This window comes from Pelecanus crispus, chromosome 8 (genome assembly GCF_030463565.1).
Source record: "Pelecanus crispus isolate bPelCri1 chromosome 8, bPelCri1.pri, whole genome shotgun sequence".
In the NCBI taxonomy this organism is placed as follows: Eukaryota; Metazoa; Chordata; class Aves; order Pelecaniformes; family Pelecanidae; genus Pelecanus; species Pelecanus crispus.
This window is the reverse complement of record NC_134650.1, coordinates 46,831,129-46,951,494: the sequence shown is the minus strand read 5'-3', so window position 1 is coordinate 46,951,494 and position 120,366 is coordinate 46,831,129. Positions and strand designations below refer to the sequence as shown.

Here is a 120,366-nt window from a genome sequence, read left to right as displayed (position 1 = left end):
AAGTGTGCATGCACCTGGGAGGAGGGGTACACACGTGTAGATGCACACACACCCAGAGGGGTGCACACGCGTGCATGCACACATGAGGAGGGGTGCACACGTGTAGATGCACACACACCCGGAGGGGTGCACACGCGTGGGTGCACCTGCAAGGAGGGGTGCACACGCGTGGGTGCACACACACCCGGAGGGGTGCACACGCGTGCATGCACCTGCGAGGAGGGGTGCACACGCGTGGGTGCACACACACCCAGAGGGGTGCACACGCGTGGGTGCACACACACACGGAGCGGTGCAGACGTGTGCATGCACCTGCAAAGAGGGGTGCACACGTGTGGGTGCACACACACCCAGAGGGGTGCACATGCGTGCATGCGCCTGCGAGGAGGGGTGCACACACGTGGGTGCACACGCGAGGAGGGGTGCACATATGTGGGTGCACACACGAGGAGGGGTGCACACGCGTGCACGCACGAGGAGGGGTGCACATGCGTGTGTGCATCACAAGGAGGGGTGCACACACGTGCATGCACACCCGGGGAGGGTTGCACCCATCTGTGCACACAGACATGCATGGGTGCACCCACACACACGTGTGTACAGGGAGGGGTGTGCACGTGAGGAGGGGCATGGCATGCATGCAGACACGTGGGGATACGTGTGCGCACACGCGTGGAGGGGCACACACGGACGTGGGGATGGATGTGTGAATGCACACACATTGAGGTGCAGGTACATGCGGGTGGACGCGTGCAGCTAGACATGTATGCGTGTATGTGCATGTGTCATGAATGTGTGAACGCGGGGCTAGGATATACATGAATGCATATGTGCGTGCATGCACACACCCAGAGGGTGCGCAGCTGTGTGAACACACAGGGGTAGAACATACATGTACAAGGGGATAGGCATGCACGGGGAGGTGCACAAACGTGAGCGCATGCATGTGGAAGTATGCATACACGCACGCATGCACGCAGAGGGCTACATGCACATACACGCGACTGTGGGTACAGACACGCATGGCCACGTGTGGAGCGACGCCTACACGCCAGTGCGCGTGCGGAGCCACGCGTGTCAACGTGCAGCTAGCCACGCCTGCGCGCAGACCCGTGATGTGCACGCGTGCATGCACTCGTGTGAACACACATGCCTACGCATGGATGTGCGTGGAAATGTATGCGCATAGATGCACACAGAGGTACGGATGCGTGCAAACGCACACCTGGCCGTGGAACCAGACGCACACGCGTGGAGACGCGCCTGCGCGCGCGGAGGGGTAGCCGCACGTGCGGACGTGCGCCGCACGCACGCATGCTCACGCGTGCACCCAAACGTGCCGGAGGCGACGGTCACGGCCACGGGGTGCAAACCTCCCGGGCAGCCCCGGACCCCAATTCCACACCCGCAACCACGCGCCGCCCGCGGGCGCTGCTCCCCTCGGCGTCGGGGAGAGCGGCAGCAGTGCCCGCGGCCGGCGCGTGGTCACGCGTGGTCACGCGTGGTCGCGGGTGACCGCGGGCCTGCTCAGCGCCCCGTCGCGCCTCGTTAACCGCCGTGTTAATTAATGAGCCCCAGCTTTTCAGCGCTGCCCGGCTGCCGCGGCTCCCGGCTCCCCAGAGGCCCGCTGCCCGTGCCGGGGGCATGCCCGCCGGCCATGTGCCCCGTGGCTACTGCTTTTGCAAGATCCCCAAGCCCGCGGCTCCTCCTTGCCCGGCCCAGGATGGGGCCCGGGGCTGCTCAGCACCCTTTGAACCCCGCACCCCAAAGTCCTGGCCCACCAGCACCCCTGGGTGCCCCCCCCGGCAGCCTGCTGGGAGCTGTGGCTACTCCTTGCCCCCCGGCCGGCTGCCACGGCGCTTTGGCCAGCCCCAGGTGCCGAACGCGGTGGCCCTTGGCCCCGCTGTCGCAACAGCCCCACAGGCCCCTCGCCCTGCCCAGCGCTCCGGCCCAGGGCCAAATTCGGCCCCCGGTGCCGCGGGGCAAGTGCCCGGGGGGGCAGAGTGCCCGGGCCGGGCTCGCTGGGGCACTGGGAGGGGGCTCACTGGGAGCACTGGGAAGGGGCTCGCTGGGGCATTGGGAGGGGGCTTAGTGGTGGCACTGGGAAGGGACTTACGGGTGGCACTGGGAGGGGGCTTATTGGGGTACTGGGAGGGGGCTCACTGGGGGCACTGGGAGGGGGCTTACTGGGAGCACTGGGAGGGAGCTTATTGGGGGCACTGGGATGGGGCTCACTGGGGTACTGGGATGGGGCTCACTGGGGTACTGGGAGGGGGCTCACTGGGGGCACTGGGAGGGGGCTTATTGGGGTACTGGGAGGGGACTTACTGGGGGCACTGGGATGGGGCTCACTGGGGTACTGGGAGGGGGCTCACTGGGAGCACTGGGAGGGGGCTTATTGGGGTACTGGGAGGGGACTTACTGGGGGCACTGGGAGGGGGCTTACTGGGAGTACTGGGAGGGGGCTTATTGGGGCACTGAGAGGGGACTTACTGGTGGCACTGGGAGGGGGCTTACTGGGGGCACTGGGAGGGGGCTCACTGGGAGCACTGGGAGGGAGCTTATTGGGGCACTGGGAGGGAGCTTATTGGGGGCACTGGGATGGGGCTCACTGGGGTACTGGGAGGGGGCTCACTGGGAGCACTGGGAGGGGGCTTATTGGGGTACTGGGAGGGGACTTACTGGGGGCACTGGGAGGGGGCTTACTGGGAGTACTGGGAGGGGGCTTATTGGGGCACTGAGAGGGGACTTACTGGTGGCACTGGGAGGGGACTTACTGGGGGCACTGGGAGGGGGCTTACTGGGAGTACTGGGAGGGGGCTTATTGGGGCACTGAGAGGGGACTTACTGGTGGCACTGGGAGGGGACTTACTGGGGGCACTGGGAGGGGGCTTACTGGGGGCACTGGGAGGGGGCTTATTGGGGTACTGGGAGGGGACTTAGTGGGGGCACTGGGAGGGGACTTACTGGGCGCATTGGGAAGGGCCTTACTGGGGGCACTGGGCGGGGTCTCGCTGGGGGCACTGGGCGGGGTCTCGCCGGGGGCGGCCCGGGGGGGGACGCCCAGCACCCCCAGGACGCGCCCCCCCCCCCCCCCGCCCCCGCAGCCCGGGCAGCGGCGCCGCGCTGGCCCCGCCCCCTGCACTGGCCACACCCCTTCTGGCCAGGAAGCCGGGAGGGGATTGGCTCAGGCGGGAGGGGTGGGGCCGGGTGGGCGGAGTCTTTGGGCGACTGGTATATAAGGTGAGGCGGGGGGGAATACTCGGTGTGGAGGGGTTGGTGTCTGCTGGAGGTGAGGGGGGATGGGGGCAGGGAGCTGGACAGGGAGGGGGTTGGAGATGGGGAGCGGGAGCTGGACGTGAGGATGGACATGAGGATGGGGAGGGGGTTGGAGGTGAAGATGGGGAGCTGGACAGGGATGGGAATGGACATGAGGATGGGGAGGTGGGCAGGGAGGGGGATGGACATGAGGACGGGGAGGGGGAGGTGGACAGGGAGGGGAATGGGGTTGGAGGTGAAGATGGGGATGGGGAGGTGGGCAGGAATGGGGATGGACATGGATATGAGGATGGGGAGGGGGATGAGGATGGGGTTGGGGGTGAAGATGGGGATGGACATGGGGATGTGAAGGTGGACAGGGAAGGGGATGAGGATGGGGTTGGGGGTGAAGATGGGGATGGACATGGGGATGTGAAGGTGGACAGGGAAGGGGATGAGGATGGGGATGGGGAGGTGGACAGGGAAGGGGATGAGGATGGGGATGTGGAGGTGGACAGGGAGGGGGATGAGGATGGGGTTGGAGGTGAAGATGGGGATGGGGAGGTGGGCAGGGATGGGGAGGGGGATGAGGATGGGGTTGGGGGTGAAGATGGGGATGGACATGGGGATGTGAAGGTGGACAGGGAAGGGGATGAGGATGGGGATGTGGAGGTGGACAGGGAGGGGGATGAGGATGGGGTTGGAGGTGAAGATGGGGATGGGGAGGTGGGCAGGAATGGGGATGAGGATGGGGATGTGGAGGTGGACAGGGAAGGGGATGAGAATGGGGTTGGGGGTGTAGATGGGGATGGACGTGGGGATGGGGAGGTGGACAGGGATGGGGATGGACATGAGGATGGGGAGGGGGATGTGGACAGGGAGGGGGATGAGGATGGGGTTGGAGGTGAAGATGGGGATGGACATGAGGATGGGGAGGGGGACAGGGAAGGGGATGAGGATGGGGTTGGGGGTGAAGATGGGGATGGACATGGGGATGTGGAGGTGGACAGGGATGGGGATGGACATGAGGATGGGGTTGGAGGTGAAGATGGGGATAGACAGGGATGGGGAGATGGACTGGGTTGGGTGGGGATGGACATGAGGATGGGGTTGGGGGTGAAGATGGAGATGCTCATGGGGATGCTCCACAGGACCCCCCCAATAGGCTCCTGGCTAGAGATACCCCTGCAGCAACAGGGTTGGGGTTGCCACCATGGGTCCCCCTGACTCCCCAAAGCCCTTGTCCCCTCCCTGAGGGGCCGGGGCGAGGGCGCAGCCTCGTGCCTGCCTCTCACCTTTGCTCCAGAGCTGACTCAGTGCCCCACGTGCCGCTTTGCGCAAGAGCTGCGCTGGCAGGCAGACCCTGCCCGGGCGGCTGCCGCCAGCCTGGCCCCGGCCAAAGGTCCCCGCGTAAAGGCGGCTGTGCCGCGGCGCTGGTGCACCGGCTGTGCCGGAGCTGAGCGTAGGAGGTGCTGGTGGGGTCTCCTGGGGTGGAGAGGAGCTGGAGACCACCGCTGCCCGCAGCTGAATCCTTCCTCCCCGGCAGGCTGGACCGTGCTCCTTGCGAGGATGGATTACGCCAAGTCCCTGAGCCTGCGCCTGGCTGCCCCTGTCTCCAAGTAAGTCCTGGGAATGGGGGACGTCGGAGCCCTCCCTGCTTTGGCACCTCTGGATGTGCTGCTCCCCACTGAGACTTGGGGGGCTGGCAGTGCCCGGGGCTGGCGGTGGGGCTCAGGACACCCCGATCCCTCCGTCCTTTCCCCAGATGTGTCTCGGCAAGTGCCTCCATGACCCAGCAGTTGCTGTCGAGCCCAGCCCCGCGGCCCCGACCCTACCGCGTCTGCAACTGGGACCGCAGCCTGCGCAAGGGCGTCATGGCACAGAGCCTCGCCGAGCTGCTGCGCCAGGTGAGCCGGGGGCTGTCTGGCTGGCTGCTGGGGGTCTGTCCATCTGCCCAGGTGGCTGGCGGGCTGGCTGTCCCCCCCCCGCCCCGCTCCGCTCACCCCCGGCACCTTTGCAGGCTCAGCACGCCCTGCTCGCCCCGGGTCCCGTCTCGCTGGTGCTGGATGAGGATGGCACCGCCGTGGAGACGGAGGCTTTCTTCCGGACGCTGGAGGAGGGCACGGTGCTGATGGCCCTGAGCAAGGGGCAGACCTGGGCTGCCTCCAAGGTGAGCCCTGGGGAGCGGGAGCCTGGTTTGTCCCACGCCGGGATCAGCGGGGAGATGCTGCCGGGCTGGGAGGTACCCGGGATGCTGGGGGAGGTGGGATCAGGAGGGTGGGTAACCCCGGTCCTGCTCGCCCCTAGACGCCCGGCTACCAGCTGAGCCTGTCCCACAAGCCCCCTCGGAGGATCGATGTTGCCTGCGTCACCTTTGACCTCTATAAGACCAACCCGCGGGACCTGGGCTGCCTCAATGTCAAAGCCACGCTCTACGGCACCTACAGCATGTCTTACGACCTGCGCTGCTACGGGGCCAAGCGGCTGATGAAGTGAGTGCCGGGGGGGCTGGAGACGGCTCCGGGAGCGGGGATGCTGCAGTGGGGGACCGGCCCCGCTGCCCGTATCCTTTGGGGTGCAAGGAGGGATGCTCACCCCCTTCCTCCCTGCCCAGGGAAGCCCTGCGCTGGACGCTCTTCACCATGCAAGCCACCGGCCACGTCCTGCTCGGCACCTCCTGCTACATGCAGCAGCTCCTGGATGCCACGGAGGAGCCGAAAGAGGCCGAGAGCACCCCGGTGCTGCAGAGCCTCCTGCCCCGCAGCCTCCCGCCCCTGCCCCGCAGGAAGACGCTGCAGTGAGGGTTGGGTGCCCTGTTCCCCTTCCTCTGCCACCCCCTCCACCCCTGGGGGTCCCAGCACCCTGCTAGGTCAATGCGTGGCGGGGGGGGGGAGGCTGCCGTGGCGCCTGCCGCAGCCTCTCCTTACACCCAGCTGGCTGAGCGTGGCCAGCGCTTCTCTGTACTCTCTACTTCTTTGTAAATATATTTATTTAAGTACCCCTAGCTGTGCCTCACCCCCGTTCTGCTGAGGGGGGTGGGATGGGTGGGGTGGGGCTCAGCCACTTGCCCCGCTTGGCACGCCGGGGCGGTGGTGCAAGAGCGTGCAAGGAGCGGACGTGTCGCAAGCGCTCCCCAAGGGAGCTGCTGCCTCTGTCCCCCTCCCTGGCACCCGGGGCCTGGCCCCCACCCCCTGGCACTGCGGGCAAGCCATGGGGAGGGTGCAAAGGGTGCACCCCTCTTGCCCTGGGGTGGGTGGTTCAGCCGTGGGGGTCCCCAGGCAGCCCCACGCAGGGGCCCCAGCTGTGCCCCATGGGGACTGCAATCACCCCGCAGCTCCGGGGAAACAAAACAGAGCCCGGGGTGACACCGGGTTGCGTGGATGTGGCAGGCTGGGAAAACTGGGAGGCTGCGAGCCCAGACTGGGTCCCTGAAGCCCAAGCCCTGCTGGGCAAGCTGGGAGGGATGGGAGCAACCCGCTGCCCACCTGCGCTATACTGGGAAGCACTGGGGAGGCGAGGGAAGCTGTGCTGAGGGGCACCCCCCAATGCAGGGGACAGGGGACCCCACCGCCGGGGTCGGGGCCTCCAGCGTGGAGAGACCGGAGCTGGGCTCGGGGCAGCACAGCCCGGCTGTGGGGTTTTCATTAGCCCCATAATTAACGAGCCATTGGCCTGGCGGCTGCGTGGCCCTGTGGTACAGACGTGTGACACTCGGGGTGCCGGGGATGGCATGGGGATGCCGTGCTCTGCCCCACCATTGCAGGCTGTCCCCGTCACCCTGTGGCCGTACGTTCCCCGTCACCCCGCGGCTGTACATTCCCCGTCACCCCATGGCTGTAGGTTCCCTGTCACCCCGCGGCTGTACATTCCCCATCACCCCATGGCTGTACATTCCCTGTCACCCTGCAGCTGTACATTCCCCGTCACCCCACAGCTGTACATTCCGCCACCCTGTGACTGTAGGTTCCCTGTCACCCCGCGGCTGTACATTCCCTGTCACCCTGCAGCTGTACACTCCCCGTCACCCCACAGCTGTACATTCCCCATCACCCCACGGCTGTACGTTCCCTGTCATCCCATGGCTGTACATTCCCCGTCACCCCACAGCTGTACATTCCCCATCACCCCATGGCTGCACGCTCCCTGTCACCCCGCAGCTGTACATTCCCCATCACCCCACAGCTGTACATTCCCCGTCACCCCGCGGCTGTACATTCCCCGTCACCCCACGGCTGTACATTCCCCGTCACCCCGCGGCTGTACATTCCCGGTCACCCTGCAGCCGTACATTCCCCATCACCCCACAGCTGTACATTCCCCGTCACCCCGCGGCTGTTCATTCCGTCACCCCACGGCTGTACACTCCCTGTCACCCTGTGGCTGTACATTCCCTGTCACCCTGTGGCTGTACATTCCCCGTCACCCCATGGCTGCACACTCCCTGTCACCCTGCAGCCGTACATTCCCCGTCACCCCACGGCTGTACATTCCCTGTCACCCCGCGGCTGTACATTCCTCGTCACCCCGCGGCTGTTCATTCCGTCACCCCATGGCTGTACATTCCCTGTCACCCCGCGGCCATACATACCCCACGTCCCCGTCCCCAGCCTGATGTCCCCAACCCCACGGGGCGACAGCGGCCGTGCCAGCCCCCGCAGCGTCCCCCCGCCCGCAGGCAGGCGGCAGCCCGGCTTTATTAGACATATTTATTTCTGTACACGCTTATACACACGGTTCCCAGGGTTGCTTCGTCCTCGGCTTCAGTGCTGTCTCCCTTGCAGGGGCCGGTTTTTGGCGGGGGGGCACGCACACGCTTCCTAGGGTGCCTGGGACCAAGCCCAGCCGCGTCGTGCCCCCTCCCCAACCCTGTAGTGTCTACCTGGGGGGCAGAACCCCCCCCCAAGCCCCCGGCCGGGCCATGCACCTTCTCCCTGCCTCAGTTTCCCTGCAGCGTCAGCTGCGGCAGGGGCAGAGGTAGGGGCTCTGCACGCACCGGGGGGGGACCGGCCCCCCCACCAGCACCGCGCTCTCCCCCGTAGGGTCCTTGGCCCGGGATGCGTGGGACCCCCAACCCAGGGCAAAATTTGGGGACACCGGAGGGGCCGCTGGATGCTGAAGCTGCCCTGGCAGAGCCTCCTGGGGGTCCTCCATCACACCCACCCCTGCAAGGGCGGGATGCCGGCCATCGGTTCCCGGTCCCCCAGCCCCTGCAGCCCCCCGAGCGGTGGTGGGGGGCAATGGGGGGGGGGGGGGGGCTTTATTTGACGTGCTCGGCGGCGTGGGAGGAGCAGTAATACTTCTTGTGGGCGATGAAGGTGGAGAGGCTGCTGAACTTGATGTTGCAGAGGCGACAGTACCTGTGGTTGCCGTTGGGCACGGGGCCGGGCACAGCCTTGGCCGGGGGGGTCTGCACCCCCCTGTCTGTGTAGGTGGGGGGCGTGGGGGGCTTGCGGGCGGCTTCCCGCAGGCCCTCGGGGGCTCCGGGCGAAGCGGGGGGCCGGGGCGAGGCGGGGGGTCGGGGGCTGCCGCCGCCATCCCGACCCTCTTTGCCGTTGAAGCTGTCCCGGCGGAGACGGGGGGCAGGCGGACGGGGGGGCGACGCCGCGGGCAGCGGGGGCTCGGGCGTCCTGCCGGCACCGGGCACCGGGGCGTCGGGGAGCCCCTGCCCGGCCACCGCCGGCTTGGCCACGAAAAGCCCGTGGGCGTTACGGAAGTGCTCGAGGAGGTCGCCCTTGATGGCCCCGTTGAGGGGACAGTAGGGACAGGCGGAGAGGGGTCCCTTTGCCCCCGGGGGCGGCAGCGGACCCTTGGGGTGACGCTGCAGCGAGTCCGCCCCGGCGTAGGGGACGCCGGGGCTCCCCGCCGGAGCCGCCCTCACCCGCACGCCTTCGGGGTCCCCCTCGCCGGGGCTGCCGGGGCTGCGCCGACCCTTGAGGGGCGCGGGCACGGCCCCCTTCATCTTCTGGAGGTGCTCGAGGGTGCGGGGCTGCAGCGGGGTGGCCGGGCACTGGTACTTCTTGTGGGCCAGGTAGCTGTCGAGGCTGTTGAAGCTGATGCGGCAAGCGGTGCATTCGTGGTAGTCGGCCAAAGGCGGCAGCGGCGCCGGCGTCGGTTCGCCCTGCCGCCGCGGTTTCTTGCTCAGGTCGATGGGACCGTCGGTATCCGGGCTGGAGCGGGGCGAAGGGGCAGCCCCCGAAGGGTCGGGGGCCGGCGGGGGCTCGGGGGCCGGCGGGGGTTCGGCGGGGCGGCGAGCGGCCCCGTGGATCTCGTAGAGCTTGCGGCGTTTGCGGGTGCGGAGGGGCTGGGGCAGGAAGGGGACTTTGGGGGCGTTGGGGCGGCGGAGGGGGGGGGTCGTGGCGGGAGGCGCAGTAAAAACGCTTGTGCACCACGTAGGTCTCGTGGCGGCTGAAGCGGATGTTGCACGCTTCGCACAGCGTCTTGCTGGGGTCCTCGTCCCCCTCGTCCCCCGCCGAGCTGCCGGGGCTCTGGCTGTCCTCGCTGCACCGCCCTGACCCCCCCTCTGCTTCGGGGGACCCCGCTTTGCCGCCCACCTCCTCCGCCTTCGCCTCCGGCGGGGCGGCCGGCGGCGTGGCATCCCGGCCGGCGTCCCCGTCCCCCGCCGGCGTCCCCTGCCTGTCGCCTGCCAGCGGGGACAGCAGCGTCCCCGGGGCGGGAGGACCCTTGGGTGCCCCGGGGGGGGCTTTGAGCTTGCGCGCCCCGGGGGGGCTGTCCTCGGCGAGGTGCCGGCTGGAGCAGTACAGGCGCTTGTGCACGTAGTAGTTGTTGATGTTGTTGAAGGTGATCTCGCACTCGAAGCACGTGGCGCCCTTGGGCACTGGCGCCCCGGCGTAGATGGCGGGCGGCACCGCGCCGCTGTGGCCCTGCTTCAGCCGGCTGTGCACCAGCTCCGACATCTTCGCCAGGATCTCCGACGCCTGCGGCACCACCGCAGCTTCGTGGCCGAACACGTACTGGGGTAGGAAGACGGTACCGCCGGCCGCGCCCGTCCCCGGCTCGCTGGGCACGGGGCTGGAGCCCGGCGTGGGGCTGGCGAGCTCCGACTTGACCTTTGCCGAGGGGAGGCTGCGGGGGGACGAGGTCCGGGAGCAGGCGTCGGGGCTGCCGCCCCCCTCCCCGGGGCCGCCGCTTTTCGGCGCCTCCGCCTCGCTCGCCGGGCTGCCGCCGGGCTCCTCCTTGATGCGGACGGCCTCGCCGGAGGAGGAGGAGGATGAGGATGATGGACCTTCCCCATTCTGCGGCTGGGCTGGTGGCGAGACCTTGCCGGCCCTGGCGTCGGGGGGTGAGGCGGGGGGTGCCGGGGGGGGCGCGGCGTCGGAGCCGGGCGGTGGGGCGGGCAGGGGTCCGTGCAGCACCACGTGCTGCGGCAGCGCCGGCAGCCCCTCCGGCAGGAACGCCGGCAGGCTGCACTTCCGCAGGGACGCGTTGTTTGCCTGGCTCAGCCCTGCCGAGGGGAGAGAGCGAGAGGCACCGGCGTTACCCGACATCCTTGCAACCGGGATGCTTGCCCCGCTCCTCGCCTCCCTCCCCGCGGCGCCGTTCGGCACGCGTCCGCCCACCCCCCCCAACAAGCCGCAGCCCGCGGTACGCACCGGGGGCGAGGGGTTTGGCAGCGGGCAGGGCTGGCCCCGGCGAGTAGACCTCTCCCTTGGAGCCCGGCTGGCAGATCATGTGGTTGGTGACAAGGTGGCTGTAGAGGATGTCTCTCGTGGTGGAGATGAAGCCGCAGCTGTGGCAGACGCCTGCGGGGAACGCGGCGTGGGGCTGAGCGGGCAGGATGGCACCTGGCGAGGCAGGGGGAGCCCCACGGGGTGCGGGTCCCCCGCCCCAGGCTGCGCTGGAGGGGACGGGGCTGTCCCCGCGGGGACGCCGGGCATCGCTCACTCACCGTTCAGGGTGTCCGTGTGCACCTTCAGGTGACGCTCGCAGTTGGCTTTCGTGGTGAAGGCGGACAGGCAGATCAGGCAGACGAACGGCCGCTCTCCTGCGGGACAGACAGGCGGACGCCTCAGCGCCGAGGGAAGGGGGACGGGGACTTTGGGAACGCCCCACGGGCCAGCTGTGCCAGCCAGGAGGGTGCCGGCTGCGGGAAGCAGGATGCTCCCTACAACTTTACAGGGCTGGGATGGGGGAAGACCTATTTAGAGGAGATTTAGATTGGATATTGGGAGAAATTTCTTCATGGAAAGAGTGGTCAAGCACTGGAACAGGCTGCCCAGAGAGGTGGGGGAGTCCCCAGCCCTGGAGGGGTTCAAAAAACGGGCAGATGTGGCACTTGGGGCCATGGTTTAGTGGGCATGGGGGTGTTGGGTTGATGGCTGGACTGATGATCTTAGAGCTCCTTTCCAACCTTAATGATCCCTAGTTTTATTTTCATTAAAAAATAATCCAGCCCCCAAGCCAGGAAACATGAAATGCATTATTCCTCTGCCCTTAACTGGTTTAGTGGTGGCCTTGGCAGTGTGAGGGTAATGGTTGGACTGGATGATCTGAAAGGTCGTTTCCAACCCAAACGATTCCATGATTCTATAAGCAAGCAGCCCCAAACCAGTAACCCAACTGGGGGGGAGAACCTCATCTAACTGGTCACCGTGCTGCAGCCCCGCAGCCTCCCTGCCCCTCCACCCCGCCTGCTCCTGGGGGGCTCCTTGCACAGGGCTCGGTGTCCCCGGGCTGCAGCAGCGTGCCGTGCCGTGCCGTGCCGTGCCGTGCCGTACCGCTGTGGCTCCGCATGTGGATCTCCAGGGAGCTCGCGCTGGGGCAGCTCTTCTTGCACTGGGGGAAGGGGCAGACGCGCTCGTTGGGGTACGTCTCCTTGGGCTTCTCCTCCAGGGCGGGCGAACCGGCGCTCTGCCGGCTGGCACAGTAGTACATCAGGTGGGCTTGCAGGTTGCGCTCGCTCCGGTACCAGATCCCGCAGTCCTTGCACGGGAAGACGTCCTCTGCGGAGGGGAAGGGACGCGCATCACTCGCGTGACGGGCTGGGGAACGCCGGCACGGCCCCGGCCCCGCGGGCTGCACCGTGTCCCCCCCGCCGCGCCGTGCTCTCCGTCCCCGGGGACTCACTGTTGACCACGGCGGTGGCCAGGATGGCGGCCATGCCGGCTTGTTGCGGCAGCAGCTGGATGTCCGAGTGCAGCGCGGCCGGGTACGGCGAGTCGCCGGGCTCCGCTTTCACCGCGTGGTGGTTGGGGATGGCCGGCGGCTCGGCCACCACGAAGGCGCACACGGCCTCGTCCTCCCGCAGGGCACGTGTCGTCCGGCACCACAGGGCTTCGTCTGGGGGGACGCGGGGCGGCGGTCAGCACGGAGCCCCCCCCCCCCCCCCCGAGACCCCCGTCCCGCTGCCATGCTGCTGCCTGCAGGGCTCTGGGCCCCCCCCATCCCCTTCTGTCCCCTTCTGTCCCCGTCCCCGCTGCCCTGGCAGCGCCCGGTGCTTCCTCCCGGCCGTGGCTGAGCCCTGGGCTGCCTGGAGATGGCGGTGTCTGCCCACGCCGCAGCGCGGCCTGGCACGGCACGGCCTGCCAGGAGGCTCCTGCTCACGCTCGCACCCACGCTCGCACCCACGCTCGCACCCGTGCTCACACCCATGCTCTCACCCATGCTCGCACCCATGCTTGCACTGAGTCTTGCACCGAGTTTTGCACCAAGTCTTGCACTGATGCTTGCACCAAGACTTGCGCCAATGCGCGCGGTAACGCTTGTACCAGTGCTTGTGCCGAGTCGTGCAGCAGTACTTGCACCCACGCTTGCGCCAACGCATGCGGTAACGCTTGCACTGAGTCTTGCACCAATGCTTGGGCTGAGTTTTGCACCAACACTTGCACTGAGTCTTGCATCGATACATGTGGTAACGCTTGCACCAAGTCTTATACCAATGCATGCAGTAACACTTGCACCTGTGTTTGTGCCGTTGTGCAACAATGCTTGCACCCACACTTGCACCAATGCTTGCACTAAGTCTTACACCAATGCATGCGGTAACACTTGCACCAATGCTTGTGCCGAGTCGTGCAGCAGTGCTTGCACCCATGCTTGCGCCAACGCATGCGGTAGCGCGTGCACTGAGTCTTGCACCAATGCTTGGGCTGAGTTTTGCACCAACACGTGCACCAATGCTTGGGCTGAGTTTTGCACCAATGCTTGCACCAAGTCTTGTACCGATGCATGTGGTAATGCTTGCACCAGTGCTTGTGCCGTCGTGCAGCAGTGCTTGCACCCACACTTCCATCCACACTTGCACCAATGCTTGCACTGAGTCTTGCACCAATGCTTGGGCTGAGTTTTGCACCAACACTTGCATCAATGCGTGCAGTAATGCTTGCACTGAGTCTTACACCAATGTGTGCAGTAATGCACCAGTGTTTGTGCCGAGTCGTGCAGCAGTACTTGCACCAATGCTTGCACTGAGTCTTGCACCAATGCTTGGGCTGGGTTTTGCACCAACACTTGCACCAATGCTTGCACTGAGTCTTACATCAATGCGTGCAGTAACGCTTGCACCAGTGCTTATGCCCAGTCATGCAGCGCTGCTTGCACCCCCACACTTGCACCAACACTTGCACCGAGTCTTGCACCAATGCATGCAGTAACGCTTGCACCAGCGCTTGTGCTGAGCTGTGCAGCAATGCTTGCACCCACACTTGCACCAATGCTTGCACTGAGCCTTGCACCAATGCCTGGGCTGAGTTTTGCACCAACGCTTGCACCGAGTCTTACACCAAGACATGCAGTAATCCTTGCGTGGAGTCTTGCACCAACGCTTGCACCGAGTCTTGCCCCAGCTGCAGGCAGTAACGCTTGCACCAACGCTTGCAGCACTATTTGCACCGGCCGCTGCGCGCTGGGACCCTCCTCGCGCCCCCCAGCAGCCATGGAGCCGGGGAGGGCTGGGACGGGGGACACGCGGGGGGTGACGGAGGAGCAGACGCTGCACCGGCAGGCATGGGGGGGGGGCACGGGCACCGCTCGGGCGGGCGGGCACCGGCAGTGGGCTGGGGGCACGGCCGGTGCTGGGATGGATGGGGGACAGGGACTCATCCCTCCGCAGCAGCACCCCTTCCTCACCCAAGTGCCAGGGCAGCCATGGCCGACCCCTCCCTCCCCAGGACCCCCCCGCCGGGGCACGGGGATGCGCGGCACCGGTACCAACCTTTCCTGTAGATCACGGCGTTGGCGTCGGGCTCCCCGGGCATGAGGGGCAGCCGGGACAGCCAGCAGCTCTCGTCCCCCAGCACCAGCGTCACGGGTGGGCTCTGCCGAGGGCAGGGAGAGGGGGGGTGAGCGCCGCTCCCCGAAACGGGCTGGGGTCAGGGTGCGGGGCCGCGGCGCTCCCCGCTCAGCCCGCGCCCGGCTCTGCCTTCCCGCATCTCTAATAAATATTAATGAGCAAAAAGGGAAGGGCGGCGGGGGGGGATGTATGGAAATTAATCTGCCTGATCCTCCGATGGCTGCCGCGGTAACGATATGAAATCTAATTATTCGTCCCAATATTTCTAAACCCTCCGACTCAGCCTGACAGTGGCAGCCGGTCGAGGCCGTATCACCGCCGGGAGCCCAGCGCCGGCAGCATGATAACGCTTGCACACGCGCTTGCACACGCACTTGCACATGCGCTTGCACACGCGCTTGCTTGCACACGCACGCCCCGTGGGCGCACGAGCAGCCCCCCGCACACTGCCGCCGTGGGACCGCCCCCCCTGCCCCGGTGGCGAGCGGGTGGGCGATGGGGCTGGGGGGCTTAGGGACGCCCCTGCCGAGGACGTGGGGACGGGTGCTGCGGGGGGCACGCGGGCTGAGCTCCAGCGGTGGCCCCTCCATGTCCTGTGCCGGGGCTGGGAGGGAGAGGAGGGTCTCTGCAGGGCTTTTGCAGATTTGCTCCGTGCCCAGGAGACCTGCAGCACCCCAGGGTGCTCCCAGCACCCCAAGGTGCCCGCCCCGGCTCCCCTCGGCGGCCCCAGCCCCTGTGGCGAGCCCTTCCTTCTTCTCCCTGGAACAAAGAGGTCAGTGTCTCCGCTCTGCACCGGCCCGATAACCATCGGAAACCCTATCTGCTCCGCATCCGCCGGGACGGCCTTATCGGGGCGGCCCTGCGCCCTCGCTGCACCCCACCGCGGGCACCACCCCGGGGCCGGGGGGGGGACGTGGGGCAGGGATGGAGTGTGGGGGGACACAGCCGTAGGGCGAGCCAGCACGTGGGGCTCCGCCGTGCCTTTTGCACCCCCGGGCTGGGGCGGCCGGCGGGTTTGCACGCCCGAGCGAGCAGGGCTGTTTTGGGGGAGCCCCGTGGGAGCAGTTTGAGGGGCAGGCAGGCATCTTCCTCCTCCTCCTCCTCCTCCTCTTCCTCCTCCTTTTCCTCCTCGTCTTCCTCCTCCTCCACCAGCGCAGCAACGGGCACGCGCGATGCTCCGTGCCAGGGAGGCATTAAAGCCACCCAGTGTTCCCATTTCCCACTAAAACCCCAGGATGGGATAATCTCCCACATGGAGATGAAGAGCAGAGCCGGGCAGGATTTCGGGGAGACCCCTCCTGCGCACCCCTCCCACGCTGCCAGCAACAAAGACGAAGGGACCCGAGGGCGACAGCTCCTATCAGGGATGGGGCTGCGATTCCTTCCTCGCTTCCCCGAGCAGAGATAGGGAGGGAGGCGAGCAGCGGAGGAGAGCAGGGCTGGGAATCATCAGCCGGGCTCGATAAGGGAGCTGCTGAAATGGGAGCAAAAATATTTAGACAATAAATGAAGTATCAGAAAAAAGCTGCGCATATCTTTAAGAAATCAATCATCCTGTACCGGGTGTCTGGACACACGGCGCCAACCGGGAGATAGGGAGCCAAACTGGGCAGATAAGGGTTAATCAAGGATTTAATTCGGCAAAGATAAACGGGCCTGAGCTAAAAAAAATAAAGGAAAAAAAAAAAAAAGAAAAAAGAGCAAGGGAGAGAGGAGGAGGAGGAGGAGGAGGAGGAGGTGGGGATGGAGCCCAGGCGAGATTCTCCGGCCTCGAAGAACCTGGGCTGGAGCTGCCCGAGTGCGGTGCCGGGGGGATGCAGCGGGAAGGCTGGGCTGGGATGCGAGGATCCAGCGCCTACGACACCCCCCACGTGCCTCCCCCCCAGCTCCACGTGCACACCCGTGCACACCCGTGCACACCTGTGCTCACCCCCCCAGCGCTGCTGGCCCTGGCGCAGCGTGCGGCCGATGCCGCGCTCCTGCCACCCACAGCCACCGGCCCCCCGCTGCCTCCTCTCCTGCCCCTTCCCCATGAGCTGCAGGGCCCTGGGAGCAAATTTGGGCTGGGAAACCCAGATCCCAGCTCCTCTGCGAGGACACGGGTGCCACCGAGCAGCCTGCTCGCCTGCAGCCACGTGCAGGAGGGGACGGCCAGCATCGTGTCCCCCTGCGATGCTCTGATCCCGGGGCGGTGGGCAAGGAAACCTCCTGCGCACCCAAATTGGGTGATTCCCAGGGGGTTGGGCGCCCAGGCAGGGAAAATCCCTCCCAAACTGACTCCTTTCCTTGAACAACTCGTTTCCTCGGGACTTTCTCCACCTCTGTCCCCGGCAGCCCGCGGCAGCGTTGCTCCTTACCGTCTCGCCGTGCCGCGGCGATGCTGGCTCGCTGTGGATGCTGCCCTGGAAGGGTCCCCAGGAGAAGCCCTCGGGAAGGCTCCTGCGGGTTCGCACCCGCCTCTCCCCATCCTGCACGGCCAAATCCAGCTCATCTGCGGGGAGACAGGCACAGCATCAGCGCGACGCTCCCCAGCCGGACCCCTGGCCCGCGGCAACCCCAGCTCCCCAGGGACGCGGGTGGGTGCCGGTGGGTGCCCCCGGGGCTGCGTGTTTGGGTGGGATCCGGTGGCTGGATGCGGGGTCCGGGTACGGCACGGGGGGTCCGGGCACGGCACGGCGGCGGAGCGGAAGGAGCATATCCCATCCCCGCACCCAAAGTTGCAGCAGCTTCAGGGCTTAATGGCTTTGATTATCTGATAAGCCTCTGGTTTAATGGGTTAGATAACATGTTAATACGCTATGAAGGCTGCTCTAAAATGTTTTAACTGTGCCTTTGTCTTTCGGAGTGCAGATAAGATGGCAGGTAACCAATACGCAGAGGGATGCGCGCCGGCTGCCCCTCGGCTGCCTGGCGGCAAGGGGCCGGACGGCGTGCCCCAAAAACCAAGATGTTCCTCCAAGATGGCAAGTAACCCACCGGGCCACCGGCAAGGCAGGGTGCCCAGGGCACCCGGCTGTGTCCGGGAGGGCTCCCAGCGCCCTGGGGTGCTCCGGGGCAGCAGTGGGGTCCCTTTCCCGGGATCCTGCTAAAGCCACGTGCCCCGAGCCCCGTCCTTCGAGGGCATCACGGCAGACGCAGCCGGCGCCCGGATCCCACGCGCCGGGGAGGAGGCTGCGCTCGTTTGAAGGCAAAATTGCTTTCAGAGCTGGAAGTGCGGGGAGGATAAAGCGATCCCATGGCTGCGGAGATTGAAATCTGATGTGTTTATTAGCCGGGCTGACATCTGGATCCTCTCGGCGCCGGGGTGAGTTAAGGTGAGCGGCTGGAAGCGCTGGGTGGTGAGCGCGGGTTGGCGGCGCCCGCGATCGCCCCGGGTCCCGCTGTCACCCGTGGGTCCCGCTGCCACCCGTGGGTCCCCTCCGTCCGCCGTGGAAGCCCCGCGCCGCTGGCGAGGCGGCTCCGAGCACGTCCCAGGGGAGCAGCCAGTGCCCCTCGGCAAAACCCGCCGCCCACCGGGAGGTGAGCTGGAGAAAAGGTCTGCAAAGGTGTCAAAGGTCCCCAAAATCTTTGGAGGGGGGGGGGGTGTCACCAGGCTGGTCCCCGTGCCGCAGCCTCCAGCGTGTGCCGGCCGCGCTCTGCCCGCAGCTCCTCTGCCCTGCCAGGGTGCAGGCAGGGCCGCCTGCCCCCCCCATTCCCGCAGCCCCGGGCGCTGGCACGGAGCCGGCACGCTCAGCAAGCCGCCCCGGCTGCGGGGATCTCGGCTCCGTCTCCAGCTGGGATTTCATCCCCTGCGAAGTGGTTTTGGGAGCGAGCACGGCGCTGGCTCTGCCTGCCCCGCGTCCCTGGCATCCCCCCGCTCCGCATCCCCCTGCCCGTGCCCCTCACCAGCTCCATCTCGGGATAGGGAGGAGGAGGAGGGCTGGGGCCTTGGAGGATTTACTCCCTGGCACGAAGCGATGCCGAGGAGGGGCAGCGGCAGTCCCTTGCCTGGCTGGTCCCTCCCACGGAGGGCAGGCAGGGAGCAGAGCCGTCGGACCCTTGCACGGCGCACGTTGTTCCGCGTTTCCAGCGCCCGGCTCCCGCCTGACTCCCGATGTGCTGCCGGGGTGCTGGGCTCCCTCCAGCGCCGTCCCAGCATCCCCAGGCCACCGGTCCTCACCCCGCCCCCCCCCCCCCCGCCGGGACAGCAAACCCCCAAATCCCCAGGGGAGCCCCGACGGTGGTGGCTCCCCTCTGGCTTTGCCACCCCGTACAGCCCGGCTGCTTTCGGGGAACGGAGCCCAACTGCCACCGTCCCCGCTCCGTGCCCCCCCCCTTTTTGCCCCCCCTTCCCCCCGTCTCACTGGTAATCGGCGGCGTTTGGGTCAGGAGACCATGTCTCCGAGATAAGAGCGTTCGCCTGACACTTCCCATGTCAGAGCACTTCATCTTCTGTGTATCAATCCCCAGCAGAGAAAACACGCAGGCGCTGATAAAGAGAAAACCGTTCCAGACAGGGGGACAAAAATAGTGTTGCTGGAGCCGGCCCCGCTCCCCGCCAGCGCCCGATGGCCACGGCACCGGCCGGCGGCCCAATCCACCAGTGTCATCCCAAAAAACGGGGCGGTGGTGAACCCCCGCCAGCGGTGCTGAGCAGTTCTCCATCCCGATGGGTGTCCCTGTGCCCGGCCCGGGATGATGCCGGAGCCCCCTACGGTACCCGGCTGCACCCACATTGATCCAGCCAGAAAGAAAAAAAAAAAAAAGGAAAAAAAAAAAAAAAAAAAAAAAAAAGCGATTTCCAAATGAAACACGCGGCATCGCCGCGCTTCTTCCCTGGCACGGGGGAAACGATGCCGAGCTGGGACGGGGCAAAGTGGGAGACGCTGCGTGTTCACGTTGTCCGCGCTTCGGGGAGAAAGCCCAAAGCGAGTGTGCAAGCCGGAAAAAACCAGGCAGCGGGGAGCAAGCCCCATCCCTGCGCTCCACCGGCGCTGGATTCGGCCCCATCACCCCGCCTGCAACCTGGGGGGGGGTGGGAAGAGCACGGCCAGCCCCTGGGGAGCCCCGGGTGACCCCCGGCAGCCGCTTCGGCGAGGAGCAAAGTCCACGGGCGCGGGCCCTGCGCCGGTGCTGCTCTCCCTGCGGGATCCCTCCCAGGCAGGTGAACACCACCCCGGCTATCGCATTCGGCCATCGGTCCCCGCCAGGCGGTGCCCCGCGGTTATCGCAGGAGGCTTTATCTCCCAGATCATTAACCAAATTGGGCAGGGACCCGTCTGTTTGCTCTGGGTCTCAAAGAAAAGCGGCAGAAAGGAAGCAAGGAGGTGCACCTGCTCGGCGCGGCACGGACCCCGGTGTTCTGCCCGCTGCCGAAACACGGGGTGCCGGGGCTGCTCCCTGCCCCGCGGGGCCGACGGCGCCTGCTTGCCCGACGCTGCGCCTCGGCTTATCACCCCATCGAGAGATTTCAAAGAAATAGGCTGAGCTGTGCCGGAGAGCAAAGATTAATCCTGTCATCGCACCATGGCCACGCATCAGGTGATCAGCGGCTGAGAAGGCACGGCTGGCATCCGCGTCCCCGCGGCCGCGGGCATGCCGGGAGGGACGCCGCCGCTGAGGCATCACCGTGCAACACGGCTGCACCTTCCTCCGGCACGGGCGAACGCAGGACCGGGGTGTGACGAAGATGAACTTCTGCAAGAGCCCATCTGCAAGGCGAGCCACAGCATCCTTATGGCCGGGGAAAGAAACAGCACCGCCGGGCAAGGACGCTCCGCCGGGAGCGGCACCGAGCTGGGCCAGCTCCTGTGGCCACCCGCGCTTGCTCCTGGATGCTCCGGAGGTGCAGCCGCATCCATGCACCCACATTTGCTTTTCCTGCGGGAGCGCACAGGACGGAAGAGCAGAGGGTGCCTGGTTGCGTGGCCGCCCGTGTTTGCTCCTGGATGCTCCGGAGGTGCAGCCGCATCCATGCACCCACATTTGCTTTTCCTGCGGGAGCGCACAGGACGGAAGAGCAGAGGGTGCCTGGTTGCGTGGCCGCCCGTGTTTGCTCCTGGATGCTCCGGAGGTGCAGCCGCATCCATGCACCCACATTTGCTTTTCCTGCGGGAGCGAGTGGGAGGGAAGGGCGGAGGGTGCCTGGTTGCGTGGCCGTCCGCGCTTGCTCCTGGATGCTCCGGAGGTGCAGCCGCATCCATGCACCCACATTTGCTTTTCCTGCGGGAGCGAGCGGGAGGGAAGGGCGGAGGGTGCCTGGTTGCGTGGCTGCCCGTGTTTGCTCCTGGATGCTCCGGAGGTGCAGCCGCATCCATGCACCCACATTTGCTTTTCCTGCGGGAGCGAGCGGGAGGGAAGGGCGGAGGGTGCCTGGTTGGCCCTGGGCAAACCCACCCATCCCATCCCGAGCGGCTCCCGCGTTCCCTCGCCCCAACCGCATCCGCACGGCTATAATCACAGAATCGTTTAGGTTGGAAAAGACCTTTAAGAAATCCGAATGAACCGTCTCTGCCCCTCGGTGGGGATCCCAGCATGGAGGTCCCTGGAGTGTTTGCAGCTGCTTGGATACTATCTGGATAAATTCCGCTATCGGGGCGTCACGGGACCGCGTCCCAGCATCGGCTGAGCCGTGCCGCTCCTATTAATCCAGCGCTTTGTGCCCGGCCCTGGGGGCTGCCAGCCCGGGGGGGCCACAACGCCGGGCATGGCCCCCGACTGAGCCCCGGCGAGGTGGAACCTCGGGCAATGGGGATGAACTGGCGGTCCCTGCTCCCATCCCAGCACGTGCGGGATGTCCCCATGGCGTGGGACCGCCCGAGCGGGAGAGAGGATGGATCCATCCATGGGTACGCAAGCTCCCGTGGCTTTCCCGCTCCCGCCCGGGGAAAGCCGAGCTGGAGAAGCCCCGGCTCCTCCGGCAGCCCCGGCCCGGCCCCGCTGCGTGCCCCAGCTGCTGTTTTTAGAAGCGGCGAGCGCGCGGCGGAAGGAATAAATCCTGACAACTCAACTAGTGAAATGATGTGATGGCACCGCTCCGATAAGATGGAGGGAACCGATTGGGAAGAGTCTTAAGCTGCGAACACGCAGCATCTCCACTCTTCACCTCCGCTCACAAAGGGAAATCTCTCCAAAGGGGCTAAGGAGATTATCCCGGCTTTGCCGTCCCGGGTGCTCGAGTAATCAGGGCAGCCTTGGGGACGACAAAGGAGCGAGGAGGGTTTAAATTCGAGCCTTGCTGGGCTGCGCCTGCTTGGGCTCAGCTTGGGGTTGCTCTGGCCGAGCTGCCGCGGCCGCAGGAGGAATGGTTGTGGGAGAGCTGGGCTGCTGCCGGCTTTGCCCCCCCGGTTTGGGGTGCAGGGGGGCACCCCACTGCCCCGGGGGGCGGGCAGGAGCTGAGGGGAGATTCCTGCCTTTATCGCTCCTGCCCATCGCTTGCAATTTATTGATTTTTTTTTTTTTTTTTTTTTTTTTTTTTTGACAGAGTACAAAAGCAAATCTTTATCGGGCTGAACCCTGCCCCTGGTTAATGGAGGAGCTGTGACCTACCCCGGAGAGCAGAGCGGGCACCTCCCAGCACCCCACGAGCCGGGGAGGGGGCACGGGCGATGGTACCCGGGGCGGGGTGCTGCCCCCCAAAAAGGCTGGGCACCCCGCTCGCCAGCTGTGCCGCACAGCTGGCAGGCACCGGCAGCGGGGCGGGCACCGGCTGTGCCACGCGTCGCCCGGGCATCGCCCTTCCCTTACGCCCCACGTAAGCCGGGGTGCCCTGCCCCAGCAGGATGCGGCCCGATAAGCCTCCGCGGGATGCTTGCCTTCGGCGTGTTGCGGCGTCCTGCCGGGATGTGGCCCCGAGGGGGTTCCCAGGAGGTCCCCATCCTTAGGCGTGGGGGGTCTCCCCATCCTGGGAAATAAACGGGAGCTGTGCCCGCGGGGAGGGGGACAGGAATAAACACCGGGAATAAGAGCAGAAAGCGCTCATGGAGGATGGGAAGGAGGAAAATTTCCCAGCTCCCCCGGAGCTGCCAGGGGTGGCCGGACCCCTGTGCCAGGGACCCCCTGTCCCCGCTCGTGGGGCTGCTGGGCCCCCCCCGCTCTGCCCAGGCTGGTGCCAGGCAGCGGGTAGGGGTGCGCTGGGGGGGCAGGAAGCTGGGGAGGGGGAGGAAGGGGAGCGGAGGGGCCCCCGGAGCCGATGCGGAGGGCAGATATCCCCTCCGGAAAGGGGAGGGGACCGCATGGGGGGTCCCTGCCGCCCCGCAGGGCAGGGCCTGCCTCTGGGGTGGGGGGACCCCCGGGGGGGCAGCACCCAGAAGTGTGGGGGGGGTGTGGGAGCTCGGCTTCGCACCAAACCCAAACCCCACTGGTCCTCAGATCCGGCCCAGGGCAGGGCGGCAGTGATTGACAGCTGTCAGTCACCGTGAGCCAGGCAGCATCGCCCCTCAGGGCTCTCACCCCAAGGACGCAAGACATTTTTCTCCTTCCCGAGGGAAAACGGAGGGGAGGATGGGGACAGAGAGGGGGATGCTGCCTGCATGTCTCAAGAGCCCTCGGCGCTGCCTGACACAGGGGTGTCCCTCCACCCCAGCACTGTCCCCAAACTGGTCGGAGCCTCCCTCCACCCCAGCACTGTCCCCAAACTGGTCGGAGCCTCCCTACACCCCAGCACTGTCCCCAAACTGGTCGGAGCCTCCCTCCATCCCAGCACTGTCCCCAAACTGGTCGGAGCCTCCCTACACCCCAGCACTGTCCCCAAACTGGTCGGAGCCTCCCTCCATCCCAGCACTGTCCCCAAACTGGTCGGAGCCTCCCTCCATCCCAGCACTGTCCCCAAACTGGTCGGAGCCTCCCTACACCCCAGCACTGTCCCCAAACTGGTCGGAGCCTCCCTCCACCCCAGCACTGTCCCCAAACTGGTCGGAGCCTCCCTCCACCCCAGCACTGTCCCCAAACTGGTCGGAGCCTCCCTCCACCCCAGCACTGTCCCCAAACTGGTCGGAGCCTCCCTACACCCCAGCACTGTCCCCAAACTGGTCGGAGCCTCCCTCCATCCCAGCACTGTCCCCAAACTGGTCGGAGCCTCCCTCCACCCCAGCACTGTCCCCAAACTGGTCGGAGCCTCCCTACACCCCAGCACTGTCCCCAAACTGGTCGGAGCCTCCCTCCATCCCAGCACTGTCCCCAAACTGGTCGGAGCCTCCCTACACCCCAGCACTGTCCCCAAACTGGTCGGAGCCTCCCTACACCCCAGCACTGTCCCCAAACTGGTCAGAGCCTCCCTCCATCCCAGCACTGTCCCCAAACTGGTCGGAGCCTCCCTCCATCCCAGCACTGTCCCCAAACTGGTCGGAGCCTCCCTCCACCCCAGCACTGTCCCCAAACTGGTCGGAGCCTCCCTCCATCCCAGCACTGTCCCCAAACTGGCCTCAGCATCTTTCCATTCCTCAGCGCTGTCCCCAAACCACTCCGAGCATCCCCTCGCCCCATCGCTGTCCCCAAATTATCCCTTCACCCTGCAGTGTCCCCAGACACGAGGCTGAACTGAGGGCAGGGACCTGCAGGCACGGACCCCAGCAGGGACGAGGGTCCCCTTCGGTGTCCCCAAATGGGGACAGGTGCCACCATCCCCAGCCTGATGCCAAACATCCCGCTGCCTTCAGCGCCGGCTCTTTGCTGGAGAGAAGCCAGGCAAGGGGGGGGGGGTTCAGGACCCCGGGGAACCCCCCCGACTCGAGGGGGGCTACAGCCCCGAACCCCAACTTCTCCCCATCCCCCAGCAATCTAACACAAACACAACTATCTGCCGCTCAGCTCGGCTCCCAGCGATAAAAAGAAATAGCTGGAATAATTTTTCCCACCCACACATACCAGGGCGGAGGGGAAGGGGGAGCGATGGGGCAGATGCGGCGCAGTGCCGGCCATCCGGACGAGCCATCCCTCCTCGCCGTGCCCTGCTCGCCCCGATAATAAACCTTGAGGTTTGCAGACAAACTCCGGGCAGCCGGAGATTATTCAGGCAGGAGTCACGGCGCAGATAAACACAACCGAAGGCGAGCGGGAGGCAAAGGGGAAGGGGGAGGCGGGGGGGAAAGGGGGAAAAAAAAAAAAAAAAAAAATAGTTTGCAGTTTTAATTAGATGCACCAAAAAAATATATGAAGTTGCTCTGTCCCATCCCGATACCCCGCACGCAGAACTGGTGGCGAGGATGGATTTGGGGTTCACGGCCAGTTCTGGGAGAGGTGGACCTGTGCCATGCTCCGCAATTAGCCCAGAGCCATCGTCACTGCCCGGGAGCAATTAAATACACCCCGAACAGAGGAGCTGGCAGCGGGGGGGGGGGGGGCTGAGCGAGGTGGAGATCGTGGTGAGGACCCAAATAGCGAAGCCGATGGAGTTAAGGGGGTGAGGGACTCCCTGGGAGCAATCGCTGCTTTTTTGGGGAGGGTGATGGGACACGGCTGGGGGGGGACAAGGCGAAAGCCACCCCGAGTTTGGCCCCGTCTGCTCCATCCCTTCCCTACCAGTGTCCCTGCAGGGATAAAACCAAAAAAGCCTCACCCCACCGTGCAGAAAGGCAAGCGCCGGGCGGGCTTCCCAGGGGCTGCAGCCTCCCGGCAGCTCCCAGTGGGGATTCTCCGGTGTCTTGTAACGCGGTTGAGCAGCCGGTCCCTCAGCGGGGCTCTGCTCTCCTCCATTCCCCTGTGCCAACGCCACGCTTGTGAAATTTGTTGGAGCTTTTTCACGTCGACCCTCTGGGAAAATTGGCCGGACTTGGTGAGGTTGGCCGGGCAGCGATGGGGCAGGAGGGGACAGCGCCGGGAGGGGAGCCGCAGGCTGCGGGTGCTCCCAAAAGTCTCCGCTGCCGGCCCCGCTCCAGAGCAACCAAAAATGAGTGGGGAAAGACGGGAACCTGGGGCATGGCAGAGAGCTGCTGGCAGGGCCACGGGGAAGGGTCTGGGGGAATTTGGGGCGGTTTGGGGGAATTGGGGAGGACGCGCATCCCCTCTCCAGCCCCACCGGAGGATGAAGCGGGTGGCACGAGTGGGCGCGAAGCACGGCCGTGCTCCGTCCCGGGATCCCGTCGGGAAGCAGAACCGCGTCGGGGTGACCCAGCGCCCCGGCCGAAGGGGCAGCACATCTGGAAAGGCTCCCAAGTCGAGGATTACAGCCTCCAGCTCCCAGGGATTTGCATATCAGCCGGACGAGCGGCAGCCCCCTCCGGCGAACAAGGTCATTTCAAAGATAAAACAAAATATTCTTTCTCCCTCGCAGGCGCGCGGGGCCAAGGAGCCCCACGGCGAGGTCCCGGCACGCCGCGTCCCCGCGCTGCCGAGCCTCCGGCACAGCGGTGCACCCAGCGGGTGGCAGTTTTGGAGACCCAGAGGGCAAAGCCATACGAGGGGCAACCCTGTAGCCCCCCAAAAAGGGCCAGGGGGAAGGCAAGACCCCGCAGGGCGCGAACAAAGGCGCCCGGAGCAACCCGCTTGCCCCCCCCCCGCCCCCGCCGCTGCACCGCATCTTCGCGGCTGCCATTGCTGACATACGGCGGATCCTGCCAGATAAAAAAGAAAATTCAGGCTGCTCAGAGTTTCCCTTTTCGCCAGCTCCATCCCTGATAAGTGCAGAGCCTGCAGAGCGCCTGATAGACGGGCTATCGCGGCGGTTGGTGCGAAAGGAACACCCTATCGCTGCAGCATCGCCGGACCGCCATCAACTCCCAGCCACACAGAAATTAATACCACTCCAATTACCAGAATAGAGATGGGCTGGGAGAAGGCGATAATAAAATCTCTTTTACATAAAGAATGCAAATAACCCGCTCCGGCGAGGGAAGCGGGGGAAGGGGAGGCATGGCCAGAGCCGAGGCTTCGTGGTCTCTTTTGGGGAGCGCGTGGCTGGCGGTGCTGCCGGGATATGGGGCTGCGCGGTGCCGTGGCCCCCGGGATACGGGGACACCCGTGGTTTTGGCACCGCGGCCCCCTCCTGCCCTGCGCTGGGATGCCAGCAGAGCAGCGGGGAGCCCGGCGGTGCCGGGGGCAAAGGGCTGGGGAGCAGATAAGGAGGAGCCGGGGGTGGCCTCGCAGCTCCTTCCTGCCCGGCACGCAGGAAGGGCCGGGATATCAGCAGGACCGGCGAGCGCTTCCCCTCGGATGGGGCGGGAAGGGGGAGCGGGGCCATGGCTCCCCGCCGGGCCGTGGGGACGCGGGCAGCTGCAGGAGCACGTGCGCCGGCAGCCGGCGTTTCCCAGGGCTTCTCCATCGCCCAGCGCAGGCGGGAGGCCGGTGGCCTTGGGGACACACCGGGACACCCCCCTCCCCGGCGCATCCATCACCGAAGGGTGATCGCTGTCCTGCACGGGGGTCACCCCTTCCCAGCACGCGCTGCTCCAAGGGGCTGCTCCGAAACCAGACCCAGCGGCATCGCCGGACCGGGAGCTCCCTTGGGAGGAGCGGGGTGTGGGCAGGGGCTGGCAGCACGAATGGGGCCCGAAACGTGGCACATCCACCCTTGGGGGTCTCCGCTGCCCGAAACGTGGCACATCCACCCTTGGGGGTCTCCGCTGCCCAAAACGTGGCACATCCACCCTTGGGGGTCTCCGCTGCCCGAAACGTGGCACATCCACCCTTGGGGGTCTCCGCTGCCCGAAACGTGGCACATCCACCCTTGGGGGTCTCCGCTGCCCGAAACGTGGCACATCCACCCTTGGGGGTCTCCGCTGCCCAAAACGTGGCACATCCACCCTTGGGGGTCTCCGCTGCCCAAAACGTGGCACATCCACCCTTGGGGGTCTCTGCTGCCCGAAACGTGGCACATCCACCCTTGGGGGTCTCCGCTGCCCGAAACGTGGCACATCCACCCTCGGGGGTCTCCGCTGCCCCCGGTCCCGTCCCCGGGCGCCGTTCCCAGCAGACAGGCACCCGCAAACCCAATCTGCGCAGAGGAGCCCTGCCCATAACCCCATCGGCGGGTGGGTTTGGAGATAGCGGGGTGATAGGGCGTGGGGTACCCACACAGGGTGCCCGGCCTCGCCGGGCTGCCAGGGTGCTGGCGGAGATGCCGAGAGGGAGATAGACGGCTGTATTTGCTCCTTGGGGTTTTGATAACCATCACGAAACCGCTCGAGCGGCGCTCTTGTGGTTGCCGGGATGTTTGCAAAATGCCCTCGCGAGCGCGGGGCGATGCAGGACGGGGTCCGAACCCTCCCCGCGCCGGGTGAGCGCGACGCCAGCCACGGGGCGGGCATCCCCGCCGCTCCCGCGTCGTTTTTGACGGTCGCCAACAGCGGCTCGGGGACGCGGGGGGACTACAAACATTATCCCATGCCTCCTCTCCCAGCAGAAGCGCTGGGGTTTGCAGCCTGCCCAGTCCCCAGTGCTCCCAGTCCTCCCCGTACTGGTTTTTGCAAGAGGCGGCGGGTGCCTGGGGGCTGCCCCAGCCCGTGGTCCAGCTGGGATGGAGCAGGATGACCGGCTGCACGCCGGGAACTCACCCGGCCCATTCCAGGCGTCCGGCTCCTGTGGGTTTTCTCCAGGATCCGGCTTCTCCAGCTCCTTTGGGCTCTCCGGGGTGTCTCTGGACTCTGCAGCAGGAGAGGGAAGGCAGCAGGTCACGCGCGAGGAATTCCAGAGGCGGCATGCCGCGGGGGTCGGGACCACCGGGCCGGTGACACTCCGGGGCCGGGATGCCTGGGGGGGGTTCACCCTCGAGGATGAGCACATTTTGGGGGGCTCCCCTCGAAATCCCTGCATCCAAAACCCCACCACTGCCCAGCCACGGGCGGGGGGGGTCCCTTGTGCCCCACGGGATGACCCGTAGGGCCAGCCAAACCCACCCACGCATCCCCCCGGGCATTTCTCAAGCCACCCTTGGGTGGGCACCCATTTCCCAGCCCCCCAAAACCCCCTCCCATCCCACCACGGGCCCCACGTCACCCGGTTGAGCCCCGCTCCCATCCCGGCTCTGTTTGTGGTGTATTCACAGCAACTTGATAACAATTATTTTCTCCATTAACTGCTGCTGGAGATGCAGCTGATAAAGCCTATCTGCATATGACAGTGTGGAAGATTAGCGCCCAAAGTACATGTTTGCCTTGGCGTCCCGGGCGGATAACCAGCGCGGAGCCCAATCGATCGGCGCCAGAGCGAACACCCAGGGATGACGTCACCGGCATTGGAGATTATTAATACAGGTGATAAGCGGAATGATTAACATCAAATAAATCAATCACCGGGTATAAAAGTCCTATTATTTTTGGCTATAAATCAAAGTGCCTGGCATATCGATTTTTATCCATCGCGCTGAAAGCTTTAGTGGCCGTTATTGCTGCTCGGCGTTATCTCTGCTATCACCTTTTTATCGAGGCAGGCTAGTGCCAGGTGCAGCTCCACGCCCGGGCTCCCGGCTCCCTCGCCCCAGCCCGGCTCCCCCATCAGATAAGAGCCGCTCGCTTCTCCCTGCCACCGAGCAAAGTTTGCCGGCGAGCCCTCCCTGCCCCGGCTAGCGGGGTGCCAGCGTGGATCACCCCCTTTTCCCGCTGCATCGCAGCTTGGCTCCCGTGGGGTGGTTTTTTTTTGGGGGGGTTTTGCTTCCCGGTTGCTGGTGGCTGAAGGCAGCGGGCGCTTGCCGGGGACCGGCCGGCTCCATTAGCCGGCGCAGCCTTGCCCCGCCGCGGTTATCTCGAAGGGCACTGCAAATATTAACTGATTAGGATTTGCCCCCACCTCCACAGGAAGGAACTTAAAGGATATCTGGGGACTGTTTCAGCCCGGCCCTGAAAGGCAGCCACCTCTGGGGTGGGGCCCGGCATGGCGGCAGGCAGGCGGTGCGGGCAGGAAGCCGGCAGCAACGGCCCGGTGCCCCCCGTCTCCATCCCCGGCGCTGCCGGTGCCAGCACCTGCAGCCTCGGCGGCTGCTCTGCACCTGGGGGTGCCCTTTGCACCCCAAGGGGTCACTCTGCACCCCAAAGAGGGGGCCACTTTGCACCCCAAGGGCTCACTTTGCACCCCAAAGGGGGGGGCCACTTTGCACCCCAAAGGGGTCACTTTGCACCCCAAAGGGGGGGCCACTTTGCACCCCAAGGGCTCACTTGACATCCCAAAGGGGGGGGGGTCACTTTGCACCCAAAGGGGGGGGCCACTTTGCACCCCAAGGGGTCACTCTGCACCCCAAAGGGGGGGCCACTTTGCACCCCAAGGGCTCACTTTGCACCCCAAAGGGGGGGCCACTTTGCACCCCAAGGGGTCACTTTGCACCCCAAGGGCTCACTTGACATCCCAAAGGGGGGGGTCACTTTGCACCCAAAGGGGGGGGCCACTTTGCACCCCAAGGGGTCACTTCACATCCCATAGTGGGGGGTCACTTTGCACCCTGGGGAGTCACTTTGCACCCCAAAGGGGGGGGGGGTCACTTAGCACCCCAAGGGCTCACTTTGCATCCCAAAGGGGGTGGTCACTTTGCACCCCAAGGGGTCACTTTACACCCCAAGGGGTCACTTCACATCCCATAGTGGGGGAGGGGGGGGGTCACTTTGCACCCTGGGGAGTCACTTTGCACCCCAAGGGGTCACTTCACATCCCAAAGCGGGGGGGGGGGGTCACTTTGCACCCCAAGGGGTCACTTTGCACCCCAAGGGGGGGGGGGGTGTCACTTTGCACCCTAAGGGGTCACTCTGTACCCCAAAGGGAGGGTCACTTTGCACGCCAAAGACTCACTTCACATCCCAAAGGGGGGGGGTCACTTTGCACCCCAAGGGGTCACTTCGCATCCCTAAGGGGGGGGTCACTTCGTGCCCCAGGTGGTCACTTTGCACTCTAAGGGGTCACCTTGCATCCCAAAGGTGGGGGGGGGTCACTTTGTGCCCTGGGGGGGTCACTTTGCACCCCAAGGGGGGGTCACTTCGCATCCCAAGGTGTGGGGGGGGTCACTTTGCACCCCAAGGGGGGGGTCACTTTGCACCCTGGGGAGTCACTTTGCACCCCAAGGGGGGGGTCACTTTGCACCCTGGGGAGTCACTTTGCACCCCAAGGGGGGGGTCACTTTGCACCCCACGGGGTCACTTTGAGCCCTGGGGGGGGGGGGGGGGGTCACTTTGCACCCCCACATCCCACCACCGCTGCCGGCGGCTCAGCGCCGGGGCGGGTGAAAGGCACTGAAACGGATCCAGGGTGACGGCGCTCATTAGCAGGCATTGCGGTGAGCAACCCGCCTCCGGTTTCCAGCTTGTGGCCCCCCCGGCACGCCGCTGCCCCCGGCCGAGCCGAGATTGCTCCAGCCTGTGGGGACCCGCTCCGTGCCGGGGAGCATCCTCGCTCCCGGCCGGTTGCTCGCCATCACCCCAGGTTGCCCTCAGCGGGTCCCGCCGCCGGCCGGAGGGTGCCTGGAGGGCTGGAGCACCCCCGGGAGACTGCGGGGGTCTCGCTCAACCAACAGCCCACCCCGCAACAGGCGGGCGGGATGCTTCGTTTGCTAACGAACACCGCGGCACCAACAGCAGAGACGATGCCCGGCGTGCCCGGGAGGTTGCTCCGGCGGCGGAGCCCGTCCCCACGGCGCGGGGACGCCGCGGGCAGCCCCCGGCCGTCGCGGCGAGGCTCACCTTCGCTGGCGGGGGGGCTGGAGGCGTCGCGCTCGGCAGAGCCCTCGCGGTCCGAGGCGGTCCCCTCCCTCTCCGAGGGGCTCTTCTCCCCCGCCGGGCCGTCCTCGCCTTCCTCCATCGCTGCCAGGGAACCTGCCGAAACGCAGAGGGGGTGGTTAGAGGGCGGGGAGAACGGGAGGAATAAAAATCCCAGTGGGGTTTTCCCAGTTGGGAAACGAAGCGGCTGATGCCTCCGGGGTCTGGCAAAGGGCCCTTCCCTGACCCCCGGCGGGCACGGGGCCCGGAGGAGATGCCCTGCAGCTCTGCACGCCATGGGAAGAGAAACCCCCTCCCCGGCCGGCCCCCCGGTCCGGCACCGCGCTGGAGTCCCTTGTCCCCTTGCGGAGGGGGGGTTGTAGACCCCTCGCCTTGCTCCGGGGTGCCCGGTTCCTCTGCAGGCATCTTTGGGAATGAGCCCCACGCTCTCCCGGGAAGCGAGTGGGGTCCCCACGTACCGGTGGCACACGGCGAGGTGCCCAGCGCCCACCCAAAACCCCTCCGGCACCTGCCCCGAACGGGGTGAGGGACCCCGGGGACTGGCCCCTACGGTCCCCAGCACCCCTCGCTGGGCGGGGGACCCACGGCACGGCCCCCCACGATGCTCCCAGCCCCAGGCAAAGGGCACTGGGGGGGACACGGGGCGCGAAGAGGGTGCAAGAAGGACGCTGGGAGGGTGCAAAGGGACACCCCAGCAGCCCCCCTCCCCGAACAGCCCACTGCCGGCCCACGCTGCCGTTTCCACGGCAACGCAGCATCCCCATCCGCGCCGAAAGGAAGGACCGGCGGCGCACGATGCTCGTGCCGCGCGAAGCCGCGCCGGGGGCTGCCCGCCGCCCCGCCGAGCCCGGCGCACGGGCAGGGGGAACGGCGCGGTGACAAACCGTCTGCAGACCTCAGCTGCTCTCTGTGACTCCAGGCATGTATATTTACAGCGGGAGAACAAAGAGCCCATAATCTATACAAAGCAGACAACAATGAGCGTGAATAAAGAGGCTGCCGGAGAAGGGAAGGCAATTTATTCTAATTCTGCTAATTTCAGTTCCAGCACAATTAAAAAGGCTCTGATAATATTCAGAAACAATCGCCAGCTAACAAATCGTTTCTCTCGCTGTAAATGAAACATTGTTAGGCTAATTTCTTCTTTCACGCCTTCACGGCTCTTGGGCTTCTGATAAAGTTAACCCGACTCTCGCCTGCTCCGTGGCTTGGCACCGCCAGCCTGGCCGGGGAGGGACGGACAGGGCCGGGGACAGATGGACGGAGCTGAGGAGGGATGGATGGGGCTGGGGAGGGATGGATGGAGCCGGGGAGGGATGGACGGGGCTGGGGACGGATGGATGGGGCTGGGGACGGATGGATGGGGCCGGGGACGGATGGATGGGGCCGGGGACGGATGGACGGGGCCGGGGAGGGACGGACGGGGATGGGGAGGGATGGACAGGGCTGGGGACGGATGGATGGAGCCAGGGAGGGATGGATGGGGACAGCGAGGGACGGACGGGGATGGGGAGGGATGGACAGGGCTGGAGACGGATGGACGGAGCCAGGGAGGGATGGACGGAGCCATGGATGGATGGACAGAGCTGGGGAAGGATGGATGGGGCTGGGGACAGATGGACGGGGCCGTGGATGGATGGACGGAGCTGGGGACGGATGGACGGACGGGGCCAAGACCACATGTGGCACCCACCCAGGGGTGCCCAGACCACCCGCATCCTACCCCGAAAGGAGGGAGACGGGGCTGCCCCGTATAAATGCAATTATATAAAACCTGGGGTTTGGGTACCGCAGCGTCACCAAGCGCCTGGGGGGACGACGGGTGGCCGGCAGCATCCCGGCACCATGTCACCGCGGTCCCTGGGTGCATGCCGCGGTCCCTGGGTGCATCCCACGGTCCCTGGGTGCATCCCTGCTCCCAGCCCGCCCCGCTGCAGCATCCTGCTCCCAGCACGCCCACCCCATCCCTGGGGGATGCTCTGGCCTTGGCGCTCCCGGCTGCATAGGTTAAACGAACTACTGGATAGCTTAAAAAAAAAATTTTAAAAAAAAAAAAAAGGGAAAAAAAGGGAGGGGAAAAAAAAAAAAAAAAGGCAAGCGAGGGAGAGGGAGCGCGGAGCAGGGAGCGGAGCGTCACTTCTCTGGGATTGCTGGAAGCCCTGCACAGTTATCACCGCACACAGCCTCCCTCGGCTTGCCTGATCTGTCTATTCTTCATTAAGCAAATACGCTGAAATGGAAATGAAAACATAATAGCTATTTGATTTTCGGCGAGATATTTTGCATATTGGTTCAGTGCTGATAGTGGAATTTCATCAACTCCCTTTTTTCATGCTTTAAAACTGAATTACTGAGGCTGGCTTTACAGAGAGGGGAAGAGCCAAAAAATGCTCCCTTCCAAGATACTCTGCTTCGACGATTAACTCTTCTCCCTCCTTTTTTTTTTTTGATAACAAGGAAGGATTCCTTCCCCCCCCCCCCTTTTTTTTTTTTTTTTTAAATTACAGCGACTGTAAAAACTTGCAGGAAGCGGAGGCGATGTGCCCATGTCACCCGCGCGCAGGCTGGGGACGTGGGTCCGGGCGGGCGCGAGGGTCGGCATTCCTGGGGCTTTTCCAGCAGTAGGAAAACCCATCGTTACCCAGGTAATGATTCGATCATTTCACTCAAATCAAGGTTCTCCCGGCGCAGGAACAATAAACCTTTTCTCGATTCTTTGCGCTTATCCGATAAATTGAAGAATAAAATAATAATAATATAGGAAATAAAAAAGGAGGGGGGGGGGACTTCTCCAGGCTGCTAAAAGAGAGACCCTGGACGCTCCGAAAGCCGGCACGCAGACAAGAGCAAAGCGATAAGAGGCCTCGATAACAGATAGAAAATAGCAACAGCCCCAGACTTTCCCACCGGCTCTGGAGCGGGGACGAGGAGGAGGAGGAGGAGGAGGAGGAGGAGTCGGAGGAGTCCCTGGGGAGGAGAGCGGGTCCCGGACCCAAAATGCACGCAGGCTGGGGACAACCTGCCTTCGCCGTCCAGCGTTCATCGGCTCGCATCCAACTCCGAAAACTTATTATTTTTGAAATTAAAAAGCCTGGGCAGGTGGGGAGCCCAAGGAGGGGCTCCGGGAGCCGAGGAGCACGGGCGAGAGCCGGGGTCCGGGCAGCCTCACGCCCCAAAAATCTCACCTACAGCCACCTCGAAGCTCGCGGTGCGGCGGGTGCCCGGCTCCGGGGTGTCACCCCCCAGCACCCGGGGGAGCGGGGGGACCCGGGGGACCCCCCCAGCACCACCGGGCTCGGCGGGACCACGCGGGCAGCACGACGGAGGCTCCCTCCTCCATCCTTCCAGCTCCTCCTTAGCCCCGCGCTGGCCCTGTATCCGGCTTCCAATTAAAAATAAACCCCAATAATAATAATAATCATAATAAAACATAATACCGGCAGCCGGGGGAGGCTCCCCACCGGCTCTCGGGGTGCACGAAGCACCGGCACGACGCTCATCCACCACCTTGTGATGGAGACGTGGGGAACCCAGCCCAGGCATCGCCTCCCGGGCAGCGCCGCTGCCCCTAAACCGCCTTATTTCCCCCCAAATTTTGCAGCCAGCAAAGGGCTGCAGGAGTGGGCACGGGGGCTGCTGTTCCCTAGGGAAAGGTGCCGTCGGCGAGGGTCGCAGCCGCTCCCGATCCCTCCTTGCACCAGCTGCAAAACCGTCGCTGGTGATTCGGTGGGGTCTGGCGCAGCCCGGGGATTCCCTGGGGTCTCGTAGGAGGGTTGTGCCGGGATCCATCCCGCAGCAAGCGACACCCAGAGAGCAACCTGGGCTGCAAATCCAAAAGCCGCCGGTATCTGATGGGACACCAGCCCACCTCTTCTCACCCAATTTTCCCCCAGTACGTATGAACGTTCGCTTCTACCGACGACCTCGGCTGCCCCCCAGCCCGTTCCCCCGGGATCGGGGATGCCAAGCGCCGCGGCCGAGGGCAAACGAGGTTTCGGCGGCCGGGAAATGACGCCGGTCCTCAAAGGTCACGTTATCCAGCGGGTTATTTTTTCCCTCCCCTTGGTCGATGCTGCTGGGATCCAACATTAAACAGCAACGCTCTCCAAAAACGGGGGTCCCGCGGGGGGGGAATCTTGCCTGCCGCCGCTGGCCCCGGGTTCCCCGGGCAAGACCCTGCCCCAGGACCCCCATTTTTGGAGGAAAACGGACCTTTTTGAGCACAAAGCAACCCTCTCCCCTATCAGCCCGGCTGCAGCATCCCAGGGCCGGGCTCCCCCCATGGGTATCGGCGCATTAAATATCAGCCCCGTGCACGGAGCCGATAGCGGTTGGGGCCAGCCCCACTGGTACCTATCTCTAATTCGGGGCCCTTCTCCATCACCCCCAGATAAAACTCGCCCCGACCCTTCCCGCTGTGCCCCGCGTTCAACGGGCAAGGAAAAAAAACCCAAAAAACATTTGGGGAGCTGGTAGTTGGAGGGGGGATTTATACGGTATTTATAATAATTTATTAATAATTAGGCCTAATTTATCCAGGAGGGGAATGAAGGAGAGTGGGGGAATGGAGGCGGTAGGGGATGCTACGATTGTTGGTGGGATGCTGCAATTGCTTGGGAGGGGGAATTATAATAATTTATAATGAAATTTATAAAGTATTTAGGCCTAATTTATCCAGGAGGGGAACGAAGGAGAGCGGGGGAATGGAGGTGGTGGGGGATGCTGCAATTGCCAATGGGGGGGGTACTTACAATAATTTATAATTAAATTTATAAAGTATTTAGGCCTAATTTATCCAGGAGGGGAATGAAAGAGAGTGGGGGAATGGAGGCAGTGGGTGATGCTGTGATTGCCAATGGGGGGGGTACTTACAATAATTTATAATTAAATTTATAAAGTATTTAGGCCTAATTTATCCAGGAGGGGAACGAAGGAGAGTGGGGGAATGGAGGCAGTGGGTGATGCTGTGATTGCTCATGGGGGGGTACTTACAATAATTTATAATTAAATTTATAAAGTATTTATGCCTAATTTATCCAGGAGGGGAACGAAGGAGAGTGGGGGAATGGAGGCAGTGGGTGATGCTGTGATTGCTCATGGGGGGGTACTTACAATAATTTATAATTAAATTTATAAAGTATTTATGCCTAATTTATCCAGGAGGGGAACAAAGGAGAGTGGGGGAATTGGAGGCGGTGGGGGATGCTGCGATTGCTCACGGGGGGTTATGGGTGCTGCGAATGCTCATGGGAGGGGTATTATAATAATTTATGATTAAATTTATAAAGTATTTAGCCCTAGTTTTTCCAGGAGAGGAATGAGGGTGGCGGGGGGTGCCGCGATTCCCCAGGGCGCGGTGTGGGCGCTCGCAGAGCGATGCCGCGATTGCCGACGGGGTGCCGGTGGTGGTGGTGGTGGGATGCTCACCTCCGCACCCCGCAGCATCCCAACCACCGCGCGCCGGCACCCCCGCCCGGGCGACGCCAACCACGGGCGCGCAGCACCCCGAGCATCCCTCCCCGAGCCGCGGGAGCCCCCGGCCGCGACCGTCGGGGAAGAAAAGAGCCGGGGAGAAGCAGAGCCTGAGAAAAAGCAGCCCTGCTGATAGGGGAGAGATTGGTTTCAGCCGGAGCTGCTCCCCCTGCCAAGTCCGTATCCTATCTGCGCGGGGTGCAGTTACTTAACATTCATCACCGCCTGAACTCTGTAACTTTATCAGCGGCCGAGCATGGCGCCATCGCCGAGCCCAGCCATTCCCGGCGCTCAGATAGGGCCGATAAAGCGCTGATAGATTACAGGAGATTGTTTCACTTCAGGGGCCGCGATTACTAATACTAATAGCGAGAGCGCCCGCATCGTATCAAGCAGCAGCCGGGGTGGGAGGGGGCGCGGAACGAGCTGCGGCGGCGGGGGGGGGGGCGTCCACGGGAAAATAATGAGAAAGAAAAATACAGGGACAATGACAATGAAGTGACTTTACGTTTCCGATGGGGTCGATAACGCCCTGGTAGATTTTAAGAGAGGAGAGAGTCTAACAGCGCCGTCCCCGGCGCATCAGACGGATGGGAGCAGATCGCTGCGCGAGAAGGGGATGCGACGCTGACCGCGGTTCTGGCAGCGGGATCGGGGCGAGGAGATGTTGGAAGCACGGGAGGGAAACTGAGGCAGCTGGTGGGGCCCCTCTGCAGCCGCTGGAGAGGGACCGCTCCTTCGCGGGGGGGCCCGGGGGTGTCCTCCATCCCAATCCCCATCCAAGAGCAGTATGAGGCGATGAACCCCGCGCCGAGCCGGGCAGGATTGGGGCAGCCTGGTGCGAGCCCGCAACTGGGGAGCAGCTGGATACCCCCATAATACGGAAGGAAACTCCATCCATGACCATCAGGCTCCAAACATGCATGGGCGTGCAAGGCGGCACGGGCGTGCAAGGACACCTTGCCACCGCCGCTCCTGCACCACGTCCCTTCACCGCTGCTGGCCCAAGGGAGTTTTTCCGGGTGAAAAAAAATCCTCAGTTCCGGTACTTTTTCTCCCACGTGGAATAAAGCCGGTCCAGTCGGGAATGGCTGGGGCAGGCGGACGCGCTCGCCCGGCAGCACGGCCCCGTGGAGCCCATCAATACCAGGTGACGGCGAGGCCAGAGGTCAAGCTCTTCGCTAATCTAGTGACAAATTACCCCAGAGATGCCGCGCCGGAGCCATCCCCCTCCCCGTGGGAAGCGGCTTCAGGTCCTGCCGCGTCCATCCCGCTGCCAAAAGCTGCCGGGAAGGGAACGGGGACAGATTTCAGCCTCCGCCCCGAGACTTTCGCTCCACGATAGTGCCAGGCGAGGACAAGGATGGAGGGATGGGGACAAGGATAGAATCATAGAAGAATCACAGAATCGTTGAGGTTGGAAAAGACCTTTAGGATCATCCAGTCCAACCATTAACCCAACATTACCAAGTCCACACTAAACCAGTCAAGGGTAGACTAGACTGAACCATGTCCCCAAGTGCCACCTCTGCCCATTTTTTGAACCCCTCCAGGGATGGGGACTCCACCACCTCTCTGGGCAGCCTCTTCCAATGCTTGACCACTCTTTCCATGAAGAAATTTTTCCCAATATCCAATCTAAACTTCCCCTGGCGCAGCTTGAGGCCGTTGCCTCTCGTCCTATCGCTAACTACTGATGATGGTGGACGTGGCCCAGAAGGCCACCATCACCGAAGATGCTCTGGCTGGGGTGTCCCTGCTGCTCCCAGCCCCCCCAGTGTGCCCGGCGCCAGCCCCCAGTGCCAGCCCGGACCACCTCGGGGTCTCCAGCCAACGCTGCAGCAACGAGCAGGGACCGATGGGGTGGGGGGCTCCAGGAGCAGAAAAGGACCCTAAGAAGCTCCAACTCATTTGGGTGGCCCTTCTGCAAGAAGCAGGGTGGGCTGCTGGCACCGAGCCTGGCAGACGAAGGTCACCGGGGGCTGGTGGGACACCGCTGTCCCCAAAACCCCCACTGCTACAGCCCCCCGCCCTCGCTGGACCAGCACAAGGACCCACCACGGTGCAGCCCCTCCGTTGCCGGCACCTTCACCCGGCACCCCCAACCCTCCTCTTCCTCCAACTCCAAGCAGCGTGGCCACTCACGCCTGGCTCCAAAGACGCCGAGTTTGCCTCCGTGCAAAAGCGTGTGCCTGCGCTGCCTATTTTTTTTCTTTCTTTCTTTTTTTTTTTTTTCCTGTTCTTGGCATTTTGGTGGAGCGAGATAAGAGTAAAAAACAACAGAGCTGCTCGGAGAGTGAAAAAAGGAGATAGATAACGCAGATACCGACTCCTACACAAAACAGTCCTGGCTTTATCACTGCTTTTTATCACAGTTCCTCTAAAAAAAAAATAAAGAGAGCAGCCCAACTGGAATGGGGCAGCACATTAAAAAATGAACTTTATACTGTTTGCTCTTTAGTTTTATATTTAGATGAAACAAACTTAGATTCTTGCAGTCGATACCTTTTCCAGTGCAAGGAACCAAAAAGTCTGGAAGCCCCATTTGCTCCAGCGCGGACGAGTGAGGAAACAAGTATAATTTAGAAAAGCAGACGCTAAGGGAGCGGTGCCTGCTCCCATCATCCGGCCTTGTTTGAGCCCACGGCGTGCCATAGTTCAGGCATCTTTAAGCCCGGATGGGCCAGCGGGATGAGGCCAGTCCCAAAACATCCCGCTGGACCGGGCAGCATCCCGCAGCAGGAGCAGCGAGGCTCCGGCTGGAGATGGGTGTGGAAAAGCAGACGCTTCCCGAGCATCCCCTGGTCCCGCCTGCCGGTCCCTGGGGACAGCCGGAGCCCACCCGAGATGCCGCAGCCGGCACCGGCATCCCGGCCACGCGCCGCCGCCACGTGCCATCGCTGCGGCTGGCGAAGCCAAACGTCCCCGCAATGCGAGCGGGTCCCTGGCATCCGAGGGCAGCAGCGTCTCCATCCCAGCGCAGGGATGGGACCGCGCGTGCCATGCGCCCCATCCCCAAAATTCTTTGCCCATGGCGACGCTCCTGTCGCTGAGGGCACCGCACAGGGCTCTGCCCTCCTGCTGCCAGCCCCAGGCTGGGGAGGGCATTTTGGAGCAGGAAAACCCCAACACACAGGGCCAGAAAAATGGAAGGGGAGGGGGGGAAAAAAAAAAAAAAAAATGGACTGGAGGCTTTTCCCTCCCCTCGCACTCCCTTCCCTACCTTCTTTTTGAAAAACATAATTTATCTGTGTATTATCAAGAAATCCAGACACTTTAATCAGTGAGCTATGAAGTCAGTATTTCCATTCTTATCTAGCGGAGGAGTGGAAATGGAGAGCAGATAGGCAGCTCCGAGCTGGTCCGTGGTGGGGAATGTTAATGGGAGGAGCGGCAGAGCCATTGGCTACCGAGCCGCCGCTATCGCTGCCATTATCGGGGCGTTATCAAGGCAACCATCGCAGCGCAGTAATGGGGCCAGTTCAACTTTCCGCATTATCATAGGAGCTGGAAGTAGCATGAGAGGCCTCGGCTGGGAGACAGAGAAGCAAGCGAGCAGCCAAACTTCCCGGCAGAGCCCGGGGGGAAGCTAAAAGCAGCTTTTCCTCCCCGCTGTCCCCTGAGCTGGCGATGCGCGGGGCGATGCTCTTCTGCGCAGGCATCCTCCTGCACGTTACGGGTACCGACGCCGAAGCACATCCCCAAAGCCCCACGCACCCCGGGTACCAACGCCACCGAGCATCCCCAGAGCCCTGAGTACCGACCCCAACGTGTATCCCCAAAGCCCTGGGTACCAGCCCTGCCGAGCATCCCCAAAACCTGGGCACCGACCTTGCCAAGCATCCCCAAAACCCTGGACACCGACCCCAAGGTGCATCCCCAAAGCCCTGGATACCGACCTCGCTGAGCATCCTCAAAGCCCTGGGTACCGATCTCGCTGAGCATCCCCAAAGCCCTGGACACCGACCCCAAGGTGCATCCCCAAAGCCCTGGGTACCGACCTCGCTAAGCATCCCCAAAGCCCTGGACACCGACCCCAAGGTGCATCCCCAAAACCTGGTCACCAAACCTCACCAAGCATCCCCAAAACCTGGGCACCAACCTCAAGGTGCATCCCCAAAACCCGGGCACTGACCCCAAGGCGCATCCCCAAATCCCTGGGTACCGACCTTGCTGAGCATCCCCAAATCCCTGGGCACCGACCCCAAGGTGCATCCCCAAAACCCGGTCACCGACCTCGCCAAGCATCCCCAGAACCTGGGCACCAACTGCAAGGTACATCCCCAAAACCCAGGCACCGACCCCAAGGCACATCCTCAAATCCCTAGGTACCAACCTCGCTGAGCATCCCCAAAACCCCGGGCACCGACCCCAAGACGCATCCCCAAAACCCCGGGCACCGACCCCAAGGCGCATCCCCAAAACCCTGGGTACCGACCCCGCTGAGCATCCCCAAAACCCTGGGCGCTGATCCCAAGGCGCATCCCCAAAACCCTGGACACCGACCCCAAGGCGCATCCCCAAAACCCTGGGCACCGACCCCAAGGCGCATCCCCAAAACCCCGGGCACCGACCCCGCCGAGCATCCCCAAAGCGCGGGGCCGTGACCCCCGGCTCACCAAGGACAAGAGAAAACAATGCATCTATATTTCATCAGATGAACAAATTAGAGGAGCACATTTCCTCCACGCGCTATCAAATGGGAGATGTCAAGAAAATATGTTGATGTGAGAAAGAGGAGATAAAGAATTATTTTGGAGGAAAAAAGCCGTGGAAGGCTCTTATCTGGAGTGACTCATAGGCACACACTCCTTAACCCCACTGCAGCCCAAGGTCAGCAGTTACATTCCTTTCGGCATTTCATCCCTTCCAAAAAAACATGTTGCTGCAGAAACAATGCGGAGCCTTTGCCGGGCAGCCATCGGAAGAGGGAACTGTATTACCCCCGAAACACTTGAACTTTCCTGATAAAATAAGCAGCGGGACAGCAGCCTGGCCAAGCTGGAGAGTCCAAAAGCCCTGAGTCAGGCAACAAAAACAGTCATGGGATGTGTTGCAGAAAAAAAAAGAAGGAAAAAAAAAAAAATATTGGCCTCCTGCTCTTCTCCAACGGGGGGAAGCCGACTTCTTCTCCCCCAGGAAGAAAAATCCATGCCCTCGGCGCAGCCGTAGGACTCGCAGAGCCGGAGCGCGAGGCGGGGCTGGCAGAGAGGCGTTTTCCGCTTTTTCTTCTTAAATAAAGAAATCCTAAAAGCACAAGGTTTCTCTGCTCCTGCCGTGCCCCCAGCTGCTCCAACGGGTGCTCGGGGCCGCTCGCGTCCCTCTGGCCGGGCAGCCTCCGCCGTGGAAGGTCTGGACTGGTTTTTTTTTTTTTTTCTCCGCAGCATCACAGCGTTTTCCAAGGCAAATCATGGATTTTTTTTTTTTTTTTTTTTTTTTTGCAGTAGGATGGACAACACGCATGGAAAACATCCTCTTCCCTTCCCCAGAATGGGTGTATTTGACCCCAAATCCACCAACGCCTCCGTCCCCAGGCTGTGCCAGCCCTGCCGCTCCCGGTTTGGGCAGCGTTGTCCCTTCCTTTCCCTGGGATGCGGGTGGCATCGACCCCCACGGGGCCGGGAGCGTCGCAGGGTGCCCCAGGGATGCTGCGGATGCGGACACGGTGACAGCAGAGGACTTGGCTCCCCGGGGGGACTTGATGCCGCGTTGTCTTTGGGGTGCTGCCATCGCTGGGTGGCTCCGATGGGTGCCCGGGGAGGGAGGGGGCTGCCCCTCTCCAGGAACACGGATCACCTGTGCCGCGGCACTTTTTCCTTGCGCAATCCGCTGGCAACGCCCGCGGGGAAAGGATTACTTTCTTCCCAAGCCCAGGTTGCCGAGCTGGCCGGCTCGCAGCTTGGTGAAAGCGGAACCTGCAGCTTGCTAGGTGGCCTCGTGATTCACGATGGAAAAATCAAACCTTGCCCAACCGCGCAAGTTCGGAGCCAGAGCCGTAAATCCCAGCCGGAGGTGGCTTTCCCGCTCCGGCGCGGGACGCCAGGGACGGTCCCCGTGGCGCGGGCATCGCCGCGGCTCGGTGCCAGCTTGGGGTGCCCGGGGAGGGGACAGCGCGGGGGCGTCCCCCGGGGGCGCGGGAGGAAGAGCAGCAGCAGCCGACACGAACCGACCCAACCCCGGCGCCCACGGGCCCTGGAAGCGGCCGCCTGCCAAAGCCGCCGCGGCCTCCCTCGCCGGTGCGGCTGCCAGTGCCGCCTTCCCGCCCCGCAGCCGGCAGCGGGGACGTGCGCCGGGGCTCTCGGCAGAACAGGTTTCGCCGCGCTGCCGGCTGCCCCACGCACGGCCGTGGCCAGCTTGGCTCCGGCGCTCGCCCCTCCGAGCGTCCCGCCGCGCATCCTCCCTGCCCGATGCGGAGACGGGGATGGCCGGGAAGGGCCGTCCTGGGGATACGCCCCGAGCAGGGGCCCAAAACGGGCTCGCGGGGTGCACCGAGGGAAGCACCGGCGCAGGACGGCCACAACGCATCCCGTGGCGGAGCGCAGGGCCGGTGGCACGGGGCAGCGCAGAGCCCCGTAAATGGAAAAATTACTCCGGAGAGAGGCCGAGGAGAGCCGGCCGCCGAGCACGGTGCCAACCCCTCTCCCACGACGCGGGGTCCACCGGGATGCTCGCACCGGGACCAGCGGCCACGGAAGAGGAGCGAAGCTTCTTCCAGCTTCCCCGCGGCGCTGCCGGGTCACCGGTGGGAAACGGCCGGGAGAGCTCACCGCGGCGGGCTGCAGGCTCTGCCGCACGCGTCCCACCAGCACCGCGGCATCGCCAGCCCAGCCTGGGCCACCGCCCCTGCCCAGTCCCACCCCGATGGGTCCTCGCCTCCGGGAGCCCCCGATGCCACCCGTGGCGTATCCTGAGAGGAGCTGGGATGGGCGGACGTGCCACGGGGCTTCGTTGCCTGCACCCCTGCCAGCACCCGGGAGCCGTCACTTCGGGGTGCCAGTAAGCCAAGGCTGGCAAATGCCTCGCGGGGGGGTTTGCACAAGAGGGGAGGGGTTGGCAGGCAGCGCCCGTGGGAGCAGCCGGCACGTGGGACACAGGGATGCCACCCCGGGGATGCCGGGAATGGGGCATGGGGGGCTGCAACGCCGAGGCAGCCCCCGGGGAGGGACGGAAAATATGGTTTGGGGAGCGGAGGTGGGAGGCCCTGCCTGCACCCCAGCTCATCCCTCATCCGCAGAGCGGTCCAGGATAGCGTGCATCCCCAGATGCCCCCGCCGCCCACCCTGGCCCGGAGCATCCCTCCCCAGCAGGCATGGATGGGGAAACTGAGGCACGGAGGCTGTCAGTGATGGAAAAGTGCAGCAGCATCAGAGCGGTGGGAGTCGGGGAAGGGGGGGAAAAAAAAGAAAAAAAAAAAAAGAAAAACCAAGCGGAGGCAGTTAGTCACCTGCACGGACCGAAAGCGACTCAGCGAGCAAAGGGAGCGCGAGAGGAGCGGGCAGGAGGCGTGCCGGGAGCATCCCACGCCACCGGCTCACCACGCCGCCGCTAAAAATACACGCCGGGTTGGCCACTGTCATCTCTACAAGACATGCAATTTTCCAAGGATGGCTCCCACGGTCCGGCCGGCACCACAACCCCGTGCCTGGCATCACCGCAGAGCCCATGCGGGACCGGGGAGCAACCGAGCTGACAAAAGAGGAAAGGAGGAAAAAAAAGAAACAACACAACAAACCAAAAAAACCCCAACCCATCAAGAGGCGGCAGGGTTTAACAGCGCAGATCTGGCGCTCGCTATCTAACACCATCTAATAGCAATTAAAGAAAATCCACACGCAAAAAATATGACGGTGCTTTTGTCTCCCCCTGCTCCTGCCCCCCCCCCCTCGCCCCGGCCAGCCTTTGCATTTGCTTCTCGGAGCAGAATGGGAGATAACGATCAAAAAAGAAAGTCAAAGCTCTCATCAAAACTAATGCAACATCTGCAGCCGATACCAGGCGCTGGGGAGAGCTCGGCTTCTCAACAACACGAGGTGATGGGGAGCGGGGGGAGGGAAAAAAAAAAAAAAAAAAAAGAGAAAAACAAAACACCTTGAGAAATAAAAAACACATACGCAGCTGCCCCCCCCCCCCCACCCCCCATCAGATAATTAAAGCGCCTGCGTTAATCACATTTGCAATGGAACAAATTGTCGGAGCCCTTTTGCCCCTCTTTGCTGCGTTTGCTGTTGTAGCGAATGCTGCTCCGGTCTGGTGGGGAGAGATAAGTGGTCCTTATCTCCCCTGGCAATCTCTATCAGGATGGAGATCGGGCCTCGGCGCTTATCGGCAGCTCAGATCTACTGTAGCTGAAAGCAGAATAGAAAGGGAAAAGGAAAAAAAAAAAAAAAAGAAAAAAGCCACAAACAGGCCCCTGCGACTACTACAAAAACGTTCGCTTCCAGTTAATTTCGGCAGGGGGGAAAAAAAAAAAGAAGAATAATGTATATATTAGAACAACAGCAGAGGGAGAGGCGCATCAGCAAGACGAGATCAATCTCCCGCTTATCAGCTTCCCCCATCGGAAGACCCGGCGCTGCGAGCGCACTCGCAGGCAGCTGCCAGCAGCCTCGCTCATCAGCTGTGTGCCCGCACTCCCATGTTTGAAGTTAATAAATATAACAGGCTATCTGGGTTGGAGATCAGCTCCTGCTCTCTATCAGCCCCTCACATCTATCTACCAGCAGAACAAAAGACAGAAAAAAAAAAAAAAAAGAGAAAAAAAAAAAAAAAACAAAACACCCAACCAAACCCTAAACCCAAGCCTATAAAGCAGCGGCAGCTGCAGGGAGGTTGCTGGTTTTACGGCTGGAGAAGGGGGCAAAAAGCAAGCTGTCTCCCCCCAGCCCGGGCAGGTCCCCCACAAAATTAAGTCAAGAAATGCTCCGGGTGGTTTTTTTCCGCTATCGGAAGCCACCATCTAGATGCAATCGGCTTTCAAAGCCTCGCCACCGCGGGCCACCGGGCAGAGCGGGCGCTCCCGGCGGGGGGAAGCTGGCAGGGACCCCACGCCGCCGGCACCCCCGTGCCCCTCCATCGCCGCGTCGCTCCAGCCCAAAAAGTGAAGAAGAAGCAGAAGAAGGTGGTTAAAGCAGCCGGTTAAATATAGTCCGGTGTCTGATCTTTGTCTTATCGCTCTTGGCGATCGCCCGCTCTCCCGGCGATCTCATCTACGCATCGCATCGAGCTTTTTTAAAAAAAATAAATAAAAAAAAAAAAATAAAAAAAACAAACCAACAAACCAAACAAAACCAAACCCCAAACCCAGAAGAGACGAAGCCAGAGCGAGAACACAGCGTCACCCAGGAAAATAAAATCAGCAGATAGCAATCTGGAGGAGGTTTTTTTTTTTTTTTTTTCTTTTTTTTTTTAACGCTCCAGCCGAGATGATAAAAAAGGATAGACTTTGTGGAAACAGGTCCGGTCTGTACACGATTACCGGAGCCCTGATTCATGCATACCTTCCCTCGGCGGGGAGAGCCGTCGGAGGCAGCGGCAAGGCGCTCTCGCCGCGCTCACCGGCTCTAATGACTGTTTTCATGTTGACACATACAGGAAGGGTTCCAAGCTTTCAGCTTTTAATCAGTTTTGGCCATCGCTGGCGGCCTGAGATCAGCCTCCCACTTTATCATTTCTTCACATCTCTGCAGAAAAGCAGCAGAGGAAGGAGATACGAGCCGCCTTCGCCCTGCCAAGCTGTCATGGCCTCATCCAGCTCCATTTTTCCCCCCTCCCCGGCGAGGGCCGCGCCGGTGGGTGCCGGGACCGGCCAGGCGTCCTGCCATCGGCGCGTCCCCCACGCACGCAGCTATCGCCCGCATCGGCGGCGTCATCGCAAAGGCTGCGACGCTACCGCTCGCTTCGCTCTTAACGCTCCCGGTTTAATTGAGCTGGAGCTGCCCAGGGAGGGCTCGGCGAGCAGCCGGGCTTTTTGCCGAAATAAAGCCACGGAAGTTGGATAAAGCTAAAGGAGAACATTATCACCAAAAGAAAAAAAAAAAAAAAAAAAAAGGAGGCAGCTGGGACTATTTTTAACTCTACCCGGGTAAAAGTCTAGCTGAGCTTTATCACCAGAGCAATCACCCCAGGCAGGGAAACAGGTAGGTGCAACTCAGCCTTGCAATTATTTCAAGAGAAAGATAAAGCGAGATTATCACATGGTGGCCAGCCTTCCCTATCCTCCCATCTGCCTCTTATCGCCAGCTTCCATCGACTCGAGGGGGAAGGAAAAAAAAACACACACACACACACACCGGAGAGGAAGGGAGAAAAGCCGAGCTAAGCCCGCCACCGAAAAACTTCCAGCGCTTTGTAGAATTCTTCAGCGCAGCCGGCACATCCCCGCCGGACCAAAACCAGATCCCGGCCGACGGGTCGGATCGTGGGGAGCGCGACCCTCCGGAGTCGGCGAGACGCGGCCGGTGGCCAACGTCCCGTGGGACCCCCCCGGGCGTCCCCGCCGCCGCCAGCCCGGGGTGTTGGACCCCGTCCCCGCCCGGGCTGGGGTGTGAAGCGGGGTTTGGGGGCCAGCGGGCAGGGCGCGAGGTTGAGGCCGGCGTGGGCTGCGGGGACGACGGCGGTCAGCGGCGACGATGGCACGGCGCGTCCGGCGGCACTGATGGCCAACGGGGGGGGGGTCCCCGTGCGGAAAAGGGGAGCCCCTGGCAGGGTGAGGGTGCCGCACCCGGGGTGAGGAGCTGCTGGCAGGGTTGGGGAGCCCCGGGGGCGGTTTGGGGAGCCCCAAGGGGGGGGTGTTTGGGGAGCCCCGGGGGGGGTGGGTGTTTGGGGAGCCCCAAGGGGGCGGTTTGGGGAGCCCCAAGGGGGGGGTGTTTGCGGAGCGCCAGGGTGTGCCGGGGGCAGTTTGGGGAGCCCCGGGGGGGGTGTTTGGGGAGCCCCGGGGTGCGCCGGGGGCAGTTTGGGGAGCCCCGGGGGGGGTGTTTGGGGAGCCCCGGGGTGCACCGGGGGTGGTTTGGGGAGCCCCGGGGCGGGGGGGGGGTGTCTAGGGAGCCCCGGGGGGGGGGGGGGTGTCTAGGGAGCCCCGGGGGGGGGGGGGGGTGTCTAGGGAGCCCCCCGCCCCAGCTCACGGCGCTGGATGGGAGGCAGGCGGGGGAGATAAGATCACAATTTCAGGCCGTCCCGACAGAGCGATGTTATCGGGACGGGACTTGCAGAACGGAATATTTTAAAGCCTTATCAGGGCCCCCATCGGGAGCCGGTACCGGAGCCACCGCGCTGGCGGGGGGGGGGGGGGGGAGGGAGGAGGCCGGGAGGGGGAGGCGGCGGGGACGGAGCCCAAAGCGGGCGGCCGGGAGCGGGGGCACCGGGGGGGCGAGGGGGCACCGGGGGGGCGAGGGGGCACCGGGGGGGCGAGGGGGTGCTGCCGCCGAGGGGGCGGTGCAAAAAAATAAAGCGGGGGGGGGTAGGGTAGTGGAGAAGCGGGGAGCTGGCGGCAGCGGGGGGCTGCCGGTGCCGCGGACTCACGTTTGATCTGCCGGGGGTTGCTCTGTTTCCTCCTGGACATCGCTCGGCGAGGGGCGAGCCCGGCGCCCCGGCTGGCGGCTGGGCGGGCGGCAGGTGGGGGGTGGCGGCGGGCGGGCCCCCGGCTGCTCGCATGCCCGCCCGCCCGCCCGCGCTGCCGGGCCGGGGCCGGGGCCGGGGCCGGGGCCGGGGCCGGGGCCGGGCCGTGCGCGGCGGAGCGGAGCCGCCGCCGCCGCGGGATTTTCTCAATGGGGCGCCGCGGCCGCTCAAACCCGCGGAACGTTCCACGGGGGCGGGGCCTGCCCCCGCCGCGCGGCGCCGCGGCCGCCCATAGGCCCCCGCCCCTCCCGCCCTCCCCCGGAGGCTCCGCCCACCGGATGGCGGAGCCGTTCTGCTCGCGCCGCCGCGCGGGGCGGGGCGGCGGGACCCGATCCCGGCGGGGACCCCCCCCCCGGTCCCCAAAGCCTCCCGCGCGTCCCCAGCCTCTTTTTGGGGTCCCCACGCCCCCCTGAGGCCCCCGGCCCCCTGCCTTGGGACCCTGACCCCCACCCCCTTGGGGTCCCGCCCCCCCCTTGGCACCCCAACCCCTCCTGCATGCCCCCGATCCCCCTTTTGGGCCCCCAACCCCTCCTGCCTGTCCCCAGTCCCCCTTTGGGGTCCCCAACCCCTCCTGCATGCCTCCAACTCCCCCTTTGGGGTCCCCAACCCCTCCTGTATGCCCCCAATCCCCCTTTGGGGTCCCCAAGCCCCTCCTGCATGTCCCCAGTCCCCCTTTGGGGTCCCCAACCCCTCCTGCATGTCCCCAATCCCCTTTTGGGGTCCCCAACCCCTCCTGCCTGTCCCCAATCCCCCTTTGGGGTCCCCAACCCCTTCTGCATGCCCCCAATCCCCCTTTGGGGTCCCCAACCCCTCCTGCATGTCCCCAACTCCCCCTTTGGGGTCCCCAACCCCTCCTGCATGCCCCCAATCCCCCTTTTGGGCCCCCAACCCCTCCTGCATGTCCCCACTTCCCCTTTGGGGTCCCCAACCCCTCCTGCATGCCCCCAATCCCCCTTTTGGGCCCCCAACCCCTCCTGCATGTCCCCACTTCCCCTTTGGGGTCCCCAACCCCTCCTGCATGCCCCTGATCCCCCTTTGGGGTCCCTGAGCCCCTCCTTTGGGATCCAACTCTCCCTTTGGAGTCCCAACCCTCCTTTGGGGTCCCCAACCCACTCCTTTGGGACTCCAGTCCCCCCCCCTTAGGGTCCCCAAGCCCCTACCTTGGGACCCCAACCCCTCCTTTGGTGTCCCCAACCCCCCCTCTGGGGTCCCAATCTCCCTTTGCACCCTCACCCCACCCCCTGGAAGGTCCTAAACTCCCATGGGGCCACCAATCCCCCCTTCTGGGCCCTCAGCCCCCCGCCTTGGGGTTCCAACCCCCCCTTTGGAGGTCCTCAAAGCCTCCGTGGGACCCCCAAAGCCTCCTGTGGGGCCCCCCCAAACCTTGGGGTTCCCCAGGGCCTCCCTTTGGCCTCCCACCCCCCTCTTAAAATCCCGCTCGTTTGGAGACGGCCGGTCCAAAAAGTCCCACTTGCAACTTCCACCACCACCGTGACGCCGGCTCGGTGCCGGGGGGGGACACCCCGGGGTGCACTGGGGACGGTGTCGGGGTGCTGGGGTCCCCCTTGGCACCATCCCAGCCGCGCGAGCCAGCCCTCGCCGCGAGCGTGCAGCCAGGCGGCGATCTGGGGGCTAATGGTGGGGTTAAACAGGAGCCGCTTATATTTTGGGTCCGTGTTGGGAATATTCTTCCGTGAAAAAATAACCATTTCTGCCAAACCCTCGGCCGATCTCGGCTTGGGGGGGGGGGGGTGTTTGCCGGTGGTGACGGCCGGTGCTCCCCAATTAGTGATGCAATTTTTGGATCGGTGAGGGGGAGCAGGGGGCTGGTGGGCACGGCACGGCACGGCGGCTTGGCCGTGTCCCCTCTCCATCGATCCTTGGACACGGGGTGTGTGCTCCCCCCCCCCCCTCGCCTTTTTTCTTTTTTTTAAAGGGTTTTTAATTAACTTCCTGTTCCAATGGTGGGATAATGAGTTTTAAGCAGCACATGATTCCAGTAAAGAGGTCAAGCCGGCAATGAGGATGTCAAAAGAAATTAAGTTAGGAATTAAGAAGAGTTCCAGGGGAGAAAAAAAAAAAAAAGCCACGGAGGGAGATGCTACAGAGGACAAGGCTTTGCTCTCCCCCCGCTTGGCCGGCCGCCCCCCAAAATGACCCCGCCGGCGTTTTTCACCTTGTTTGGCCCCGAATCGCAGCCTGCCTGGAGACGGGCGCACCCCAGGGCCGGCAGCTCTGCTTCCAGAGCTTTTCCCTCCCCGCCGCGGCTCGCGGCCGCGGTGAAACCAAGCGCCCGCCGCGGCTCTGCAGGGTCCGGCCCGGGGAGGCTTGAGTGGGCTCTGCTTTGCGTCAGCCGTGATGGGCGCTGACTCCATCAGGGCCTGGGGGACGGGGAGCCGAGGCTCCGTTCTGCTCCTTTCGGGGGTCTCCATCCCGCCCCCCGGCACGGCCACGGGTTTTTGGGGGTGGCGGGGGCCAGTGCAGCGTTGCAGACCCAGCCGGCTCCTCCGGCACATCCACGGCATCACCCGCTGACACCGCTCGTGTTATTTACCCGGCACGTTTGCTTACGCCCAGATAATTAGGCAAAACGTTTAATTAAATGCAGCGGCAATAACTGCAAGGACCTGGCGGGGAGCGGACACAAATAGGGCGCCCAAATTTCCTCTCCCCAGCACCGGAGCAGGGGGATGCCGGCTATTCCCGGCTCTTTGTGCTGGAAGAAGCAGCGACAGCATCCTTCGAGCGGCCGAGGGGACAGACCCCGGTTGCTGGCGCACCCTCGGAGGGGGCCGCATCTCACCCCTGCCGTAAGAAGCCAAAAAAGCCTCGACCGAGCTGGCGGGTGCCGAACACCGGCGTGCAGCCCTGCCCCGGGGAGGGGAGCCCAGCTACGGGGTGGGGGGAAACAGGTTGCAGCCCTTGCACGTTCCTTGCCAGTGTCCTTTTAATTCGCTTTTTGATACCATCCCAAAGCCTCTTAGATCCCCCCCCAGGCCTGAGAATTTGCCGCCGCATCAAATCATTCCAGGCTAAGGGCCGGATCCCCGGCACGGGGACATCCCCGAGCCCCGCATCTCCCTGCCCCATCACCCTGCGCATCCCACCCCACCGCGCAGGGCACCCATGGGTGCCCCTGCAAGGGGACAACCGCCACGGTGCCGGTGACAGTGGCATGGCTGGGTGGGTGGTTTTGTTTTTTTTTTTTTTCCCCCCCTCCCCAATCCCGTTGTGTTTGCAGAGAGATTGTTATAGGGTAACAGAATAAATAGCGTGTTTTCCTGAGGAGTGAATTACACGCCTGCAGAGCAGAGATAATGCGCGAGCAGCCGTTTCCCCCATTGTGAGCGAGGTGACATCTTTTTATGGAGCTGTGTACATTTGTATTAGTGCCAATTAATCTGGGGTGATATTATTAGAGACGCGGGGAGAGGAGGTGTCGGCGGAGGAATGTAAATGGGAAAAGCTAAGGCGCTGCCTCGGCCGTATTTCACGGGCGAGGGGCGGGTGGCGGTGACGCTGGGTGCTGCGCTGAGCACCCTGAGGGGGTCTGGGTGCCCGCAGGACCATAGGCTGCCCCAGCCGGTGGCACCGTCCGCTGGCACGGCTCTACCAAGGCTGCAGAAACAGGTATTTCCAGCTGCAAAAAGTCAAGTTTTTAGGTGTTTTTGGTTTTGTTTTTTTTCTTTTGTCCCAAGAGGGAGGAATGGCATCTCGGTGCCCATGCCTGTGTGCAGGCCACCACCCATAGGGCTGGGTGCGCTGTGGGGGGGCCCTGCCACCTACCGGCAGGAGAACCTGGCCCCGGGTGCCACTTGTCACCTGCCTGGGGCTCAGCCCCAGGGAGCTGCCGGCAGCCCGGGGCCCTCTGCGGCTTGGGCACGGCTTGGGCACGGCTTGGGTACGGCTTGGGCGCGCCCCTTCATTGCTTGAGCACGGCTTGGGCATAGCTTTGGGCATGGCTTGGGCATGGCTTGGGCGTGTCCCTCCGTTGCTTGGGCACGGCTTGGGCATGGCTTGGGCACGGCTTGGGCACGTCTCTCCGTTGCTTGGGCACAGCTTGGGCATGGCTTGGGCATGGCTTGGGCACGTCTCTCCGTTGCTTGGGCACAGCTTGGGCACATCCCTCTGTTGCTTGGGCATGGCTTGGGCACGGCTTGGGCACGGCTTGGGCACGTCCCTCCGTTGCTTGGGCACGGCTTGGGCATGGCTTTGGGCACGGCTTGGGCATGGCTTGGGCACATCCCTCCATTGCTTGGGCATGGCTTGGGCATGGGTTTGGGCATGGCTTGGGCGCGTCCCTCCGTTGCTTGGGCACGTCCCTCCGTTGCTTGGGCACAGCTTGGGCATGGCTTGGACACGGCTTGGGCACATCTCTCCGTTGCTTGGGCACAGCTTGGGCACGTCCCTCCATTGCCTGGGCACAGCTTGGGCATGGCTTTGGGCACAGCTTGGGCACATGCCTCTGCTGCTTGGGCAGGGCTTGGGCATGGCTTGGTCATGTCCCTCCGCTGCTTGGGCATGGCTCGGGCATGGCTTGGGCACGTCCTATGCAGAGATGCTACTGCAGGATTTGTGGTTCCTGGGAGCTGTGGTGGCAGCGCGAAGGTTTTGGGGTTAAAACAAATGGTGCAAAATGATGCTGGATGCTGCTGAAGCCCGGTGGGAATGTGCGGATGAGTGACTCCTGTGCCCCAAATTCAAGGCTGGGTTTTCTTAGTGCTTATTTTCTGCCCCCACATTGATCTCCTGCTATAGGGCCAATGCTCTAACTCACAAAAGGACTGATCCCCCCGTCCCTGGGGGTCAGGCAGCGAAGCCGGGCTGCAGCCCGAGGGGCATCGCTGCTGGCAGGACAGCAGCCCCCGCAGCGGGCGCATCGCTCCTGTGTTATCTCCCAGCTCCCCCAGCACTCCCGTCCCCACACCCCGCAGCTGCCCGGGCTTGGGGTTTCCCTGCCTGAAGGCAACTCAGCATCAGGGATCAGATCAGGAGCCCGCGGGTGCGTGTGGTCCCCATCACGCACATACGGCCGGGGGGACGTGGGAGCCGGGGTTTAAATTCCTGCTGTGCAAGGAACGGCCAGATTTGACTCAAGAGCAAGAATAAAAAAATATAAATCTTTAGCCCCTGCTAGCAGTGTGACAACCATGGTGGATCCCGTTATCCTCCGCGTTTTACGGAGAGGCTTAAAGCACCTCCAGCTCAGAAACTTGGGTGTGCGGCTGAGAAGAAAGGCCAGCTGGATTTGGAGGGGGGGGAGGTTGAAGAGCAAACAGCAGCTTGAGGAAAATTTAGGGTGGTGGCAAGAAGCTGAGAAATCCCCTAAGGGACTCCATGCCACGCCAGGCACTCTCCGTTCAAACCCAGCCACCCTGCGACCCCCCCGGGGACGGCTGCGGGGTCGTCCCCACCCGCAGAGGGTGTGGATCGGGGCGGAGGATGGTGCAGAGCAGCCGTGCATCCCGGTGGGGTGCAGCCCTGGGATCCCCGGCCGTGCCAGGTCCCGTGGGTGCCCCCCCCGTGCCACTGGCACCCGCCGAGCAGCGAGTTAATCTGCAGCCGGGAGAAGCTGCCCGGCTTTGCCTTCCTCGGTGGAATTACATCGATGGGGGCCCGCAATTTTCCAAGTGACAAGAGCTGCCGGATAATGCAGGACTCAGCAAACCCGGGGGCTTTCGGGAGCTGATGGACGAGGGGGGTCACCCGCTTGGCAGGCGCTCGGGCCGCAGGAGGGGGATGCGGGTGAGAACAGGCAGGAGAGGACACGGGAAAAAAAAAAGGGAAGAATTAAATATTTCAGCCTTCCGAGCTGCAGGGATGACGCTAGCATCTCCCTAGGGAGCAGCGTTCGGGAGGGAGCGGTACCCGAGGCGAGCATCGCTCGTGGCCTGTGCTGCAATAAGGTGGGTGCTGCTTTAGGACGGCGTCCCCGCACCCTGCCCAGCGCCCTGGGGACGGGTCCCATCCCCTGCAGCAAACCTGTGGCTCCCAGGGGACTTCGTTTCCAGGTGCCCAGCTTATGAATCTGGCGGTGCGGGAGAGCTACAGTAAGACCCAGGCATGAAATATTCCTCTGCCCCGTACGTTTGCTGCCCTGGTGAAATATAGTAGAGGGAAAACATAAAAATCCCATTTCCAGCTCCATAATATTTCCTGCCAAAACAAAGTAAAATGTGCTGCCTTAAATTTTCCGCAAAATTCTTTTGAGGTTATTTTTTTCCCTAAATTAAGCCATACTAATTATTTTCAGCCACTTTATCTCCACTCTGCAACACACCAGGAGGGTGCAGGCAGCAAGCATTTTAAGCCTCCATAAACAAAAGAGTAGTTTGGAAAATAATTCTATCAATTAATCAAATTAATCCTGCAGTTTTAGTTACAAGCCCCAAGTGGCAAGGATTCTAGCCTGCGGTTAGGAGCTATCTCTCATTGACAGCGTTTAAATGTTATGATTGCAACAGTAATTAAAGAACATAATATGCCTGGCTTTGTGTCAGCCTCCTACCTTCAGACCTCAGTGCTGTGCCGGCAGAGGTCAGCTTGAGGACAAATTGGTGATGACCAAACTGGGCCATCACCGTTACCAATTGGTGACGACCAAACTGGGCCATCACCATCACCAGTTGATGATGACCAAGCTGAGCCATCACCGTTACCAATTGGTGACGACCAAACTGGGCCATCACTATCACCATCACCAGGTGATGATGACCAAGCTGAGCCATCACCGTTACCAATTGGTGACGACCAAACTGGGCCATCACTATCACCATCACCAGGAGATGATGACCAAGCTGAGCCATCACCGTTACCAATTGGTGACGACCAAACTGGGCCATCACTATCACCATCACCAGGTGATGATGACCAAGCTGAGCCATCACCGTTACCAATTGGTGACGACCAAACTGGGCCATCACTATCACCATCACCAGGTGATGATGACCAAGCTGAGCCATCATCGTTACCAATTGGTGACGACCAAACTGGGCCATCACTATCACCATCACCAGGTGATGATGACCAAGCTGAGCCATCACCGTTACCAATTGGTGACGACCAAACTGGGCCATCACCATCACCAGTTGATGATGACCAAGCTGAGCCATCACCGTTACCAATTGGTGACGACCAAACTGGGCCATCACTATCACCATCACCAGGTGATGATGACCAAGCTGAGCCATCACCGTTACCAATTGGTGACGACCAAACTGGGCCATCACTATCACCATCACCAGGTGATGATGACCAAGCTGAGCCATCACCGTTACCAATTGGTGACGACCAAACTGGGCCATCACTATCACCATCACCAGGTGATGATGACCAAGCTGAGCCATCATCGTTACCAATTGGTGACGACCAAACTGGGCCATCACTATCACCATCACCAGGTGATGATGACCAAGCTGAGCCATCACCGTTACCAATTGGTGACGACCAAACTGGGCCATCACCATCACCAGGTGATGATGACCAAGCTGAGCCATCACCGTTACCAATTGGTGACGACCAAACTGGGCCATCACTATCACCATCACCAGGAGATGATGACCAAGCTGAGCCATCACCGTTACCAATTGGTGACGACCAAACTGGGCCATCACTATCACCATCACCAGGTGATGATGACCAAGCTGAGCCATCACCGTTACCAATTGGTGACGACCAAACTGGGCCATCACTATCACCATCACCAGGTGATGATGACCAAGCTGAGCCATCACCGTTACCAATTGGTGACGACCAAACTGGGCCATCACTATCACCATCACCAGGTGATGATGACCAAGCTGAGCCATCACCGTTACCAATTGGTGACGACCAAACTGGGCCATCACTATCACCATCACCAGGTGATGATGACCAAGCTGAGCCATCACCGTTACCAATTGGTGACGACCAAACTGGGCCATCACTATCACCATCACCAGGTGATGATGACCAAGCTGAGCCATCACCGTTACCAATTGGTGACGACCAAACTGGGCCATCACTATCACCATCACCAGGTGATGATGACCAAGCTGAGCCATCACCGTTACCAATTGGTGACGACCAAACTGGGCCATCACTATCACCATCACCAGTTGGTGATGACCAAGCTGAGCCATCACCGTCACCAATTGGTGATGACCAAACTGGGCCATCACCACCACCATCACCATCACCAATTGGTGACGACCAAACTGGGCCATCACTATCACCATCACCAATTGGTGGTGACCAAACTGGGCTATTGCCACCACCAATTGATGATGACCAAGCTGAGCCATCACGTTGGGCTTTTTTGATCCCCTTGGGACAAGACACCCGTGAATAGGACTCGGGCAAGATGCAGTGGGGAAGAGGAGATGCACAAGCATCTTCACCATTGAGAAGCTCCACCGCTTTGCAAATGATTGCAAGGTGACGGTAGTGGCACCAACGTCTTCTTGAAGCCACTTTGCAGAGGACACCGCCAAGATGTACAGAGCACCCAGCTGTCAATTAGAAATAGCATTGTTTGGTTAGAGATGTGTGCGGGAGGAGGGGACTGCGGGGTACAGGACACAGCCGGGGGGAACTTCCCACAGACATCACGCAGACAGGAAATTTCTGTGAAAATATTGGAATATATTTGAAAAGATTAATCATGTATGATTTTACAGTACCACCCCATATTTTCATCTCATACTTTATTTAACAATATTAAAGAGGCACTTTAAAAGCACACATACAACATCATAAAACGGCGTTTCCTGCTCTCTCTCTGCTTCTCTGACAAAATATCAAAATAAAAACTTTTGACAGAACACATTGCACCCAAGGTAAATTACCTACAATATTTTTATACAATACAAAGAATTGTTAAAGATACATATTAACAGAATAAAGCCTCTTTTTTTTCCTTTTAAATCTAAAACAAAACAAAAAATAATTGCAGGACAGACGCAAAGTACTCTGACTGTTCATATCACATCAGTGCATTACTTCACCTCCTTGACTTGGGAGTATTTCAATAGTATTTTTAATTGTCTTCCATGTCCTCGTTTGCACCTGAGATTTCTTTCCGGATTCAAAAGTTCGGTTGTATAACATGCTCGTTTAACGTGACGTAACCTTTTCGACACTATGGAGTACCAGCATACAGGATTTTTTTTTTTTTCCCTTAAAGTTGGATTTTTAAAAATTTTTTGCCTGCTTCGTTTTCTTTTACAGGTAACGGCTACTTCCTAAAGGTTCCCTTTTATTTTTCAATCAAGGAAGTCTGTATTCACATTACAAAAGAAGAATAGCACCAGTAACTGCATAGTAAAAAGCGGATACCTATATAGCCACTAACTCAATACAGTAAGATAGTTTAGAAGTGATACCGTTGAGGGCACTTGGACAGTACCGGTTCGGTGCGGTAAATTGGCACAGTTTTGTCATTGCGCAAAAAAAACCCCTCCACAAACAAAAAGAAAACACACACGCGCGCGCGCGCACACACACACACACACACAAAAACCCCACCCCTAAAATTCAGAGTTTGTCACAAGTGTCAAGGTGCAGTTTGCTCGCGGTGGCGGCTCTCCTCTGGTTACATCGTCTACAGTGGTCAAAGAGTGGCAGCATCCTCTGAAGGGCTCCGACAGCCCCGGCAGCCCCAGAGCCGGTTCGTTATTCTCTTGACGATGTAGAAACAAATTCCTGGGGATGGCTGTCAAAATATAGGACACTCGATTCTTAATTTAATTTTTTTTTTTTTTTAATTGTATCATCTCTTAGGCCAGCTCCCAATTAAATGAATTGTACGGGATTATTTGTGCAAAATCTTCAAAAAAAAAAATTTGCTTTCTACAGTGTACTGCACCTTATGAATAAGACGTCTACGGAATGAAGTTCATCTCTTCAAGTACTTTGTACAAAGATAACACAGACACAGTCTCAAAAGGGTCTGAGATTTGCAAGTATCCTTATAACCTCAGCACTTCTGCAATAAAGCAATTGCTCTCGACGATTCAGTCTGCCCAAAGCGATTACAATTTCAGTTCATGAAAATCATCAGCAACATCAAAGTTCTAGCATTTGCATGATAAATCAGGTGAATTAAAGTAGATTAGTAGACACAAAGCAAACTATTTCACAGAGGCTGCAGTGCAAGTTCATTTAAGCTAGACAGAGAAATCATGCTACACAAACGAATTTAATGCTTTGATAATTTTTCCCTTGCAAACGCCATGAAAGCAGCTGAGGATCACCATAAGTCACTTCCATAAATTATTCTGAAGTATCTCTTCTTAAAGGAATTTTAAAGCTAGTTAATTTTTGCCCAAAGAGTTGGCTTAGCAGGTTGTTCTGGGACTCGGCGGTGCGGTAGCTGGCTGAGCCGGCCGGCTTGGCACCCCGGGCGGCGTGCGGGCTGTGCAAGGAACTGCGTGGGGACGGCGCCGGCCCCTTGGCCAACACTTGGTGGAGGCTCTTCCCCAAAATGGCCTTCCTGCGCTTCACGTCCCCGTTGGCGTGACGGAGCTCCCCCTTCTTCTGGTTGTAAGTGTCCAGGACCATCTTCTTCAGTTGGGTGCCCGTTTTGGGCTTGGGAACCAGTTTGTTGCAGTGTGCCTCCCTCCTCCCGGGGGAGAGGGCAGAAGCTTCGCTGTTGCTCCAGCCGGCGTGTTTGAGCTCGCTGGCGCTCTCGCTCCTCCCCGGGCACGGGGTCCGGGCTTTTTTCTTTTTCCCATCTCCCTCCATGTTCTCCCGGGAGCCGGAGCTGCTCCGGTGGCTCAAGGACTTGTGCTCTTTCCGCCTCTTGGGGTGAAGCTTGCTGGTGGCTTTGCTTGGCTCCAGGTGGCTGTGTCTCACGGCATTGCTGGCCACCTCGCCTCTGGGCTGGTGGCCGATGGATTTGCCTGGGTTGCCGCCTTGGTCCTTGGTGTTAGTGCTACTGTCCTTAGCCTCGGGCACGGCTTTCTCCTTCCCCGAGATGGATTGCTGTCCCTCCTCGGTGCTGCTGCCAGGGCTGCCTGCACCAGGAGCAGCCTCACTGCCAGGCTGGCTACCCGTGGTCTTCTTCTGCAGGGTTGAATCTTTGGCAGCCCTGTTCAGTGTGGGCGATGCCGTCTTGTCCTTCAGGGGCAGGGGGTGGTGGGCAGCCTCTGGAGACGTGGCCTTAGATGCACCTTCCCAAGAAGAGCCATCACTGGCACTGGGGTTGCCCCACCTGTGGGTCTCCTTGTCTGGTGGACCCTCTCTCTCTGGGGAAGGAAGATCCGAGACCTTCTTGGCAAGCTGGAGAAATGGGATCGCATCCACGGCGTCGGTGGCTGCACTGGGATTTTCCAGGACACCCGCTATATATTTATCTTTGTTGCCTACGCTTGTTCTTTTATGGGCATCAGCATAGCCATGTTTCTCGGTCAGGTGTGGAGGAGAGAGTTTTTGGTCTGTGGCCTGGTTACAAGCCAACCCAGCAAGGTCAATGGTAAACTCGGGTGAGTCCAAGAAAGGAAGTGGTTTCCCATCAAACGCTCCTTTCTCCAGCTCCTCGATAGACAGGACAGTGATATGGCCGAGCTCCGGACTGCTTGCTGCAGCCTGTGGCAAAGACGGGGAGAGACAGGGTGGTGGAGGCAAGGTGTCAAACTGGGATTTCTCCATCTCCGCCAAGAGGTCGGAAAAGTCACCCACCAGGTCTTCTGTTTTCACGGAGGGTTGGGGCAGAGGTGCTCCTGGGTCACTGGGTGCTGTAGGGAAAGAGTCAGCGGGAGCCTGCAGGCTGGGGCTTGCAGCCTCTACCAGCTCAAGGTCACTAGTGTGGTCTAGATGGACCGGTGAGCTACGTGGGAGTGAGCTGCCGTGGTGAGCAACCTTCCTCTTCTTGCTCGGCGGCATGCCCTCCTGGAGAGAGCCGTCCTCTTTCACCTTCTCCCTGCCCTCTCTGGAGGCAGCGCCAGGCCTCATGACCCCTCTGAATTTGAAAGTCTTATTGCTTCCCACCAGGTGCTTCTCCATGTGCCGGTCATACTGCTCTTTCTTGGAGAAGGTGTAGTTGCACATGCTGCAGACAAAGGACTTCTTGATAACGTGCATGACGTCTGCGCAGAGCTCGCAGGCGTACAGGGTGGTGTGCTTGATCTCCTGCTCCTCTACTATCCCGTGCTCCTGGCTGAGGTGCTTTTGAAGCTCTTTGGTCTCCTGGTAGAACATTGGACACTTGTGGCACAAGTAAATCTTCTGTAAACTGTGCACGACTAAGTGCCGCTGGAGCTTGAAGGGTTTGGGAAACTGTTTGCCACAGTGATGACAGTCCCTGGAAGGATCCTTGCAGTCTGGGTGCATGGGGACAGATTTTGGGGTGCCTTCGCTTTTTGCCATGTGCTCTGGAGATGGACTGGCGGATGCTTTAGAGGAGCTGGGTGCAGGTGGCTTCACCTTCATGTTGCTTTCCAAGGGGTCTTTCATGGCCTTGGCCTCCTGCTCGAGGGGCAGCTCCCTGGGGCTCTTGCTCTCTCTGCTAACCGCATGCTTGCTGCTGGGGTCGGCGTGCTGGGAGGACCTGCTGGGCTTCTGATACATGATGGTGTTGAGGAAGTGGGTGACAGCAGCATTGTCCTCACCAAAGCAGGCTGGCAGGCCCATCACGGACTTCTGCGCTTGCCCCTTGCGAGCAAATTGGGTGGCGTGCTCCCGGAGATGCTCGTTGTACATCCAGACATCGGAGATCTCCTTCAGGCACATCCCGCAGGCCCACAGACCGGCTTTGTTTTTGGCGTGCTTCTCCTTCAGATGGTCCCTCAGCTGCTCCCGGGAGCTGAATTTGCGCTGGACACACATGTAGCAGGTAGGCGGAGGGGAAGGGTTATGGGAGAGCTTGTGGAAGTCCAGCTCCCCTAATGTCAGGAACCACTGGAAGCAGACTTTGCATTTGTACTGCTTGTCTTTGGCCTTGATGGTTATCTCACTGCGATTTTTCCCCAGCTTCCCATCTTCTAGCTTACTTCTGTGCTTGCTGTGCTGGCCCGACTTCGACTTGAAACTCACAGTGTTGTCCTCCCCATGGCCAGGAAGATCTTCGCAAGGGCCGAAGAAGCACATGTCTCTCATTTTCAGCTTTGCATTCAGCATCTCGATGTCGATGGTATGAAATTCGGGAGAGTCTGAGGCTTCGTTAGCCTTGCCATCGTAGGGCTCCTCTGCCAGGTCGGGGGGCTCGGAGCTCGCTTCTCTGAGCGAGTGCTCATCCTCGAAGTCCATCAGCGGCTCAAACACATCCTCGGCAGAGAGACTTTCTCCCTCCTTCTCCAGACTCCCCCAGATGTTCAAGCTGGGGACGTTGTCCACTTGGCTGTTTTGGCACAAGAAGGTTAGCATGTTGTCTTCCAGGTCAATGTCCTCCCTCCCTTGGTCAGTCTTCTCACAGTCTGACCTCGGCGCAATGCTTTGAGATCCGCTGGGAGCAGCATCTCCGCTCTTCGCCTTGCTGCTGTGACACATGTTTAGCATTAAGGCGTCATCGACAGAGATGGTTTCATATTCACAAGGGTCCTCCCTGGTGACACAGAAAGAGCTGGTTTTGCTGAGGTCAGAAGATAATCGGATCGAGAAGAGGTCAATGGCACCCGCTGGCCGGAGGTTTACCTCGGTGACAGGCTTGGGTTTCTTGCTGCGCTTCCCATACACCCGTGTGCACTTTCTCCGGATGAACTGGTCATCGCGGGGGAACAGCTGGGAGAACGTGGAGTCATCATCAAACAAGCTCTGGAGGTCCGAGACGGCCGCGCTCTCCAAGCAGTGCTCTCTGCCCAGTGGCACGTCTGCCTTCGCCCATCGCTTTGGCTCCGCAGGAGGAGGGCTGGTCCCCGGCGTGGTCTGCAGAGCACCTTGCCCGGGAGCCTTTTGGGTGGTTTCTGAATCACACGTCTCCAGCGGCAGACCCTCTTCAGCAGGAGCCGTGGGACCCTGCAGGGCACCGCTCTGGTTCCCAGCGCCGCTGCCTGCTGCAGGACTGTCTCCTGTCTCAGCATCCATCTCCTCCGCGCCATCAGCACCACGATGCTGCTCTTTGTCTACCTTGCCCAATCCCTTCTCCACTTGCTTCACAAACCTGCTACCCCATTTTTTGCAAGCCCGCATGTCTTCCACTCCATTTGGATCTTCCATCTGCCCGTGACAGGCGACTGTGCCTGTTACTGACTCCTTGCTGACCAGCTCCTTTGAAGACACCATGCTGTCGCCCAGGTCTTCTGCAAGCTCAGCTGCACAAGGGGACTGTTTATCTTTTTGAGACTGCTGGGTTGAGTTGGACCTATTTTGCTCCTCTGTGGAGATGCAACCACCTGGCTCATGCAAGCCCCCCATGATCCTGGGCAGACTGGAGCTGAGGACAGCAGGGGGAGGACCTGTGTTCTTCTCCAGCTCACCTGGACCATCGGGCTCATTTCTTTTGGGAAATACCTTTGCCTTCCTTCGTCTCACTTTCCTGTTTAGCTTCTTTTCAGAATTGCCGTTCACCTCTCCAGGATCTTTGCTTTGGCTTCTTCTGCCCTTTTCTCCCTTCCTGGCTTGCCGTCCCGAGTCCAGCTTCTCAGCCGCCGCCTCGCCTGCTCCCCTCGTCTCTGAGCGCAGTCCCTTTGCCTTCAACTCCCTCTGCAGAACACGTGTGCGGTGCAGCTCCTGCGACATCTCGAAGGAGATCACGCTGAGGTCGCTGAGCACTCTGCTGACCACTTCTTGCATCTGCGTGCTGGGCTCTTTCTCCAGGTCTGGGCATATTTTCTTGGGGACGTGTTCAACATTGGTGGTTGGCATCTGTGAGCTGCAGGTTTTGTCTTTGACTGAAGTCTTCAGGCTCCTCCTGGGCACCTTTTGGGCTGCTTTTGATGTCTTGTCTGCAGAAATCAAAGTAGACCTGGGAGTCTTGCTGGGCTGTGGTATGCCACCATTCTTCACCTGGTGCTTGACAGCTTTGTGCCTGGTCAGGCCAGGCTTGGACCGGAAAGTGGCTGAACAAATGTCGCAGGTCACTGGGAGCCCATTTGGATTCTTTTCTTTGTGAAGTTCATTTTGGGAACGGTTTGGAGTACTGTTAGGTGTGTTGCCCTCTCCTTGGCCCATACTGTTTAACACACCACTCCCAGCTTCTCCAGCCCCATGGCTTTTGGGTTTCTCCCCTTTCAAACTCTTTCCTCCACTCTCTGTGGTTTTGGAAAGACCAAGTCTCACCTCTGCTGCCTCTGAAAACTCGTGGCCATTTAATTCAGCAGGACCAAGATCTCCAGTCCTTGTAAGATCTCTACTGACAGCAGCTGGCACCTGCTGAACAACAAAACCATTGGACCAAGCCTCTGGTTCACTTTGATGCTTATTTCCATCATCAGAGCAGCTTTCAAGCTTGTTCTCTTGATTTAGGTTTACCTCTCTTTTTCTGATCGGCAGAAGATCCGTTGCGGGCTGGGCTGGGTAATCTTGGGTTTCTGGAGGAATGGAGTTAACGACTGTATCTGTGATGGTGCATGCTTGGTTTTCTTGAAAATGAGAGCTTGACAGCACAGCACTGGTGCTTTTGGGTACCTCTTTCCCAACACCCTCTTGGTTGAAAGATGGCGAGCAGGGAAGAGAGCAGTCCTTCCCATGTGGTTTCTGGGGACCATTCATCTCCAAGGCAGAGCCCACCAGACCATCAGTGTGCAGCAGAGCACAGGGTCTCGCTGTGCCTTCTCTTTCAGGTGGTCCGTAGTTAGTCAAACCACCATCGGGGAGGTGATGGTGACCGTCCTTGACTTCCTCCATCGGCACGACCGGGCAGTGATGCAGCGAGGGAGGAAAGGTGGGTGCTGTTTTCCATGTCCCTTGCTCTACTGGGCCCATGGTGGGGTGACGGATGTGATGGCCGTTGGCCTCAGGAGGACACCTTTTCATGACAAATGAACTAGATGCGTTAAGCAGGGACGTGCCGTATTTCTTCTCATCCAAGAGCTGAGTGCCGAAGCTGGGGACCTCTCCTCCCTCAGCCACACCGCTTTGCAAGTATTTGGGGTGAGAAAAATTGGTTGGCAAGGGCAGGCTGGCCGGAGATTCACCCTTGTAGTGACAACCATTGAGGGATTTCTTCTTGCTATTTCCTTCTTGGGGAACCATCGCACCGACTGTGCTGGCTTTCGCCTCTGGCACCAAGCAGTGATCCTGGTGGAGATCCTCCTTGGAGGGTCCATGGGGGCTGGTGGGACTCATGGAAGTGCTGAGCAGGGGCTGTGTCCCCTGCCCCACCTGATTCCTTTCCAGCCTCTCTGCTGCTGCACTGCCCAGTGTTTCTTTCTCGAGCAAACTATGGCTTAAATGGGATTGCTCATGTTTTTTAAATGCCAAGGTTGCTTTGTTTTTATCTTGCTCCTGCTCTTCCATGAGCTGATCAGCTTTCTTTCCTTGCTCTGGCAGTGGGGTCACCGCTGTGGTTTTGAGTGGCGAGAGGTCATTACGCTCTCGGGAAACACCATCTGCACAGATATTAATGTCATTCGGCTCCGCACATTCATTTGCTAAGTGCTGCAGCTCCGTTACATTATTTTGCAGCTCTGGCTTTGCAAACGTGGCTTGTTTTGCATGGTAAGAGCCCATTGCACCAAATGACTCCAGCTGCTCGCATCCACCGGAGAAAAGCACAGCCTCTTTTGCTGGGGCAGCAATATTTTCCCCGTTGCCTCCAATGGGGACGTTCCCCTCCCCTTGGGCAGGGCAATATGTCCGATTTTCCCCTTCCAAGGCACCACCACTCTCCTCTTTCTGCTCCGGCTGGATGCGGGTGGTGGTAGAGGGGTGGCTGGGAACAAGCAGCATGGGGAAGCATGGCATCAACAGTTCCTCTTCGTTGCTCTTCACTGTGCGGGCAACGAAGAGCTGGAGCTGCTGCAGAGGGTTGGCAGCCGTCTCCTGGGATGCCAACATCTTCTGGGAGCCACAGTCACTCTCCTTGGGCAGACTCAGCATATCGAACAGCAGCACTTTCTGCTTGCTGGCTTTGTTGCCAGGTCCAGGGACTGGGTAGGTGGTGGGGCTCTTCTTCTCCTCCATTTCTTCCATTAACACGGACCCACCACCATCCCCTTTGAAGTCTGTGGTGCTTTTCACCATTTTGGGTGACTCGGGCCTGCTTAAGGGTCTTTCTTCTGTATCTGGGACTTCTTTGATGTGAGGTGAAAAGGTGAGATCCAAGGCTGGGGTGGGACCTTGCTGAAACCCAAATTCAGGTTTACCGTTTGGAAGATGGGCATCAAACTTCTCCAGCTCTGCAGCATCAGTGAAGCTTTCATCTGCTTTCCCTGGCACAGGGAAGCTCTCGGCACCACACTGGCATGACAGGGATGGCAGGGGATCTTTGGTCGCTTCTGCTGCCTCCAGGGTCTTGGGGAACATGGTGACAACAGGGGGGCTTTTTGTCACGGGGTCTGTGTAGACGGGAGCCTCTGTTTGGTCTGGTGTGCCCGAGCCAGGTCGACTTTTGGAGGACCCATTTTCCATCTTTCCAGGGTCACTTTCCTCGGCAGCCGCAGCTCCCTGGAGCTGCTCGCCACTGTCTTTGCAGCAGAAACGGTCCGCGGCGAGTGGGGCTGGTGTGCACATTCCTGTCTCCAGCGAGCCCAGTTCCACCGGGCAGGGCCAAGGCTCCCTGGGTCTCTCATAGTCCCCACGGGTGCTCGCGATGGCCGGCTTCTCGCCCTCCAGCCTCTCCCCGACGCAGAGGCTTGAACTGCCCAGCTCATCTGCCAAAAACAGTCCTTTCTCCTGGCCTGTCTCTTGCTCGACTGGCAGCAGTGGGAACTGCTCAGCCGCCTGTCCTCGCAGATGGGCAGCAACGTGTTGCTCGGGTTTCTGAAGGGCAACGGGTGCCTCGCTATCCAGCTTGCTGGTTTGCAGTTGACTTTCCAGCTCTGTGACTAATCGCTTGATCTCCAGCTCATCGTCTGATATGTTGTTCATAAAAGTCACGTTATAATCCGTTATCCTGTCCGGCAGCGGCAGGGAGAGTTGGCTGGTGGGGACAGGTCCTTCCTCGGGGAATTTCTTGGCTAGTGGCTTCTCCACTGAAAGGCTGTGGAACTGAGTCATGTCTTCTGGCAGCATTGGAGCCACCTCCTCCATGAGGGACCAGTCTTTCTCCGGCATGAATGGTGGATATGCTTGCTCAAATGGCAGCGGCTTGCTGGGGGGATTGCTGGGGCAGGCAAATGTTGTCACATAACTGTCCTTGCTCGCAGAAACGCTCTCGTACAGCGGTGGATCAAACTCAGTGACGGGAAGCTCTCCAAATATCGAAGAGGAATCGAAGCTGAGAGGGGAGGAGACCTTGCCTTGCGGTGTTTCTGCGGTGTAGGGGGAGATGCTGGCATGCTTCTGCTCGAAAGAGCTGGCGTTGATGTCATCCCGGCATAAGTACATGTCATCCATGTGCGAGGAGCCCAAGGCTGGGGGCTTTGAGAAGAGACTGTCATCGTAGTGACCGGGAAGGCCTTTGGCATCAAAAAATGCATTGTCACTTCTGACGTATGGATCGGGCGCCTTGGCAGTGAGCATCATCCCCACTGCATCCCCCTCATACGGGGCAACTGGCATGGGATAGTCCTTCTGACCATCACAGAGCCCGTGTGTCTTCAAGTATTTGATGCCCGCTTCCGAGTAGGTGGCACTCACATTGCCAGGACTAGCTTCGTTACCGCTGTGGGATGGAGCAATTAGCTCTTCTGCATGGTACTTCAGCCCATCGCTCGTGAAAGGGGCAAACTGATGCCTCTGGTTGACCATGGTCAGCTCGGGTGAGTCCTGAGCCTCCAGTGGGGGTTCTCCTGCCTCACCCGTGTGCTTTGCTGCTCTTTTGGGCTCTTCTGTCCCCTCCTTACAGGAGAGCCCGATGGGGCTCCTGCCTGAGGTGGCCGTGCTGGGCAGCTGCCTTTCCTGGGGCTGCGGTGACGGCTCCTCCTTTGCACAGTCCGTCGCAGCAACATCTGGTTCAGTACTCGGTCGTGTCCTGGAGCCTGCTAGCAAAGGTTTGGCTGAGCCAAACCGCCTGCTCCCCCTGGGAAAGTCCTCTTTGCTCTTCTGGCTCTCCTTTGGGCTCCCGTCCGTAGGAAGGCTGAGGGGAGTCCTTGGCGCGTGTGCCGGGCTGCCCGAGCGCCTCCTCCTCTGCGTGCCTCTCTTCTCGCTGCCCGAGCCGGCCCCATCAGTGTGCGGTGGGCTGATGCCCGTCTCGCCAGGTATGCTACCACTGTGGTTGCTACCAGTAGACGACTGGTTGCTCCGTCTTCGGACTCTGGTGGCGCAATCCTCTTTCTCGGCATCCTCCTGGATTGGGACCCCGCTGTGCTCCTGTGCCTCCCTTTTCTGACCATCCCTTTTCCGGCTGTAGTTCCAGGCTGGGTCTTTCTCTTTGGCTCTGTCATTTCTCCCTGGGCGCTTCTTGCTAAAGCTGTACTTGGTCCTCCCGATGAATCCTGTGCCATGCTTCTTCCTCTCCTGGAGCTTGCTGCACTCTGCCCCGTCATCATCCGAGTCGGAGACGTAGTCGTACTCCCGAAACCTGCCCTCCTTGGCGGCTGGCACCGGCTTCTCGGCGACCTGGGGGAACTGCGCCTGCTTGCCACTCTTCACCTGCAGTTTGTGGAGCTTGTTCTTCTGCTGCACGATCTTGTGAATGAGCTCCTTGCTCCACGTCCCGCTTCGGGGCTTCCGCTTCTTCATGTCCTTCATGGAGAACTGGCGTGGCTTGGAGCTCTTGGTGGCAACACCCAGCCCTACTTCGCTCTTCTTTGGAGGCTCCTGGCTGAGCTTCCTGGGATGCTTTTGGCTGGAGGTGGACTTGGAGGAGGTGGTGGCTGGTGGGACGCTGTTCTTCCTACCCGCCCGCAGCCTGGCCGTCCTCTCCACTCCCGCTGCCCCAGGTTCCGGCTCCTGGGCTGCCAACCTCCGTGCCGCCCTCCCCTTGTGAAGGTGCTGCTTTCCTGCCCCTCTCTTCACCTGCTCCCCACCCAGCTGGTTCTCCTCATAAAAACAGCCGGCCTTGGGCTGGCCTGCTGCCTTCTCCTCCGCTGCTGCCTGCTTTGATTTGCTCTCCGAGGCCAGGGCTTCCTTCGCCTTGTGGGACATCCCACCGCCGGCCGCCTTCATGCCCGTCAGCTCCTCATCGGCAAACACGTCTATGAAGCTGCTGTCGATCTCCGGGTTATCTGACTGGTACCCCAGGCCGTTGAGGGTTTCAGTGATCAGGCTGTCCAGCTTGGCGTCGTCAATGTCCAGGTCCGAGGCGGTGAGCGGCAGGGAGATGGTGGCGAGGCCGTTGAAGAGGCTGCCCTTCAGAGCATCTTCCTTGCCCTCGCTTTTGCTTTCTCCATCCAGCAAGAAGTCATCGCTCTTGTTTAACACCAACAAATGTGCCTGGGGGTCTGGAGAAAGCCCCTGACTGGGAGGCTTGGGGGGCTCTGAGGGGAGTGCTTTCCGCCCCTCGGCTGCCCGGGGAGCATCCTTGCCCTCTCCCTGGGGAGCGGGGTGGGAGGTGCAGAACTGGCGGTGCTGCAGGAAGGAGGAGAGGTTGCTGTAGTTCTGGTCGCACTGCTTGCAGGTCAGGAGCACGTCCAGCTGGTCCAGGCTAGCGCTGCTGAGCGAGCTGGCCAGCAAGTGATGGGAAGAGTATGGCGGCGGAGGCTGCTCCCCGTCCAGCCCATCTGAGCAGCCTTTGGTCACTTCCACGCCGGCTTTGTGGAAGGGGCTTGCTGGGGCGCATTTCAGGAGGTTGTCATCTTTGAGGGCATCAGGAGGGAAGTGGAAGGCCTTGATGGAGTCCGGGGGGTGGTAATGAAGCGAGCCTGAGCTCAGGACGTCAGAGGGGTGGAAGGTTTTATTGCCGTCCTTGGGATGGCAGGGGTGCTGGAAGAAGGGAGAGGGGGTCAGTGCTCCGGACATCTGGCTGTCTTCGAAGCTGGGGTTGAGCGGGCTGCTGGACATGGGGGAGAGCGACGAGCAGGTGCTGCCACAGGTGGGGTTGGGGACAGGCGATGGCAGCGGGGACTCGCAAGGCGAGGCAGCCACCAAGGCTGACGGCGGCAGGACCAGCGCTGAGCCCGACGAGCTCCTCGAGGGAGGAGGAGGAGGACCTGCTTGACCCATGCTGTAGAAGAGGGCTTTGCTTCTTGAATCGCAGGCGGGAGACCCCGGCTCCTTCCCACTTTCGAAAGAGAAAGCACCCGTCGAGTTGGGGTCTCCCCTCTGGACCCCCAGGCTCTCTCCCGACAAGAGCTTTTTGCCGTGATACCCCGGAGAGTTACTTACGGGGGGCCCTTTCTGGGCTTTCCCGCTCCCCTGCCACTCTGACGTGCCCAAGGAGAAGGGGAGCTTCTGGCTGGTGATCTGTCTCGACAGCTCTAGCCTGTTTTGACCGGGCATTGCAGGAGTGAGGTGTATTTGCCGCCAAGGCATCCTGGCATTTTTCTGCCTGTGCTGCCTCTGCTCGGGGCCAGACTGGCACTCAAATGAGAACTGGTTTCCAACAGGGTTTGAATAAGGTGCTGAATTCTGATCCATGGGAGAAAACGCCTTAGTGGCACCTTCCCAAGCTTGCACAAGCCTGGGGTGGGTGGGTGCCGTAGTGGGAATGCTTGTCTCAAAAGGCACGGATCCTGTGCTGGTGCTGCCCGCGGGGGAACTGCAATAGGCTTTGCTCTGAAAGTGCACTTGGGAGAGAGAGTTTGGTGTCATGTTCCTTCTCAGAGGGCTGCTCTGGACCAGCAGCCGCGGGCTGGGGACACTGTCTTTCGCTGAGGCTTGCCTCTGACCGACTGGCTTTGGCATACTAGGCGAGTGTAAACTAGACGGAAAAACAGCTTGGTTTTCTTGGAAAGTGCTTGGGTTTTGGTCGATAGCACCAGACAACGAGAGAGCACCATTGGGGTCGGCGGGATGCTCGCTCCTGCCCTTGCAGCACGGCAGCGGGCCGTGGTGCGGGGCCGGCGGCGGTGGCGGTGGCGGCGGCGGGTGCAGGAACGGTGGCAGCGGTGGCGGTGGCGGGGCGGGCAAGCCGTACAGCCTGCCCTCGGGGGACACGCTCTCGTAGGAGCCGCCGCTCAGCGCTTCCTCTTGCCACTCTCTGGAGGACAAGTGGAAGGCGAAGGTGCCGTGAGCCAGCTGGCCGGCGGCAAGCCCCACGTCCAGGTACTCCTGGCTCCCCGCATCGCTGCGGTACGGCTCCTTCCCCGAGTCGTGCAGCAGCTGGAAGGGGTACTGGCACGGCAAAGCCCCCAGACCGTGAGCGCCGGCTTTGCCGCCCTCGGGGAAAGAGCTGGGCTTCTGCACCGAGACCCCGTAGCTAGCACCGGCAAAGCTCTTCTCCGGGGAAGGCCAGGAGTCGGCCCCGTTCGCCTGAAACTCTAAATAATGTAGCTGCCCATTGGTGCCGGGGCTCTTGAAGGGGATGCCGGCGGCGGGGGGCTGCCCTTTGGGGCCGTGGCGGGGAGCAGGCTGTGAGGTATAGTTGGCGGAGGTACGGCCGGCGGCGGCATCGGGGAAGCAGCGGCCGAAGCCGAGGTCTTCTTGCCAGAGCTCGGCCTCGCGCTGGGGGACGCCGGGCACGTGGAAGCGGTAGCTGCCGGGGGGCGCGGGGCCGCGATTCGCCTCCGGCTGCTTCGGGGGGGTCACCTTCTGCTGGGGGTAGGCGATGCCGATGGTAGGGTTCGGCCGGGCGCCGGCGATGCTGAGCCGGTAAAGCTGATGGTGGCCCCGCTCACCCTTCCCCGAGCGCCGGCTGCGCTCCCGGGCTCGCCCCTTCCCTGGGGGGGACGGGGGGCTGCCCTTGACCTCTCCCCAGGCGCCATCGTTGCCGAACTTGGGTTTGCGGTGGAGGGATTTGAAGTCGATCTTTCCCGCTTGCTGCGGCCGGATCACGGCTTCCCGCTGGCTGTGGGGCTCCTTGTCCTTGGGGCCGGGGAAGGGGGACGTGCCCTCCCCGCCCAGCGCCCTCCCATCCTTCTCCCCGCAGCCTTCAAAGCCAAAGTCCTTGTCGGGGTCTTTGGGGCCGGCCTCAGTATTGCCGATGGTGTAAACATGCTGGGTCTCTCCAGTCATGATACCGAGGTGGGGGGGAAAGGCTAGAAAGCCCCGTTTTCCCGTCCCGCTGCGAGCTGCCGTCCCTCCGTCACGGGCCTGGTCCTCCGCCGATGGGCACCGGGGCGGCGAGAGGGGCGGCAGCTCCCCGGGGCCGGGGCGGCGCGGGGTCCTGAGCGCCGGCGGGGCTCTGCCGCATCGTTTCAGGCCTGGGGAGGAGAAAAGAGAGCAAGAGCGGCCGTCAGCCGGGGAGGGGAGATATTTTGGCCCCTTTCCTGGGCGCTGCGGTGGGGAGGGGGCCGGAGGATGGATGGGGCAGCGCAACCCCCTCCAGCAGCCCCGGGGCGAAGCCCTCCAAGCTCCGGCTCTTCAAAGGAAGCTCGGAGCATTTCACCTTTGGCAAAAGCTGCTGAGGGAGGCACTTTTTGCCTCTCGGGGAAGCTATTTCTGGGTACTACTTAGCAACATGAGCAGAAAAAGATGACAGAAGAGCTCCACCTACGGATTAGCGGGAAGGGCTGTGCTGGGAGAGGCGTCCTGGGAAGGGACGTGTCCCCATGTCCCTGTGTCCCTGTGTCCCTGTGTCCCTGTGTCCCATCTCCTGCGGCCGGAGGGACGGCGAGGTTGGGCTGTGCAGCAACACACCTTTTTGCTCCACCTCGATTCCCCCCGCAGCGCATCCCTTCGACCTCGCTGCTCCCCCACCAAACCATTACTCTGAAACCCCCAGAGAAGGGACTTGAGCTTCTGCTTGCCTTCTATTTTAACACCACCTGCAAACTGCCCTCGCGATTCTAGACGCCGCTAAGTAGGTGAAGGAATAAAAACTAAGTCCCGAATTTTCCAGCTGATTTTACAATACAGGACCTGAGGGCATCAGACATGAAGCACAAGTCAAGCGCAGCCTTTTAAAAGGTCCCACCAGGATTTTAGCCCCAGACATGGGTTATATTAAAAAGATGAGTAAACCCCTGTTTTAAAGAGTCTCTTTTTACAAGTCTCTTGGAAACAGAAAGGGTTTCTTTCTCCTGCCTCGCTAGAAACGCCGCTTTACTGTCTACCGCAGGGGGCAAAGGCATGATACCGCTGGGAGCTGGGGAGAGGGCAACCTGGCTGCAAAGCAGCATGAAATTCAGCTGCTTAGTCTTCTCCTGGCTGTAATTCTTACAGCTCCCCAGCCCCATTCGGGGTCTACCCCGTGCTGCACCGCCTCGCCATTCCTGCCCAGCAGCGATCTGAGCAGAAAATGAGAATTTCTGCAAGAAAAGGGGAGCCACCTGCATCTATTCGGGGTCTCTGCAGCGCGCACGGGGCGTCTCTCGGTTCACATTGGATGCTTTGCACGTGCACGGCAGCCGGGGTGAGCACCCAGCGCTCCACGACGCTGCTACAGCACGTATGCATTAATAATATTATCGTGTCTATATAGAGATAGCAGAGGCACGGCTGCATCCCCGCCGCTCCTTCTGCAAAGATGCTGCGAGCCCTCGCAAGGAGGGGAAGGCAAAGCAGCGGGGAGAGCCCAGGGGAGCTCCCCGAGCTCCCTGCTCTGACTCGAGCGGCCGGGCTCCAATTCCTCCACAATTTCACACCCCACTAAGTGAAACGAATCGCGGGCCCATTCGGCCAGACCCGAGGCGCTCGCCCTCCGTGCGCCGGCCAAAGCTCACACGCGGCCCTTTGGCACGCAAGGGTTTTTGCTTGCAAAACAATGCGCCACTTATGCCGCTTGCAGCCACAACGGCAAAGCCTGTTTGCTGCTGTTTAAATTTGCGGAGGCTCCTTGCCAAGATAAAATACCCAAGGCCAGCACTTGCTACATTATCACAGTCATGCTCTTTCAGCCACATGAAGGAGCCCTTTTTTTTTTTTTTTTTTTTTTTATATTTTTGAAGGAAAGGCTCATTTGTGTCCCTGTAAAACTGCAGGATTTGCATGGCAAGGACTGGGATTTGCTGGTGCATTAGTGCTGAGCGCCAGGAGAAACAAACACCATGCTGGCAGAGCGATGGAGATCGGGAAAGCCGAGCCGGTGGCACGCAGGACTGTCCCGCTGATGAAAGGCATCCATGTGCCGTGCCGGCATGCCTGGCGATGGTGCAACCTGGCCAGGACATGGGCACGAATTTATCCCGTGCCAACGATAGACAGCGCACGGGGATAAGGGCAAGGTGTAAATTAGGGCTTTGCTCCCCAAAACCCTGATGCTTGTCCCAACGCTGGGGTTTGGGGGTCCCCTGTCCCTGCCTGGGGGTTTCTCCCGCTGGCTGCGGCCACGGTGCATCACCGTCCACAAAACTGTCAGCGGGGCAGGATGGCACGGCAGCCCCGGGAGCAGCACGGCGCCCAAATCCGGGGTTTCTCGGTGAGGCTCAGCCAGTGCTGCTCCCGATGCGGCGTTTGATAAGGAGGGCTGGGTGTGTTGATTTAAGGCGATGTTCCCCCGCAGCTGCCTGCATCCATCACCCGAGGGTTTATGGATCCAGCCCAAACACCGTTTGCCCCTTGCGGGATGGGAAACCCAGAATAAAATGAAAATAGGGACCATTTAATCTTTTTTTCAGGCTCTCAGCCCGCTCCTTAGCCTGCCCCTGGGACCAGGCTCCTCTTTGGGTTACCGCTGGCATCGCTTCTTGGGTTTTTATGTTTCAGCACCGGGAAGAGGAGGCGGAAAGGGATGGGATGGGGGCAAAGGAAGGTTATGCTTTAAAAAAAGCACGTGATATTTATTACCAGGCTGCCTGGCTGCAGGGATAGGAATCCCCACCTGCAATTGCGTGCCTTTGCCGAGCGCTCAGCCCTTTCGCCCATCCCTGGAGCATCCTCCCATGGTGGGGCTGACACGGGGCCACCCGCAGCCTCCCGCAGTCCCGCTGCGGCTCGGGGACACGGGGACAAGCCGAGCAGCGATGGCAGGAGCCTGGCTGGCAAGGCAGAGCCCAGCCTGCCGCTCTGCGGGGCAGGTCCCATCCTGCCGGGAGCCCCAACATGCCAGACAGGTTGTGATTCACCGCCCCGGCTCTCCGGCACCCGGAGCCAAGCGGCTTGGCTCCTTGCACCCCGAGAACCAGCCGTGCCTGAGGGGCAGAGCCGAGGGTCCTCTGGGGCTCCCCGTGCTCCCCGAGCACCTGAGCGCTTGCCCATCCCGTTAGCACTCATCTCTGCGGGGCTGTCCCAGCACGCACGTCCCGGGGGGACCGCGTCACCCCCAGCCCTGAGAGCGTTGGCTTCCCAAGAGAGAAGAGCTGGGGATCCCGGCAGCAGGATGCCGAAGCTTTGCATCTCAGCCGGGACACCATATGGGCACCACACCACGAAGAGCAAGGGGACCACCACGTCCCCACCGCAGGCGGGGCGGCAGCAGATGAAGCGTCTCCCCGGGTCTCAGCCCCGCTCCGGAGGGAGCAGCAAGCGAGGGAACAAAGCGGTTGGGGTGAACAGCACAAAAACGCCAGCACCCAACTAGAAAACCCCACCAGCTGCTGAAGCAAAGCGCGAAGAAAGGGCCGAAACGGCGGCGCTGCCTGCGGAGAGGCAGGTTCAGCCCCGCCGCCCGGCCCCTGTCCCGGCTCAGCCGAGCATCGCTGCGGCGGGAAGGAAAAAACTCCTTCCCCGTGGCGGGCAGCGGAGGGATGGCCTCGCTGGGGGACTCGGGAGAGCCGGGTTCAGCGCTCGGCTCGGCCTCTCCCTTGCATGACCTTGGGTAAGTCAGTTAATCACGGTGACTCAGCCCTCCATCTGCAAATCAGGCCCGATAATGCTTCCCCTCGCCTATCTGCTCTTTGTATCGTCTACTGAGATTAGCAAGGCAGGGACTGTTCTTGCTCTTTGCATGTACAGCACCCGCTCCGGCGAAGCCCTGATGGGGCTGGGAGATGCGCAGGGCTGGGTGTAATGGGGGTCCGGTCAGGGTGGGGGTCCCGGGGCCACGGCTCCGGCCGGGGTTTGGCACGGGCGAGTGGCAGGCTGCTTCTGCAAGGCAAATAAACAACCATCCCAGGATGGGGCTGCTGTTATCTGGGTGGGTATCGCGGCTGGAGGCACTGCGGTTTCGGCAACAGCGGCTCAGGGACGGGCGTGGGAGTGGGTGAAAGGAAAAAAAATTCAGATGCCAGCTGGGTGGCATCAGCCAGGGGAATGCCCTCCGCTGTGGCTGGCGGGGAGGAGATGGGAGGGGGGCATGTGGGGGTCCCAAAATGACCCCCCCCACGGCTCTGCGGGCTTTCACCGGCTCCACAGGACGCGGGGGTGACTCTGAACACGCTTTGGGTTTTTGTCCCCAAAAAGGGGCATTTAACCACCGCCTAAAGGATTTAAATCCTACCCAGGTGGGTCGATCCTATCCAGGCACGGCTTTGGCTGGGGCTGCGAAAAATCCTTTCCCCTTGCAAATTGGGCCCTTCTCAAAAACCCGGCGCCTCTTTAAACTTTCTGCCTCTCGCAGCCGGGCTGCTGCGGGGCCAGCAAAGCAGCCGGGGAGGTCCCCAAGCATCCCTGCATCCAGGGCTCGGGGGGGGGGGCGGGGGCATCCCCAGAGCCTGTCGGTGATGAGGAGGAGAGCGTCTGGCTCCCAAAAATAGCATCCGACCCTGCGCTGTCAGCTGGCCCGTACCTTGGCACCCTCCGCCGCTCAGCTACTGCCGGGACTCACTTTCACCTCCCATGAAATATGAATTTCTTGGCTGCAAAGGAAAGAGAAAAATATGTCAGGAATCTGTGTTTGGCTTGGCTGCCGGCACTACGGCGCGCGGGGAGCGCTCGGCCGCCAAAAGGAGGGGTTTCCACCCCAAAATGCCCCGTCATGGCCACTCCCAGCGGGGTCGGGTGGCTTTGGCTGGGTGCGTGGTCGTAGGGTGCTGTGGGAGTGAGGAAACCGAGGCACGGATGGAGACGGGGGTCCCGCCTCCCCCTCTTCTGCGCCCCAACTCCATCCCCTGCACCCCAGCCGCTGCCTCTGCTCGTTGGGGTCCTGCAGAGCCAAAGTCTTGCAGGGGCTCATTGTAACCGCGGTCAGGATCGGGCCCCGAGCAGCAGGAAATGGCCTCGCCAGCGTGAGGAAGAGGAGGAAGGGGAGACAGAGGACGGCCAAAGCCCAAACCACAACCCCGGGCGCGCTCGGGGCACCGGCCAGCCTCCGGCAAGCGCCGAAAGTGGCCGCGGGGCAGCTGCCAACCTGCTGCCGGCCAGACCTGATGCTGCACCCAGCGACGAGCCCAGGTGCCCCCCGCCATCCCCGACCCTCAGTGTCCCCAGCGGGGAGGTGACGTGCCGGTCCCCGCGATGCCCAGCTCCGTGGGGGCAGGAGGAGCAGCCCACCTCCCGCCCGTCTCCATCCCGGATCAGGCCATGCCGCCAAAACAGCGCTCGCCTACATTACACCTTGGGAGTGAGCTGGGAAAAGGGTGCTTTTTTTCCCCCAAGTTTAGGAAAAAGGGGGGATTTTAAGGGATCGCTGTCACCTCCCAGCCAGCCCCAGGTGCAGCCTGGAGTTAACCCATGCTCGCTGCTCCCCAGCAGCGCGTGGGTCATATCCAAACACACGGAACCCTGTTCTGACATTAACCCATTTCCCCGTCAAATAAAGAGAAAAGCGGGATGGAGGGGCTGGTCCCGTCCCCGGGCACAACGCAGCGGGTGGCAGGGTCTCGCCAGGAGGGATGTGTCACCTCCCTTGCCAGCCCTGGTCCCTGCTTGTCCCCGAGGACGAGGGGACTGGTCCTGCGCCCGGGCACTGCCCAGGACCGAAGGAGCAGGTTTGGGGATGCACAGAGGCTCTTTCTGAGAAAAACTGAAGGGAGGCTGGAGAATCCCTCGGGAAGAAACCACAGCGGGAAGGAGCTGAGCCCGGGTGCCGGCAGCTTGAAAAGGACCTTGTGAGAGGGGCTGGGAAAGATGCCGGGGGTGCGTACGCGCGCGCTCCTGGATGCTCCGGTCTGGCTGTGTCGGGGCAAGGAGCGCGGCGAGAAGTTGTTTCCAGCAGATTTTTCTGGCCCAAGGAGAAGTTGGAAGGTGATTCAGAAAGTTTGTTTCTCGCTCGCGATGATCCAAAATTGATTTTTCTGGATCTGAACAGGTTTGAATTTCCAAGCTGGTGAGAAGCCAGCTTTCGCTCGGGATCCGGATTTTGCAAACAGTCCTTAATCCTTCCTTGGCGTATGATGTGAAATAGCGGAGGAGGGCAGGTCCCTGGGCGGGCACGGCCGGCCTGGCAGCTCCCTGGGCACCCCGGGAGATGTGGGGGTGTTGCAAGCCGGTGTCTTGGCGCCGTGCCCGGGGTCCCTCCCAAATCTTGGCGCTGCCCGATCCGGAGGTTGCAGGTCTGGCAGAGGGGCTGCCCCACGGGACGCGGCACGGAGGAGGCGGCTGGGGTGGCGGGGAGAGGAGAAGACATGAGACACGGCTCAGCTCCGGCTGGAGGTCACCCCAATCCGACGTCCGCATGAAAAGGGGATGGATGGATCAGGATGGCCTGGCAAAGCAAATCCCGTAATTCCCTGGCTGGGCAGTGGCGGGAGCTGGGTGTCGATCAGCTACGGACGCTCGCTCCGCTCCCATCCCAAGCCACGGCCAACAGCCTCTGAGTCTTTTCCAAAGGAAATAAGATGGCTGGTGATAGAAAGCGGCGAGGTTCTCCCGAGGTTTAGCTCAGCTTCTCCATCGCGGCGCGGGAAAGTCCGCCGGGATGTGCCGAGCGGGGCCGGCAGCTGCCGGGGTGAACGGGGATGGGTTGGAGCAAGGTCAGGGTCAGCTCCCAAAATGCGCCCCCGCCAAAGCAAGGAGCTGGCCTGGTTCTGGTGTGTTTTGGCATGGGGGAGCAGCACCCTTCAAAGCGCCTGCTTCCCTAAAAAACCAGAGGCATCGGACATGTGAGACCTCCTGCCCTCCTGCCCGCCGAGCCCCGAGACCGCAGCGAGTTTAATCTCCCCCCGGGAATCAGCAGAGGGGCTGGGCCTGACAGCAACATCTTTGTAGGGCTGTAATAAAGAATGGCTTATTTTGACATTTATTTAAGAAATATTAATCTTTCATTTTCCTTCTAAATGCTCCTGTTTGCTAAGGAACTATCTGTTACCTAAGTGCTCCGATAAATCTTCTAAGGTAAAATTACATGTTAGATTCTGCCAGAAGGGTACATTTAAGAATGCTTCCTAAATTATCAACTGCATTAATCTTAATTACTTGGGTAAAAGTAGAGTCTGGCATTAGGGTGAACTAAATTGAACGGGTGTTTGTTTGTCTTTATCATATCACATATTTGAGATCATTTAACAGAACGCAGATAAAAGGCGCGCGGGGCAGCGAGGTACAGAGCAGCTGCCTAATGAAAATGACGGCTCCGGATGACAAAAAGCAGGCGGGAGGGGACCGCAGGAACCCCTGGGGTCCCCGACACGGCAGGACCTGCCTGTACACGGGCAGAGGAGCACGGCAAAAAAATAAAAAAAATCAAAATTAACTCCTTAGACACCGCTTTGAGGGGTTAAAGCAGAAGATTGAGGGGATAAAAGTAGGTCAGCGGCCCCCCCGGGTGCTGGGGGAGGCGAAGGGCTCTGGGTACCAGTGCATCCCGCATCACCCCCCGGGTGCCCCGGCAACCGGCCCGGGGCGCAAACGGACAAAGCGGGATGGACCGCAGCACGTACTCGATTATTTTTTTTTTTCGCCAAAATTTATCTGCTGTCTCACTTATTTGGAGAATCGCGGCGTGCCTGAGTGGGCCCCGGCCCTCGCTTCGGGATGAGCGCGGCGCTCGGTATTTTAAGACACAGAAATGAAATGAAGTGTGGGATTAAGTGCTCGCTTTCACTGGGGCCTTGGAGAGGTATTAAATATTGCTGCGATGAATTCTTGCCATCTCCCCAGGTCTGCGTGACCTGGGCAGATTCGTTATCAGAGAGGAGTGAATTTGCATAAGCCAAAAGGGAGGATTTTCCTCTCTCTTGCTCACTTTTCTTTTGAATTTAACAAAAATTTGTCCATCGGCACCCCCTGTGCCATGGGACGCTGAAGGAGAGCTGGTGGACGAAGGGGAGAAAGGATTCTGCGCGCTGCTGGAGATGCGGATGAAGGACGGATTTGGGGGAAGGGGAGCCCGGCGGCAACACCTTGGCCATCCCCACGACCCCCTTGGGCATCCCCATATCCCACATCGCCATATTCCCCTCGCCCCGCTTCCCCGAGGTAGGCCCCCGCTCCTTGTTTCTCTCCTAGCCTTCCATGACCCCCAAAAAAGGAAGGGAAAAAAAAAAAAAAAAAGGCAAAAAAGCGAAGGCAATGACACCATTCCCAGGCCAATATCACATTTCCTTCCTCCCGGCGGAGCCTGGGTCTGCTCCAAGCTGCCTTCCCCTCCGCTCCCGCTCCCAGCCCTGGTCAAACGGGGACAGGAAACCGGAGAGCAATGAGCACATCACCGGTATTTTCACCCAAGCCTCATTTAGCTCGTCGTCCTTTTGGCACCCTTCTCCTCCCCTTCGCTCGGCGGCACGGCTGCCGGAGTGGCTGCTCGGGGATGGGGCAGGGGGGGGCACGGCGGATCAGAATCCGCCCCGCATTCCCTTGGCCGGTTTTGCCTTCGGGCAGGCGCCCGCGCCCGCACGTATCTCCCAGCGCCATTAATCGGCGCGTTGCAATTAACGCGGTCACGGGCTTCGACCGGGGGTCGGCTGCACGCGCGCCAGCGAGCGCATGAATGCAGCCCTCGCCCGTCGGGGTGCTGTGAGCCCCCCGTCCGCGGGCGAGTGAGCGAGGACGGCCGCTTCCCTGCAGGTCTCGTCCCGCCGATGACAGCCACCCCCAGTGACACCGGTCTCGCCGAGCCCCAGCAGACAGACTGACAGACTGACACCTCCCCGGCGGAGGCTGGTCTCTGCCAGAGCAGCAAAATCCCATTATCCCTCCCCAAGCCGCTCTGGATTTAAAGGCTGCGATGGCCCCAGAGACCCATGCGCATCCCAGTTTCGGCAGGCGGAGCGAGCGGCATTTCACGCCGGGGTTGAGACGGACCACGGGCGGCACGGGCAGCATCACGGCACCGGCCAGCAGCCCCAGCGCGGGGGCTCTGAGCGCACCCGTGATAATTTTGTCACACCATAATCTTAGCTCACCCCGGGCTTCTCCCCGAGCTCAGGCAGGAGGGGCAACCCGCGGCGGCAGCGCTCCCAAACCCACGGTGACACAGACCCCCCCTCGTCCCCTACAACCCCCCCGGCGCCATCCCGGGGAATCCCACCGGTTCCCGGTGGGACCCGACAGCCACGGCACCATCCCAGCCCGGAGAGTGGAGCCGCTCCTGTCCAGCCGGATCTGATAGGAGGAGACTCCTGCTAGATTGGGGGGCTTTTAAGCTGTCAACTTTCCTATAATTATTTAGCAATGTTTTAAATAAGCTCTCTTCTGAAATATGCTTCTGAAAGACAAGATTAATGAGCATTTCCTTTGGGGATTTATTGCACTCTTAATTATTCTCTTCCAGAAATTTGGTTTAGAATATTATCAGCTTTTTTTTTTTTTTTTTTTCAATTAAAAGTGATTATAATTTGCTCTGTATAAAAGAAAAGTGGATTTAAAAAAAAAAATTATAATATCCCCCCCTTTCCTGATTAAGTATAATAGTCAAGCGATGGAGATAAAAGTAGCCAGTGGCTCTGGCAGGCCACGCCGTGCAGACACGAACTTGGCTTTCCCCGGGCAGCAGCTCCATCCCTGGTGGGGTCCAGCTCTGGGGATAATGCGATGCATAGAGGCCGACTTGCAATTTATGGAGATTTCCTGCAGAGGGAAGCAAAGGCGGCTGCAAGCAGCCGCCCGGCGCGGTGCCAACTTTGGACAGGGGGTTCGGGGAGGAGGAGGTTGGGGATGGTGAGACCCAGCGATGCGGTGCCAACGGGCACCCTCTCCCAAATAACGTTTGGCTGCAATTTCAGGGCTCGCGGTGGAGGCCAGGAGATGCTCCGTGGGACACCGATCCCTGTCGGATTGTACAGCGGGAAAGCGTTGGTAGAAATGGTAGGAAAAAAAAAAAAAAATAGCCTTTTTGCACCAGGAAAGCTGCGGGGTTTGAAGTGGGACCTGAGCAGGGACAGCGCTGGAGAAGAGGGACTCAGGTCCCCGAAACGCAGCCCGGGTCAGGCACCAGCGCCGGTTCACACGCCGTTTGCCCTCCCCAGCAGACATTCCTCGTGTGTCTCCCAAATGCAAAACATTCAGAAAATGCTCCAAATACAAACGCCTGCTTGCTGCGGGACGGATCCCATTACAGCCAGGGCACGGGGCGGGGGGAGCCGTGCCACGCACGGCTTTGCTGGAAAACCCTGCGGACCGCACAAGCACCCGAGACCACGTCCACCGCAAGGTTCCCTTTCACTGTCCCCGCAAAAGCCGCGCTGCTTGGCCTGCCTGGTGGCGAGCGAACAGGATGCTGAGCTAAATGCAAAGGCTGGCCGGGAGCTGTCCCGCGCTGGCACGTCTCTCAGCGGGACAAGGAGATTTGGCTGGTCCCTGGTGGGAGCCATGGGTGCTGTCCCGTCCCCGTCCCCTGGCACACAGACCTCCGGCGGTGATGGGATGCTCCGGGCTACAGGGACGTGCTCCGGGTGCCACCTGCCCCGAGGAGCCGCGGTGCTTGCGTTGCTGCTTCGGAGGGCTTTGAGCAGCAAGCTGGGGTCACGCACCCACGCCCAGACACCCGGGTGAGGGGCACATCGCGGATCGAGTGGCATCACACGGGCGTACAGACCGACTGCTGCAAACGCGGTGTGCATCGCCCATCTCCCAGGGCACCTTCCCTCTGCCCACCCAAACACGCCGGCCCGGGGCACCGGGACCTCCGACCGCAACGCCGTGGGTATCCCTGCTCATCCAGCCCCCACGAGCCGGCACACCGGCGCGGCCGTGCCGGCTTGCAGCCTCCGTGAGCTCACACACGCACCGGCGACGTCCCTGCAAAATCCCTGCCACTCTCGGGAGCAGTGCCGGCTCCGTCCCGTCCTGCGGGAGCCCCGGTGCTGGTGCAGCCATCCTCGGCTGCCTGCGACCTGCAGCTGCGGCGCGGACGCTGCTGCAAAACCCACACAGCCACAACCCGCCCCGTCGCTGCCGGAGAGTGACGCCCGCCAGCCCCGCAGCAAGAGAGGATTTTAATACCATCCCCTTAATTTACTTCCTATTTACTCCCTATTTACTCCTTTCTGCAACTGATGTCCTCTGCTCAGCCACAGAAAACCCAGCCGGGAGCGGGTCCTTGCTGCCCAGCCCTTGGTTTATGTCTGCTCCAGAGCATTTCCCCATTGCTCGGCCAGCGGCGTGCGTCCGCACCTTGCCGTCCTCCCCATGCCAAAGAGGAAGCAGATGGCTCGCGGGCTGGGGGGAAAGGGAGCGCCTGTGAGCAGGGAATCACATCCCAGAGAGCAGGGAGGGCAGCTCGGGAAATTTGGGGTGCCCCCTGCTTTAGGCTCCCTCTCCCATCCTTAGCGCGTGCTTGCGAGATGCAAAGCGAGGACTGGGAATTTCCCTTCTGCTCCAGGATATGGTTTTCAGGCAGAGCAGGGAGATTTTAAATGTTATCTCAGGGAGACCAGGTCTGAGGAAAGGATGCTGCTGCCCTTCCCGCATCACCACGGGGAGCGGCGCTGCGGTGATTTTGGAGAACGACCTGGTTTGGCTTCAGCTGGATGGGGCTGCTGCCTGCCGCCAAGCTTGCCATCACCGCCAGTGCCTTGCCCGGCCTTTCCCCGGGATTCACGGCTCTTCGGAGGCGGGAGGGATGTACCACGCGGGAAAACGCAGCGCGGGGTCAGGGCTTTAGGAAAGGGCTTGGTGCTCAGACTCCGGCATCACCGCAGCTCCTCGCCAGGACAGTCCCTGAGCTCTGTCGTGGCTGAGTTACAAAACACCCTGGCCGCCCCAGTGCCGAGCTTTTAGCCCACGCCAGGGCATAGGCACGCCAGGAATGTTGCATTTCGGGCCGCGGGACCCCAAAAAATGAGCTGCCCTGGTGCAGCCCCCTCCCACCCCGGCCGGCTGCGGATGCCGGCACTGAGAGATGCTCTCTGTTCTCAACGGGAGCAGAAATGCTCGGGGCCAAGAAAAATGTGCGGAGCTATAAAAAGGCTGGCGAACAGAGGGACATTCATGGCAAACTTCAAGCAGCCGCTTCGTAAAGACGCTGGTCGCAGTCGGGCGGGTTACACGGCCCCGGCAGCCCCCGCCGCGGAGCAGCCGGCAGCGTCCAGGCTGGCCGAGCAGCACGGTCCTCTGCCCACCAGCATGATGTGGACGTGTCAAAGCATCAGTGATATAAAAGTGGGATGGATTTGCACGCCCCGCCCGTGCATCCACGGTTTGTGGGGTGAGGAGGAGCTGGACCAAAATCCAGCCATGATTTCCGTGAGTTTTTTTTCATGCCCGGTCCCCTCCGGCCCCTCTCCAGGAGAGGACGGCAGCCCGCGGCCATGGAGACCCCCGCGCCACGAAACGTCAAAGCTGGGTGGCCGCTGGGGTCAGGTTTATTCGCAGGTGCCGAACACGAGTGCAGCACATGCCTAAAACTTCAAAGGGCGAGTAATGACAAGCATTTTGCCGACGGGTTTCCAGGCACACGCAGCCCTTCCCTCTGGTCCAGCTGCCGGGTGGCGGATGTGGGGACACATCCCCGTGCCCCCGCCACGGCACGAGAGAGCACAAGCCAGGCGATACCAAGGTGGAGAAAAATCCCCTGAGAGGCTCCGTGCTATTTCTTTTGCTTTTTTTTTTCTCCTTTCTTTTCTTTTTCACTGTGCACCCTGAGCGAGTGCGGTCGAATAATGCCAATATTCATCACTTGGACAAGCCCAGGCTCTGTTTGCTCGGCAGGCACGGTTTCTCCAGAGACACACCAAGCGACAAAATCCCCTTCCTCACGCCGGTGTATTTTTCTTTCATCAGTCGAAAAAATCAGCAGAGGATATTTCAGGGGGCTGAAGAATGGCATCCTGCAAATATTTTCCTTTTGCTGGTGCTGCGTGAGCTGGAAAAGCGCTCGGGGTCCAAGCCCATCCCTGCTGCGCTGGTCCGGGTACCGGTCCGGGAAAACATCCTTAGCGCATGCTTGCGAGATGCAAAGCGAGGACTGGGAATTTCCCTTCTGCTTCAGGATATGGTTTGCAGGCAGAGCAGGGAGATTTTAAGATGTTATCTCAGGGAGACCGGGTCTGAGGAAAGGATGCTGCTGCCCTTCCCGCAGGGAAAACGCAGATGCAGCCGCTCCCGGGGCTGAATCCCAGCGGTGAGGTGATGCTGCAAGCAAAAAGTGGCTGGAAAGCACAGAAATGGGGTGGGGATCTGGCCATTGCCCCCCGGCCCGGGGCAGGCAGCATCGCCAGGGACCGGGCTCCACGCTTGCCCGTGCGTTCTCATCCCTTTCCTCATCTTCAGCCACTGAAGGAGGAATGAAAAAGAACAACCCCCTCCCTGACCCTCTGGGAATCTGGAAAAAAAAGAAATGTGTATTTTTATATCCTGGCTGGAAAACCAAATTCTTCCAAACAGTGACACTTTTTTTTAAAAAAAAAAAGAAGAAAAAAAAAATCTTGCTTCTGAAAACCAAGAGAAACTTACTCATTAGTGGCTTCTCTCCAGACCCCGGCGGCGGGCAGACGTGGGTAGGAGAGGGCAGGGGGTCGGGGCATTGCTCCCCGTCTGCCGGGCCACGCTCTTCCCGGGATTATTTTTCCTCCCTGCAGAAAGCATCCCAGACAATACCTAATACACTGGACACCGGAAACTATTTATTTCCCTCAGCTATTTAGCAACGACCGAACCAGTGCTAATGCAATATTACTAAATCCTGCATACTTTTACAGTGAATTCACAGACCAAGAGGTTTTGGGTTTTTTTTTCCTTCACCTGGAGATTTAATGCTGCTGGGAGCGGGCAGGAGATATTTGCAGGGGAAAGCCGGGTGGGATATTCATGCCGGCATGGGGCTGGGGTTCATGCATCTCTCAACTGCCCCACTCCTTTTCCTCCATTTTCCAGCAAAACGTTGCAACTAATAATTTTCGCACATGGCGCAAGAGCTGCTGTAAAGTGGCTGCTTATTTCATTAACAGTCGCTGGCTGCTATCGGATTTAGGGGAAGGGGGTGTTGGAGAAGGGCCGCCCGCGCCCCGTGGGGTATCGCTTTACCCCGCCGCTTCCTGCCCAGGTGAACCCACACAAACCCGCCTGTGTGATGGAAAACATTCGGGACCCGAGACACATTTCCAGCCGAAAACACAGGCTGCGATTCAGCTTCCCTCCCCTGCCTTCCAAGACGTCCTCCTTTTAACACAGAAAGTGGCATTTATCTCGGGATTCCTCAAACCCGTAGTATAAAAAAAAAAAAAAAAAAAAAGAGAGAGAAAAAATTAAATATAGGTCTGGGAGTCTGCCTGCGTCCCGCTGGCCAGCGCCAGCTGCCTGCAACCCACCCGCCCCCCGGGGTGGTCGGTGCCCCTCGCGCCCCGTGGGGATGCTGGGGGGATGCTCCCAAAACAAACCACCCCCCGCAAGCAACCCTACAATAACAAGGCAGCGCCGGGATCGGCAACGGGTTCACCACCCTGGGTTGTCCCGAAAAAGAGCCGAGATGGGGAGGTGGAGGCACGGCCAGAGGACAACTCCCTCGCGCCTGCGTCCGCTCCCGGTACGTCCCAGCATCCTGACACCCAGCCTGCCTTCCCCCGAGCCACCCTTTAATCTGCCTCGCCGCGTGTTTCTAAACTGAGAGTTACAATGATCGACCAGAGCAAGCCTTCGGTTTTTTTTTTTTTTAAGCTGGTTTGCACAAAACACGCTATAAAGAGGAAAATGTGCTGCCTGCCTCTGCCCCAGGACAGGGCCAGCGAGCACGGCAGGGGCTGCGAGGACTTTGCCCGTTGTGCCTCGCTAGGGCCAAGCTCAGGCAGAGCTTGGGGGTTGCTTTTCCTTTTCATCGGATGCCAGGTTTCAGCCCAGGATTTATATGGTCAAATCCAAAAATCCCTGGAAGGCAGGGCTTGGCGCGGCGGGAACACAGATGCTGCCTTTACTCTGCTGCTGTAATTATGCCACCAAACTTAGAAAGCAGCGGAAGAGCCGTATGTAGCGCTACAATTAGGAGGCTGTTTAATTGCAGTGCAATTGCGTATTGTTTTCCTCTCCCGGGCTCCAGTTGCCAACGACCAGCCGAGCATCAGGAGCCACACTGCAAATCCAGGCACGCCGGCTCCCCAGTGTTCGTGCATCCTCTGAGCATCACGGTGATGCACGTGGCCGGACAGCTTTGGGGGACAACAAGCTTGGCACCCCGAAGGTGACCCACCACAGACATACGGCCCCGTTGGGTCAAGAGCAACGGGGAGACCTGGCTGGAGCATCCAACCGGGGAAGGAGCCACCAAAATACGTATCTGCTTGATGAAAAGATGCTTTCTTTGAGCAACAGACATCGCTCTCCTCTCGCTGGGACTCTCCTTCTCCTGCCCAAGGCATGCTGGCCGGCCTCAGGAGCAGCCAGGAATGATTTCTCCCTGTCAGCCCGGAGATTAAAATGGATATATGCATGGGAACCAGCAACAGCAATGGAGACAACATGGGAGAGCCGCTGATTTATATCACGTTGCCCCTGCGAACGCTGCGCATAAATCTGCCGCTTTTCAAGGCAAAGCGTGAATCAGAACAACTCTGCTTGACTCTGCTTTATCTCCTCGCTGCGTGACTCATCCTCGGAGCGCCGAGTTGGGCTTCCTACAGAAACGTGACGGATGTGCACGGCCAGCAGACTGGCCTTGCATCGGGGGTTTCACGGCGCCTGGCAGGAACGGTGCCACCACCAACTCCACCGTTGCATATGAAGAAAATGAGGGTCCACGAGAAAAAAAACCCAGTTGGTGGCACCCAGACACAGGCAGGCACACACCGGTTTGGGCAGAGCCAACTCGGGTCCCCTGCTCTTGCCCACAGACATTGCCACAACCCCGGGGTTTAAGCTGGAGCAAAGCCTCCTGAGATGCTCTCCAGCCCCGAGGCTGCAAGATGCATTAATGGTTGGACTGGATGATCTTAAAGGTCTTTTCCAACCTAAACAATTCTATGATTCTATGCTTCCATGGATTTATCCAGCCATGGCACCAGGAGGGTTGTGTGGGCAGCCCGGCCGGGGCTACGCGGCTCAGACAGAGGTGGAAAACACGAGCAGGGCCTGGCATCTTCTGCAGGACAGCTCGAGGCTGATGGCACTGCTGAAAGGTGAGATGATAATACTCAAATAAAGCGCTCTGAAAGTGGGAGCAGATCTGGGGAGAAAGACGGGGGGAGCTTTGTGTTCCCACCAGGGCTGGGGTCTCCTCCCAGCCTCTCCCAGGCAAGGCCCTTTAAAATGAACAGGCATGGTGATTTCACTCTCACATGTCATCATCTCAATCCTAGAAGCATATATAATGTTCAGCAGTCGGCAAACGCAGCCGGGCACCCTCCCGTGGCAAAGGCTGAGATGCCCAATGCACCCAACACTGTCAGTCCTCCGCTCCCCACGCCGCGGCGGCGGCAGGGGCTTTGCCGGAGGAGCCGGATACATCTCCTGCACCATGCAGGAAGGCTGCTCCTCTTGTTTTCACAGCTGATGGCAGGTCTGGAGAGGCTGCCGCGGAGCTACGCCGGGGAGGAAACGCGGCAGAGGGTCAGCCGGCAGCTGTGGCCGCCGCTGCCTGCACCTGGGCTTGCCTCGGACCCGTGTCGACGGGGAGGCTCCTGGATCTGCAGCCCCAGGGGGTGCAGAGCAGGCTTTCCAGGGATGAGCTGCTGCTCCAAAGCCCTGCCGAGCTCCGTGCGCTCGGGAGCACGGGAGGAACAGCAGCATCGCTGGGTGATGCTCTAGCAACGTATCAACATGGAGAGCCACCCCCGTCTTGCAAAGCACTCCAGAAGCTGCCTGCAGGATTGCTTGCTGGAAGGCACTGGGGGAGCGTAGAGGACTGACCAGACCCCGGTCTCGTCCCCGTGATGTCCTCAGTCCTCCTTCCCCCGGGCTGTGTTGCACGCACAGCCTGCGAGGGACGTTTCTCGGGATGGGGAGCGTGCAGCGGGGAGCTTGGGTGCAGCCGGCAGCGCGGACACGGTGCGAGTGGCATGGACACAGCATGGGCACGGCATGGACAGGCGCAAAGGGAGAGATGTCCCAGCAAAGCCCGGGGATGTGCCACCACCCCGGGCCAGCAAGGATGCTGCTTGGGGAAAAAAAAAAAACAAACCTGTCTGAGCCACGCTCCAGAGAAAGGCCAGAGAGCCCCTTCCCTTCTTTCCTTTAATGATCTGCTCTCAATAAAGTCACGGGCAAAAGGACATATATACATATATATATTTAAAACCAGACCCTCTGGGTTTCTCTTCATTGCACCCTGCTGTTGGACGCTTCCCAGAAAGCTGCGGAGAGCTCGGCCGAGCCCAACACACACCCGTCCCCAGCAGCCGGTGTCACAGTGCAACTGCCATCGGCTTGTCCCCCTCTGCAAAAACAACAGGCGAAGAAAGAGCACTTTTGTTTCTTCCTCCTCTATTGACACAGCTGGGAGGGCTGGAGCCGGGGGAGGTTGCTCCTCTGGAGGGCCAAGAGCCTCCGCACACTTGCTTTGTAGCTCCGGCGATGCTGGAAGAGGCAAAGCTCCTTCGCCCACCTCGCACGGGCTTGCTGGGAGCAGCCAGAGCATCCCTCGGCCCGTGCCGGGGCCTGGAGCGAGCGAGGTGGCAATGGGGAAAGACGTCACCCCAGCTGCTCCCGCTGGGTCCCCTCAGAGCTGGGAGCTCCGGGAAGGCTCGTTCCCGGCATGACGGTGACGTGCAACCCCAAAGCTGCAGCTGCCGGCGCCGTGCTGTGCAAACCGAGCCCAGCCGAGCTGCCCATCGCTCCTCCCGCACCCATCCGCACGCGAGCCGGGGATGCTCCTATAATCCCGGGGGATTTGCACCAGGGGCCGTGCCATGCCGAGCTCCCTGTATGCACGAGCCGCTGGCCTTCGCCTTCCCCTGCCCCGCGGCATCTTCCCGGCTCGGTTGGATACGGCACGATGCCGGCACAGACGGACCCAGCGGCCAGGCCGGCGCGTGCCCGCAGGTGAGCCCGGCTCCTTGGCCAGCCCTGTGCCACCCTGCTGTTAGCATGAGGGCACCGACCCCTCCTCTCCCTTCCAGTTCTGTTGAAGAGTTTCCTGCGCTGGCTTTTGCAGCCGTCCAGTGCAGTTATTTTATTGCCATTTATTCTAAGCTCCCCAATCGGCGCTGTAAAAACATGGGGAAGAGATTAATTAACAAAAAACCTAGAGAGGAGCTATGTGTTTCCCCATAAATAAGCCCTCAGGTGTTGCTGTGCGCGTGTTCGCAAAGTGCCGCCATTAGCTGGGATTTCGGGAGGAATCCGGTTCAATCTCTTAGGACACCACATGCCCTCCAAGCCAAACTCGGGGCCTCACCCAGCCAACGTTTAAGAGCACGAAGCATCCTGCTTCACAGCCCGCCGCGAGCATCACCTCCAAGCTTCCCTCTCCCGGGATTTTGCCATTGACTTGCATGGAGCCGGGGCCGGATCCGGCCGCCTGGCCATCGCGTGATCGGTGGGTTTGCTCCTCTTTGCCTCCGGCCTCCGAGGCAAGAGACAAATGCAAAGCATTCCTTTATCTCCCTGCCTCTACTGAACGACAGGCAAAGCAATAAAATGCATTTTTTTATAGAGCTGTAAATTTAATTTCCTTTTAAACCATTTGCTTCCACTTATAACTCAATGGAAATCCTGCGCTGCTGGCAAAGCTGCAGCCTGCCTGTCCTGCCTTCAATGTATAGAAGCAGAGGGCTGCAGTTTTTGGATGAGCTTGAAAGTTGATGGAAGGGAAGATGGGCTGGGAGAAGAGAGAAAAATTCTTAGGGCATTAAGGGCCTATTTTCCATCCTCCTCGTGAACCTTCCTCAAAGGAAGAGCTTGAGCTGCTTTATGGGGACACAAAGCCGTCTCTGTCTGCAGGATAAAAGTTCAGCCCTGGACATCGCTGCGAAGCTGAGGATGCTGGTTTCAAGAGGGAGAAAATAATGATTTTCTGGCCTGAAAAAGCGCACGGGGCTTTAGATTTGCTGCTAAGAAGCAAGGAGAAGTGGCGTGGGCTCATGCCCGTGTCCAGCAGCCTTACACCATCAGGAAACCAGAAGGAATTTTCCCAGCGAGCGAGGCAGCGGCGCCGGGATCACCCACCCTCAGCATGGGACATCAACCTTGGCACGAAGCAGCGGGTGTTGGGTTGATCCTCTGGAGCGGACCCTTCCTTCAAGCAGGACATCCATCCGGGCAGAGCCCGCTGCTCCGCCGCCCCTCCTGGGAATTCCTCGTTAGTGCGTCCCTTGATGGGGCCGACGGGAAGCAAAGGAACGGCTGCTGTGGCACGACGGCCCCTGGCGAGGGATGCACGGCGGCCCTGGAAGTTTGGGGCACCCATCACTTGCTCGGCTGCGGGTCTACCATGCCAGGGACCTGGACCCGGATCACTTCTCTCCTCCGAACCCCTCCAGCCTTTGCACAGGAGCTGTTTGCGGTCTGCACCTGCAGCAGCTGCTGTCCCGGGAAGGAGCGGGACCGACGGACGGTGCTTGGCGCTGTATGAGGGTGCCCGACCCACGCACCTCACCCCAAGGCTGTGAGCATCCTCCACCGGCGCCTGGAGCTGGTGCTGAGCCGTGGGCATGCTCTGGGCACCCGTTTTGTGTCTCCCACCCAAAGAAGGTGGCCGCATCCCCATCACCTACCTGGCACCTGAGGGCTCCTCTCTCCTACTTGGGCTCCTCGTGAGCTCCAGATGTGCGGAGCTCCCCAGCGTGGCAAATCCCAAAGGCTGGAGAGGCCATTCCCATTTGTCCCGGGTGGATCCTTCTGTGCTTGTGCTTGTCCCGTGCCGCTGGAAAGGCTGCTTACCGGGTGCTGGATCTGTGGGAGAAGGGAGCAAGCCAGCTCAGCAGGGAAACGCCTGCATGGGGATGCTGGAGACGGGCTCCAAGCCACCGCTGCAGGGACATCATCCTGCCACCCCAGGGTATCGAGTCCAAAGTACAGGAGCTATCAGGGAGAAGCTCCGATGCAGAAGCTATTCCAGAAAGCAGGGATTTTGGAAGAGCCACCCATCCCAGCTGGGAGGGGGACGCTGCGGCGGGGTTCGCAGGGGGCTCCCACCAAAGCTCCGCGGCGCTGCCCGTGCCGAAGCCAGTGTCCCTGCCAGGGGACAGCAAGGGGAAAGCAAGCACCCGCGCGTGCTGCCGTCCCTCCCGCCTGCAGCCTGCCCTCCTCGCGGCCGTGCTGCCAGGCCCTGCCAGGCCGGGGAGGGCTGGGTGCTCTGGCTGCCGAAAACTGAGAGGTGCCGTGTGCCGAGGGATGCAGGCCACTTTCTCCCTGCCTTACAGCCTGTTGAGCTTCGAGCTCTATTTCTACCCTGCTTTTTAATCAAGCGACGAGGAACGAGGACAAAAAGGCTCAAGACAGATCCATGGGGGTCACCAGACCAAGCCTTCCCCTCCTGCCCATCACCTCCCTCAGGGATGCAGGCCGGGGTGGCACGGGCTCTCCGGCCACGCTTCGGGATATCTGCCCGCAGCCCAACACCCAGCGCCCTCCTCGCCCCATGCTGGGGGAAAAGCTGCTTGCAAACACCTGCAAACACTTTCAAATCCCTGCTCTCCAAACCTGCAACGTTTCAGCTAAAATTCAGGTTGGTTTGGGGGACAGAGACCCCCCCTCCTGCTCTGTGCCTGTGCAGCACCCCGGGACAACATGCCCTGGACCATCAGAAAATATAAGGGTATAAAGAAGCAATAACAGTTACACTTTAAGCCCAGCTTAAGGCATCGCACAAATCAAGCTCGATTCATCCCCACGGTCCTGGGAGGAGGCTGCGTGACCCCCGGCTCATGGGTGCTGCTCGTTAGCGACGTGGGGCTCGTTTGCAAACTGAACCAAGCCCGTCCATGTCCCCGTTAATCCGCTACAGGCGAGCAGAGCTCCCAGCGCCGGCTGCTTGAGGCTGCTCCCATCCCAGAGTAATTTGCTGCCGCTTCGGGAAAGCTTTGTGCTGTTGCTTCCAGTCGGATCCACGGCATCACTGAAACAAGATGTGAGGGTGCCTTTTCGGGGTGAAATTTTGGGAAGGCCAGCGCGGAAGCAAAGCAGAAAGGAGTTTTACAATGACCCAGACAGGCGCAACCCTGAAAACATCATCCTAACATCCACGCCGTGCAGCTCCTCTGGAATCAGGATGTGACCCGTTTCCACCGCCCCAGGGCACAGCGGCAAGGCCAGATGTTCAGAACAGCAGCAGAGCACCCAAATCTTGCCCAGGCCACGGTCCTGGGCAACTTGAAGCATTAAGTCTCCCTGAGCAGGCTGCGAGCTGTGATCTTGTCTCTTCCGCAAGGTCCCGACGCGGGGTGCAAGTGGTCCCAGCTGAGTCCTTGGACATCCCACGGCGGCCACGGTCCTCGGATCTGGAGTCGGGGAGATCCGTACCAAAGCTGCACCCGGTGCCGAAGGTTTAAAACCCCCAGAAGTTTAAAGCACGACGTGAAGCCCACTTCAAAGAGCCGCAGCTTCCTACTTGATAACGTCAGGAGTCTGGATCAAAGGCTGCATCCTAGGAAGTCCAGCAAGGGAAGGGCAAATAAAATCACTTCCTCTAGAGCGTTCTTCGCTGCTAAAAATCAGCTGCTGGTTTAGGAAAATTAGACCGTCGCATTAGAAGTATAGATGATGCCGAAGCGTGCTTCTGTAATGGCTTTACGGGGTTTGAAAGTGGCTTGCCTGCAGAGGGAAGGGGTGGCAGCGGCTCTCCGGCACTGTTTGAACCCGGTCTTGCACATCAGGGCACATCTGCCCCGTGCGGGGAAGCGGCTCCCGGCTTCTCCCATCCCGAAGGGGACAGAAGCGAAGGGGAAGGCTGCAAGCACAGCCCGGGACGGAGCGGGCAGCTGGGGACAGAGGGGCACCGAGCCACGCGTGGGGACCCATGACCCAGCACGGGATGTCCCTGGCAGGTCCCAGGTTTGGGAGCATCCCGTGCTCCTGGTGCCTCTCGGCAGCTGGAGGCAGATATTCCGCTTTTTAAGGCTGCTTCCGTGCCAGCTACAGGCACGGCCGTGGGCTTTGCAATCCTCCGCGCTTTTAAGTGTTCCCAGTTGGCCGGTCCCTGCTGGGTTTGATATCAGCGCTCTGGTATGCCGGCGCCGGGATCTGGACTTTGCTGGAAGCCACCCTGGAGAACAGCCTCATCTCATCCTCCAGCTCCGATAATAAGGTGAGAGCGAGGGAACCTCACCCGGCTGGGAGTTCCTTGCCTGGGACACTGTGCAAGGCCAGGCTCTCCGGGCTGGGGGATGCCCGAAAGCCACCGCCACGTGCAGATGGAGAACAAGCTGTCACCCCAGGATGTCCTCGTCCCCGCTCGCCCGGCGCTAGCCCTGCAGGACAATGCAGCGTGTGGCCAACTCTGCCCACGGCTCCTCCGAAAGCACTGGGTCCCGCACGGCTGCTGAGGGAAAGGGGCACGGTGCTGTCTCCTCCGCGGCTCCCACGTGGCCAGCCTGGCATTTGCTAATGCATTTTGCAAGGACAGCGACCGTCTCGGCCCGCTGGGAATGTCCAAGTCCCAAGAAACGGCAGCAAAATGGCCACATGCAATAAAAAGTCAAAGTCAACAAACACAAGAAGCAGCCATGGGCAGTGCTGGTGCCCTGAGCTGGCTCTGGGTTTCCTCCTGGCTTTGCAAACGCCATTGCTGAGAGTCGGGGTAAAAGCAGCCCGCCTGTTTCATAAAGCCAGCTCTGACCACGCCACCTTGAAACGATCCCATTTCACCCACTGGCAAAACCCCGAAGACCCTGCAAAAGCCTGCAGAGGCCCCACGCTGGGTGCTGCCCGAGCCTGGTGCCGTGTGGGTGGGCTTTGCACCGGTTGGAGCAGAAACCCTGGCACCAGCAACCACGTGCAACTCCGGAGGTGTTTGGGATGCTCAGACTCCCCCTCTACCACCCGATGCTGCCAAGGAGAAAGGGTGCTGGGGACAAATCGGGGGGGCAGATGCACCACAAAAGCCCGTGGGGTGCGCATACACCATCAATCATTGCTGAAATCCCTGCTGCAAACCCATCCGTCCCTCCGGCCTCACGTTCTGGGATGCATCTGCCAGGTCCCCGTCCCCAGCGCAGGCGGGGGCTGCAGCAGAGCCTGGCCCCGGGTGGGCTACAGCTCCTCCTCGCCCTCCTGCCCCTCATTTCGCATCCCACAGCACGTGGGGACAGCGGATCCTTTCTCTGCCCTCCGCCTCCGCAATGATTAGTGCCTTTCAGGAACGGTTTTTATTTTTTTTTTTTTTTCCTTTGGCTAGCCGGCCCCAGATGAATAGCTCTGGGCAGAAGCGAGCAGACAGCATCCCCTGTATTCCACCCTTCATATGAAAACCAGATGCCATGAGTACGGTTACAAATCAAAGCTGACAGGGGGACGAGAGGTTTACTTAGGAATTGAGAGAGGGCACGAAACCTTTCAAAGGGGGCTACCGTGCAGCCTCCCCCCCCCCGATGCACAAACCCCAAATTATACCAACCCTCCCTCCGCCCCGCGCCACAGAGCCCGAAAAATGCCAAAAATCATCCCCTTTCGCGTTATTCACGCTTTCCGTCGGCTTTTCTAGAAACGATAACTGGATAAGGAGTTGCGACCTGGTGAGCCTGTTATTTTTGTTAGTTTTAACTTATTGCTGCTTGCATTTATACAGCTGGCGGGGATGGCACGGGGCATGGCTGAGCCTGGAAGAAAAGCCTGGCTCAGAGGGTGCGGCAGCATCCTGACGGGCACCGCGCTCTAATGAACCGTCAGCTCGCAGAGGGAGAGTTGATGAAACAGCCGGGCTAATATTTGGTGACAGCCGCGATTTACTAATCCATCCAAGAAATAAATAGGAGCCGTGTGGAATAAAAGCGGAGTTCAAGCCCAGCAGCCCTCGCCGGGGCATTCGCAATGAAACAAAACGTCAGGTTTTATAAATGACCTTTTCATGTCAGTCCCCAGCGAGGCCCGGGAGGAAGCGGGGGGCGGCTGCCCCGGGGAAGCGCTTTGAAAGCTGCAGAGGCAGGAGGCTGGTGCCGGGTGCGGCCGAGGCCGCGGCGGGCTGGGATCGGGGCTGGGAGGAGCGGCACGGAGATAGCTCCAGCCTGCCCGGCCAAGGAGCATACCAGCGGGGTGCGCATCTCCGACGGCTGCGGCACGCATTGGGGTGCGCATCTCCGACGGCTGCGGCACGCATTGGGGTGCGCATCTCCCACATCTGCAGCATGCACCGGGGTGCGCATCTCCCACGGCTGCAGCACACATCAGGGCATGCATCTCCCATGTCTGCAGTATGCATCAGGGTGTGCATCTCCCATGTCTGCAGCATGCATTGGGGCGTGCATCTCCCACGTCTGCAGCACACACTGGGGTGTGCATCTCCTATATCTGCGGCATGCATTAGGGTGTGCATCTCCGACATCTGCGGCATGCATCGGGGCATGCATCTCCCATGTCTGCAGCATGTATCAGGGTATGCATCTCCCATGTCTGCAGCATGCATCGGGGCGTGCATCTCCCACATGTGCGGCATGCATCGGGGTGCACATCTCCGACATCTGCGGCATGTATCAGGGCGTGCATCTCCCATGTCTGCAGCATGCATCAGGGTGTGCATCTCTCAAGGCTGCAGCATGCATCAGGGCATGCATCTCCCATGTCTGCAGCACACATCAGGGCATGCATCTCCTACGTCTGCAGCACACATCAGGGCATGCATCTCCCACACCTGTGGCATGCGTCGGGGTATGCATCTCCCACATCTGCAGCATGCATCAGGTTGCGCATCTCCCATGCCTGCGGCATGCATTGGGGTGCGCAGCTCCTGTTTAACCGTGGAGCTGCAGAGAGAAAGTCTCAGCTTAGACCTGTCACGGGCGAACAGGGCTAAGGCCTCAATTTCCGACGCTGAGGAATGCTCAGATGCGCCGCTCCTGGCCCCGAGGGTCAGGGCTGCGTTGAAATATTCTCCGCAAGCCGAGCCCTCGCATCGCCGGTGCCACCGTCTTGGGGCTGCTTGTGCAAAGCATGGTGGCTTTTGATGCCGCAAAATTTCCCGGCTCGCTCATCCTGTGAGTCAGGGCTGCCGGCAGCGACACCCTGACAGCCGTGGGAGGGATGTTATATTGCAAAATCCGCCGGGATGCAGACCTGATCTGCGCCATGTGAGCCCTGTAACCATCCCAAGGACCTCGCCGTGAACTCGGGGTTGTGAAACTCTCCCTGGCCGACATTCCCATCCGGGGAGCTCCGTCTGTGTGGCTTGAGCATCTCCCAAGAAGGATTTCTCTCTACTGGAAAAAGATTTTTTCAGAGCAACCTGCCTCTGCCTCCCGACAGCCCTCGCTGCCGTCACAGCCCAGGAAACATTTCAGCTCCGGTAGTTGAAAGGATTGTTGCAACCAGTTGGCAGCAAAGATCGCTCGGACTGTGGAAATGCTTTGGGATGAAAAGTATGTGATAAATTAAGATTACTACTCTTCCCCCTGATCAGCCAGTCACTGGTTTCCAACGCGGCGCTGGCCAGAAAAGTCTCACCGAGGGATTCTGGCCTCGCCCTGAGAGCTTGCGGTTGAATGAAAGCAGATATTTTACACCAGCGTCCAGAGCCTGCTTTGGGCTCTCAAAGTGACAGAGAATTCACCACAGCTTTCGTAACCTCTTCCAAAATTAATTATCCCCACTTCCCAAAACCTTCCCGCTTGAGCTGCTCAGCCTGCAGCTTCGGCGGCAGAGCCAGCGCCGCCGCAGCGTGTGCGATGGGAGAGCCTCTGCCACCAGGTACCTTCCCTCCGGCTATTTTGGGCTGTAATCCATCCCCTTTGAGCCTGCTCTTCAACAAGCTGAACACATTGAACCGCATTCTCATATTTTTTGCACTAAAACCGGACTTGAAGCTCATCCCTAAGCTCTCGGCATCATCACGCCCTGCTCCCGTGGGAGCACCGGGACAAGCCCTGGGCTCATTGCTCTGGCTCACGCACGACCCGGGCGCTTCGCTGTTGGAGATTTGCTGCGGGTTACTGCTGCGCCAACCTGCATGTCACCTGCAGGCATCCGCAGCATCGCTTTACGCTGCTCCCAAATTAAAAAAAAAAAAATCCTGAAGAGTGAAAAGCAGCGAGCCGAAGGAAGGGATCCTTCCAGCACGCTCTGGGAAACACCTGCCTTGCTCGCAATTGCCTTGCTTGCAATTCCTTGCTCGCAATTCCTTGCTTGCTCGCAATTGCCCTGCTTGAAATTCCTTGCTCGCAATTGCCTTGCTCGCAATTCCTTGCTCGCAATTCCTTGCTCGCAATTGCCTTGCTCACAATTCTTTGCTCGCAATTCCTTGCTTGCAATTGCCTTGCTCGCAATTCCTTGCTCGCAATTCCTTGCTTGCAATTCCTTGCTTGCAATTGCCTTGCTCGCAATCCCTTGCTTGCAATTGCCTTGCTCGCAATTGCCTTGCTTGCAATTCCTTGCTTGCAGTTGCTTTGCTTGCAATTGCCTTGGCTCGCAATTCCATGCTTGCAATTCCTTGCTTGCAATTGCCTTGCTCACAATTCCTCATGAGAGCACTCACAGCCCACCTAACGCAGGACCCCTTGCATTTCTATGGAGCTCGAGTGCCTGATCAGCCTTACTGGCAAGGCTCAGCTGAACCTTCAACATTTCCCGACCAGCTGGACTTGCAAACCCCTCAAGTGACAGAGTCAACTTGGTCAACAAAGTCAACAAAGTCAACTTGGCACAAAACCCTGCTGATTTCTTGCAAAACCCAGAGCAGCCGATAGCCAAAGGCAGGCAGAAGCTGGCAGGAAAGGCACTTTGGACTTCCAGCCGGAGGGTGCCGAAGCATCGGGGCGAGAAGCAGTGCCCCTTGCGCGGCAGCGGGCAGGGAGCTGGCACCTCTCCCCGGCGCGAGCATCGCTGCCGGAGCAGCCGGGGAACGCGAGGCTGGGCTCGCAGCTCATCCGCTCTCGCCCTGAGCGGGTTTCAAGGCAACGAAAAGCCAGTGCTTGACCCAAACGCTCGCAGTGACAGCTAGAGCAGGTTGTCATTAAAACCTTTATCTCCTCGGGAGGAGATTCTCCGGCTGCGGCATGTGCAGGTGAAATAGGGCTTGAATTAATACAAATAATACGGCAGATGCAAACCGCGGTGACGAGCTCTGCAAGGCCATGATGGGTTGCTGCCTCTCGTTACGCCCGTGCCCCCGTCGTGCGCTGAGCTGATGGAAAAGCAACGCGTACGAGATCTGCCAGGAGCCATACGTGCACCCACCGCGTGCCTGGCCACCGGCCGGGGCGCTCGGTCCCCTCCGCTGTGGCACGATAAATGGCAATGAAATGTTTTCCCGGCCCGGAGGGAGAAGAGGCCACCGAAACATGTTCAGAAGGACTTTATATGAAATAAAACACACAAATAAAAATGCTATTGGAAAGCACGTCGCTTGCTGTGCTGTTAGAGCTGGGGGGAATATGACGGAAAAAGGGTTTGTTACCCCAAAATGCAGGCGTGAGCCGCTGGAGCTATTCAGTGATTAGCGTCAGCTGAGAAGATGGACAAAAAAAGCCCAAATTTCCCATTTCAAGAGCAATGCTCCACCGCTAAATTTAAGTTTTTTTAAAAAATTTCCAAGAGAATGCCAATGGGACGGATGAAACGGAGACCCCGCGCACACAGCTGCTGGTGCCGGTTCCTCCGCCGGTAGCGTCTCGCGCCGTGCTTGGCCGCGCTGCCCTTCTCGCCACGCTGCCTTGCACCCTGCGGAGAGAGCCAGCCCCGCGGGGCCGCACCGCCAAGGAGGGGCTGCACGGCGCATCCCGGCAGCGCAACGCCACGGCGCTGGGGAGATGTGGGAATCCTCCCTGTCACCGTCTCCCTCCCGCGCCTCTGAACGCCATCCAAGGAAAACAGCATTGTGTTGGGAGCAGACGAGGAGCCGGTGCCAGCGAGGGCCAAACAGCCGGCTCATTGTGTCCCTCCGGCTGCCGGCTTAGCCCAGGGTTAGGTCAGCCTAAGTGTGCAGCGTTTCACTTTGAGCCTGCATTAATGTATAGAGGAAATGAGAAACATTACATGGTGGGGCTGCTTTGCATGGAAGGCGAAGGTGGAGAAGGAAAATAATCCTCCTTCCTCGACACGGTGCTCTGGCAGCGAGCGACAGCCTGAAACGGGAGCGGGGCTGCTGCGAAACGTGGGGCTCAGCGGGACGGGAGCGATGCCGTGGTAGCAGCCATGCTCCGTCCAGCTCCTTCCAGCCCATCCCGTCCCATCCAGCACCCCGTCCCCCAGGTCACTGGGATGCACCCTTAGGGGTGCTCCTTCCCTTCCCCTTTATTAATCCAGTTGCTGAAGAACAGGCATCCCACAGCGGCCAACCAACCCAGCCCCTTTGGTGTGGCCTCCGGGGGCTTTTCCAGCTTCGGAGGGGTGGAAAGGGGCAGCCGAGGCGCGGGCTGGGACACTGGGACCATGGCGGGCGAGGGCAGAGGGGACGGTTCCCGATGGGCTCCCCTTTCAGCTTCATCTCACGAATCACCTGAAATAAGGTCGGTTTAGTTCAGCCGCTCGGGGCTGCGTGAACTCCCCGAAACCTCCTCCAACAGCTTCGGAAGCTTTGCCAGCCCAAGCTGCCTCCCGGGTATCTGTTTTACAAGGTCTTTTGGAGAGATAAGAGCGCAAGCATCTTCAGCATCCTCACGCCTCTCTCCTGCCAGGTTAGACACCGGGTTTTTAGTGAAACCCACGGTCCGGAGGTTTGAAGCACCCGCCTCTCCCTGCTTCCACTCTTGGAGCAGCGTGAACTCTCCGGCGGCTGCTCCGAGGTGCCCGAATCGCCGCTCCGGGAGGGAGCAGCTCGTCCCTGCAGCCGGCCAGCCTCACCCAGGCAAGCACCTCCCAGCCCTGCTCGCTCTGCTCCGTTCAGCATCCTTTTTCCATGCCTCCCGTGACAGCCCCAGCCCCTCCGCACGGACGCCTGCGCCGGTTTCTCCCATTGCCCCCATTCCCATCGCCCCGGCGGGTTTAGGTGCGGGCACAGGGAGCCCGGCGTTTTCACGCGCGTGTGAAGCACCGCGCATGCCACCGGCAGGCTGTCAATAAGCAGCATCGCTCTCTCCACTCCCAGAACTTCCCGGGCCCTTGTTTTGGTTTCAGCAAAGATAAAATGTCAACATTTTTAGGCACAGAGGGACAGCCGGATAGCCTGACCTGTCAACATCTAGAATGGAAAACACACTCGTCAAGTACTCGGGATGAGGTTCTAATTACTCCCCACATACCAGCCTGCATAAATACAGCGGAGCGGTCCAAGAAAAGCACACTTCCGACACGAAGAGCTTTTCCCGGAGGTACACGCAGTCTCCTTTGCCCTGGGAGCTGGGTTTCATCTCCAGTAGGTAGCAATTTGCTTCTGCTGCCTTTGCAGGGCTTTATGGAGGAGCCCCAGCCCCGGCGGCATTTCTCCGCAGAGAGGAAAAGAGCAGCACCCTCCGCAGTGACGGGAACGGCGATGCTGCGGGACACGGCCCGGGGTCGGAGAGTCTGAACGGTGCTGGCGTGGCCCTGTGGGCCCTGGGGACATCGGCCACACCGAGCCCAAAGCACCGGCGGATGCTGCGGGATGCTGCCATCTCACCAGGTCTCATCCTCCCTGATTTTGGGAAAAGCCGAATGGGGAAGAGATCTGATGCCTTGTATCACGGCACAGGTCAAACTCTCTCACCTTCATCAGCAGCTTCCAGGCTCCCACATGCCCGTCAGGCATCGCAGGCGAAGAGATGCTACCCCCAGAAAAATGCAACAAATTTGCTTGAAGCGAATCCTCAGCTCCCAGCCCCACGTCCTGGCTCTTCAGAGACGCGGCTTCTGCTCCCTCGCAGTAAGAAACCCCCTCTTGAAAACTTCCACCTTGACTTTGGACAAAACTGCCCTCGCTGGGCTGGCTCCAGGCTCGCGGGAGGCAGCCCCTGCCTAAAACCCGTGGTAAATAAATGCCTCCTGCCTTCCCAAGCATGGCAGCGGCACGCCGAGGGAGGCTGAGGAAGGGATGAGGATGCTCCGAGCCAGGGCACGTCAGTGTTGGCTGGGTGGATTTGTGTTTATCTCAGTTAATCGCCGTGAGAACTGGGCGCTCTGCTCCAGAGACATCTCCTCTTTCCCGCTCTGTATATTCCATTTCTGCGTCACCAATGGGGCAAGGGAGAAAATAAACTCGGTCGACGCTTAGAAAAAAGGTCAGGGGAGCAAACCTCCTTGTTTTAGAGTAAAAAGACCCTAAACCACCGCTGGCCCGGCCATCGGCTCTGAGGAATCTTGACCACGAGCAGGACCAGGGTTGGGCTGAAGGGCCAGGAGACTCCTCGGAAGCCAGAAGAGTCCCAGCAGAGACCGGGACGGGGTGGGCGGACACTTGGGTCTGAACCAGCGCTGCCTCAGTTTCCCCTCCAGCCTTTTCCCTGCCGTGGATAATCCAGTTATAACTTCCCAGATGCCAAACAGCTGGCCACGAGGCGTCAGCCCAGGTGGGCCCTTCCACGCCGCGCCCGAACGCCCTCCAAGGGCTTTGCCTGGCAGCTGCAGCCTCGCCATCTCCCCGTGGCCAGGAAGAAAAGCCCAAGAGAAGGAAAGCAGAACTGCAGCAGCTTCGTGCAACACCCGGACCCTCTTCGGGAGGGTCTCGGGGGGACGGGCAGCGGTTGCAGGCAGCAGCAGAGCAGGCAGCAGCGCTGGCTGGGCTGTTTGAAAGCCCACGTGCGGGACCTGCCCTCTGCAATCCATTTAGCACTTGGCACCGCTCAGAGGGCTATTTTTAAAAGGTATGCAACTGTCCCAGAAACCCAACTTTGAAGTGTGGTTCAAGGCTTTGTTGTTGTGAAAAGAAAGGGCTTTTTTTTTTTTTTTTTTACGTTTGTAATTAAATGCAAACACAAGTGAGTTATTGGACCGGAGCCGGCCAAGGCAGGTCAGCTCTGCTCTATCCATCGGGGCTGGATGCTGTCCCGCTCCGGTTTCACGGCACGCCTGATAGACCGCTGGCCTTCTCTCTGCTCTGTAAAACGCTGTGGTTTGCTGTCAATTAGAAAAATTCGTTTCCTGGCCACTGATAAGTACCAGGAGAGCAGAGGGCTCCTTCCCAACCTCTGCAGCCCAGCGCTGGCGTATGAAGATCGTCCCCCAGCCCGGCTGGGCGGGCAGGGGACTTGGTTAAAGGCAGTGCCGGTGGTGATCCCCGGCAGCGGCCGGCGCGGACCCCGGGCGGGAGGAGAGGTTGCTCTGAACACCCCCTGCATCCTCGCCATGTGCATCCCTGCTCCCAGCCTGCCTCCTCCTCTTCCTCCGAAGAGTCCAGGCTTTTCAGGGTCCATGCTTTCGGCCAACTTTCCCCATCTGCCGGGGGTAGGCGATGCCCGATCCGGGGAGACCCTAGACTTGCCCGGAGAGGCAATACCAGCCAGCTGGTGCCAAACGAACCCAGCAGCATTGCCCAAACACCTCCAGGCTGGCAGGAGACGTCTAGAAGGAGCAGTTTGCGTCTCTTGGCTGCGCCGTTTCAGATGTAGCGGGCAGAGCCACGAAGCTGCTTTAGTTTATCATCCCCCCATGGCGGTACGGGACCGCAGAGCAGCCTTTCCCCCTCGCAGGGCTACCGAGAGTCTCCAACTCCGAGTCCGCAGCCAGTCCTTCATCCCGGGAGTCCCGATGCAACGGCACGGTCCAGCTAAGAAGAAACATTAACGCACGATGCAACGCCAGGAGAAACGCGGGGGTTCCCTTACACTTCCTTCCCAGGGAGGTATTTTGGAGGTGTTGCTGAGCGGGAAGCCCCGGGCCAGCACCCGGTGTTATTGCAGCCTGGTTTTAACCTGGGCTGGGGTGGGAGGGTGCTAATTAAACATGACAGCTTGACAGGAAGGGGCGTTAAATAATTCCTGCCACCCCGTTTGTCTGGGCAGCTCCGAGCGGCCACGGGGAGGGGGCAGGCGGTTCCCCTTAATTAAAAAGCAGCAGATCCAAACCAAAAATAGATCAGGCGCTTTTTTTAAGGGGAGGCTGAAGGTCGCCCGCGGCCGCATTTTTCACGTGCCTTCTGAAGGAGATCTCTATCGATGCACAGGGAGGATGAGCTGTTTGGGTCCTGCAGTTTGCCGTGCATTGCACCCGGGGACACGACCGTGCCCAGCTCCTTCCCGTGGGCTCCAGCAGCCGCTCCCATGCACGGGGCACTGGGCTGGCGGATAACGCAAGGATGGAAAAGCCCTCGCCAGCGGGCAAAGCCGCGGAAGGGGAAGGAGTCGGTGCCAGGCAGATTTCAGAGCGCTGCCTGGAAGGCAGGTGGGCAGGCAGCAAGGGTTGGCACGGGGGAAGCCGGGCTTGCAAGGAGGCCAAAACGCAGAGCAAATACCTGCCTGCCGCCCTGCCAGCGCCTGGCACTCGTGTGCCGCGCTCCTGACCCCGCTGCCCGCCGGCCGGCCCTGCCAAGGCAGGAACAGGTGACCAGGAAATGCATTTAAACCCAAAGATTAAAAAAAACAGATTAAAAACCAACAGAAAACACAGGGGACAGCGCGAGCACTGGTCCCTTCCTGCTGGATTTTTGCAGGACCCCGGAGGAAGAAGGGATGTACGGCCTTGCAGAGCAAAATGCACGCTCCTGCGTCCCGCCGCGCGGCGGAGAGGGCTGATGCCAGCGACCCTGCGAGCACGGGAACGGTGAGAAAGGGTCAGACCTCAGGCCGTTTTGGCTGTCCCGGTGTCTCTGAGAGCATCCCACAGTGAAGGATGGGGGGGACAGCCCCAGGTGGGAGCCTGCCCATGGGAATGCTGGCTCTGGTCATCAATAACTACAGCCCTAAAGCTCTGGGTTGAATATTCCCTTCTGAACCGGAGCTGTGACAAATCTGGGTGGTTTTCTTCGATATAAATGCCCCGTCCTTTCCCGCGATACGTCAAGTTCTTGGTTTCAGCCTCTTCCACCGGTGGCTTTGTCCACAGGCTCTTTGCTCCAGGGTCTTTGAGGGCTATAAATAAGCAGAGACGCTGGATCCCAGTACCCTCAGGCGATGCTCCGTAGGGAGACCCGGCACGCCTGATGGGTGTTACCCTGGAAAACCCACGCCGCGTGTGCAGGCAGGAGGGAGCACCCCGGCTGCCCGGGGTGCAGAGGGGCAATCCGCACCAGACCCAAATCTTCCCTCACAGCCATCCCGCCGGCCCACATGGGCCGGGTTTCCCCGAATCCTGGCTCTGGTTCACCAAACGCGGGGTTGGACATCGCTCCCAGCACCTCCGGGACGCAGTGACGGCAGCAGCACAGGGATTCCTGGTGTCGCGGGGGGATGCTGCCAAATAATGGCTTGTTGCCCTTCGCTGGGCTGGGCGTTACGGCTTTCAAACAAGCAGCTCTTCGGCAATGACTGCGGCAGAGCCTCCGGCCAGCCAGCAGGTGGGATTTGGAGGGCACGAGGCAAACCCCAAACACCTCGGCGGCGTCTCCCGGGACGCACGGCTGCGATGCGGTTTCCTCCGCGCTGCATCGACCCTCGCTTTGTTTGCGATAACAGAAAGGCGAGGGCAGGCGAGGGCTTCCCGGGAAGCCACATCTACACGAGTGGGTGTTAAGTGATGAGGAACACCATCGGCTATCCCCTCTGTGAGTCATCCGACTTCCCTCCCGCAGCCCTCGGCCCTTCGGCAGGAGGAAGAGGAGAGTCCCTTCCCATGCCAGAGCGGGAATTTAAACTGGGAAATCCTTTCACTTCATCCCAGGCGGGTGATGGAGAGGCCAAGGCTGGCACAAACGTGCTGGCAAGCCAAGACCACGCTCCCTGCGAGTTATTCCTTGGAAGCGCCACTCCGCGCTCTCTTACACGCCTGTAAATGAGACCTAAGCCCCGCAGGGCTGGTGCTGTCGCTCCCCGTACGTCGGCGGATCTGGGTTGAGGAATTAAAAGCTGGATTGCAGCCTGAGGTAAGCTTCTGCAGGATGAATGCCCAGCAGTCAGGCGCAGATACCTTCAGAGCTCGATTCCCAGCTACCTTAAGGCCCCTTTATGCTCCTCTAGCCATGTAAAGAGGTCTTTAAGTGAGTGTAAATTAAATTTAAGTTCCTTTTGCTTCCTTTTTAAGGCCCCTTTATGCTTCCGATGAGGGGTAAAAGAGCCTTAGTGTGACTGCGAGGCGGGCAGGCTTCCCTGCCAGGCGCAGGCAGGTGAGAGCCCCTCCTGTGCTGCCTGCGCTCGCCCCCAAAGCAGGCTCGGCGGCTTTCCGGGGTGCCGGCTCCAGCCGCGCCGGCGTGGGCTGTGCCGGGGGCCGACGTGCCGGGGTCTCCGGGCAAAGGCACGGCAGGTCAGCAGCAACCACATCGCGACATCCCACGGCTACGCACGGCCCGGGCCTCCTTGGCAAGGACGAGACAGCCTGGGACGTGAATTTTAAATGCGCGGGAGAGCTTTTCCCCATGCAGGTGAAGGTATTTCCCCAGGTACCCCGGCCAACTTCCAACACAGGTAACCCTATCCTGCCGGAGAGCGTTTTTCCTGCACCAGCCTGGCTAGGAGCCTCCCTCCAAAGCTTTTGGCTTCGGTGGTGGTGTGCAGCCAGCTCTTGAATTTATGCCAAAATACGACTCCCTTTTTACGGTGCCAAAAGCAATTCCTGCCGTTACTGCTCGCACAACGCTTGCTGCCCGCAAGAGCGGTGTGCGAGGGTCCGGGGCGGTACAGCACGGGTGCGATGCGCTGCGACGCCGGCACCTCGCCGCAAGCTAACCGCGTCGGCAGCCTCTCCTCCCAGGCACGAGGACCGCTGGTACGCCCCGACCTTCTGCACAACCCCAAACCCTGCGCTTGGACCCCGCTCCCGCGAGGCGCCCGCCAACGCCTCCGACGAACGAACGCGCTCAACTCCTCCCGAACTCCGTCCCACCCCGTGGCATCGCTCCGTCGGCGCACCTTGCGCAGGCGAACCCCCTGCCCGGTGAGGTGCCAGCTGGGGGAATCGCCTCTCCCAAGCGCTCGGGTGCCAAAAACCTCCCTCCTTACGGGGCCACCGGCTCGTTTTGCGCTCCCAGGCCCAGGTTCCCAAAGCCGCTCAGCCCCGAAGGAGTTAACGGAGCAGAGCGCGACTCGGATTCCTCCACCTAACCCTCCAAAGTCCCCGTATAACCAGACTTGGCACTTTGAGAAAGCTCCACAAATCCAGAGGCTAAAACGCGCTGCCTTCCTGTTCGTCAAGAGACGGCAAGTCCCAGCTAATTGAGGAAACAGAGCCTTCCCCCAGCCCCCTTCCAGGCCGCTTATTTATTTAGGGGCTTTTTTTTCCCCCCTCTTTTTCCTCCTTTTTTTTTTTTTTATTTTTTTTTGGTTCTTCCCAGTGCAAACATGAGGAAAAGAAAGTGCAAATTAATTTGGTGGGGCACGGCTGCAATTTATGATGCTCCCCAGCCGGTGAGGGCTGTTAACCCCATCGGTGCCCGGCTCGGGTGGGTGCGGACACCCTGCTACCCCCGGGGTGCAGCATCCTCCTGGCCCCCCCCCCCCGCCTTCCCCACCCGCCACTGCCCCGTTCCTCCGCTCCCCACGCAGGGAGAAGGGAACGGCATCAGGAAGGCAAAGGGAAATGGTAGCAGATGAGGTTTTTGCCCTAAATCTCAGCTTTTTCCCCCAAATCTCAGCTTTTTCCCCAGATCTCAGCTTATCCCCCCAAATCTCAGCTTTTTCCCCAGATCTCAGCTTATACCCCAAATATCAGCTTTCCCCCAAATCTCAGCTTTCCCCCCAAATCTCAGCTTTTCCCCCAAATCTCAGTTTATCCCCCCAAATCTCAACTTTTCCCCCTAAATCTCAGCTTTTTCCCCAAATCTCAGCCTCCCCCCCCAAATCTCAGCTTTTCCCCCTAAATATCAGCTTCCCCCCCAAATCTCAGCTTTTTCCTCAAATATCAGCTTCCCCCCTAAATCTCAGCTTTTCCCCCAAATATCAGCTTCCCCCCCAAATCTCAGCTTTTCCCCCTAAATATCAGCTTCCCCCCAAATATCAGCTTTCTCCCCCAAATGTCAGCTTTTCCCCCAAATCTCATTTTCCCCCAAATCTCAGCTGTTTCCCCTAAACCTCAGCTTTTTCCCCTTTTCCCCCTGCCTTGCAGCTGCTGAAGGTTTCCCGAGCGTACAGTAGGTTTTGTTTTCGATTTTTTTTTTTTTTAACTCCCCTCTGCCTACTGCACACAATTCAAAGGAAATCTGGGAAACCAAATTCTCAGCTCTCCAAAGCAGCAAATGGAAAGTCACTTAAAGGGACTTCTGCCTTAAAGCGGTAGCAGCGCTTTTCTTCGGCGGCGGCGAAAAGGGGTTAAACCCCCCCCCCCCCCCCCCCCGCAAAAAAAAAAAAAAAAGGCAACAAAAAGCAACACGACCCGGTGCAGCGGGCTCGGGCCACCCCAGGTGACAGCTCGCTCGCCACCCCGCTCCTCCGGCCACCGCTCCCCGCCGAGCTCCCGTCCTTGTCCCCGTCCCCCCCCGGGGCGGGCGGGAGCGCTCCCGGGGGGATTCGCACATCCCGGGATTGGGGTGGGAGCAATGGGTGGGGAGCTGCCAACACCCCAGGGTGTCCCTGCCTGCCCGCCACCCCGGGGGGGGGGTCCCTAAATCCACCCGGGAGCCGGCGAGCACCGCAGAAGGGTTAAGGGGGGGGGAGGGAAAAAAAAAAAAGGAGGAGAAGGAGGAAAGGAAGGCTCGACATCAAAGGCAACTTCTCTGCTCAGCAGATGAGCAGATCTCTCCTCACTTCATATTTTTTGCAGCTGAAGTCGGGGTGGGGAGCTGCATTAACTCTTCATCTCCCCGGGGGGGTCACCCCGCCGGGGCAGAGGCGACGCTTTCCCGGGAGAGGTGGCATCGGCGGCGGGGACAGGAGGAAAGCGGAGCCCGGTTCTTGGGGGGGTCCCGGGAGCAGCCCCCAAACCCTGGGCATGGCGGGGGGGGTGCTGGCATCACCCGCTGCAAACCGGGGGCAGCTTTAGCCTTGGGGAGCGGGGGGTGTCCTGGTTTCGGGAAAAAACGGACTGGCGATAATTTTTCTTTTAAAGTTCCGGGATGACACAAATAGGCCAAATACTTTGCAGCAAAGGAGCATCATTTTTTAACTCTGGCAAAAGCTCGTTGAGTCATTGAATGAGCGAGAAAGGGGAATGGGGGGGGGGGGGGGAAGAAAAGTTGCGTTAAAGGGACTTTGCAGAGCAAAAACGCAGGAGCGGGGCGGATTGCCGAGGCGAGCAAACCCTAGGAAATCACTGGAGCAGAGGAATTAAACCCCCAACACTGACATGTGGCAAACAGCACATTCTCCTTTCCCCTCTGTCCTTCGACAAAAAAAAAAAAAAAAAAAAAAAATTACATGACATCAGGGAGCAAGCCTTAAATGACAAAAGGGTGTTTACTCACCTCATTATAAATCGGCCGGCGGGGAAGGCTGCATGCTCCTCGGCGAGGGCTGAAAAATTAAAAAGTCGGGAAATTAAGAGCTGCCGTCTGGCCCTGTGCAGTTCCTCCGTAATCTGTGTATAAAAAGAGAAGTCTTCATTACTGACCACAGGCACGGAGCTGCGCTGCTCACGCCCCCTCCGCGCCGCACCAGCCAGTAGCGCACAGAAGTTGGGCTACGGGAGAAGGAGACAAGCTGAGCGGAGACTATAATGATTTATCCGCACCTCTGGTAGGGGAAAAAAAAAAAAAAAAAAAAGGGGAGATAGAAAGGGGAAGAAAAAAAAAATAGGCTTCGCTCAGAATATGGCACGGGAGGGAAAGCGAGCCTTGTAGTTGCAGAAGGGTGACAGGCGCAGGGACGTGCCAAGTCCCTAAGGACAAAAAAAAACCCACACACCTCTTTAATCAGCCCTTTAGCCAAAGCCTTAATTAAAAATGCTGCTACAAAATATCAGATAATGGATTGCATTTTCAGGCCTCTCTGGAAAACCAGCTCATATGGCAATGTTTCTAAAGTGCTGCCAGAGCAGGGAAAGCTGCCAGTTTTAGGTTACAATATCAAAGGCACACATCCTCCGCACCAGCAGCCCGCTCCCAGTTACACCGGAGTAAATCCAGAGCCACCTCGCTGCCTCCGAGGCAGCTGGGGCTGATTTGCAGCAGAAGCAGGATCAGGCCCTGCCCTGGCAAACTGCTGGGCTGCTCCTGCCTGCAGCATCGCCGGTGGAAGGAGAATTTGGCCTCTTCCCCCCCCCCCAATCTGTGATCAGGTCTGCTCATGTCCCGTGTTAAAAAAAAAAAAAAAAAAAAAAGCAGCACTCTCCCAATTTGTAAGGATAAAAGGCGGAGAAGATTATCTGCTTTGCTCTCCTCCGATGGCAGCTCTGAGGTCAATACGACTTGCTGTAGCGAGAGACCCACTGACATTTTTCACGCTGCGACGATTACTCCCGGCGCTCCGTCAGCGTAGCGAACGCGTCGTCATCTAATCTCGGCGATCGAGCGGAATGGCAGTAACACCCCTGGACTGGATGCCATCCAGGCAAGCTCCGTACGGAGCGGCCCCTGGAAGAGCACACGCTTATTTACGGCGACGACTGCGAACTGCCTTTGGAAAGCCAACCTGGACTGCAACAGCGGGGCTCCACCAACTCTTGACATGGTTTGCAATAAAGCTCGCGTGGTTTTGAATTACTCGTATTTAAACATCTTTTTCCTTTTTTTTTTTTTTTTTGCTTTCAGTCCCAGAAGCAAACAAACATTTCTTGGCATCACTGGCTCACGGCTGTGCCCTGCGCTGCTGTTTCGCACGGCACGGATAACCTCCCGTCCACGGTTTTGCTCTCATGATGTCCAATACCCTATGGAAGCATGGTATATAATAATACACTCCAGTTTGGATCAAAAAGCTCTCCAAAGGCCTGTGCAATTTCAGCAAAGGCCTATTTTGATGAAAACCAGAACTAAGGGGCTGAAAAACGCCGCTTTTGCCCAGCTTGCCTCCAGCCTGCCTCACCGAGCCTGCACCCAGCTCTGCACGGGGTTACCGAAGCTGCCAAGGCTTCGGCACGGGCTCGGCTTTTGCTTTTTGAAGGTAAGCATACGCGTGGCTTTTTTTTGCAGCAGATCTTGGGGAAAACCTCCCAAACCACGCTCTGAAAAGCAGGTCGCTTCCACGCATCCACAGCGCGCCGTGTTCCAGCAAGAAGGGTACCAGCGCGCCAGCCTTTAGCATCCATTTGGGAAATACCACGGCGAAACATTACAGCCAGCGCCCGGTAGAGCATGCACATCCAGGAGGAGGGATGAAAGAGGAAAAAGGCTCGGTTTAGCTAACGGGGTAAGGCCAGAGGAACTTCCCTGAAGCCAAGGGAGCTACGACGGACTGAGCCCGGTCTAAGAGCGAGCTGGCTCTGGCTCCCTGTCAGGGACTTTTTTAGAAGACTCATTCACAGGGCAAAACAATGAATTTTAAAATACATGCTGTATTCATAGATTTGTTTTGAACCCACTGACACGAAACCACTTATATAATTGTCGCAGAGCAAACATCTCATTATGCACAATAAAAGAAAAATTTCATTTTGTTCCCCCCCCCTCCAAGTTCTCTGCTTTTTGCCTTGGCCAAGATGTTTCTCATGTAACATAAATCAAACCCAGGTGCATCTTTCTGCACAGAGCACTTCGCTAATAAACGTTGCTTAAAATACATATATGACCGCATTAAAAGAAAAGCCAGCCCATCATTTGGAGGCCTCAGAATTCCCTTTCAGACCCAGAAATAGTGGGTTTTTTTCCCCCAGGTGGTGATGACCCCATCAGCATTTGATGCGTTAGATACCAGGATCAAAGTGCCCTGTTCTTCCTCACGCTAGATTTCTTCTGTGATAGCTAACTCGCATCCAAACTTCCTAGAATTCAGGTGGGCTCGAAACTGTTCTCATCTTGTACACAAGAAAATCATCTTTTCAACCAAGTACAGCTGGCTGCATGCTTATTTTTAATGGTATGAGATTATAGGCATATATTAGTTATAATATTATTAATAAGCTGCAGTGTTAGTTCACATAGAAGGTTTTTCCCTTGCTTTGCCTTTTAGCCAAAGGCTCTCCGCATCTTGCTGTTGCAGGCCAGGCAATTTGCAGGACCACTGCCGTGACCTGCTGCAATGAGCCGGGTCGGGATCCGGCTTCGTAGCTCCTCCGCTCCATCAGGCCGTTCCTCACCACGCCAGCCCCCTTGCAAGCACGTACCCCGTGTTTGCACAAGAAACGGGCTGAGAACAGATTTTGGTCTGGCCGTGGCACGCGTCAAGGATGTCTGATCCTGATCTGAATCAACAACTCCGATCTGCAGAGCTTTGGAGCACACGGGCTGGCCAAGCACTTGCGTGAGATGGTCCCAAGGAAGGTGTTGAGGACCCAACCTCAGAGACAAGCTAGAAGCTGATTCACAGCCGGGAACTTTGCAGGCAGCATCGCTCATCTTTGCTGTCTGCTTGTTCTTTATTTCAGGCTCCTCAAAACCACAATCCAAGCGACTGCAGGCTAGAAATCAGAGACCGAGGTAAGGGAGATTGTCCTACACCAACACCATCGGGAGTGCCAACGCAAAACCACGCTGCAGACCTGGCTGCGAGGACTCATGGGACGATTTTGAACAGTGGCTCCAGACTGGGCAATCCAGCCAGGCAGCAGTGAAGCGTGTCGGCTGCTCAACGGGAAGAGGAGGTTGAGTAGCCACGAACGCTTTTGATTTCAAGTCCAATGGGGTTTGCAAGGCAGATTTCAAACCCCAAGCCCACAGCAGTTACCGTCGTTGTTAAAAGCGTATCTGTGGGGACACACTGTCTATGGGACAGAAGGAACCAACACCGTTCCCAGCACATCTGGGTTTGCAGGAGGCAAGACAATCCATGGGGAACATCTATGGGGTCCTGGGCACCGCTAGCAAAGAGACGGCACCTCTCCAACTCCTTTTTCTACCTGGGTGCTCATCACCTGGGGTCCCCACCACAACCCTTCGTATTTGCACCCTTCCACAGAGAGAAGACAACCACCAGCATTAGATGAAGGGAAAGAGCGATCCAAAGGCAGCAGCACCATGAGACTCAGGGACGGCATCTCCCAAGAGGCTGGCTGGCCTTGAAGGGCTTTGATGAAACGCGATGAATCGCCCAGGACTCTGAGCTACTTGTGCGGCCTCCAAGAATGGCAACTGAAGATATAAATCAGCGACCAGGAAACTTAAATTCACCCCAGATGAGTTCCCACTACTAACAGAATAATTGCAAAGGGCCAAAAACCAAATAAGGTTCAACATCGCTGAGGATGATGGTCAACACGAAGCTAACGTTTTGCTACAAATTTCTGTTGAAAAGCCCGTCCCTTTTCCGTTGAAAAACTCATCAAAAGTTAATTTGCTTCACCAGCTCATCCATAAAAGTGGCAGCTCAGTAAGAGAGCCGGGCCAGGGCCGCGGGCTGATCTCATCTGGAGAGCGGCAGAGGGGGAGGCGAAAGCCACGGCTGCTCCACGGTGCCGTGCTCTTCCTTCCCAAAGCAAATTCCCTCATCGTAACCCTTCTGTGACCCTCCGCGTCCCAGCACGGATTTCCTAGAAACTCATTTTCTCGCTCTCCTCTAATCTTGCTCTGGTAAAGGCTTGCTGAATAGCTTGACTCCCAAAAGAAAAGCTGACATCAACCGAAACAGCTTTCTGCCTGGGGACACCCGCTCCCATCCACCCCACGTCTGCGATGGGTTTCTTCTGCCCATCTCCCTTTTTTATAAAAGATTTGAGCTGGCTGCAAAGACGGCGGTCAACATCGCCGGCTCATCGCACGCTCACACGGGCACGGAGGGCAAGGCTGGTGCAAGGACAGCCAAGCCCATACGGCTTCAGCTCTGGTACTCAAGGCACGCGTGTACACCATGCTGCAGTCCTGATGTGCACCCTCGGAGCGCTGCCGCGGCTTGCGTGCAGCCAAATAAGCGCCAGAAGATTCCAAAGCATCTTCTAGGTGTCCCCAGGGTGGGCAGCACCTGTCCTGCCTGCAGCTCCCCTGCCACCTTGCAGAAAGCGCTGCAAACTCATCGCTGCGGTGGCTGGCAACGGGGTCTGCTCGGGGAAACTGAGGCACGGGGCAGTCGGGGCAGCACTTCGGGTTGCTTTTATAGTAGCACTTTAGGAAAAAAAAAAAGAAAAACCAACCCAAAGCCCAAAGATTTTGGCTTTCTTGCTCTGCAGACCTCACGGCAAACGGCAGAAGCGCGCGCGGGGCAGGTATTTGCACAGCCCTTACGCTAATAGGGTTGTAGCATCTCTTCCCAGCCCTTCGCAGCCGTTCAAATCTGGGAATCCTGCTAATGAAAGGAAAACAGAGAGGAGCTGCGGAGCAGAGGCCCAGGGTGTGGTAACTCTAGAAGGCAGCAGAGGAGGGATGAATGAAACCTTTCACTGTGGTCCAGAGGAGCCAGTGGCACACAGGCTTGAGGAATTCAAGAGCTCTGCACACCAAAGCAGGCGGCGAAGACGTTTCGTGGGACGTGGAGACACAACTTTCCTTTAATTAGTGGGCAGGGAGGAGGACGGAGGAGCTGCAAGAGGGGGGACGCGCCATGCTGGATGCAGACACCCCACGGGGGGAAAATAATACGTGTATCGGCAGTTAGAAAGGGGACGAAGGGGGCCGGCTTCCCAAACGCTGAAAAGCTGTCCTTATTTTTTCCTGTAATTATGTCTCTAAGGGATCGCTAACATTTACATTTTTGTACGAGCTGTATAGTTTATTCACAGCCCCGCTCAGCAAAAGGCTCCGCTAATAAATAGACTTATTGATGCTCGCACTTCTATACATTATGCTACATCCACGCTCAGACAACCAGCCTATTTTACCCCGCTCTATATTGTGAACAAATTATTCTCCTCGCCGGCGTGGTGCACTCTCACCCAGCCACGCGCCCCGCACGCCCCCAGCTGAGCCATGAATGGCCGCAGTGTGCAGAGCCGCTTGCTCCCCTGCCTCTCAAAACACTTGCAGAGGGGGGGGAAAAAAAAAGCCAAAAAAGAAAAAGGACGGGGTATAAAGATTCCTTCACGCTCTCTGCCCAGGATTATTTCACCTCCCCACCCCCCCCACGCCCCCCTCCAGCCCCTTTTCCCACTCCACAAATAAATATATAAGGAAAAAAAGCAGAGGAAATGATTCCTTAATGCTTCGGCACAGAAATCCTGTGGCCTCGCTCCCCGTTGTCTTCCTCCTGCGGCCAGAACAAACTCTTTTCTCCTGCCCCTCATTGGGGGAGATTACTACGGGGAAATGGTTTCCCTCCCACACTTTCAGCTGGCTTGAAATTATTTATACAAAACTTATCTGGAAGCTTCTCCCCAGCCCGAGCAGCGCCGGGTACCGCCAGGCCACGGGTGAAAGCCTGGGCGAGGCCGGGAAGAGCCGTAACCTGCTCTCATGCATGAAACGAGTTGGGGAGCTCTCGGTCCTCTCCAGCGCATCCACGCCACGAAACCACCCCGTGCACCGGCGGGTTTGGGGAGCGGGGCTGTCCCCAGCTCATCCCTGCGCTGTGCCCATCCCGCCGGCTGCGGATGCAGGAATTAGCCCAGCTTTCCCCATTTTTATGACTTTTTCTTAGATCCAGCATCTTTTTTTTTGACCTTTTTTTCCTCCCTGCCCCGTGCATCCCTGCCCGCAGCCGCCGAGGCTGCCCGGGCACCGGGAAGCACCCCGGCACGAGCAGCGCGCTGCACCGCACCAACCCACGCCCCAGCAAAGAGCTTTTCTTGCCCCAAATCCCTCTCCAAAGAGGGAGAAAAGCATTTCTGGCAGACAGCAGTATCGGGATCGCTCCCGGCATCCCTGCTTGCAGCCGAGGACCGCTCCGAAGGCAAATAGTACCCCTCTGTGCCTCCGGCACGCAGCGCCACGGACACATAGATGGCATTATATTTAGCTGGCCCCAGATCTCGGGCATAATATTTTTTTTAGCAGTGGACTAAATATTTTTAACATATGCAAACATGCATGACTGAGGCATCTACAGAGCCGGGGAGCTGGGATGCTGACGGCCTTCCAGGGCAGAACAATGTCACCTTTCTACTCCCCGGCGCTGCCTGTCCCCGAGATGACGACCGCGCAGCTTGAGAGGGATGGAGAGAAGGGGGCAAAGAAAAACGTGGAAGGTTTTCAGGGTGAATTTTGCAATGGTATTGCAGCGAAAGGGTCTGAATTCCTCCGAGGCGGAGAGCCGGGGATGCACAGAGCAGCGGTCTGTCTCTCGGGCAAACATACCTGCGTGCGCGCCTGGCTTGGCCGAGAGGAAACGTTCCCGGCTTTAAGCAAACAGAAAGGTGCCGGGTCAAATAAGTGGAGCAGAAAGTTCTGTCGTGGGTAAATAGGTCACTGTCAGCCTTGGGTTGAGCAGCGCGGCCGGGGATGTGCCAGCCATCCTGGGTATGTACCCCAGCACTCCCCACTTACAGGTGGGGAAACTGAGGCACGAGTCTCCCGTGGCCGTGGGAAGGAGCAGGGATGCCGTGCCGGTACCTAACCCCGCGCTGATGCCCTGGACCAGCTCTGGATAAATTAATTTGGGTTAACGGCCTGTGTTTGTGCAGCAGCTTTGCTCCAGCCGCCTGTCCCCCCGCCACCACCGTGCTCCCCGCAGGCCACCCGGAAGGTCAGTGAAACCGCAGGCACCGGCGCAGGGGGTCGGCGATGGAGCGGTTGCAGGAGCAGGGGGAGCAATCCCAAACCGAGCCTTCATCCTGCACCGCGAGCTGCAGCAGCTTCGCCAGCTCAGCCCACCGCCGGGCTGCACAAGATGTGCAGAAATTCCCCAGTTTTATTGCTTAATTCTTTTTTTTTTTTTTTTTTTTTTTGCACCATCGCTGTTGCAGGTGATCAGGCGTCAGCAAAGCGGGGTGGGAGCGGGGAAACTGAGGCAGGGAGAGGAAAGGGAGCTGCCTGCCGTGCCGGGCAGCAGGTCCGTGGCCGGGTAGGGAGCTGGTGGCCAGCGTCCTCACTACGCTTCCCCGCGTGCTGTGGCCACCGGGCCAGGTCCCCTCGCTGGTCCTGGCTTCAGGGGGCTTTGTGCAAGCCCACCCCTTGGGCTTCAGCAGCTTTTGAAGAGCGAAGGAGGCTCACGAGGAACACAACGGGGTTTTCCAGGGAGGAGAGGGGCTGCACGGACGAGGCTCTGCCCCACGGCAGCTCTCCTGGCCCCGCTGGGCACCCTCCCCGTGCCGTCACCCCATCACATGCATTTCTGGCTCCTTATCTCAAAGCAGCTCAGACATTTCTCCGTGCTAAACATCTGCAGCTCCCGCGCACAAGACGCTGGTCTCAGCAGCGCGTTGCTGCTTCCAGGGGGCCAGAGGTGGACAGCAGGCACACACCGTCCCCCGCCGGGGCTTCGCATCCTCTTCTTTCCCTGCAAACAGGCACATTCGCACTGCCAAAAAATCGCTGGATTGTTGAAAGCTGGCTGCAGAACACCTCTACCAACCAACAACGTCCACCAAAATCTCCCTTACACCTGGGAGGGGGCTGGTATCGCCCTGCCTGGGCGCAGGGTTGGGGTACAGGAACCATCTCAGTTCCCAACGCCGCGAGCATAAGCTCAGCCCGGCGCGCGGAAGCATGCGACGAGGAAGCTATAGGGGAGGGCGTCACTTCCAAAACCAAGAGCCGGATTAATTAGGAGCGTATTCCTGCTCTCCTTCCAAGTCCCCGGACGTTTGGAGACATTTGTGACGACTGAAGGCACCAACCCAGCACAGTCCCAGCACCAGAACTACAGTTTTGTAGCCCAGATGGGTGCTGTCCCCCCAGGACCTGGCGAAGGCAAAGGGGGAACCCCAAGCTTAGATCAGCCTGAAGCGTCGCAGGCTCAACCGAGAAGCGTTACGCGGCGTCTTGGCTCGGAGCACACGTTGCTCTCCACCCTACAGGAACACCACAAGGTGAAACTTGGACCTTTATTTCTTCTATTTCTGCTAACAGAAGTGTATTTGCACCCAGAGGAGCCCCGGTGCCTACGGTTGGGCTGGGGGGAGATGCCCTTAGAGCAGCAGAAGACTCGGCGCAGCCAAAGCCCCGCCGGCTTTGGCACGGGGCTGGAATTTGGCTGCTGGGTGACACCGGCTCTCTGCAGCTGGGAGCCGATCGGCCGACGTGAGGATTTTGCTGCTTGGCTGTGCTGGCACAGCGGCGACGTGCGGACTAGGCTCGGGCCGCGTAGGAACGTCTGCTTTAAAGCTTCCTTTTTAACTCTAATAAAAACAACCAAAGCTCGCCTTCGCCTCTTCTGCCGCTGAGCCAAAAAACTGCAACCTTGCGCCCAGGGGCAAGAAACCAAGCAAAACCTGGCAACGGACAGGAGTGGAATGTCACCCCGAGGAATTGGTGGCATTGGCTGAGCCGGAGGGACCGCTGCAGGGTGGCACCAGCCTGGCACGGCTCCCGCCGCCCTGCCCTGCCCGCTGCCAGCTTTGCAGCTCTGCCCCAGGGCCGTCCCCCGCTCCCCCCCAGCGCCGAGCTGCGGGCAGGCTCGTATTTGATTTGGAAAGACGTGCGATGCCTGCTAGAAGCGCGATGTTCCCTCTCCGATGCAATTTGGGAGGCCAGCGCCAGCACGGTGCCCGGGGAGCGAGCGGCCGAGGCGGCCGGCGCATCCTCCCGTTCCCGGCTCCCGGGCTGCCACCCGCTTCCCTGCATAGACCCCTCGGTTACCCAGGGCTCCGGCGCTGTTTTGACCTTGCAGATGTGAAACTCAAGGGCTCAATTTTACAGCGATTTGGATGCAGAAAGATTGTGATTACGCCAAAATAGGCACCTCGGAGGTGGCCGCATGTCGCTAAACCCTTTCCCGTACCTTTTGGGTTGAACAGATGCTGCAGAGCACCCAGCTGGGACGGAGCTCAGCCAGACCCAAGCTCCCCGCTCCCGTTTCTCTCTCACCAGCATCAGTCCTCGTGCGTATCGCGAGAGGCTGCTGGGATGCAGCATCCCCTGCCAGAGGTAGGATGCGGGCCATCTGCCTCCAGCACCGCCGCCGCTGCCGGCAAAGATCAGGGAGGCAGAGGGCTGTGGCTCCGGGCACGGGGAGCGGTGCAGAAAGCAGAGCTCTAAAGCATGCCCTGGGGTTGAAGGGGTGTGAGAAAGCCTGGGTGGCTGCAGGGGTGGCTGCTGGGGTGGCCTCGGTGGGAGGAGGATCTACATTTCGGGCGGGTTTAGCATTGAGAGCGGCCGCAGCGTCCCTGCTGCGGCATTTCCGTCTGTGCGATGGGATTCCTGATGCGGACCTCTGTTTCAGGGTCTCCTCTGAAAAGAAGAGCTGGGAACACCCCAGGAGCCAGGCAGCACCCTCCGCAGGGCACAGCTGCGGGGTGTCCCGGAGCCTGGCACCCGGCTGCTGCCACCACGGGCGGTCACCACCTCTGCTTCTCCCGGTTCTCCTCGCTCTTTCATGGACCGTGCTCGGTACCGCAACTGGGCTGAGTAATTTTCATTTTCCATTTGCCATCAGCTGAGTTAAGTCTTGGATTTTCCACTTTCACCATTTCGAAACAAGACTTCTGAGTGTTACCTGCAAAGGCAGGAGAACCACCGAGCCCGTTCCTGCCTCCCAGCTGGCCGCAAACCCGGCTGGAGTTTAATCCTTTTTCTTTTCTTTTTTTTTTGCATTTTGAATTGAACAAGAATAGCAAAGAAGGGAACACCACCTTCCTCTTCTACCCGTCTTTGACCCAGGCATCCCCCGGTCCTGCAGGCATCCTCCCAGAGTCACCGTGGTGTGTCTGGATGGACACGGCTGGTGCAGAGCTGGCAGCAACGATGCACTGGGGACCTGGGGACGTGGGACCGGTCCTGGCATCGGGGCACCGCAGCTAGTCCCGCTGCCTCCTCCAGTGTCACCGCAGCCATAAGCTTTCCCAAATTTCTCTTAATTCCACTCGGGTTTCCCCCTGCACCGTTCTCCATCCCGGCTCCCTTTCACACCAAGCAGCACAGACCCTCTTTAACATCTTACTGTAGATGCAGCAGTTCAGCCTGAATTTTACTTGAGTGTGCGAATAAAAAGCAGCTTTTCACAGCGTTTCAAGCAGCTTATGTGTTAAAAAAAAATAATAAAAAGACTAGGAGGAGGGCAAGGTTGCTGCCCCATCTGTAGCCACCTCTCCCAGCACCGGGTCCTCTCGCTGCTTGGCACAGAGGGCTGCAGTCTCACCCCGAGGCGTGCCAGCAGCTCCCCTGCGCGCCCAGATGAAAGGGCACCTCACAATTGCTGCTTAATGCTGGATAAGTGTTTTTCCTCAAAATTATGGGAGAGGAAATTCAATATTTTTTTAGGACTTGGCTTTGCATAATAACGACCGGCGCGGGGAGGACAATTCGGTATTCACGCTCAACACAAACAAGCACCTTCCAATAACCTCACGCCTCCGACTCCAGCCCAGCCGCAAGTCAGGCACCGACCTGTCCCCAGCCGTCACCCACGGTGCCAGCACATGGTCCCAAGGCCACCCATCTCCCGTGGCAGGCAGAAGGGTGACGGCGTTGTGTTGTGTCCACCTGCAGCCACGGATGCCCCCTGAGATGCTTCACAAGGCTGGGAGACGCGGGATGCAGGAAAAAAAAAAAAAAATTAACGCAGCATGGGGGTTGGGGAAAGGAAGAAGATATCCTCTGGGAAGAGGAGAAAGGTCTCTCACCTTCGTGGTGGGAAGAGGAAGGGACATGGCGGGAGAATGGCAGCTTTGCCCAGAAATGCCCGATTTCTGCTGGCACAGAGACCCGAGCCTAGCAGAAACGTAGGGAGAGCCACCCAGAGCATGACTTTGGCCAAGACTCCTGAGAGGTTTCGAAACCGTGGACAACAAAATCTAAGTCGCGTCAAATGAATGAAGACAAGGTTATTTCAGCCGCCCAAAATACACCCGGGAAGCTGAAGGTGGAGCCCCTGCAGCCCCACATTGCACCAGAGCCCACTTTTGGGCATCTCTCCCCAAACA

The 120,366-nt window shown here is 60.0% G+C and overlaps 3 protein-coding genes across 3 annotated transcripts; 1 reads left to right on the top strand and 2 right to left on the bottom strand.

Annotated features, from left to right (window-relative positions):
* Window positions 1-4,827: 4,827 nt before the first annotated feature.
* On the top strand, window positions 4,828-6,059 carry CIDEC (cell death inducing DFFA like effector c). Its single transcript, XM_075715519.1, has 5 exons — window positions 4,828-4,877; window positions 5,024-5,165; window positions 5,279-5,428; window positions 5,566-5,750; window positions 5,873-6,059. Exons 1-5 carry the CDS (start codon window positions 4,828-4,830, stop codon window positions 6,057-6,059), a joined length of 714 nt encoding a protein of 237 aa, XP_075571634.1.
* Window positions 6,060-8,515: 2,456 nt separating this feature from the next.
* On the bottom strand, window positions 8,516-56,480 carry ZFPM1 (zinc finger protein, FOG family member 1). The gene is given in 11 exon segments (XM_075714810.1): window positions 8,516-9,607; window positions 9,609-10,720; window positions 10,869-11,018; window positions 11,165-11,260; window positions 11,994-12,218; window positions 12,343-12,555; window positions 14,429-14,531; window positions 16,864-16,997; window positions 27,973-28,062; window positions 31,078-31,209; window positions 54,707-56,480. Coding segments are annotated over 11 exon segments (5,121 nt in total).
* Window positions 56,481-58,442: 1,962 nt separating this feature from the next.
* ZNF469 (zinc finger protein 469) lies at window positions 58,443-71,268 on the bottom strand. Its single transcript, XM_075715338.1, has one exon. It carries the CDS (start codon window positions 71,266-71,268, stop codon window positions 58,450-58,452), a length of 12,819 nt encoding a protein of 4,272 aa, XP_075571453.1. The 3' UTR covers window positions 58,443-58,449.
* Window positions 71,269-120,366: the final 49,098 nt, after the last annotated feature.

What these genes read in the sequence shown, in the direction of transcription:
- CIDEC (XM_075715519.1), top strand. Translation starts at nt 4,828, where the DNA reads ATGGATTACGCCAAGTCCCTGAGCCTGCGCCTGGCTGCCCCTGTCTCC. An exon ending in TCGCCGAGCTGCTGCGCCAG is followed by an intron (nt 5,166 to 5,278) that starts GTGAGCCGGGGG and finishes GCACCTTTGCAG; the next exon opens with GCTCAGCACGCCCTGCTCGC. An exon ending in AGACCTGGGCTGCCTCCAAG is followed by an intron (nt 5,429 to 5,565) that starts GTGAGCCCTGGG and finishes GCTCGCCCCTAG; the next exon opens with ACGCCCGGCTACCAGCTGAG.
- ZNF469 (XM_075715338.1), bottom strand. Translation starts at nt 71,268, where the DNA reads ATGACTGGAGAGACCCAGCATGTTTACACCATCGGCAATACTGAGGCC.